This window comes from Plecotus auritus, assembly GCF_963455305.1.
Source record: "Plecotus auritus genome assembly, chromosome: 9".
In the NCBI taxonomy this organism is placed as follows: Eukaryota; Metazoa; Chordata; class Mammalia; order Chiroptera; family Vespertilionidae; genus Plecotus; species Plecotus auritus.
Window position 1 is genome coordinate 128,307,330 of NC_137783.1, and position 144,179 is coordinate 128,451,508.

The 144,179-nt window shown below is 37.8% G+C and overlaps 1 pseudogene across 1 annotated transcript; it reads left to right on the top strand.

Annotated features, from left to right (window-relative positions):
• The first annotated feature begins 19,758 nt into the window (after window positions 1–19,758).
• LOC308233723 (upstream-binding factor 1-like protein 1) lies at window positions 19,759–92,447 on the top strand (annotated as a pseudogene). Its single transcript has 3 exons — window positions 19,759–19,769; window positions 50,980–51,636; window positions 91,300–92,447. The product of its transcript is annotated as an upstream-binding factor 1-like protein 1 (transcript).
• The last annotated feature ends 51,732 nt before the right edge of the window (window positions 92,448–144,179 follow it).

Consider the following 144,179-nt stretch of genomic DNA (forward strand, 5'->3'; position numbering starts at 1 on the left):
CAATTTCCCCAGTACCATTTATTGAAGCGGCTTTTCTCTCTTCGTTGTGTGTTTTTGGCTCCTTTGTTAAAAATTATTTGCCCACATACATGTGGTTTTATTTCTGGGCTCTCAATTCGGTCCCATTGATCTGTGTGCCTGTTTTTGTGTTTTTATTTTTTTTCTCTAACGACAGATAATAGCAAACTTACCTAAAGGATGTGATTAAAAACATTTTTGAAAGTAACTAATTAAAAATCAAATGAAAGAAATACATGTCTTTAGGGATAATCTACTTCCAGAGAGTTAGCATTTTATCAAGTACTCATAAGGATTTATATTAGGCTTCTCTTTCATGCACAAGCAGCCTACTCCTCATATATAGCGTGTAAAATTTGGAAACTGCCTAAACATGTTTGCACATCTATTGACATAAGGAAGTAATTTAATTAAAAATATATTGTTACTGCCTGGTCAGCATGGTTCAGTGGTTAAGTGTTGACCTATGATCCAGGAGGTCACCATTCGATTCTGGTCAGGGCATATGAGCAGCTTGTGGGCTTGATCCCCAGTAGGGGGCATGCAGATCAATGACTCTCATCATATATTGTTACTAAGAATATTTTATAATCAGCCAAAATAGATTAAATTAAAATCTAATGCTGATTCCTATCATAAATAAACCAAAACCTCCTCCAATGCCTCTTTGAATTGTTACAATTTTGTGATTAAAAAAAATAATCAACTGAGTATTTTTTTCTATTTTGTGTATTTTACTTCTTTTGTAAAACAGCAGAGATGCTTTTACGTTATCTATAAGCATATCTGTAAAAACAGGGTTATTATCAAGGGAATTGTGATATTTGTCAATTCAATGAACTCTTCATTTACCAGAGTAATTGAACATATATTTCTTCTATTATAAAAAAACAACAAAGCAAAACAAAATATGAGCAGGTGAACTGTCAATATATAGTTTGTATTTTTTTTCACTTAGATGGCCTCTTATACACTCTGAAAATTATGTTTCATATGTATTTAAATAAATTAGAAATCAATATTATATTTTTTTCTTCAAAATTATTTTTAAGTCATCAGATGGAATTGTTGCTACCCTACTTCATGACAGTTACTTTTCCTAGACTAGCATCCTATCACTCCCTGTTACCAGACTGTAATATGCAATATGTTTGTTTCACTAGCTCAATGGAAAGTTTGTTGGTTGTCATCAGAACATAAAATATTACACTTTTTAATATAAAACAAAGAATATCTATTACCATAATTATAATCAATGTGATTTTGTTGTTTAGAATATATCTACAGGGAAATAACACCTTTTCAATTATAACCTGTAATTTTCATTCCTATAAAATGTACAGTATTAATCTTTTCAAAGACATTGTAAAAAAAGACCAAATTCTAATTATTGGGTAGCCATTTCTCTAGCAGTATAAAATGCTGTATCTCTTTGGGTCTCAATCCCAAATCAGAGTTGGGACCAGTTTGTATTTAAATTCTTTATAATAGCCACAATTGTGCAATATAGAGACATTATCAGTGAGATTCCTTTTTCACACCTGAGTTTATGGGGCTGAGAAAACAAGCAAAGTGAACAATAATTCTGTGTCAGAAGTAGCAATGTAATTTAAAAGACAGTGTGACATATTATAAGATTACTATCAAGGGAATTGTGATATTTGTCAACTCAATCAACTCTTCATTTATAAGAATAACTGAACATAGATTTATTCCATTACAGAAAAAAATATGAGCAGGTGAATTCTGTGGAGGGTTTGATGATTTTTCAGGGCTCTGAGCCATGTCTTATCCCATCCAGACAAGCCCAACCTGGTGTTTCTAATTAGATACTAAGCATTAAGAGATATTTCAAACAAATCTTGTTTGCTGCCTTGGACATTACAAAATTACGTTAATAAAATGACCATGCAGGTTGTTTAATATAAGTTCTTATTTTCAATAAATATCCCCAAGTCAATAAATAATTTTATTTGTGTGTGTAGAACAATGCCACAATACCAGTAAATATTCAAGCATATTAATTCCAGGAGAAACTCAAAAGAAAATTTAGGACAATATTTAAAGATTTTATTGATAAAATAAATTTCATGTTGTGGAACTATTTGCAATAAATCATCAGTGCTCCTTATTATGTAGTTTGACATCTAAACCTAAAGACTTTGTCCTGTCTTCAGCAGACAACCCTCTCCCTCCTTCTACATACAAATACATGTCCTGCACTTGAGTTATATTTACTTACTCAATAAAATAAATCACTATGTGTTTTCTGAGGACGCCTTGCTATGACCCTTTAAAATCTAATCTCAATTTATCTTACTGGTTTTTGTTTTCAACTTTTTTCCCTCTACTTCCACAGTATATTCTGTGAACTTCTAGAATTGAAAAAAATGCATTCTACCCTTCATCCTTTTGAAAGAAATTGTTTTTGTCTATCTTGTTCCCATTAGATGGAATTTTTCTTCTCTGTTTATTAGGCTCAAGCACTAACTCAAATGTCAATGACTTATTATTTCAGCCATCAGAATCATTATTTCCCTCCTTTAGGCTTCCTTAGTAATTTGTTCGTACAATATTACAGCCCCCCAAAAAACTTGCACAATAAAACCCCAAAAATAATAATAATAGATGACATTTTCAGAGCATTTGCCATGTTTCAGGTACATTTTTAAGTAACTTTTAACTCTTAATAGTTTCATGAAGTGGATGGTAGACAGCCAGCAAGATGGGAGTCAACTGTGAGTTGCAATCCACCCTATGTGGCAAGGGACAATCAATGAATGAGTCACCTTGCAAATTGATTTTCCAGGCTCAGTTAAGCCTTTTGATGGCACAGCCCTGGTAATGTCTTGACTGCAACCTCATGAGAGATCCTGAAGTGGAATCAGCCTGCTACACCACTGCAGGATTACTGAAGGATTTTCTTTTCCTTTAATCTTTATAATGCTTTTTTCACTGAACCCTCTGCCCTTAGTTTGTAGTCTCTTGTCATTTTTATCCACAGATATTATGTTTTATTTTCTAAGAAGAAAACTGACCCTGCTCCACTCTCCTCTAAAATTCCTCAGAGGTTTCTCATCACTGTTTGATCTACCTCCTGTATGCACCTCCCATAAGCACCCCCTACAATTCTTTCACACTAGACTCCCCATGCAATGGGCAGACTAGGCCCTCAAATGTGCCCATGGCCTAAAGCCTAGAACCTTTGAACATGTTATGCAACCTAACAAAGGGGAATTGACAAATATATTTAAATTTAAAGGCTTTAATATAGGGAGAGTATCATGGATCATTCAGGTGGGCCCAACCTAATCACGAGTCACTAAAAAACATGGCATTTTCTCTGGCTGGAAGTAGAGATATGTGGAAAAATGAAAAGTTGAATAGATTCGATGTGTGAGACGACTTGATTCACTATTGCTACAGGGGGAGGGCAGAAGGGGAAGGAGGGCAAGTGGAAAGCACGAGAAAGAATGCGGGCATCTTCTAGAAAAAAAGACACCCGCCTGGCTGACAACCAGAGAGGAAACAGGGACCTCAGTTCAACAACACAAAGAAACTGAACTTGACCAACAACCTAAATGAGCTTGGAGGTAGATCTATCCCCAAAGCCTCCAGAAAGGAATACGGCACTGTTGACACCTTGATTTGGCATGTGAGAGTCTGAGCAGTGGATCCTGTTGGGCCATGCTGTATCCTGACCCTGAAACTGTGAGACAGTAAAACTGTGTTGTTTTGAGACACTAAATTTGTTACAGCAGCGATAGGATACACATTCCAGTCTCTGAAACCTCATTCAGATTTCCAGAACACACTTTCCTATTTCCAGCTTTCTCAGTTCTCTTTCCTCTACCTCCATCCCCCTCTCCCCGCTCTTCTTTATATAAGAGATTTATTTTTTTCCCAGTAAATGTATTCTATAGTCTTCCTAATGGCAAGATTGGCAATTCTACATCAGCTGGTGTCCTAGCATGCTGTTAGCATCTGTATGACTGCAGAGCAGTACAGTGGTTCATATGGAGCTCTGAACATAAATGGATTAGAAGCTATTTCCCAGGTCTACCACTTACTCATTGTGCGGCCAAGTGTCCATTATTACAATGGTCCTTCCCCTATGACATTGAAATTATCTATTACTAAATTCTTGTCTAGATTATAAGAATTCTGAGTACAGAGACCATGAGTTATTTTCTCTTGTGTATCTCCAGGTTTAGACATAACATTGGTACATAGTAACCACTTATTATCTGTTTACCAAACCAAACGTGTATGTTGCTTTGCTTTACCACTTGTAAAGATATTTATGAATATTATCTTATGGCTCACTATGAGCTCATGTAACTTGATATTATCTGAATATCCGACACTTAAACAGGTGATAAATCTGTTTCACACTAGAAGTTTTTACTTCAAAGTCTATCACACTCTCACAGCACATACTCAACAGGGGAACGTTTCCTCGTATGACAGATTTCCTCATTAGCTGTAAGCAGCAGACCCGAAGCTGAGACTTGTCATCATTGCCATCATGGAATTTAAGTTATGCACCACGTAGTTCCCTATGCATAATTCTTTTGGAGACACAAGATCCCTATTCATGTGTGAGTGCATGGTACACCTGGATAATTGTAGTGGACAACTTGAATGGAATTGAGTATCATACTGCTATGAGTCTTTTATAAAATGACTGTCCAGGGAATAAAAAAGATTATTCATGAAGAACAAGAACTCTCCGACTTTATACTGTTCTGTCAAGTACCCAGGGAGCTGCTTACAAGTGACCCAGACTGGGTAAATGTAATTAAAATGACTACTGATAAGTATCAAGTCATTTTCTTTTATGGAATGTGAATATAGTAGATGAGCAAAGGGTGGAACTTTTGCCTTTGTCTTAGGTGACACCAAGCAAGCTGCATTTGGCATATTTAATTCCAAATGTTTTTACTGCAATCACAGCATATTATTGACCCCTGAAAAGACTTTTTCTCCCCACCTGTTGTGTATCTGGATCTAGTCCATCCTTCAGAAACAAGTACATGTCCTTTGTCTACTTTATAATCCTCCCCAACTATATTCTGATATACTATGTTAAACTATATAATTGCAAGTAATTATTTTATACTTACAAAAATGACTAGTTTATTTTTTGACTTAATATACTTACTTTGAATTCATCACCTATTATTTTCTTTACTCTTTGAGTTGAAGAGATCTGAAAATGCTTTGGAAAGTTATTAAGTAACCATAGAAAAAGCTCTAAATTATAATATATACAGAAAGTTATCTACAAGTATGTATGTGTGTATATATCTACATATATGCACTGTCTACACAATGAAGTAAGAAACTATACAGGGGTGGGCAAAAGTAGGTCTACAATTGTGAGTGCACAAAACACAGTTTAACCTTGTATTATTATTAATTATTATATTATTTCCCATATGAACAACTCTAAACCTACTTTTGCCCACACCTGTGTGTGTGTGTGTGTGTGTGTGTGTCCTATCTAATAAAAGAGTAAGATGCAGATTGACCATCACTCTAACACACAATATGGCTGCCCTCATGTGATCAAAGATGGCTGCCCCCATGTGGACACAAGATGGTCGCCACAAGATGGCCTGCAGGGGAGGGCAGTTGGAGGGATCAGGCCTGTAGGGGAGGACAGGGGTGACCAGGCTGGCAGGGGAGGGCAGTTAGGGGTGACCAGGCCGGCAGGGGAGGGCATTTAGGGGCAATTGGACTGGCAGAGGAGCAGTTAGATATTGATCAGGCTGACAGGTGAGTGGTTAGGGGTTGATCAGGCTGGCAGGCAGAAGCGGTTAGGGGGCAATCAGGCAGGCAGGCAAGCGAGTGGTTGGGAACCAGCAGTCCTGGATTGTGAGAGAGATGTCCAACTGAGATCAGGCCTAAATGGGCAGTCAGACATCCCTCAAGGGGTCTCAGATTTGAGAGGGTGCAGGCTGGGCTGAGGGACACCCCCCCACCCCAGTGCACGAATTTCATGCACTGGGCCTCTAATATATGCTGGAGTTCATTGAATGCTTGTTGAGTTGTTGAGTGTTAAAACCTGGTTAAGGGCTATAGGTACACTCTTTAACTTAAGTTGTAAGCTTTGAATTCAGTATCATTGCCCTAATTTTAGAGAAAAAATAGATTCACAAAACTTAAATCACTGAATCAAATCCAAACCTTCTGTCCCAAAACCTTGTCAAGTGATCCTCCAAGATCTCCACTCCCCGCCCCCTCCTTTGTTACTAATGAGCAAGGCAACCACATACAAAAAGGAACTGCATCTTTTTAGAGGCAACCAGTGTTACATTTGCTAACATAAAAAAGGATATTCCATCAAGAGCTCAGTATCTCTTCTGATAGGCTGCCTTTGAATTTATTTAGTAAAAAGCAAATAAAAAAATTCAAACAGAACAGAAGAATTCAAACACCATTCTCTATTACTCTTTCTTGAAGAGAATTAGCAATGTTCTTGATTAGATCTGTGTATTCTAAACAGACATAAGAGTACCTCAATATTACTAGGTGTACCGGTTAATAATGTGGATTTTTTCAATAGATGGAGTTACACATATGTTGATATATATGCGATTTGATATGTATGCTATTTTGTTGTATTGACAACAAGCTTTAAAACTTCGTATGTCAAATTTGCTGAAGGTGTTAACATCATAGATATTTTTTACACTTAAAAATGTTGAATTTCATGCCAAAAAAGAGCATTTGCAGGAAGTTATAATCCATTACTTTATTTTGAAGAAAAGTGCTGCTGAATACTTTGGGAAGCTTATGGTGAACATGCTCTATCTCAAGATACTTGTGAACCCTGGTTTAAATGCATTAAAGTGATGATTTCGATGTGAAAGGCACAGAACGTTCAAGGCCAACCGAAAAAGTTTGAAGACCAACAATTATAAGCATTATTGGATGAAGATGCATGTCAAACTCAAAAACAACTTGCAGAAAGATTAAATGTTACTCAGCAAATAATTTCCGATCATTTACAAGCAATGGGAAAGATTTTAAAGGAAGAAAAATGGGTGCCACATCAACTGAACGAAAGACAAATGGAAAACTGGTCATCAGTAAAATGTTGCTTCAATGGCATGAAAGAAAGTTTTTTTTGCATCCAATTGTGACTGGCAATGAAAAGTGGATTTATTTTGAAAATCCCAAATGCACAAAATCATGGGTTGATCCAGGTTAACCATCAACATTGACAGTAAGGCCAAATCGCTTCAGAAAGAAGACAATGCTCTGTGTTTGGTGGGATCAGGAAGGTGTGGTGTATTATGAGCTTCTAAAACCAGGTGAAATCATTAATCCTGATTGCTACTGACAACAAATAATCAATTTGAATCACGCTTTGATTGTGAAACAACCAGAATGTTCTAGAAGACATGGCAAATTAATTTTTCATCATGATGACGCACCATCACACACTTCAAAACCAGTTAAAGACATGTTAAAAGATCTTGCCTGGAAAGTATTAACCCACCTGCCATATTCACCAGACCTTGCTCTTTCAGATTAGCACTTGTTCCGGTCGATGGCACATGCACTTTCTGAGCAGCACTTCAAAATGTAAGAAGTGGAAAATTGGGTCTTTGAATGGTTTGCCTCAAAACAAGAAAAGTTCGCCGAAACCGGTTTGGCTCAGTGGATAGAGCATCAGCCTGCGGACTGAAGGGTCCCGGGTTCAATTTCGGTCAAGGGCATGTACCTTGGTTGCGGGCACATCCCCAGTGGGAGATGTGCAGGAGGCAGCTGATCGATGTTTCTCTCACATTGATGTTTCTAGTTCTCTATCCCTCTACCTTCCTCTCTGTAAAAAATCAATAAAATATATTTTAAAAAAAGTTCTATTGGGAGGGTATCCACTAATTACCTGAAAGATGGGGGGAATGTGTAGCTAGCAATGGACATTATATTGAATAAAGCACTTTTGATGCTTCTCTTGAAATTATCATGTTTTCTTAGATTACAAAATCCTCTATTATTAACCGATATACCTAGTATATGTTTTCAAGAGGTAACTTAGAGAAAAATAGCAAAGGAAACTCAATTTTGACCTCATTTGAAAAAAGTTTGCTTTTAAAGGCTCATGGGATTATATTAGTCTCACTAGGCTAATCCAGAATAATGTCTCTATTTTAAGGTCCTTAACCTTAATTACATCTGCAAAGTTCCTTTTGTCTTATGATATTACATATTCACAGGTTCCAGGCATTAGGGCATGGACATTTTTTGGGAAGCCATTCTGTGTATTGCAGGAATGTTGGAAATTTTCTTGTAAGGGAGATGCTTGCCATATAAAGTGCCATTTACTGTGGAAAGATAATGGACCCAACAACAGCTTGAAAAGAGGCTGGCTGCCTGGCCCATGTCCAGGCTCTGAACAGTTTTACAACTGAAAACAAATGTGGTGTTGGGCAGAGTCTGAGATGGAGCATCATTAGCCATGGCTTCCAGTGGAGCAGGGTGAGAAGCTGGAAGCCACAGTTCCTTTCCAGCATCTCATTTGTTTCAGCAACAGGAATGTGCAGCCCCTGCCTGTTACTCCCCTTCCCTGATTGCAATCTGCTCATTGATGTGCAACCTCCTCATGAATAAGCATGAACAGAAACTTAAAAGCCCCTTCTTATTCAAAATTCAGGCATTAAATTTAGTTTGTTACAGTGTGCATATGTACTCCTATGCCATGCATGTACATCAGAGTTTGTACTGCAGAGTTTGTAATGGAAAGGGAAAGGTATATTCCTTTCCCTCTCTAGAACTATTGCTTTGGCATACCGAAGATTTCTCTGTGTTTATTTATTACTGTTGAGAGACGAAACCAAAGAGCTTACTCACAGCCTTCCTTGGTAAACACAAAATGAGGCATGCGGTCCGCTGGCTGTGAGTTTGACATGTGTGCACTAGAGTGTATCAAAGAGCCAGCATAGAATGAACATTTATTTCATTCCATTTCTTACGGTTTTTGCCCAAGGAATGTCTCTTTTTTTGTTTACCAACTGTGCTCAGAAATAGGCATTTTATAAATTTGATATTCCCTTTTCTTTCCTCCTTCACTTATAATTGTTAGAGTTGATGAAGTATACTTTCAGTTAATGAAGGAAAAAAGAATATTAAATTTATAGCTAGATCTTCTTGATTTTCACTCTTTCAACTGAATCATAAACTTGCATTTTTTTTTGCTATCCTGATCTTGACTATTATTTGACTGAAAATAGGTGACTTTTCTAGAGTCTGTTTCACTCTTCTCATGACAAGTAGTCTCACATAAACCTTAGAGAAGTTGCATTCTTTTACTATTTTATAATGAAGTTTTGTATTCATTCATTCATTCATTCATTACTAAATAATAGTTTGACAAGTGTCTATTATATTTCAGAACTAGTTCTAAGTCTGAGGATACAGTGGAGAACAAAATAGGCACAAATTCCAAGTCACACAGAGCTTGTAGCTTAGTGACAGAGCATCTCCTAAAACCCTAACAGCTGTGCTCTGTACAACTCCAATGAATGGGTGCTTTTCCCATGGATTATATCATGGATGGTGCCTCCTGGAGGCAGGCAAGGTTAGAACCTTAGTAAGTGCAGACCACCAATAAAATAAATAAATGATACCCATTTGATTCAGTCATTCCACAAATATCACTGAGTATTTACTATGTCCTAGTCTCTAGACTTGGAATACCTTGATGAATGAAATAAACAAAGTTTCATAAAGTTCATAATCTAATGGGATGCCTTTGACAATTAAAAAGTCTTAAAAAGAAAATGATGTTTTATATTAGAAGGAATTTTACAAAAAAACAGGATGAGAGAAATATTGCAATGCTAAGATTGGTATATTAGCCTTTTTACAAATTGTCCCAGTCCACCTTACCAGCCTTTTATTTGCCTCACTCCTGTTGAATAACCTTTTACTTTAAGGTACCAAATTACCATCATTCCCTAAATTTTCTATCTACTTTCCCACTTCCACATCTCTGCTATGGTGATCTCTCTGACTGGAATGCCCCCCTCCACCTTTCCTACCTAGAGCACTTCCACTGTCACGGGGAAAATCTCCCTCATCCTACATTACTAACTCCTTTTCCAAGAAACTTCCTTGTTTCTCTCCCAAGCAGAATTAATTTGCCCCCTCTTTTCTGATGATAATCTCACCTTGTTTTGCATTCTGGCTCTAATTCTTCCTGGTGAACTTCTGTTTATATTTCCTTCTGTCTCTTCAATTATTAGTTGACAGCTATTTATTCAAATTAGAGAGGCTGCCTTACTGAGCTCTGCATTTCTAATGCCTAACATAATGTCTGAGCATATTAGGTTTTAGTAAATTTGTGTTGCATAGAAACATTAGGATTAATGAAGAGATGTAAATTTAACCTTAATTTAAAAAGCCAAAAAAGTGGGATGTACCTTCAGGTATTTCTAAACATAAGACTGGAGTAAGTATTTTGTAAAAAAATAAAATAATAATAATGCCCAAGATATGGCCTAGTACAGACTTTTGCTAACAATGAGTTTCATTTATGGTTCTCTAGGCTTATATCTATTATTTCCTAATGACTAAATACTATATATTTTACTGATGTTGTGACAGGGTTGTCAAGAATAAAGAAAGGGCCTTTATATAAATAGTTTCACAACAAATGAAATAGATTCTCCTTCAGGCCTTTAGCTCTGCCATGAGAACATCAATTGCTATTTGGCCAGGTAGGTAATTGTGATCCATTTGCTCACTGATCAAACAAGATATAAGAAAGAAGCAAAAGCAAACAAATACCCCAAAGTTTTCTTCACAGACTCTGTTTATATAGTAGGAGAAAGTCTGTGCTTAATTCATTCCTACTTGGAGATGGGGAGTGGGATACCCATGGAGTAGCATACGTTGGAGGTGGGAAATAGGTTCTCCTTTGGAGTAACAGAAATTGGGAGGTCTAGTGGAAACAAGGAACAGTGAGAAGAGGAGCTTTCATGTCACAATAAAGAAGGTTCTCATTTATCTTTTTATATCAGCTATACTAATAAAAGCCTAGGTGGCCCTCATGTGCAACATCGTCACAAGATGGCTGCCACAAGATGGCCGCACACACAGTGGAGGTGGGGCCCAGCGGCTGCTCCACGTGGTGAGGCCTGGGGATCCCGCGGCTCCATGCAGCATGGAGGAGGCCGGTCCCAGAGGAGGAGGCAGGTCATGGCAATGTGAGGGCAGTTGTGGGTGATCAGGCCAGCAGGGGAGAGTTAGGCATCAATCAGGCCAGCAGGGGAGCAGTTAGGGGGTGATAGGCTGGCAGGCAGAAGCGGTTAGGGGCAATCAGGCAGGCAGGCAGGCAGGCAGGCGAGTGGTTAGGAGCCAGTGGTCCTGGATTGTGAGAGGGATGTCCGACTGCTGGTTTAGGTCCAATCTTGATCGGGCCTAAACCAGCAGTTGGACATCCCCTATGGGGTTCCAGATTGGAGAGGGTGCAGGCTGGGCTGAGGGACACCGCCGTCCACCCCATGCATGAATTTTGTGCACCGGCCACTAGTTTACAATAAGTCAGTATTTGATGTTCAGTGTTCTATGTACTATTTCAATCCTGATTTTAGAAATTTAGATATATGGAGCTGAAACCAAATATCACATAATGAGAATAAAGCTATTATATGGGGACTATAATTTGTACCTTGCCTACTTCCTAAAATGATTTGCACCAGTGTTCCATAAAATGCACATAACACAAATATCATGCTATAGGAGAGGGTTTTGCCCACCCAATGTTCATTGGTCTATCTTATCCCTCTGGGGGCTATCAGGCTGCTGGTGAAAGGTTACAGAGCTCATCCATCAGTGATTTGTAGAGGTTGGAGGAAATTCAAGGTGGTTACAGTTTATACACAGGATACATACCCTGCTCTTGCCATCATTGAATTTTGCCTGAAGAGTCATAGTAAATAGCTGGTAACGTCAATTCTCAATCAATAAAATGCTTCCTCTCTTTGTTTCTAAAGTTGATGTGTGTGTTTATTTGTATGTCTGTAATTTAAATGTAATTAAACCAAGCACAAGATAAATATTTAAATTTAGCAAAAGCCTGTGAGTGTGAAGTCAGCAGACACTGCCCATGTGAGCCGAGCTGCAGCTCTGCTCCATCCTTTGTATTCCTGGGCTTCACCTGCCTCTTTGATCACTCATGCTAGTGTGATCTTTATTTTATGCACATCATTCACTTACTCTTGGGGAATGTATGCTTTCTTCCTCCTTACAGCTGTTATTCTTAGTAGTTTGAAGGAAAACTTTTTTGAGACTGTAATTTTATGTCCATATGTTACATTTGTTGTTATGTTTAGGATAATCTCCCCTAAAGATCAGCGATTATTACCAAAGTTCTCTAGCCTCTTTTTATCTGTCCCCTGTGCTTTCCTTCTTCCCCTATCTTCCATCCTTTGTGGTTTTCAGCCCTCCTCACTCCTCTCTACTTGAAATCTCTCTCTCTTTTGGTACCTTTACTTATTATCTCCAATTGAAATCTCTTATTTATCTCAGTATGCAATTTATAAGTCCATAAGGCTTGAAGTAACATAAACATATGTTATATTGATCATATCTTCCCCCAAATTTATATTTGGGGGCTTCCCAATGAAGAGGATGTCCTTATAAAAAATAAAGCAATAGTCAGAAGGAGCAAATCCAGCTAGAATTCATTTTATTAGTTGCCTAAGAAAGAATATATTTAACAGACTTGAAGACTATAAGAATTTGCTTGTCACACCATCTGTATGGTTTCATTTACGGCAGGAAGCATGATTATAGATTTAGAAACCAGAGTCCTTGGTAAAATTCTGTTTTATTAGTTACACACTGAGAACTTGAGCAAATCATTAAACTTTACTCAGCCTTAATGTTCTTCAGCATTTAAAATAGATAAGAACCTTTCTCCCAGATTTTTGGACTTATTAAGAAATGTAATTTCATAGCTTTAAGCACCCTAAAAGTGACTGAGAAAGAGACAAGATAGACTTTTAGATGCCTTTTCCTTTTTTTTTTTGACAACCTTGATTCTTTGGTATTATTATACTCAATGGAATTCACTGATCTATTCTAAATGTATATATTTTTATTTTTTTATTTTTTATTTTTTTTTTTTATATTTTATTGATATTTCACAGAGAGGAAGGGAGAGGGATAGAGAGCTAGAAACATCGATGAGAGAGAAACATCGATCAGCTGCCTCCTGCACACCTCCCACTGAGGATGTGCCCGCAACCAAGGTACATGCCCTTGACCGGAATCGAACCCGGGACCCTTCAGTCCGCAGGCTGACGCTCTATCCACTGAGCCAAACCAGTTTCGGCATGTATATATTTTTAATATTAACATTCATCCTTACCTACAAATAAGTTTTACTTTGTAGGTTGCCCATGATTATGTTGAGGATGGAAAGACCTCATAAGAATGTGTCTCTTGTCAATCCAGTTTAGGTAAAAAATCATTTAGTTACAAGTGTTCTTTTAGAAGGATTTAATGTAGAAGTGTATGTAAATAAATTTCAGAGAGTCAGGTGCTTTTGAACTAAAATTGAGATAGAAACGATTCATTCATTTGTTCACAAGTTTCTGGTGTACTGATCAATAACACCAGGCATCAATAGGTACTGGGGATGCTGCTATGGGCAGGACGAAGACTCTGTCCTCATAGAGCCCGTCTGGTTTTAGGGATCAGGACTGGCAAGTATAGGTCTACAGGGTGCCTGTCGAAGTCTATAACAACCATAAAGCTTTAATGCCAATTGAAGGGGAGCAAAATATACCACCCTCAAATATGCCTCTTTGGCACATTGATTATTTGGGGCTGGTTATTTTTTAAGAAACAGCAGACACAGGGGAAGCTCTGAAAATAGAGTAGAAGTTACCCTTTTGTAAGAGAAATTTACATTTATAAACCTCCAGTTGTCAGGGTATCAGTGTTGCTGGTGGAAATCATGTTCTTCCATGGGATCACGAGAGAAGCATTTCATGGACCCTAACACAAGATATTCTGGTGTGTAGAGTTTTTTTTTTTTCTTTTTTTTGTGGGGGGGGGGGTGGATATAGAAGGCTGCCCCTCCTGGGTCTCCCATGTTCATATTTGTTTATCCCGCCATGGAGAAAGTCCAGTCTTGTCTGCATCAAGGCCAAAACAAAGTCCAATGTCCAGAGTTTTTGTTTTATATCACAGGTTCTGCTTAGACCTGTGGAGTCTGTGTGTTCAGCTGTGGGCCCACACGGCTGCTAGATCTGCATGATTGCTTGTGTTCCTGGGCTAGAGAGAGGGAGCTCTTCTTTGGTTTGTCTCAGGCTTGGGAAAGACCAGGAGCTTTTTCAAAATAACCAATAAACTTCCCAAGCTTTCACGGGCTTGCCGTTGGCCCGCCTCACAACCAATCTATTATTTCCCAGGCTAGTCTGACAGGCTTCTATGGTCAAGCACCTTCCCCTGTGCCATTTTGACTTCTATTGTGCATGTGCTCCCCCGCCCCCATCACCCCCCCCCCAAACAATCTGGGAAGGGAGGGGTGTTAATCTTCGGTGGGGCAATGCTGTGGTCCCCTGGAGTGTGTGAAACTGTAGCCTCCTGGTGAAGCAAACAGGCTCAGTGTCTGTTTAGCTCCCCAGCCCATTCAACAGTGTCTGATTCCCTTTGCTTCTTCCTCCATCATTATCTAGCTGCCTACAATAATACCAGGAATGGGAGGATGAATAAATCTCTAGAAACTCTTATCAACGGGGAAGTCAGAGACTTAAATCTGTATAAAACCATGTCTTTTTTTTTTTTTTTTACTGTATTTATCCTGATAACCTCTCATAACTGGCTCTCCCCAACACCCCAAAAATCTTTTCTTTTTAGCTGATGTTCGAGGTGACAGCTTGGGCCATTACAGGAAGTTGCTGTTTCCTCTGGGTATTTCCTGTGTATACAAGAGGTGTACACGTTATTAAACTTCTCTTTGTTTTTCTCTTGTTATCTGTCTTTTATTATGGAAAGTCCTTAACCAAGAACCTAAAAGGGTGGAGGGAAATATTTTTTCTCCCCCACAGAATTAAAAGCTAGAAGACATAGTGCTTACAGTGGAAGAGATGAAGCATAAACTTCAAAGACACAGGGCCTGGGAAACACGCTCACTATGTGTTCACAGATTTGTATATTTTTGAAAAAATACAAAAGGAAAATACTTTTAGCAAAATCAGTTAATATCACTGCCCTTCCCACTCTAACTTACTAGTATATATCTCATCCTGCTTTTATCAAGAGGCCTTGGGACAACAATGAGCAATTTTGGAATCAGCTGGTGGAAAATTCCATGAAAAATGTTTTTAGTTCCCATTTAGTGATATGTAATGGGTCTGCAGTTGTATCTGTGTATAGATACATTTTTCTTAGTTGTGTTGGTGTGTAAATGGCTCTGGGACTCTTCCTACCCTTGACCTGCATTCACTTGGCAAACTGATGTGAAGGTGTGGGGCCAAAGGTCTGCTGTAAAGTGAACATAGTCTGTAGTACTTAGCACTGAAGTAAGTGAATAATATAGTAGAGACAAGGTTTGAGACACACATAACCAGACTTCCTTTTGGGAAAATTTATGTGACATTTATGAAATAAACTTTATAGAAATATTTCCAAATTTGAAAACAATCCTGAAAGTTTGCTTAATATAATCAAATAAAAGTTATAAAATTTAAGAAACATTTTATACAACCTATAATAAAATTATGTTTTAATTAACCATGTGAGAGAAAGAATGACCATTTGTCAAAAAGGGAAGAGTTAGAAAGAGGAAGAAAAGGGTTAAGGAGTGAGGGTGGTATGAGCAAGTGAAAGCAGCATCTTATGAAGTTATGCTCACACATTTTGCAGCGGGTGGTGCTATAAATTTGAAGTGAAAGGTTTCCATGACCACTGCCGCAGTAGTTGGCATTCGCATTATATACTGCTGGCATTTTAAGTTAAAATTACTGCCCTCTTCCATACTCCCACTGTTATTAAAAGGCTCTGCTACTTCATGATTTAAAGCTATTGTTCCCAAGTAATAGGTTTAGATGTTTCTGTAGAGCAGTTTATACCTGCCCTCTCCTTTTTCTTCAAATTTCCACCAGATTTGACTCTTGTATGAGTTTCTCAGTCTTTCTCAGAAAGAAACCCCCAACATTGGGAATAGTGTTCATTTTCAAAAGCATTGGTGGTATTAAATTACATTTAAAGTCACCTTTTCATCTTATGGCTGTCCCAGAGAACTCCTATATGGTAGGAGAAATTGTATTATCTCCCTGTCACTCCCAGACTCATATAATTTCTATAAGTAAAATTATGTTTCCATCTTTATCTATTAATATATTACCCTGGAAATGGCTGTCTTGATATCTAACCAAATTGTTAGAATATGCTTGTCATAGTATGACATAAATATAACCTATGTAGATATATATTATTTTTGGAGTATTAGTAATCCTATGGAGTACTTTAAAATATATACATGTGTTTTTTGTGTGTATGTGGTGTGTGTGTGTGTGTGTGTGTAGTTATGTGTTTGGAAAATAATGGTACACATCATTTTGAAAAGTTCAGTGAGTTAAATTGAGAAATATGCATCCAACTTTTTTTTATTTCCAAATGGAAGGATCACATGTGTCTATTAATTTTCTAGTTGGTTGTTTTTCCCCCCTGTAGATATAGATAAGAATATATATCTGAAAAAATTTTATCATTGCCTGGCCAGTGTTGCTCAGGGTTGAGCTTTGAGCTGTGAACCAGGAGGTCATGGCTCGATTCCCAGTCAGGGCATATGCCCGGGTTGTGGGCTTGATCCCCAGTGTGGGGCATGCAGGAGGCGGCCGATCAATGATTCTATCTCATCACTGATGTTTCTATCTTGCTCGCTCTCTTCCTTCCTCTCTGAAGTCAATAAAAATATATTTTTTAAAAATTTCATCATGAACACAAGAAATCTTAGATGCCTATCATCAAAAATAGTTTTTGAGAAAGAAGGTGAAGTTGGGGTGGTGGTTTGCACTATCAGGTCTACCCAAAGAGAGAGGTCGTCATTGTCCTGGGGATTGAAAACCAAAGGCAAACGAGTGGGCTGTGGGACTGCAGGTTGGAAGTGGTATTTTCTAGGTTGAGCAGTTGAACTACAGTCCAGAAAAAACAATGTCTTATTACTAATAAGAAGAGACTTCTCAGTAGCAGGTTGCCAGACACAAGAAACAAGATGGTTTCCAATATGATTTAATCCCTATTTTGCTAAGAAACCAGTTAATCAATGTTCACTGTAGGCATTTTTCCACTAATTTAAAACTCTGATCTGGAAAGAGGAACTGAAGTTATAAGCTATACCAATGGTAGGTCATGTTTGAATCAATTACTGGGTTCACAGGGGAAAAGTTTTGTTGTTTTTTAAAATCTAGATATTGAGAAATGGTATTCAAATCTGTCAACATCAGTGTATATTAATAGAGTTTTTAAAGAAGGGCATTAGTAAACATCTCTGAAGTGTCATTAATTTTCTCAAACACTAATTCCCTCAAAGTAGAAATTTATTTTAAAATGTTTATCCTGCCCGCTGGAGTGGCTCAGTGATTGAGCATCAACCTGTGTACCAGGAGGTTACAGTTTGATTCCTGGTCAGGGCACATGCCCCGGTGGCGGGCTCGGTGCCCAGTGCAGGCTGTACAGGAGACAGCTAATCAATGATTCTCTCCCATCTCTCTCTATCTCTATCTCTCTCTCCCTTCCCTTCTTCTCTGAAATCAATAAAAATATTTTTAACATTTTTTTAATGTTTTTCCTTTTCTCCCTCCTTTTATTCTTGGTCTCTCTTTCTCTGTCTCTTGGTCTCTGTCCTTTTATAGAGCTCACCACAGAAAGATGAAAACAGCCACCTTCTGTCCCGATATAGGGAGAACTTTCCCATTTCTCCCTACCACTGCCATACCTACACCAGAAATTCCCTGACATGGGGCAAACAGTCCAGGGAAATATCTATTCTCCACACTAAATGAGTGGTTGGCTTTCTTTGTGATTCTATTATTCCATTCAATAGAGAATGATGTTTTTATCTTTGTGAAAAGGATAGTGGTATGTCTCTCCATTCCACTACAAAGTGTGTGTGTGTGTGGCGGGGGGGAGAATCTCTCAAATGTCTCACTTATTAATTTACATGTTTTTCTATAATCCAAATATTCAGAAAGACATTTTCTGTTTTACCTTAAAAAGTCAGGAAACCTGAATGCAAGTCTATCATATGTGAATCCTTTCGTCTCAAAGGTCCTCATAGGTGTTGTGTTGTCTGCTAGGTTAAATGCAAACTACTCATCAAAGAATCCAGATGTACAAATTGTGCACAGATTCAGAAATCCAATAATTCAGAATGAGTGCGACAGGACAGAGAAAAACCAATTTAAGGAGAAGATTCTATCCTGAGTGTTCATCAGAACTCATTTACCCGATGTCCCCAATTCCTCCAGACTGTTTGGCACACCTACTTTTTAATTTTTTATATGATTATATGTAAGGCTTTTTTGTTTACATATTGGGGAACTGTAACAAAATTTCTAATAGATCTGAAAATTTTGGAGGGATATATATTTTCCTCTAATTTTTCTCTTTTAATATAGTCTTGATAGTTTGAATTTGGCTTCTTAAAGATGTTTCTTTTTCATTCCAAGTTTGTGAATTAGGTAGTAGGTAATATCAAAAATTTAGTCAATAGAAGACATATTATAGCAAAAAGTTAATTTTAGCCATCCTTGCTTTTTCTGAGTCCCTCAGCTTTTTCCCTGTAGAGACACCACTTGCAGGCCTGTGACATGTTTCATTTCCTGCTTTCTTTGACTGTTGGCCTTTGTCTAACTCAAATCCATATCCATTTCTATCAAACATGTGAACTCTCTTTCTGTGCTGCATCAGCTTGTCTGCAGGCCATTGCTTTGAAATATCCACCAAGAAAACTTTCATTAACTACCTGCTTTTAAGGGAATCCTTGAAAGTTATGATGGTTCCAGAAATTTAAAATTCAGCCCATGTCCACATATTTTAAAATACATACTAGTCGATTGGCAAGAAAAATAGCATTCTCACACATACTACTTAACTATAAGAATATTTTTCATCTACATAGATACTAAATATACCTCCTGGCATTTTCCCACCAACCTGTCATTTGCACAGAAAGCAGCTGACCTGATATTAACGCCTGAGAACTTTCTTTTAAATGAGACCCATAGTTATCATAAAGGAGGAAAAAAAGGTGAAAAAATTGGAGAGACAGGAGAATGTAGTGGAAAATTAGAAGGCATATCTGTTTTTACTTATCTCTCTTAAAAGGAAATGAATTACAGCAGCAATGAAAAGGGTTGCAGGGATGGCAGGTGCTGTGTAATTAAACTATAAACTCACATGATTTGGTATTATTGTGTGACTTCTGCTCAGCAGACTGCCATTAGATAAAGCATCCAAAATTCTGTTTTAGAACAATCCTGAGTTAATAAGCTTTCTTATAAGGTAAATGAACAAGGACAGCCCATAGGTTGTTTACCTATGTCATTCATATTCTGGCTGACCATAAAAATTGCAGTCTTCTTTTCAAGATAACACCACTGAATCTTATTTTCCGTTTCTGCTTACATTTAACAGTATTTTCAAATATCAAGTTTTGTTGAATTTTCTCCAGCTGAGGTCCTACCAACACTGTTTGCAGGAGTAAAAGCAACCAACAAGTAAGTACAAAACAACACTAAGCTTTGGAGGTGCCACGATAGAAGAAGCAAAGGTAAAAAGATCGTATTACTCGTGTACCTTAAGGAAGTCAAGTTTGAATGTGCTTTATTATCAACAAAATAGGGATATGTTATACAGCTCACAATATGTTTTACATACGAAATGTTTATTGAGCCTCGGATCATTGTCAGGTATGACTCTAGTGTACTGGGGATATAATGGTGAAAAAGATTTTAAAAAAAAGATTTTCCATCACGATAGTGTGCATTTTAGAGGAAAACACAGGCAATACAATAAGCGAATGAATGCATAGTAAGGAGAATCACTATGAAGAAAAATAAAGCAGGGGAGATGGGTGGAGAGTGTTATTTTGTGTAAGGTGATCAGAAAAGTAGATCTCTCTCTCTGGAAGTGTAATGTGGATGGACACGTGCATTTATATACATGGATACCACCTTCCTATTGTTTGGCTAAAAAAAGTAATGGGAGATGTCTTAACTGTAATAGACTGCTGTGCCTGCTGTCATAGCCCAAAATATAGTCCCCAAAGTCAAGGGATTTGTTGAGCTAGTTTTGTTTTCTGGTTTCCAGAACATCTCAGAGCCTCTATTAAAAAGAAAATTAGAATCACTATCTCTGACATTCTTTCCATTTATGCTTAAAAAAACCCAAACAATTACTATGAGGGAATGGAAATGATCTCTTCTTCCCTCATGCCAACTTGGCTAGATGGCTAGTAAGTGACAGACTATAGCAGCACATCAGGAAAGATGAGAGTGTTTGCCATTTTAGAGATTTCTGCCCTGGGTGTGAGTACAAGGAATTGAAGCCTGCCAGTCATTTATTCACCATTCATATTCTAGTAAAACCAGCTTAATATCTATGCTGCTTCTCAATATTTATTTTTTAAAGAAAGCAACAATTAGCCCTGCTGGCGTGGCTCAGTGGTTGAGCATTGATCTATGAACCAGAAGGTCACAATTTGATTTCTAGTCAGGGCACATGCATAAGGTTTTGGGCTTGGTCCCCAGTGCAGGGTGTGCAGGTGGCAGCTGGTCAGTGATTCTCATTGTTGATGTTTCTATCTCTCTCTTACTCTCTCTACCTCCATGAAAGCAATACAAATATATATTTTTAAAAAGCAAGAAATTTGAACTATTTTATGATATATAACTCCCAAATAGATGCTCAACAAATATTTGATGAATGAATCAGCAAAGGTCAGTTTTCATAGAAGTTTTCCTGTGGAGTATGGAGGGGAGTGCCTTCAAGGTATTTTCAGAAAGCTGACTATTGCTGCCGATAGAAGATTCAATCCAAGCTTTTGATTTGTTAGAAAAGCTCAAGCAAGGAAACCAGTCAAGTGTAGCTGGTCACCACACATACTCTGGAAATGACACCCCACTGATTACACAGTTCTGTGACCTAAGTGATTTCAGACAACCACCTTGGGGTTCGCAGGCTCTTGTCCCTCATCTAGGACAAATGCAAGACACTTTATTTTTGATGCCTGAGTTCACATGACAGTGGTGAAACAAACAAATTGGCCTTGATGCAAAGTATAATGTCATCCTTTATTCATTGAAAATCGTTTTCCATTTCATGGCATCTGATGCATACTTTTTTTTTTTTTTTTTTTTTTTTTTTTGCCATTTCTCCTCACAAGAGAGGAAATTAATTTAGAAATATTTTCACTTATTTTGTTGGTGCTTCAGTTGCTGCACTTATATATTTTTGCATTTAAATTATAATTTTAAAATGAACCTTATAAAATGAATCATGCCTTTAATAATTGTACTATAAGGCAATGTTCATGTTAACGTAGCAAATAAAATCATTCCATTTTTTCATCGTGCTTTACTACAGTGAGTTTTGTTTTGTTATTGACTTATTTGTTCCCATAATCTCTACTAAATATATATTGGGTTAACAGGAAGATGCTCTCATCTTTCACAGACTGGTCCTAGATCTGGGGTCTTGAGTCTTTTCCATGGGGTCCACTTTTTCCATGAACCTCTGCTCTTTTCAATGCAACTGCCTCATGAGGGCCCTGGAAATGCATCTCCCCCCAGGAGGGCAGTTACCCTCTTTACTGCTTCCTCTCAAGTGTGGTCACAGACCTTTGCTTTAATTGCTCACAGTAATAGCCAAAACCAGATGCTAAATTGTGATGAGAATGAACCAGAGGTTTAGAAGTGATCATGAGAAGTGTAACCCCAGAGTAATAGGAGTGATTTATAATTTCACATAAACCCACAAGTTCAGTCCCATTCTGGGGTGGAGGGGCAGGGACTGGTAAATTCAGAGCTGTTTCATCATGAAAAGTGTCAGCTTATTCCTATTGCTTCATGGCATTTGTTTTGTTTTGTTTTGTTTTGTTTTAATTGGCATTAGCAACTCAAGTGTTGAAAATATGAAATTTAAGAAATAGTATATTGTTATGTTTTCACTTACATTTTAAAATTTGGAGGTTAATTTAAGAATTTTAATATGCTATGGTTATATTTATTTTTATGTAATCTATTAATCTTTGTTTAATTTATACTGATTTTTAGATGTTTTATAAATTATAATTATTGTAATCTTTTTAATGTACATTCTAGCAAACTCCCATAAACCCATTACTTATCCCAATAATTGGGTAATTATCAATAACTTGAATTTCCCAAGTGTTCCTCTTCCATATCAGCCTCTGACTCTCTTTGACAGGAATCACTTATTATTGTGGTGCAGACTATTATTTGTCCATCTAAATTTATTCTCCCTCTTTTAGTAATAGATTTTAAAGTAAGCATTCAGACATCCAATTAGAAAGCATTATTCCCAATCTGGCTAGAATAGCCATCTGAGTAATTTTATTTTATTATTTTATTTTTTTTAGATATAAAGACATGAAGTGAAAGGATCCAATTTTAAGTATACAATTCATGTAATATCCCTCATTACTAAGAAAGAGAACATTTCCAGAGCATTACCTTGTGTCCTTTGCAAGGTAATCCTCCCCAGGTCAAAATATCCATTGATGTGAATTCTGTCAGAGTTTGCTTTTACTAGAATATATACAATATGCATTCTAATTTGTGTCTGTTCTCTTTTACATAGCATTGGGGTTTTTGTTTTGTTAAACCTCAACTGAGGATATTTTCTCCATTGATTTTTTTTTTTTTTTTTTTTGAGAAATAGTAGGAGGGAGAGAAGGTGGGGCAGAGAAAAAGAAACATTGATGTGAAAGAGACACATCCATTGGTTGCCTCCTACACATGTCCCGACCATGTGGTTGAACTTGTGATATGAGTCCCCTTGACCAGGAAATGACCCCTCAACCCTTCAGGCCAACACTCTAAACACTGCGCTTCACTAGCCATGGCCACAGTGTTAGGTGTTTGAGATTGCTACATATTTCAGTTTTAGGATATAGTTTTTTAAGAAGTTATAAAATATTTTTCAAAGTGTACTATTTTACTCTCCCATCAATAATGGGATTATTATGAGAGTTCTGATAATAATGCATCAGGGGTCAGCAAACTTTCTATAAAGGACTAGCTAGCAAGTATCTTAATCACTGTGGGCTATACATCTCTATTGCAATTACTAAATCGCACTGTTGGAGTATGAAAGCATCCACAAAAAATACATAAATGAATGAGCATGGCTGTGTTCTGATATACTTTACTTATAAAAATAATGAGGCAGCAGACAGATTTGGCCCATCAGTTATATTTTGCCACCCTTATGCTGAATCATCTCCAGCATTTGGTGTCATCAATATTTTTATTTTAGTTATGAAGGTAAATGTGACTTCACTTGTGCTTCTCTGATGACTAATGATGTTGAGAATAAAATCATATATACTTATTGGTTATTCATACATCTTTCTTTCTTTAGTGTCAGGTCAAATTTGTTTTCCATTGTCATTGTGTTGTTTCTATTTTAGTACTGGGAGTAGACAAGTTCTTGCTTAGATGTATGTCTGGGACTATGTTCTCCCACTGTGACTTGGCTGTTTATTTTATTTTATTTATTTATTTATTTATTTATTTATTTATTTATTTATTTTCTTAGTGGTAGCTCTTCATGAGAGGTTAAGATATTTCACTTTTGCAAGAGTTAAAATTATTTATCTTTAAAAAATATTCTTAATAGTTTATCTTTTTCTTTATGAAATCTTTACTTCTTTATGATTGTGAGGATAATCACCAGTGTTTTTTTTTCTAGAAGAGTTATAGCTATGGATTTCATACATAGGTATATAATTCAACAATGTTAAGTAGAATCAGTTATAGTAAGCAAAAATACATTTTTATATTAGTAGGCAACTGTTAACAGTATGCATTAATAATTAAGGTTTATAAAATTGTCCTTATTTAAAATAATTAAGAAGTATTTGTTTTTATAATAATTATTACCACACTATCTAGAGTGTTAGTTCTATATAACTTACCTATAAATAGTTATTTTTTACATACCATAAAGTATTTTTGTTTAAAGTGTACAATTCATTGATTTTTAACATAATTACAGAATTGTGAGTCATTACCTTTTCTTTTCTTTCTATTAAATTGAATTTGTGGGGGTGACATTGGTTAATAATATTATATAGGTTTCAGGTATACAATTCTATAATACATCATCTGTATATTGTATTATGGGTTTACCAACCCAAGTAAAATCTCCCTCAATTATCATTTATCCTCCCCTTTACCTTTTTATACCCCCTACCCTCTTTCCTTCTGGCAATCACCATACTGTTTTCTGTGTCCATGAGTCTTCCTTTTTTTAAATTTATTTTCATAATCCCTTCACCCTTCTCACTCAGCCCCCAAAACCCTCCCATCTGACAGCTGTCTATAAATAGTTTTTGATAACTCTAAAAAAAATAAGTAGTAAAAAATAACAGCAAATGACTAATAACATATTGAAGTGTTTGACCCATCTCAATTCATACCCCTCCCCCTGATATTCCAAGGATAATAATTCGATACTGGCTTTAATGTTTGAGTACATGTGCTCAGGCTCTAACCTGATCTTATGGTCCTTACAGCACAGTTTCATAATTGTATGTATTTTAACTGCTGTCATGTTTCATATTCATCCTATCTAATAAAAAGAGTAATAGGCAGATTGACCATCACTCCAACACACAAGATGGCTGCCCCCATGTGGTCAAAGATGGCTGCCCCCATGTGGACACAAGATGGCCGCCACAAGATGGCCTGCAGGGGAGGGCAGTTGGGAGGAACCAGGCCTGCAGGGGAGGGCAGTTGGGGGCAATCAGGCCAGCAGGGGAGGGCAGTTGGTGGTGACCAGGCCTGCAAGGGAGGGCAGTTGGGGGCAATCAAGCCTGCAGGGGAAAGCATTTAGGGGTGACCAGGCTGGCAGAAGAGTGGTTAGGGGGTGATCAGGCTGGTAGGCAGGCGAGAAATTGGGAGCCAGCAGTCCTGGATTGTGAGAGGGATATCCAGTGGGATTGGGCCTAAACAGGCAGTCAGACATCCCTTGAGGGGTCCCATATTGGAGAGGGTGCAGGCTGGGCTGAGGGACACCCCTCCCCACCCATGCATGAATTTTGTGCACCGCGCCTCTAGTTATAATATAGTATTAAGTAATAATTGGTGCCAAATAAGAACAGTCCAAAATATGAACAAACCAGTTTCTCATGTATAATTTAATAACATTATGTACTGCATTGGCCCACATTTACAAATCACTATCTCTTAAGAGTCATTTCACTTGTAATTCAACATTTTTCATTGATCTAATCAACCAATACCTTCTTTTTCTCAGTGCTGTCTACTCTTGGGAATTTAAAAATTCAGTACAGCCTAATAAGTACCTACAGGCCAACTTATTGGGAGGGGTAACATGTTGGCTTACGTCAGTCTTTCCTACATTTGGAACAATATGTGGATGATTGAATACCTTTGTGATTGCATACAACATTTAGAGAGTCTATAAAAGCAACATTGCTATTTTGTGTCAAATTGCCAGTTGATACCTGCTCCGGGCCAGCATTGTGCTGTGCAGCAAAAGTAAAAAGATCTGAAAGAACATTTAGCCTCCCAGGGAAAATGAATATCATTAAACTTTGTATAAAACAATGTACTAAGAATTATAGTACCAATGTTAGAAATGTTTTTCAAATATCAAAAAAGCATAAGGTCTACTGAGAAAATGTCATTTAAGCTGGCTTTCTGGGATACTTAGTGTCTTGCTAGAGAAAGGAGAGTGTTGGAGGTAAGGTGGTGTCATTGAGTAGGATATTTCTAGGTGAAAGTGTAGCAGATATAACGGTACAGATGAGAATGCCTTTTTTTTTTTTGCATAATCTACTCATATGTATAAAACGATTATTACACAGTGACAACTGGAATGCTGAAATCACCATACAGTCACTTTTATCCATGGTATAGACATAACTCAATTGGATTTTTTACTTGCTTTCACACATTTGAAGCTTCACTATTTACATAGCAGATGCTCTGCACAGTTGTCTTGACAACTACAATTTTATAACCATTGAGCCATGAAGACAAAAGTTCCAAAGCAAAGTGAAAAATTGCTATTCTTTTCAAAATGTTGCTCTGTTCAACTAATTAATCATAGTAAATGTGATGTTGCTGTGCAGTTTTAGCCAATTTCAGACCAATAATTAACATGTGTTTTGTTTATAATTGGTAACAATTATATTAACAAAAGTCAGGAACATCACTGAAGCTTCCAATATTAGAATACCAGAGCTACATATCCAGTATTTTGTCTGCTTCCTGTATTATCTGACCTAGAAAAAGACACTATCTTGACCTGTCTGAACAATGACCTGCACAGTAGACCATAAACAAAAGATAACACAGTCAGAAAACAAATATGGAAGCACCTTAACCAGAATGGACAGCTGTTTCATCAAGAAGTTCCAAATTTCTAATAACTAATCTTGAACAAGACAAAGAAGAAAAAAGACAAACAGAGCCAAACTTCATGAAGACTGAGAATTCCATGCTGCTCAGACAGTGAGAGAGCTGATCAGCTCACACCTTTCTTCATCTTTTTCAATTAGTTTACTTTCAATATTATTTTTTGTTGGTTTCAGGAGTATAGCATAATGGTTAGATAATCCCGTGCTTTACAAAGGGTTCCCCCCGATATTTCTGATACCCACCTGGCACCATGCACAGTTATGCGATATTATTGACTATATTCCCTATACTGTACTTTACAACCCGTATTTCTTATTAGTGTAATAGTCAGACGTTTTCTTCCTTTAATGGAGTTATTTACATGAATGAATTTGGCATGTGGAGACACAGAGATTTCCAGTAGCAAGAGAGCTGGATGGTGGCAAAAGTGTCAGAAGTCTTGACAGCTATCATCTGTGGAATTGATTACAAATGCTCATAATCCAAATACTAATGCCATCATTGTCCTCAGTTCAGATAACTGAATGCATTTTAATGGTTTGTAATTATCTTGTATATCATATTTTCAGTGGAAGATTTTATGTTCTAGTCTTTGCTTTAAAATTTAGCAGCGATATAAATTTGTCAAAAAAATTACACTCTGTCTCATTTCCTCCCCTTAAAATTGAGTTAGTAACAATGCACCTCCCTACTGAAACTGGTTCATTATGGGAATCCAGAAATAATAGACCTTGAAATTGTTTACTTGTATTTCATATGAAATGTATATAAGGGTTTTAGTTTTCCTAGATAGAGTTCTGTGGTTCTGAGTGATGTCAATTTTAAAACATGCAAACAAGTATGATGGGAATCAATCTACTTGTTACTAAAATTGAGCTACACAATTCATTTTGGACTGATTAGGACATGTACATTTTGAAGCCATATCTCTTCTGAGTTGGAATCATTGTCTCATCTACAGTCTTCCTGGAAGTGGAAGGCATCAGAGTGGGCTTATCTTGTGGATAAGAGGAGAATGGGCTCAGCCTAAAGAAAGGCAGATCCCAAAGAGACACCCAAGGAATGGGTAGAGCACATGTTTGCAATGATAATTTTCTAAATGTTGCCAGCAAGTAAGAAGAGCAAATAGGCAAAGTTCAAGTTTCCTCCCCAATATTTCTCAGAGAGTGGAGATCTCTATTTCACCCTCAAGCTAAAAATGCTATGAGACAGAAGAAATTGTATCCCACAGATCCCTTTACATTTAGTTACCTCACACCTTTAATTTTGAGTTTCATGCTTAGCCAGGACTCTAGCTTGCCCCCACAGGAGAACAGACAAGCCGTGTACTAAGGTAGTCCTGGTTTGACCTCTGTGAGGCAGTCTGCTATACTATTGTACACAATGCCTCTTTTGAAAACTCCTGAGATATATGCACAGAAAACTTTCTGAAATTGGTTAGAATAGTGAAATAGTCCCAAAGCTAGGTTACATCTTTCATCCGCATAAACCACTATAATATTTTTAAATTTTGCTTTAAGCCACCTCCAGGGTCAAAGAAGAATCTTTGGAGAAACACACTTTTTATTTGTTCAGTTATCCAATTATGATTTGAATAATATATTGTTAAATACATACTATTTAATGTAATATGGGTATCCTATATAATAAAAGCCCAATATGCAAATTGTTCAACCGGAAGTTCAACTGCTTGCTATGACGTGCGCTGACCACCAGGGGGCAGCGCAGAACATGGCAGGCTTTGGAGACATGGTGCTGGCAGCTGGCGAGAGTGGAAGTGCTGCCAGCCCAGATGGGCCCCGACAAGAGTGGGACTGTGGCAGGATGGTAGAGCAGGTGAGTGGGTGGCACCAGGCCAAAGTGGGTGCAAGTGGGAGCCCGATCAATCACCCTGCCAATGGCGACCAGTAGCAACAGTGGGGGGCGGGGCCGCCGCCCAGCTCCCAGGCACTGAGGGAGCTGGGCAGGGGACCCGGCCCCAATTGATTGCTCCACAGGTGGGATGGTGGAGCAGGTGAGGGGGCGGCACCATGCCACTGTGGGGTGCCAGGCAGGGCTGGGCTGGGGGCGTGAGATGGGGCCCTTCCTGCAGGCCACCCAAAGCGACCCCACCCATGCACGAATTCGTGCACCAGGTCTCTAGTCTATTATATATCAGGTACTCTTATTGGTGCTATTTATATATCAGTAAATAAGATAAACACACACACACACAAACTTTATCCTGCATCATTGCATTATAATGATAATAGACTAATATAATACATAAGATAGTATATTACATGCTTATGATTTTATTGTTGCAAAAAGAGTAAAAACAAAAAGAAAGATAAGGGGTTCTGGAAAACAAGGAGGAGTTACCTTTCCTATTTTTGTGATGAGAGTTGGCTTTATTGAAAAAGTGACTTGCAATAGAGACTTAACTGAGGTGCAGGAGTGAACTAGCATTTTCAGTAGCAAAAGAAAGAGATCTCAAAATGATTTTATCTCCTATTATTAAGAAATACATTTTAAGGCTTACAAAAATGAAGCGAGAAGGTATTTATTCAAACACACATGTGAAATGTCTAAATAAAAATCAGTGTTCTGATCCGTAATATTTTAGTGACTATAGGTTTACAAACAGCTTTTAGCAATAGAATCCCTTCTGTATGTGAAACTCTCCTGGGGCCTTAGTTTATAAAGCTCCTAAGAGCAGGGCTTCTCCACTAAGGTGGATGGGAAGCCCCTCAGTCATGGGTCACACAAAGAACACAAGTAGATTTTTTAAAAATAGTAAGCACCAATTAAAATAAAGAACATGGATTTACATATACAAACATGGAAGTGTTTTTCCATAACAAACAAACTGAAATGAATATTGTACAGAACAAATGACTACAGCATGAAATCTTTCAAAATGCAAGGCGTGTTATGTGGGTGTGTACATAGGTAAAAAATTTGGGAAGAATAACCATTAATTAAGGAACTGAGCTACAGAATTTGAACAAAAAGATTTATGCCATTTGGTTGTTTGCAATGAATTCATTTTATTTTGCATTTAATATGAATCACTTTGAAAAAAGGACCCCTGCCAAATGTTGTCACATGATAACTTGAAAATGATGTTTATTCAAATTGTTTTCAATTTAAGTCAAACTCAAATAGCAAAAAACAATAGGATCATTAGGCACCACTGTGGAATTCTATGCAAACCCCAGGCATGATTTTCATCTGCCAAAATGCCTCTGTATTATCAATCACTCAGACTCAGTAGTAAGACTGTAGAGCAGATGGTGGTCCCTAAGATCAACCATAATTCATGTCTCATGAGAAGAAGCTTTTCTCTACGAATTACATGGACGGTTTGTATTTGTATCACATGTGCCATCCAACATCTGTCAGATAACAATGCATTTATCTGCCAATTTATGAAGTTATCAACCACACCTTGTTCCTTAATAGAATAGTTATATTAAATAAATATAAGGCAGTGGTGACTCAGTTATTGGAAAGATTTTCCAACCATATTGTTAATGACTATTTCACTTTAAACTTACCAACTCATATGCTTTCTTTGAAATAGGAGTTAGAGAGACAAAAATCTTTCTCTCTGAATAGAAGAGCAGAAGGGTGGGAAAAGGACAATTCATTCCACATTTTCAAGCCACAAAATATTAGGACAAAATGGAAAGGCATGGGAACTGATATCTGGAACTTCCAATAATATAATATTTTAGTAGTGTCATAGGCACTGTGATAGTTAATTTTATGTGTCAACCTGACTGAGCCATAAGGTGCCCTTAAATATTATTCTGAGTGTGTCTGTTAATGTTTCTGGATAAGGTTCACATTTGCTTTGGTAGACTGAGTCAAGCAAATTGCCTTTGCCATGTGGGTGGGTGTCATCTAATTTGTTCAAGGCCTGAATAGAACAATAGACTGAGTGAAATAAGAGAAAATTCTCTTTTTCTGCTTGACTGTCTGAGCTGAGATATCAGTCTTCTTCCATCTTCAGACTCAGACTTGAACCGGAACTACCCCATAGACTCTCGTGGGTCTTCATTTTACAGACTGTAGATCTTGGGGGTACTGCGGGCATTTTATAAGTATTAAAAAATACTTATAAATAGAAGAGATAAAATGTCCTTTTCATCCTCCACTTTGTAGGCCACTGATCTAGACCAGAAGAGGGACGGGCTGAGCCCTCTCTCCTGCCTGCTTACAGAGTGCTCTACAGTTCTGGGTTCTGTGTGGAAACCATACCAATCCATTGACGCTTGGGCATTCGGCCCCCACAAAACCCTGCTGATTCGCGAGTCGTATTTTCAGGGACAGTAAAATATGGGCACACCACACACAGCAGGTGTACATCTCTAAGCATGTCATGCAACCTGGTCCCTGCCTGGATTGCTGCACCGTAGATGGTACTATGGATATGGTGGCCACTCTCAGCCCTGGCTCAATACTTTACCTCAGTCTAGTGTGAAAATTATTGCTATATGTATATTTTACAGTTTAGGCTACTCATGATGAAAACTCAGAAGCATTCCAAACACAGAGAGATGTTCAATGGAGAGTATTGGCAATAACTTGGTACAGGTTGTGAGAGGAGAAAAATTTTAACTCTGTAGACTCAATTAGATGTAACATAACAGATGTCCCTCTGTATATATAGTAACTTCTCATTCAACCATCTGTGCTCTAACTTGCTTAGGGAAAACATGCATTTACAATGGGTTTTACTTCATTTATAAGAGGCTACCTTTGTGGAATACACATACACAGGGAGGCTTTCTTCTCTGGATCCCAGCTGGTTTTCATTCAACAAGCATGCAACTTGTAAAACAGGAGAATCAAAAGTCGAAATTAGTTAGTTTAAAATTTCATACCTAAATAAGACATAGAGGATCTTTGCCTCCCTAATATTTTGTTAATTATTTTTATCTTGAGATAATTGTAGATTCACATGCAGTTATAATAAATAGTACAGCTCAGCCGGTGTGGCATAGTGGTTGACTGTTGACCTATGAACCAGGAGGTCACAGTTGCATTCCCAGTCAGGGCACATGCCTGGGTTGCTGGCTCAGTCCCCAGTGTGGGGGAATAGGAGGCAGCCAATCAATGATTCTCTCCCATCATTGATGTTTCTATCTCTCTCCCCTTCTCCTTTCCTCTCTGAAATCAATATTATATATATATATATATGTGTGTGTGTGTGTGTGTGTGTGTGTGTACACACACACACACACACACACACACACACACTGAGTGGCCAGATTATTATGATCTCTGAACGCATAATAACCTGGCCACTCAGTGTATCAGTGTATATACTGTATATATATATATATTAGAGGCCCGGTGCATGAATTCATGCATGGGTGGGGTCCGGCCAGCCTGGCCAGGGGGGAGGGGACATGGGCAGTTGGCCGGCCTGCCTGCTGGTCAAACTCGTGGTCAAGGGGACAATTTGCATGTTAGCCTTTTATTATATAGGATAGGATATACACTGAGTGGCCAGATTATTATGCGTTCAGCGATCATGATAATCTGGCCACTCAGTGTATATATATTATAAGCAAAGGGCTTTTGGGGATCAATAAGTGTATGCCATAGGTTTTGTGTAAAAGCAACTTCCAGTTCATTAAGGAGAAAAGGGATTCCATGCAGAGGAAGGGAAATGACAAATGTTGCCACCATTAAAGCTGAAGTTATTCTTTTTTTTTTTTTTTAATAAATCTTTATTCAGATTATTACAATTGTTTCTCCTTTTTCCCCCATAGCTCCCCTCCACCCGGTTGCAACCCCACCTTCTGCCCTTACCTCCCCCACACTGTCCTCATCCATAGGTGTATGATTTTTGTCCAGTCTCTTCCTGAACCTCCCATACCCCTTTCCCCCTGAGAATTATCAGTCCACTCCCTTTCTATGTCCCTAATTCTATTATATTCACCAGATTATTCTGTTCCTCAGGTTTTTAATTCACTTGATTTTTAGGTTCACTTGTTGATAGATATGTATTTGTTGTTCATAATTTTTATCTTTACTTTTTTCTTCTTCCTCTTCTTTAAGAATACCTTTCAGCATTTCATATAATACTGGTTTGGTGGTGATGAACTCCTTTAACTTTTTCTTATCTGTGAAGCTCTTTATCTGCCCTTCAATTCTGAATGATAGCTTTGCTGGGTAGAGTAATCTTGGTTGTAGGTTCTTGCTATTCATCACTTTGAAAATTTCTTGCCACTCCCGTCTGGCCTGCATAGTTTCTGTTGAGAAATCAGCTGATAGTCGTATGGGTGCTCCCTTGTAGGTAATTAACTGTTTTTCTCTTGCTGCTTTTAATATTCTCTCTTTGTCTTTTGCTCTTGGCATTTTAATTATGACGTGTCTTGGTGTGGTCCTCTTTGGGTTCCTTTTGTTTGGGGTTCTGTGCGCTTCCTGGACTTGTAAGTCTATTTCTTTCACCAGGTGGGGGAAGTTTTCTGTCATTATTTCTTCCAATAGGTTTTCAGTATCTTGCTCTCTCTCTTCTTCTGAAGTTATTCTTGATACTTTTCTCACTTTTCTTTATCTGTCCCCAAACCCATCCATTCAATAACAAATATTACTGATTTTACCTCTGAAATATGTCTTTAATCTCCTGCTGCCATGACCCTGACCTTAGTCTTTGTACTGCAAGGCCATTAAAGGCAGGGGCATTGTCTATCCTCCATACAGTCTGAATGCAGTGAGTTCAAAGACTGTTTCATTGACCAAGAGAGTTGTAAATAGTGCCCAGGCTAGGACAGCCAGAACAGAAATTAAAAGGGAGGCATGACTTTTGCCATACATTATATCACATTATATGGTATATTTATAAGAATCTATTAGAAACCAAGATGGCGGCATAGGTAAACACCTAAACTGCTGCCTCGCACAACAATTTCAAAACTACAACTAAAAGACAGAACGGACACCATCCAGAACCACAGGAAAGCAGGCTGAGTGAAAATTCTACAACTAGAAGGAAGGAGAAAAGCTCACAGAGAATTGGAGGTACGGCAAAGGGGCTTGGTGCGCGCAGAGAGGAAGGGCGGCTGAGAGCTTGGCTGACTTCCTCTGGCGGAAGGGGGAAGGAAGCCTCGGACCGCGAGCTGGGAAAGGCAGAAGTCTGAAGGCGCACACGGGCCAGTGCGCACAAAGGCTGCGGAGGTAGCCATAGGCTTTCCCTAGTGAAAGGGAGTCAGAGGATCCTGACTGAGCCCCAGTTCTGACTGCAGTGAACCCCGGTTCCAGGCGAGCCCCTGGGGACCCACGCTCTTGTAGGGGGAGTCTGGACTCTCGGACGGAGACTCAGGAGCCGGGGAAGGCGGAGGACTGAAAGTGCGCACACGCGCCGCGCCGGTGCGCACAAAGGCTGCGGGGGTTGCCACAGGCTTTCCCTAGTGGAGGGGAGTCAGAGGATTCTGACTGCACCAAGCCCCAGTTCTGACTGCAGTGAACCCCAGTTCCAGGCGAGCCCCTGGGGACCCACGCTCTTGTGGGGGGAGTCTGGACTCTCAGGCGGAGACTCGAGCTGGGGAAGGCGGAGGACTGAAAGTGCACATGCGCGCAGGGGCGGGGCTGACAGGAAGCCAAGACTGAGACTCCACCCCATCCAAGCTGAGCACAGAGGCTATTGCAATTTGGCAAGTCTAATCCTATAAGGCTGTCTCCAGCACCGGGCTTCTCCCAGCATAGACACAGCTGATCCTTACAGCCAACTGGCCTGGAGGTCAATTCTTCCCAGTGATACCAACAACAATAAAGACTTAATTACAACAAGGCTGTACACACAGTCCACAAAGGGGTGCACCAAGAGTGTCCACCTCAGGTTAACTGGGGAAGCAGACCCACTGGGCCATATTGGAAACCTAGCACAAATATCTACCTTACCAACTCAGGGATTCAGTGAAAATGCGGGGTCAAAGAATCAGATCACAAACGAAAGAAATGGAGGAAAACAAACGACTGGATATAGAATTCAAAACCACCGTTATAAGACTTTTTAAGAATATCCTAGAAAAGGCCGATAAATATAACGAGACCCTCGAAGATATGAAAAAGGACCAACTAGAAATTAAACATACACTGACTGAAATAAAAAATATTATACAGAGACCCAGAAACAGAATAGAGGAACACAAGAATCAAGTCAAAGAATTGAAATACAAAGAAGCAAAAAACACTGAACCGAAAAAGCAAAAAGCAAAAAAAAAAATCCAAAAAGTTGAAGATAATGTAAGAAGACTCTGGGACAACTTCAAGCGTACCAACATCAGAATTATGGGGGTGCCAGAAGAAGAGAGAGAGCAAGATACTGAAAACCTATTGGAAGAAATAATGACCGAAAACTTCCCCCACCTGGTGAAAGAAATAGACTTACAAGTCCAGGAAGCCCACAGAACCCCAAACAAAAGGAATCCAAAGAGGACCACACCAAGACACATCATAATTAAAATGCCAAGAGCAAAAGACAAAGAGAGAATATTAAAAGCAGCAAGAGAAAAACAGTTAATTACCTACAAGGGAGCACCCATACGACTGTCAGCTGACTTCTCAACAGAAACTATGCAGGCCAGACGGGAGTGGCAAGAAATTTTCAATGTGATGAATAGCAAGAACCTACAACCAAGATTACTCTACCCAGCAAAGCTATCATTCAGAATTGAAGGGCAGATAAAGAGCTTCACAGATAAGAAAAAGCTGAAGGAGTTCATCACCACCAAACCAGTACTATATGAAATGCTGAAAGGTATTCTTAAAGAAGAGGAAGAAGAAAAAAGTAAAGAGAAAAAATTATGAACAACAAATACATATCTATCAACAAGCCAACCTAAAAATCAAGTGAATTAAAAACCTGAGGAGCAGAATAATCTGGTGAATATAATAGTATCAGGGGCATAGAAAGGGAGTGGGCTGATAATTCTCAGGGGGAAAGGGGTATGGGGGGGTTCATGAAGAGAATGGACAAAAATCATACACCTATGGATGAGGACAGTGGGGGGGAGGTAAGGGCAGAAGGTGGGGTGGGAAAGGGGTGGAGGGGAGCTATGGGGGGAAAAAGGAGAAATAATTGTAATAATCTGAATAAAGATTTATTTAAAAAAAAAATAAAAAAAAAAAAGAATCTATTGGTTTTGTTGCTTGTTTCCATTACAAAAAAAAAACACACAAACATTTTTGAAGTAAATGAATTATCTTCTGGAATACAAATGTCAGAGATAAACACCACAGTGATTCAGAACAGAATGTGCTGTTGTTTTAGTTTAGGAAATGTGCTACAAAGACAACCCAAGTTCTGACAGAGCTGCAGTTTTTCCATCCTAGAATTATGTATACAAGTAACTGTGGGCAAAGAAAATTGATATTTATTGTTTATAATTGTATTAGCAGAAAAGAAGTCCCAAAAAACTAAAATTAAATAAAAGTCCCAAAGCTAAAGGATATAATTCTCTTAGCAAGATGTCATGGTTACCCTCAGTAATTTCTTATGTTGAAGTCCTAACTCCCAGTATCTCAGATGTGACCGTATTTAGAGATAGGGCATTTAAAGAGGAATTGCCTTAAAATTGGGTCCTTAGAGTGAGCTATAATCTAATATGACTAATGTCCTTAAAAAAGAGTAGGTTAGGACAGATATGTGAAGATAGAGCAGGGAGAATCTACTTTGTCAAGTCCTACCTTGGGGTCAAAAGTACCAGATGCTCAATGAGGTCATCAAGGATAGGATAAGACTGTGCCTGGGGGAAAGATAGAGGTAGTGTTGGCCATCAACTGCCCTCACATGAGGCTTGAGATCACTTCCAGGGCTAAGAAGTTAATTCCAGGCCAAAGCCGTACTCTAGGCCTCCAGTCGTCACAGACATAGCAGCTTTCTTCACATGTCCCAGGAGCAAAATCCCAAGAGGCTTAGAAAGGGCCTGTGCAATATGCCATCCCTAAAGTTTAAGCTTCAGTAGCTACACAATAAATGTCCCTCTGGGACCCAGGGCTTAGAAGATAAAACACTATTGCCCTGTGACATACACATGAAAACTGTAAGATAATATTTTTCTTACAAGATTTGACATTTTCATTTTGGAGAATCCAACATGCCCACTTCCACATATAATACTAAACTGTGACTTTTCCCAGGAAGCAAAGTCATAAATGTTAAACAAATGTTGCAGATTATCTATGGTGTAGAGAGGAAGGAGACACCTTTTCAAATTGGGGTGGTCAGAGAAAGCTCCATTAGAGAGATGAATTTTTAATAAATCCTTGAGTCACAAATAGAATCAATTTATAGATAGGCAGTGGCAAAGTATTTCGTGCATGGAAAACAAATGTGAGCAAAAAATACAAATATAAAAATCAAGGGTACCATGCACCATTTTTCTAAGTAGCCATGCAGAATTTATAGATGTCCATGTTTGAAAGGCAAAAGAGTCTTCTATTCTACAATCATACATAAGTAGTCTGCAAAAATTTTGTTTTGACCAGCAGACACTGTAATTCATGGAAGCAGAAGTAAAAGGTATACTACACTGTGATAATACACCTGGACTTTGCTGACTCCATTAATTTTGAAAAGTTTCAGTAGTCCCCCCTTAACCATGAGCGATACATTTCAATACCTCCAATGGATGCTGGATATATACAGTACTATGTTTTTCCCTATACATATATACCTATCATAAAGTTTAATTAACAAAATAGACATGGTAAGAGCTTGGCAATAATAACTAATAATAAAATAGGACAATTGTAACAATATATGGTAATAAAGGTTATGTGAATGCGGTATCTCTGTCTCAAAATATCTTATTGTACTGTACTCACCCTTCTAGTGATGGTGTGAGATGATGCAGTGCCTACGTGATGAGATGGAGTGGGGTGAATGACATAGGCTTTGTGACGTAGCATGACACTATTATAAGTGTGACTTGAACACAAGCACAGCAATACCACAGCAATTGGGCTGATAACCAAGATGGCTACTAAGTGACTAAGGGGGAAGGTAGTGTGTAAACCACATGGATACACTAGACAAAGATGATTCATGTCCCAGGCAGGACAGAATGGGACAGCACGAGATTTCATCACACTGTTCACAATGGCGTGCAATTTAAAACTTATGACTTATTTATTTCTAGAATTTTCCACTTAACATTTTTGGACTGTGTTGACCACAGGTAACTGAAACTTTGGGAGGTAAAACCAGGCATGAGGGGGCACTATTGTATATAAACATCAAATCATCACATTGTATATCTTTAACTTATGTAATGTGATCTGCCAGTTATATCTCTAAGACTTGCTTAGGGCGGGGGGCAAGGGCTTTAGTCCTCCATGGACTTAGCTGGACCCATTGGAAGATATGGTTTCTCTGATTTAGGCTCAGTTGAAGCACCACGTTGAAAGTTTAGAGTCTGGCTGCTCCAGTGGATGCCTGGACGAGCCAGTGAATACAACCCAGTAATTCATCAGAGTGAATACCCATCAGGCAGACCTAACCCGTGAGGTACAGGAGAAAGGAAGAGGCCGCCAGATACAGCCCTCTACACTCCTTGGCCATGGTTCTTTCATAAAGTTTAGAAGATATTTCCTGCTCCCAATCTACTGGCTGCATTTTCTAATGAAGCTGAGGCGGTTTGGGAGTGTTAGTTTCCTAGGGCTGCTGAAACAAAGTGCCACAAATGAGGTAGCTTAAAGCATTAGGTATTTACTCTCTCATAGTTCTGGAGGCCAGAAGTTTGACATCAAGTTGTTGGTAGGGTTGTGCTACCTTGGAAGACTCTAGAGGGGATCCTTCTTTGTCTCTTCTTGTACCTGGTGGCCCAAGGTGTTTCTTGATTTGTAGTAGCATCACTCTAATCTCTGCCTCTGCTTTAACAGGCCTTCTCCCCAATGTGACTGCGTCTCCATGTATCCTTCCCCTTCTTATAAAGACCCAAACGTATTGGGCTTAGGGTCACCTAATTCTCTTAACTTGTTACACCTGCAAAGATCTTGTTTCCAAATAAAGTCCCAGTCCCAGGTCCCAAGTTTTAGGACTTAGCAGCTGCTTGTTTTATTTTATTTGGTTTAGTTTAAAAATATTTTTATTAAGGTATAATTGGAATACAATATTATATTAGTGTCAGGTAAACAACATAGTGATTTGATACTTACATACCTTATGATGCAGCCACCACAATAAGTCTAGTAACCATATTTTTAGAGATACTTTTCAATGCCAAGACTTACTAATACAACACCTTGAATTTGCTTCTCTCCTTCTATGCTTCATTTTCCTTTTTTCTCTTACTCTTCACTGCCCTGCAATTGCATCTCCCAATGAAGCTTTACCATATGCAAAAAGAAAGTAAATTTTACATGTAAACATAAAGTAATCGTTATAGCTAAAATCACCATAAGCAAATTCAAGACAAGTGATACATTAGAAAATATTTATAACAAATATCACAATACAAAGGCTAAAATTTGCAATATATCAAGCAATATTTAACATGAAGGGAGAAACACCAAAACATGAGAAAAGTGGAAAAAGTCAAAGGACAATGAAATAATGAGGCAAAGTGGCTCTTAAACATAAAAGTAGGTTTTCAACTTCTCTCATAATAACAAAAATGAAGATTTACACTTTCCTGAGAAACCTTTCCCTAGGTGAAAAAAAAAGTAGACGTTTGACAACATTCTGCTGGTGAGGCTACAGGAAACAGGTGCTGTCATAGATTACAGGCGTTAGGAAAAGTGGTGAATGAACCTGCCCTGGCCCTGGCAGAAGACTGGCCGGCGGAGTACTGGAGGGATCTCAGCCAGAGTTCCCTGCTGGCCAGGGGCCTCTGTGATGCCTGCAATATACACCCTATCCAAAGTGGCTCTGCTCTCCTTACTTACTAGCAGCTATGCCATCACTCTTTAATTTTACTTTAATAGTGTTTGCTCTTATCAACCCACTGGTCTGCTCATCCTTCTTAAAAAGCTGGATTTCCTTAAGAAGATGCTGGTAATACTCTTTAAACACTCAGAACTCCCAGAGCATTTACTGACTTCACCCTAAACTTCACACACTAGACACTTGATATTACAGATCCTCAGTTTTACACTTGAAAAAGTAAATAAAATATATGATATACAAACTGTTCTACTACCCTTCAAGAAAACTAACAATTATGACGAAAAATTTTCTGACCCAATCTATGCTATTTTCTGCCTTTGATCATACCATATATTTAATTAACTTCCAAATCATCAGCTTTAGAGTGGAGTCATGACTTTCATGATTGGTACTTCTTTTTAATGTTTTTAATCATATTTGCTAGAAATATTAGATCACTATAAAATGACCTAGAGACCTGGTGCATGAAATTCGTGCACAGGGAGGGTGTCCCTCAGCCCAGCCTAAGCCCTCTCCAATCTGGGATCCCTCTCACAATCCAGGACTGCTGGCTCCCAACCACTCACCTGCCTGCCTGCCTGATTGCCCCTAACCGCTTATGCCTACCAGCCTGATCACCCACCCCCTAACCACTCCCCTGCCAGTCTGATCAACACCTAACTGCTCCCCTGCTGGCCTGATTGTCCCTAAATGCTCTCTTCTGCTGGCCTGGTCACCCCTAACTGCCCTCCCCTGCCAGCCTGGTTGCCCCTAACTGCCCTCCCCTGCAGGCCTGGTCCCCCCCCAACTGCCCTCCCCTGCTGGCCTGATCACCCACAACTGCCCTCCCTTGCTGACCATCTTGTGGCAGCCATCTTGTGTCCACATGGGGGCAGCCATCTTTGACCACATGGGGGCAGCCATCTTTGACCACCTGGGGGCTGCCATCTTGTGTGTTGGAGTGATGGTCAATTTGCATATTACTCTTTTATTAGCTAGGATGCAAAGATACAAAATCATTTTAATTTTAGCAAGTATTAACTTTTAAATTACCTTTTGGTTTTCTGTGTCAGTTATACTTTACAAAATTAAACTCATTTTCTCTTCTTGGTGAGCACGTCTTGTCTGGCTCAGTCGCCCTTGCAGAAAGATGTGGCCATTTGGCTGAGTTTGAGCCAGTAGACGTAATGTGCGCTTACATAGGTCTCTAATGTATGATCTCCATTCTCCTCTTCTTTGTGGCTTAATATGGATTGGCACTGTGAATGTGGAGGCCCAGTGAAAAGATAGCAGAGCCATAAACTGAAATAATCCTACATGTTCAAATTACCCTCTCAATGGAGAGGAGCTACCTGCCTATCTGTTTTGAACTTTATAGAAATAAACATTAGTAATCCTATCTGAGTGACTTCAGATTTTGAGGTGGCTACTATAGAAACTGCCATTAGCTGAACTATTACCAGTACATGCCCATTATTAAGAAATGAAAAAAGAGGGGAAGTGTCTTGCCAGAAAACAAGCAGAAATGTTGTAAATACTGACAGGCACTGGGTTATACATGTGTAATGGAGGATTTATTTGGGTAAAGCTTTCTGTATATCTTATTTATCAGTATTTTAATCAAAATGTGTTGGCTCAAGGAACAAAAGTGATGGAGGGAAGGGAGATTGGAGTAAGGGAAGTGGGGTTAATGCACAAAAGCTGTAAGAAAGTGTAAGAAAAAAATGGGTCAGGTAGAAAAATAGGGGTTCGCCAAAAGAAAAGGGGGTAGGGTTGGTATTAAGTGCACTTAGATATTTTGAACGACTATGTTTCTTCCTCCTAATATCTCCTTTGAGCTACTTATTATAAATTTAAACAATGGTGCCTGCTTGTTTTTCTCGCTGGTTTGATGTCATATTTTCTTGACTCCATTTAACTCAGAAATACTATGTAGTGGTCTAAAACTTAAGAGATATTTTAAGTCTCAAGATGGCTAAAAGTTTAAAATTGAAAAGTTCATGTTGTTCAAACTTCCAATGAACATCTGACAGGGTAGTTGACTGATTTTCTAGTAAACTATTAGTTGTCAGAAATAAATCTCCTGTCTCAAATGATTCTGTGCCACATCTATAACCTTTATATCTAAAAGTACTGTGAAAGGGCTCTTTGATGATTTTCAAAGAAATTGGGATTCAGTGTGAAACCTAGAGATGTATTCTAATTTGGGGACAGAGAGGTGAGTCTTTTAGACAAATAGGTTATAAAACAGTCACTAATCCAAAAACTGTTTAATATCTAATGGATAACCTAAAATATCCTTATTCCAATAATTTTCAGTGCTAATTCATTTAAACACATTAGCAATTCTTAGCGATCTGTGTAATCTATTCTCACATTTAAGCTTTTCCTCAAAATTGGCTTTTAAATGTTTGAATAACATTTTGTTGCCATCTTACAGTTTATGACTGATACTTAATCTAAACTTATCAATAAAATAAGCACAGTATTTTCATAATAGTATATACTTTTATGAATTGCATGTACCTACTTATTTTATTTTTTTCCTCTTTTTGTCTCTTTCCCCCTAACCTCCCACCGCTGCCTTCCCTCTGAGAGTCATCAGTCTGTTCCATGCTTCTATGTCTCTGGATCTATTTTGTTCATCAGTTTATTTTGTTTATTAGATTCCACATATGAATGAGATCATGTGATACTTGTCTTTCTCTGACTACCTTATTTTGCTTAGCATAATGCTCACCTGGTCCCTCCATGCTGTCTGAAAGGGTAAGAGATCCTTCTTCTTTCTTTCTTTCTTTTTTTTTTTTTTTTTTTTTTTGCAGCTTTTTCAATCCACTCATCTACTGCTGGGCACTTGGGCTATTTCCAGATCTTAGCTATTCTAAATTGTGCTACTATGAACATAGGGGTGTTTCAGGTTTCTTAAGATATTTCCTAGAAGTGGAATCACTGGGTCAAATGGCAAAAGAAACCACCAACAAAATGAAAAGGGAGCCCACTGCATGTGAGAGCATATATGCCAATCATACATCTGATAAGGGGTCAATTTCCAAAATATATAAGGAACTCATACAACTTAACAAAAGGAAGACAAACAATCCAATCAAAAATGGGCAAAGGCCCTAAATAAAAATTTCTCCAGACTGAACATATAGATGGCCAAGAGATAAATGAAAAAATGCTCAATCATCAGAGAGGTACAAATTAAAGCAACAATGAAGTATCACCTCATACCTGTCAGAATGTCTCCCATCAATAAATCAACAAATGACAAGTGCTGGTGAGTATGTGGAGAAAAGGGAGCCCTAGTACACTGCTGGTGGGAATGCAGTCTGGTGTAGCCACTTTGGAAAACAATATGGAGTTTCCTAAAAAAATGTACCCACTTATTTTAGAGAAAAGGACAATGCTAGAAACTTTAGGGAAATATATTCTAATTTTCCATTACTTAAAATCAAACACCAACTATCTATTTTTATTCTTTGCTCAGTTTCCTTTCCTTCTGGAACCCCTATTATGCGGATGTTGTTTTGTTTCATGTTGTCCCAAAGTTCCCTTAGGCTCTCCTTCTGCTTTTTAATTTCTTTTTCCAGAAGCTGCTCTACTTGGGTATTTTTTCCCATCTTGTCTTCTAGCTCACTGATGTGGTCCTCTGCTTCTTCTAGTCTACTCTTGATGCTTTCTATTGAGTTCTTTACAGCAGCGATGTCATTTTTCATTTCTTCTTGGTTCTTCTTAATTTCCTCTTGGTTCTAAATCATATTGTCAAATTTGTCTTCCATTCTTTTCAGCCACCTTATGACCATTTCTCTGAATTCTTTCTCTGGAGGGTTGCTTGCCTCCATTTCGTTTACTTCCTTTTCTGGTGATGCCTGCTTTTCTTTCATATGCAGGGTGTTTCTTTGTCTTCCCATGGTCTCTCTTCTCTGGATGTCTGGTTATGTAGTTCTCTCTCTCCTGCGTTGATTTAAAGGCACAAAATACAACACAACCAGGTACAACACACAAGGCACTGAACAGAAATGTATTCACAATATTAATAACCTCCAATAAAGGTGACCACCAGAGAAAGGCAAATTAGGGGATAGGAGAGAAAGAAGAGGAAAAAGAAAGAAAGAAAAAAAAAGGAGTGTAAAAATGAAATTGGGAAAAGGAAAAAAAAAAGTAAGAAAGACAAGAAAGAGACTAAGAGAGAAAGGGGAACAAACTATATATATGGGGAGAAAACTCCAATAGAACAACCACTAATCCCAGCAAATGCCAGCAACAAGTACCTGGGGATTAATACAAACTACAACACCAAATAATATCAAGTGAGGCAAGGGAAAACAGAAGCAAAAAACAAACAAAAACAAAGCAAACAAAAAAACAAACAGACAAAAAATAGAATAAGCAAAACAATCTCACAAAAAAGCATAAAAATTCGATATAATCAACATTCAAGCAATAACAACAAAAGGACAGAGAGAAAGACAATTTTTGGATAGTTAAGACAGTGTAGAGAGAGGTGTGTATGGACTTGGAGCAGGGGATTGTATATTGGATATATAAATAGGGTGAAATTTTATCAGGGGGTAAACAGAAAGAATAGGGAAAATCTAAAGCAGGAAAGGGATAAGATAAACAGGACACCAAAAGGGGAAAGGTTAGGAAGAGAGTGATGGCATAAAGGTAGAGTTGAGATAGAGTAAAACGATGCTAAAGGAAAGATGAAATTAGAATGTAGAACACTGCCGAAACCGGTTTGGCTCAGTGGATAGAGTGTCGGCCTGTGGACTGAAAGGTCCCAGGTTCGATTCCGGTCAAGGGCGCGTACCTTGGTTGCGGGCACATCCCCAGTGGGAGGTGTGCAGGAGGCAGCTGATCGATGTTTCTCTCTCATCGATGTTTCTAACACTCTATCCCTCTCCCTTCCTCTCTGTAAAAAATCAATAAAATATATATATATTAAAAAAAAAAAAAAAAAGAATGTAGAACACTAATCCCAAAGTAAAATAAAGAGAAAATAAAATGATACTTTAAAAAAAAAAGGTAAAATAGTAGTAGTAATGATACTGATTGAAAATAAAAATGTAATAATTAAAAAGGTAAAATCAAGTGAGGAAAAAAGAAAAAAATTAGTTTCTTGAGTAAAAGATGCAAAAAATGAAAATAAAATAATAAAAATAAAAAATAAAAAAATAAAATGTGCAGTAGTGAAGGTCATTCACTTCCTCTATTGTTCTGTTTGTCACGCCTGTTTCTCAGTCCGGACAGTATTGCATTTCCCTGCATTCCACTGCTCCTCAGTGTTGTAAGCCAGTCCTGATTTTAAGCAGGCGGTGTGTCTTAATTTCTCGTATTCCTTTATTTTTGATTACACAAGAGTCAATTTGTGATTCAGCCCCTGGGTGGCTGTGTTTCTGGATAGACTTCTGGGTCTATCTTTGGCCTCTCTAGCCTGTATTTACATCTTCTTTCCCTGTGGCACTCACTACCAGTTTGTGGAAGTGGGCTCAGAGCTGGCTCTCCAAGGTCACTCCCTGCTCTGATCCCCAGGTTCCAGAAAAACACTTTCCCCTGCAGTCTCCCAGGGTGTCCCCAACTGGGTGATCCTATGTATTGGGCTTAGTAATCAGAAGCAAGGATTTGAAGAGGAAAAAGCCCAAGTGTGCGAACAATGGGTCTGCGCGCAAGTCTAAGCAGCCGGCACACCTTTGAAATTCTTAGGTGCCCCTGCATGTCAGATCAAAATGGGCTGCTTTTTAGAGATCCCTTCTGTTAGCAGCTCTGAGGACCCCCTTCCACATTCACGGATCACGCCAGCCCCAACAGCCACGGATTTTTCTAGGCACAGACTTCCCTGGCCCCCCAGCTCCCGCAAAACGCGCGTTCCTATCTCCTGCAGGGACCAGAGACCTCACCTTATCCCAGGCGAAATCTGACCTTTCCGTGGTGGAGTGTAGAGCTCCTCTGAATCCGTGTGTTTGCGCCAATTGGGGACCGGTGTTCTGGGGCTCGCAGCTGTTCCGTGGGTGCCGCAGTTGTGGATTCTCAGGCTTCTGATAAGCTCCACTTTCCCTTTCAAGATGGCGCAGAATCCGAGTCCAAGCCCGCAGCTCCGGGAGGGGACCCAGCCGCAGTGGGGGCTGCCCGGTCAGGGGAACCCCGTCTAGCAGTCCCCCACCTTCTCCTGGAGTTTAGCTGTCCCTTAACTTGCCAACAAACACTCCTCATGCGACCCTCAGCTGTTCTTTCTTTCTGCTCCGGGACAAGACTCGGAAGATGTCTGTCTATTCCGCCGCCATTTTTTTTCCTCTCCCCAACTATCTATTTTTAATATTGAGTAATATTGAAGATAGTTCTTTTTTCTTTTTATGAAAGAAATAACTTTTTAAGACATAAAAAGTATCCAATCTTAGGTTTATGTCTAAGCAACTTCTAGAAAGTACAGTGGATTTGTAGTTTAATACACCATTAACCTGTCTGACTCTTCTCCCGTTTAAATAAAATGCAGTGCATTGGATATTTTTCATACTAAATAGAAGACTCCTTTGGCAAGAAATAAACTTGCCTCATTAAATTGACTGCTAATATCTTACTGCCCCTACATTATCAGGCAAAATCACGAAGTGGAAAGTCCAGCACTCTCCCACCATGCTGTACATTTCCCAAGGATTCTGAATGAATGGTGTCTTCCCAAAGGTGAAAGGGCAATGGGACTTCCCAATTATTTAGATTAATGTTTATAAAAAATACTTTAAGCTTAGTTAAAAAGGAAAACACTTTAAATTTAGTTAAGAATTTATAAACAAAACTAGGAATACTTGCTATCAGAGAGTACTGGGAATATTTACAGTAAAAGTAAAAAATATATACTACAGGATAATGAAAATCTGAAAAAGCTATGGTTTTCAATATTACATTATATATTTCTGGAGCCATATTTTCTTTTCTTTTACTTTAATATTGTTAACAATCTTGTTTATTTACTAAATACCAAATCCTGTGTTGGATATTGTATAAGGCATTATCCTATTCAATCGTTGTAGCCACCCTATGAGAAAGACACTATTTCTATCACCAATTTTACACATGAGGAAAATTTTTCTTACTAAATTACTTTATTTATATTTATTATATGGCATACACTATATTGAGCATTGTATAAATATTAATCACTTAATCCTCATAGCAACCTTTTGAAGTAGATCCTTTTACTGTACCCATTATAAGATGGGAAAACGGTGGGTCAGGAAAGTTGTCTACTTTTCCAAGGTATGCAACTACTAGCTAGTACAGTAAAAGTACAAACTGAGGCAGTCTGGTCTTATTATTTCTTATTTTTTTTTAGAGAATGGACTGTATTTTTAGTGTAGTAATGAATGTTTAGTGTCATACAAATACAAATATGTCTATTACCTATCTCACATGTCATTCAGTTTACTTCAATCATTTTTTTAAAATTTAAAGTCATTGTTGTTTAAAGTACAAGTCTCCTTTTTCCCCCATTGACTTCTCCCCGGCCGCCCCCACTCCCAGCACATGCCCTCCCCTTTCCTCTCCCCACCCCCCCTGCCATCTGTGTCCATTGGTTATGCTCATATGCAGAAGCAGTCTGGTTTTAGACCCCCACTTGGAGCAGTGTTTCTCAAATTTTAGTTTTCATCATTGCCCCCTTAAGGAGTGTTTTAGGACTCCTTTCCTCCTAATTACCCCCACTCTCCCCACAAAATTTTAATACCACAGATATACTTTTTATGTACTGTAAATTTAATTGTGTTTTATATATAAAAGGAAAAAAATTGTTCACCTATCTTGGAACCAATTTTTGTACCTTTAGGGAGAATATCATCCCTGTTGTGAATGTATCACTTAGAGCAGTGGTTCTCAACCTTTCTAATGCCGCGACCCTTTAATACAGTTCCTCATGTTGTGGTGACCCCCAACCATAAAGTTATTTTTGTTGCTACTTCATAACTGTAATTTTGCTACTGTTATGAATTGTAATGTAAATATCTGTGTTTTCCGATGGTCTTAGGTGACCCTGCTAGCAGTTCTCAACCTGTGGGTCACTGCTGCTGTAGAGAACCACTAGCAGGGTCGCCTAAGACCATCGGAAAACACAGATATTTACATTATGATTCATAACAGTAGCAAAATTACAGTTATAATTTTATGGTTGGCGGTCACCACAACATGAGGAACTGTATTAAAGGGTCGCGGCATTAGGAAGGTTGAGAACCACTAACTTAGAGGGATTAAAAAACACTTAAACCAGGTCTTTTTGTGGTATTCTCTTAGACCAGCTAAGAAGGGTTCCTTCTCTGGATCCTAAACTTTAGAGGGCTACTTTAGTTCTCCTCAGGCCATACCACTTCCCATGGAGCCAGGAATCTAAGAGATTTGGGGATTTGACATTTCATGCTCCACTTTTGAATTGCACTTATGGAATCAGAAATCCACTATTCCCAGCTTCTAGAACCTACTTTATTGAGCCTCTTCCCCATGTCTAAGTCTAAATACATGGCAGCATGTATTTAGGTAGAGTTTTGATGTGTGAGCTAGGAGAGGCCTTTTTTTGATGTAGGACAGAGTAGGCAGAAGAAAAGCTAGTGATCCACATGCCAAGGAATGGAAGTCAGATTTCCTCTCTGTGACCACATTCAAAGCAGAGCTCTATGGAGTTTGAGAATTCTAAATCTGAATGTGGCCTTTAAAGAATATTTATTAAAATAGAAGAATAGAAAAAACCCTCATAGACACAGACAATAATATGGCAATTACCAGAGGGAAAGAGAAGTGGAGAGAGTTAAAAGTGTTTTGATGAAAGTAGCAAAGCACTAGATCTACCATTCCTGTGTTGAAGGGAAGAAATGTCCTCCCTCAACTGCATTTTATTGATCACTTATTGGAGAAGTCTTTTAAATATGTGTACAGAATAAATAATGGGATAAAGGGGTGTTGCAAAGGCTAGGCATGGATATCCGAGGACAGTATGCAAGGAAGCATGAGGGAGTCATTTCGTGAGTTGATCAGTGGTACCCGTGGGAATAATGTCCTATAATGGAGTCCATCTCAGATTTTTCTAGAACTATTGACTGTATTCTGCAACCACTGCTGTTGTTTAACTAATTACTGATGGTGAATAAATTCAGTGATTTCCATTTACTACCCCTATCTTCACAGTCATTATTTGTGACATTTGGCAACCTTGCCTGTGACTTTCTGTTATGTATTTTAATGAAAAGTATCAAAAAATTTTCCAGATATTTCATCATGTTCAAATCCATATTGTTCAAAGCCTTGCAGTTTAAAAAATAGTACATGGTTGATCTGAAAAATGCTTCTAATTTCCAACAAAACACAACTTTGAAAAATCAGTATTATATTAGCTCTGTGTTTAGAAAGAATGTATGATGAATTGAAAACAAACATAGCAAGAAAAGCCAGAGAGAATAAGAAAGAAAAAGACATTTATACAAGGGCAAACTTTCTTGGTAAATAGAGATCTCTCAACCAAGAAAGAATAATATTTTCATTAAAAGTTAATATACCTTCATTTTGAAAAATGCTTTTTGAAATCCCTAGTCACACATGATTAGAAACCCAGTAGCCTAACCCTATAGAGGGAAGTTATATGCTTTGCAAGGCTGGGAGGAGGGGGGGCAGGGAACAATAATATAGCAAATGTGCAGACATTTTTTGATTTTCATTAAAAAGTCTTCTATCTGATTATTTTAATAGCTTTCCTTTTACAAGAGTGTGATTTTATGAAGGTAAATGAAAATGCTGGTTATATCTAGCTCTCTTAAAATTATTCTCAATTCAATAGGGAGAAGTTAGACTGGAATACTCAATCAGTTTTCAGCTTTTCTGTCTCTAAAGTCTCCTCTCCAGTGTGCTGCTAACTCACTACTACCCCACTATTAAGTTAAAATCTATTGTGATGATATGGAAGTATACGTTTTCTCCTAGGTATTAGTCTTTACAAAAATGATCTATTTGCTATCTTTCTGTATTGTGTAGGACTTCTTAAAAATTCCAAACTTGTACCAGAATGAGCTTCTTACTCTTTTTCCCCAAGAATTCTCTTTCTTGGACATATGCTCACTTACCAAGCCGACCATCTTTTTAACAGTTACCCTTTCTTCATTTAGAAATAATTTTGATCACATTGTGCAATTACTAGTAAACTGGACAAGTAATGAGCAAGAAAGACTTTTTGAGGTGCAGCTGCTGGGCAGTTATCCAGGTTTTCTAGCTAACTAGGTAACCATCCTACCCTCCACCAAAGCTGCAATTAAAATTTCATCAAGTCAGTTTGCAACAAGTCAAACTATGAGTAAAAAAAATTGAATTTGTCTCTGTACATATTTTTCCCTCTATCGTGAAAGTTAACGTTCATGAGTTTCTCTTTGATGATAAATAATCTTCTTCAACATGTGCTAGTAGTGTCAGTGTAGTATCTCTTTTCCTGTCCCTTGTTACTAAATTAGTTGCAGATATGCTGCCGCAGTTCAACAGAACATGTTCTTTTGAATAGTGATTTACATAAATTTTTATGCTTATGTTACTCCATGGCCAGACATATTTTTAACACTGAGTACATTTAAAGAGACATATACCCAGAAGTGTAGCAGCACTGGCTTTCTGATGGCAGGCTTTGCTTTGCCTCCCCAATTCTGGTAGACTAATACTGTGTTTTCCCGAAAATAAAACATCCTCCGAAAATAAGACCTACTTACAGGTTTCCTTCTGAGTGAAATATAAGGCATCCCCCCGAAAATAAGGCCCCCAGGCTCTGTCTCAGAATGAAAATCAATTTACTGTAAACTGGTCGCTAGGGTCGCCCCGACTGGCATCTAGCAACCAGTGACCTTACGTGGAGTCCTGACGTCACTGCTGTGTGGAGGCGGAGCGGAGGTCGGAGTGAGCGGTGAGTGCAGGGCGGGAGAGAGGAGGAGACTTTCGCAGATGCGTGTAGAAGAACAGGAGGATTAGAGCGGACGGGACGCGGCGAAGGTGGTGAGTGCTGGTCTGTCTCTGGTGACACTACCTGATGCTTGCGGCCGCCTTCATGATGACTGAAGGTTCTCAGTCAGTGACAGACCCTGCTCCAGCCCAGATCCAGGCCCCAGCAAGCCCAGTGACAGTCCCCAGGCAGGCCCCAGGGGGTAAATGTCTGATAAAGGGGTAGGGGGGATGTCTGGTGAAGGTGTTCAGTGGCACAGGGGTGGCGGAAGGGGGATCACTTAAAATGACACAGGAGGACCAGAGGGGGCAATCAAAATGACACAGGAGGATCAAAAGGGGTTACTAAAATGGTAATCCCCCATCTGATTCTCCTGTGCCATTTTGATCACCCCCTCTGATCCCCCCTGTGTCATTTTGAGTGATCCCCCTCCCCCCACCTTGATACCCCAATTCCTTTTTTTTTTTTACCCCTAGAAATGAGCGCAAAAAGAAAAAGCTACTCTGTGGAGTACAAGAAAGGAATCGTGGAAGACTCTTGGGGCCAAAATCTTACTGCTTTCTGCAAAGAGAAGATGTTGAGTATCCGATTGGTCCGAAAATGGCGAGCAGAGTATGGTAACCTCATTGAACAAGTGGACAAGGGAAATGCTAAAAAGCGCAAGTGTGGATCAGGTCGGCAACCATTATTTTCCGAGCTGGAAGACCTGATCTGTGAATGGGTTGTTGACAGGAGAGCAAAGGCTTTGGTTGTGAATAGGGCTCAGATTCAAGAATTTGCCCTTGCAATGGCACCACAGTTTGACATAGCCCCCGAAGACTTCAAAGCATCACAACACTGGCTGGATAATTTCCTTCAGCGAAGTGAACTGTCTTTAAGAAGATCTACAACATTGTTTAGGTTGGAAGATACTCAAGTTATGAAGCAAGCACTTGCATTCAAGTCCTTTATTGATGATGCTGACTTCTCTAAATACAATCTTTCCAACATGATTGCTATGGATGAAACTGCAGTGTTTATGGGCCAATCATCTCAAACAACAATTGAACAGCGGGGTGCCTCCTTAGCGTACATTCCCTCCACTGCTTACGAAAGTGCACGTGTTTCCTGTATTTTGGCAATTCGTCTGGATGGCACTAAAATCCCACCTTTAATCATTTCTAAGGGCAAGAAAGAAAAGATTGAACGTGTTTTGGGCGTTTTTATTCTTGAAACTGAAAAAGCCTGGGCCACACAAGCAGTTATAAGGAAGTGGGTCGATTTAATGCTGCCGCTTGTTATGCAAGGGAGCCAAAGAGGTCTGCTAGTCTGGGATGCAGCCAGCACTCACCGTGCTGAAGACATGAAGACATTTTTTCACGAAAGAAAAATACATCAGATAATGATTCCCGCAGGAATGACGGCCTATCTCCAGACTCTTGATATTGCAATAAACAAGCCATTCAAAGACAATTTGCGCATGGAAATTAATGACTACATTGAAAATAGAATGGAGAGAAATCAGCGTGGAAACTTTGTGAAACCTAAACTGCAAGAAGTTGTGACTTGGGTGAAGAATTCATGGGAGAAAATCACTGACAGTTGCATTGCAAATGCACTGCGAGCAGGCTACCTTGACAAGAAATACTCATTTAAAGACAGTGCTATTGCTAAACATGAGAGATTTGGTCCACTGATTCTGAAAGAAATGGAGTCACAAGAAATTCACCAGGAAATTCAGGAATTGGATTGTTATGATGATGTTCCAGAAGATGATGACATGATTGTCATTGAATAAATGAGTAAATTCTTGATACTGTAGGATTCACAGTTTGGTTTTTGTTGACAACTACCGTACTACTGTACCGTATACAGGTAATAAATTTCCTTTATTTTCATTTAACAATAAATGTGTACCATATTCTTCTTCATGGAAAAATAAGACAGCCCCTGAAAATAAGACCTAGCGTGTCTTTGGGGGCAAAAAGTAATGTAAGACACTGTCTTATTTTCGGGGAAACACGGTATCAACAGAGAAGCATTAGGAAACCACCACCAAAGCCCATGTTAGTCTTTTCTCTGGTTCTCTAGGTTTCCCATGACTGGTGTCAGATCCAGTCCACAGTACATTTTAGCTTACTAAGACGTAAATAAGATATTGGTTCCTCGTGATTCCTACTGCAAAAACAACATCAACAACAACAACAAAAACACATTCTGGAGTTATCCAAGGCTCTCTTGGAGCCCCTTCCTACTCATGGCAACAGAAGGCACCCTCCTCCCACTCCTGCCCACAGGGAATGTGTCTCTCCCCCTTCTTGACTTTCTCGTATTATAGACGTGAGTAAAGAGGTTCAAGTGTAGTGAAGTAAGTTCCTCTTTGTGCCCTTTGTAAAAGATGTAGGGAATTCTCTTTAGAATTAGGGAGACCTTGACCAGCTAGTTCTGGCTGGGCATGCTAATGAATCCCAACACAGCAGTCCCCTCTAGAAACTATAACAAAGAAAGCTCTTTGTCATCATTTTCTGTCTCACATTCATTTTTTTGTGTGCTGATATGAATTGCCTTGGTGGCATAGTCAAAACCAAGGCTAGACATTTCCTGCTCTAAAATATTACTACATAACAGTTAAAAAGTAAGTAGGAATCATATTTCAAAATTTCTTTCAGAATTCTCTCTAGCGTATATTTCTTAGAACCTCTTAGATTATTAAAAAAAAAAAAAAAACCTAGAGAAAATTATTTTGAAACTATGCTCTAGCCCGGCCGCTGAGGCTTTGTGGTTAAGTGTCCACCCATGAACCAAGAGGTCGCTGGTCAATTTCTGGTCAAGGCACATGCCCAGGTTGTGGGCTCGATTCCCAGTAGGGGGTGAGCAGGAGGCAGCCAATATTTGATCAATGTTTTTCTCTCATAGATGTTTCTATCTCTCTATCCCTCTCCCTTCCTCTTTCTCTAAAATCAAATATATTTTAAAAAGAAAACTATTCTCTATAAATCAGCACTAAGTTCTGGACCATCTTTCTTTGTATCTGCAAGAATAAAAACAATACCAAATGCAATTGTTTGCAGTTGTCAGGGCCCAGGGCAAGCTTCCCCAAGATATTTCCACAATGGCTTATTGATTATTTTAAACTAAAATCACCTGTAAAAACAACAGAAGCAGGAAGAGCTCTATGAATCTGTCCCCGTAAATGCAAGAAATAAATCTCTATGATAGTTGCCCTCCCCTCTCCTGAAGGACTGAGAGACAGCCTTTTCACAATTTATAAAATCCAGAGTCAAAAAGCATGTATAAGCAAACTTTGTAACACCTTTGCTAACTTACTACCCAAGCCCAGACTTGCTTAGATTCCTCACTAAGGCAATACTAAAACCTTGCTTAGATTCCATTTTAATGAACAATACCTTTCTTGGTCCAGTCCATTTCTTAGAAATTTATTGCTCTTTTGCCTATAAAGTATAAAATAATGCCTAGCTCTATTATTTCTTTAGTCCCATTTTATGATCTGAGCATCATATTGTGATTTGTGATTTTTCTATGCACATGTATCACATTATTTTTCTCCTGTTTATCTAGTCTTGTGTCAATATTATTGTTTTCTTATTGGTCCAGCCTTAAAAACAATAGAATGGCAGAATGGGGAATTCTCTTCCTTCCTCCACACAGTCAACTGAATAGGAAACTCACAAAGGGTAAATATATTTATCAGAGAATCACAACTAATAAAAAACTTGAAGATCATCTGTAACCTCTTATCCTAACTGTTAAGATAACCCTGCCCTGACCAGTTTGGCTCAGTGGATAGAGCGTCGGCCTGCAGACTCAAGGGTCCCAGGTTTGATTCCGGTCAAGGGCATGTACCTTGGTTGCAGGCACATCCCCAGTGGGGAGTGTGCAGGAGGCAGCTGATCGATGTTTCTCTCTCATCGATGTTTCTAACTCTCTATCCCTCTCCCTTCCTATCTGTAAAAAATCAATAAAATATATTTAAAAAAAGATAACCTTATAATAATTGCTGTTGAAGGATTATCTCTGTAACTCAATATAACTCAAGTTACATAACACTGGTATTAAAATATAGCCAGGTGAATATTTACTATTGTTACAAAGAAAATACAATCATGTCAATGTTTCAATGGGAAAAAAAATTCTTAGCATGAAACCAATTTGAAAAATGGGGTTCTTTCAGATACGAATTCACAATCTCTTATTGGAATTCAGGTTTTCTGGTTTATAAGGTGAGAAGGGGAGTAAACTATATGTTACATAACACTCCATAGAGGTCTGAAATGTTACCCTGTAATCTAGGGCATAAATATCAGTGCAAAAACAAGTTATGAATAGCTGAAATAAGTGAGATAAAAATCACAGGTAGTGTCATGTAATTTTCAGGGCTGTCCATGATGAGTTTTAATATCTTTGGTTTTCAGACTTGCAGATTAAAAATTGTGAATATTTATATCTTGGGACAGAATACAGAGCCAGCTGCCCATAAAACAGTGCAAATTCCTTACTTCAAATAAGCTTTCACTGGTTGAAGGTGACATTACGATTTATTCCTGGACAACAAAACCATCTATAACAAGTTTTATGAGTTTCTTTTAGGTGGCTTATGAGTGAAAAGTTTTAGAGTTATTGGAGGTGACACTTCGGTGTTTATGAAAATCCTCATTTGGATTTATTTTCTTTTTAAATAACCAACTTGTTAAATTTTTAAAAGGTTTTTCTAATTAACATAAATGTTCATTGAGTCAATGAATAAATGAACTAATAGGCATCATTTGGGACAGTTGATCATCAAAGAATTTTTGAATGTGAAAGAATAGGGACAGAGAGGACCTTCTACAAATTAATAAATAGTCATAAAATGTTTATGAAAATGGAATTTTCTTTGGTTCACTTTTGAGACTATGACTAAGACTGCCGTGGCTTTACCATAAATTTTGACAAGAACTACCTAATTCTAACTTTAGTCACCAACCCATGGAAACTGTAAACTGTGTTTGGAGAAGTAATATCTAACTAAAATGTGGTTAAAAAGAACAGATTTATGGGAAACTAGAATTCTAGATCCCCAGGAAGTTTGTTATAAATTTTCTACATTTAAATTCATATCATGGAATTTTCTCATTGTTTTATAGGGTTTTGAAAAACTTTGCTTATTTTTCAGTTCTTGCCAAAGGAAGAATCATGTCACATTATTAGTGTATCAAACAATCCTAAAGGAAGACTTCTATATCCATTGATATATCACAGTGCTTTTGGAGAGCCGTTGAAAACATTGTTAGAAGAGCAGAGGTCATCGGTGAACAAAATATTTTTGTCTTTTCTTTTTTGTATAATTTATAATGTTTCTCCCTTTTTAGCATAATTTAAACTTATCTTTGGACAATTTTATGTTTTTCAAGATAAATTCTGATGAAGGAGTCCAAGAAATTCAAGGATGTCTAGCAATGATTACTCAGTCTTGTAAAATTTTTTATATATGCTAAACAAGTAATGTTCTACTCTATCCCATTTAATGAGAATGCATCTTTCTTTTTTTTCTCCTTTAATAGAAAGTCTTAGTAGAAATACTGGCATTTATCCTCTTTATATTGTTAATGAATGTTCAGTCTATAAATAGCTTTAGCATAGTTTTACTTATTCTAAGTATCATAAAGTGAAATTACACTTGCAATTTTTATGCTACTTTTATTAGTTCTGAGCATTTTAGTGAGTTTGTTAATGTTGAAATGTAACAAATGAAAATTTTATAGTAGTTAATAAAATAGGAATTTTATTGATATATAAAATTCTTTTTAATGCCAAGCAGTTGTTTTTTTATTAGGCAATTATACTACATTATGGTTTCTCTTCTCATTGTAATAGAAATATACTTGCATAATAAAATGCAAAAAGAAAATGAAATCATTCATAATTCTACTCATACACAACTACTTTAATATTTTGAAGTATTACAAATGTGCATATAATCATCATACTTATAATTTCTCATGCAAACTGAGGGGGATTGGTGGGTATTCTTCAACATCCTGCCACGTCTGATTTAGGTGCTTCTCCATCTCTTCAAATTGTGTTTTTTTGCCTTTTTCTATGCCTTGCAACTTTTTCTTGGTTGCTGGACATGATGTATTGGGTAACAAGAACGGCTGCGACTTGTCTCCTCCTGACAGTTTCTAGTAAAATGTGAGAAGAGAAGTGACTTAAAAACAGAACTGTTAATCAAAAGAGAATAAGAACTGAAAACTTTGGAAAATCTCAGCCTATCTATGCTGCAAAAAATAAGAAAGCATATTTGGAAGAGAAGACTAACATGTGGCTAAACAACCCTTTGGTAAGACAGTTAGTATGGGTGCAAACCACAGACTTAATCAGCCATTTCAGTGGAAAAGAATCCATTTGAACTGAAGGGGAAGGAAGCAGAGACAAATAAAGAGAGACAGTTGGACAGGGCCATAAAACTATTTGGTTGCAAAAATGCAATATTCTTCAAGACAAGGGAAAAAAGGCTCCAAAAGGCTTCAAGACAAGGGAAGAAAGGCTCCAAAAGTGACTCAGTAATTATAAGGGCTGCCTCCTCAGTTTCAAAAGTCAGGGCCTTTGACTGGGTTTCAACAGGCCAGATGACCCCAGCCCAAAATCTTTGGGCAGGATGTCTGCACACCATAACTATGGGGCATGGCTACCTACATCTACACTTTAAAAGATGGAGCCACCTGGAGCTGTGGGCATGCCAGCAGTTAGAGGGCTCAAGCAAGGACAATGCCCAGGGAATCTGTGGGGGACCTGGTCCAGCCCAGGTGAGCTGCAGACACCTAACTTCAATCCACGAGAACTACCACATGAGCTGCACCCAGCACAGCCATGGGTCAGGATGCCCTTGTGTGTCTGGAAGATATGAGCCTCTTTCCATAGGTCTGGTGGGCAGATCATGGAGTTAAAGAAGGTTATTCTCAAGCCTTAAGATTTGCTGTTGTTTGTCCTATTAGGTTTTAATCCTGTTACCCCGTTTTACCTACTTATTCCTTTTAAAATGGGAATGTCTTCCCTAAAGTATTCCCATAGCATGGGAAATAACAGTTGAGAAATGTGGCATTCAATAGTGGAAAAATGTAAACTACGGTAAATTAAAAATTGTAATATTTGTGTTTCTGAATTTTAATATTGGAAAGATTAATAAAGCAGATACTTATTATTACATAAAGTATTAGAGATTTCCCTAAATCTAGTTAAATTATAAAAATATCTCAAATAATATAAATTTATTCACTTAAATATTTTTTTAGATATTTAAGATAAGATGTTAAATTTTAGCCAAAAAGATATAAAGCAATTCCTGTTTTCAAGTGGCTTACAGTCTAATTAGTAGAACTGGAAAATAATTATGGCTGTGTAAAATAGAAAATGAGAGTGCAGTAATTTCAGCTTCTTTATACCATGAGCTTCAACAGCCTGGTATTTAGTGGCCATTCTCTTCTGGTTTGATGAAGAGGAGATATGTACTCCATTTCAGCTTTTATTGGAATATTAGTAGGCTGTTTACAGTTAATTTCTTATCCACAATAGTAATATTTACAAAGTTTTTCTATATGTTTCTGTAAGTTAGCACTCTTTGGAAATGCAGTGAAAGAGCATTAGGAGAACAAGACATATAAATCACAATATTTTAAAGAAATAGTTTAATGGAGTTCTTCTGGTAATTATGTCTATAATAATAAAAGCGTAATATGCTAATTAGACTGGACAGCTGAATGACCTTTCAAACGTCCTTCCAGATGAAGCTGCCGTGGGGGGCCGAGGCAGAGGCAGTTAGAGGTGATCAGGCAGGCAGGCAAGTGGTTAGGGGTGATCAGTCAGGCAGGCAGAGGGGTTAAGGATGATCAGGCAGGCAGGCAGACAGAGGGGTTAGGAGCGATCAGGCAGGTAAGCAGGCCAGCAGTTAGGAGCTAGTGGTCCCGGATTATGAGAGGGATGTCCAACTGCCGGTTTGCAAGAGGGTGCAGGCCAGGGTGAGGAATCCCCCGCCACTCCCGTGCACGAATTTCATGCACTGGGCCTCTAGTATGTACATAAGACAATTGGATATCCAAATGACAAATAGGCAGTGAATAAAAATTTGAATAGGTCCTCACTCAGTGGGTTAAAAACACCATTAGTTTATTATTCGCAGGGACAGCTGGAGAAGCAAGTGCTTTTGATTGAGACCCGGGTTCAGGTATCTGTCATGTTGTGACCTCAAAAAAGCTATTCATGTTTAAGAGTCCCAGTCCTTCTTTTTAATAGCAATCATGTCAGATAATGTTAAGAGTTATTGTAAGGATTAATGGTAATAAGCTAAAGTAATTATTTATTAAGGACTACTTTGAACACATACAGGTCATTAAAAGCTTGGGAGGACCTGAGGCACCAGCTCAAAGTTACAAGAAACTGCCAATTTTATTTTTGCGCCCCCATATTTCCTTTGCTTTGACTTGTGAATTGCTAGCAAATATGAAAAAAGGGGGGTTCCAGACCCCTTTTTCACTGCCCTCCTCATATTGGCAATAGATGACATCAACTTCCATCTTGAAACTTTTGTTGAAAATAACTTGAGATTCTTTCAATAATATCTTACTTTCATTAAGGGGCATTTGTCATTATTCAGAAAGCAAAGCACTTCGTTTTTTCTTGTGGAAAATTAACCAAAAAGCTCTTAAGAGCTTCCAATGAAAATGCGGGCCTAGCAAGGTGAAAAAAGCAAAAACAAAAATTCGTCACGTGCCTGACCTTTGTTCCTGTCTCTTCCGTTTCTCCCAGTAACATACTTAAAAATCCATCCGTGTCAATAAAATATGAGATTGGAGAACACTGTGTCCTCTGGTCAATGATGGATGAGCTTTTTAGACTCTTTGGTTCCTTCTAGAAAGCAAATCTCAAATTCTGTACAAACTTGGGACTCCTTCTGCATATGAAATCATGAAATACAGGTTCTAGAGGATCTCTATCCTGTTTAAGCTCTTCATTTGAGAGAGATAATATGGTAACTAAAACTCAAGGAACTCAAGCAATCATCCTAACATCAAACAGCTAGTGTAAAAGGGATCAAAACTCACGTTTTATTTCTGAGTCTAGCATTCTTTTACTTAACTATTAACTATAAATACTATAGTTCACTATTTTTAAAAATGTGAGGATAAGAATAAGAGAAACAATATACAAAACATAAAGTTACAGTGTGTTTTCCTGAATAAGTTATATTTTTCTTTCTCACACGGTCCTTTCTCTTATGACAAAAAATGTCTTCTGTATTTAGAAATTGATCTCTTTATATTTGAGAAATGAAATGTTTGCTAAATATACTTTAATGTCCAGATGCTTTTTCAATATATTTATATATTTATTATGGAATAATTAATACATACAAATGAATATTTTAGCGTGTGTGTGTGTGTGTGTGTGTGTGTGTGTATAATCCTGAAATGAATACTTGAGAGCCCATCACCCAATTTTAGAATTATTCCTGTTTCCCTGTGTGCCCTTCCTGGATCCCAATTCCTTCCTCTGTCTCCCTTTACTCAAGAGATAAACATTATCTTGAAGTTTTGTTGTTATTTGGCTTTTCTTCATAGATTTAGATACTATTTGTTGTTGCTTATTTTTTTTTAAATCTACATAGGTATTATTTTATGTTATATGTTATTGTGTTGCTTTATTATATTCCTTTTGCTTAATAATTTGCTTCTAAGATTCATCCATAGAAATGTTTTATGATATTTAACATGTAAAATAGGAACAGAAATTTTCAGACCATATTTGCCATCCAAAAATGTATGTTAATGTATGTTAAAATGTATGTTAAATCAAAATTTGTTGACATGTATCAGATGAAAAAAATTTAAATATTAAAAATATTTGCAAAGCATAACATCTTCATATTGGTAAAATTTAAACACTCTCATATCAAATGAACACTTGGAAGCTAAAGCAATACAATTGAGCATAATGTCTGTTTGTTTTTTATTAAGTCTATAAATGGTAAAAGTAGAGATATCATTTATATTTTTTATATGGCTAATATTCCTAATGTCTTACTGACTAACCTTTCTCTCTGATAATGTCATTTCTTTCTTAAGCCTTCTTTTTATGTACTTTTAAAAAAATCTTAGACAACTCATTTGACTTCTCACAGATCCTGTTTCATGTACACACTATGGGGTTGAGTTATAATTATATTTATGTCACATTTATATCTAAAATTCAGTGATTCTAATGTCTCTGTGTTTACTTTTCATTCTCAAGATGGAAATGGAGTGGTGCTGTGGGCTGAATGTGTCCCCCCTCAAATTCACATGCCCTCAGTACCTCAGAATGTGATATTTGGAGATAGGATTCTTAAAAAGGTAATCAAGTTAAAATGATATCATTAGGGTGGGCCCTAATCCAGTGTTACTGATATCCTTAGAAGAAGAGGAGATTTTGACACAGACACGTACAGAGAAAAGACCACAGGAAGACACGAGGAGAAGATGGCCATCTACAAGCCACGGTGAGGTCTCCAATCCGGCCAACCTGTTGATCTTGAACTACCAGCTTCTATAACTGTGAGAAAATACATGTCTGGTCTTTAAGCCTTCCAGTCTCTGGTACTGTGTTTTGGCAGCCCCAGCAAAATAATGCAAATGACATTCTTCAAATATTCTGAAAAATGTCCTTTCAGATGATCAAGCGGTATATAAATGCAAAGCAGGCATGCTTAATTCAGTGTTGGTATTATTCTTAAGACTACTACATACTTGGCCATCTGGTTTATTTTTTGCTTTTATTTATACGCAATAAAGAAGAATAACTAGATTGTGACTATGTCTCCTAGAATATATTCAAAACATTTGCATATTTTTCCTGAAATGAAGTTTCAAACTTGAAAGTGAATCTCTGCCTTTGGGGATTTTTTTGACTCTTTTCTTCTGATTCATGTCCTCCTACCACAGTGCCGAGCTGACATAGAGAGCCAGATTTCTTTGTTTTCTGGAGATTTCCCTGATGACTTCCTTTATCTTCAGCTTTTGAAAAGCTTTTTGTCCTTTCCCTTTTATACCTCCACTCTCAGTAAGATTTGATTAGTGCTCAATTTTATGAAGGATCTGAAGTCCTGGACCTATGCAGCTTGAGGTTTTCTTTGCGGGTAAAATGGGCTGGGGGATCACATAAAATAGGAATTTGTACAGTTTAGAGGAGCTCCTGAAATTTCCCTGGCTTTTAGTCTCAGTAAGAACTGTATTTTAATGCTAACTTTACTTCTATCTTTCTGTGTGCCTATGACTTTCAAAGTCCTTATTTGTAAAATGAGAATTTAAAGAGTTTGCATTTGGGGGTCGTGATGATTAAATATTATTGAAAACTTCTGCTAAAATTAAAGAAAACTATAATTCCATTGGCAACATAATTACAAACTTTTTCACGTCAATACTATATCAGCATATAATTTCTGTTATATAATCTCGATATATAATCATTAATCTCTGAGTGTACTTCTAATTACTTTTTTTTTATTATAGTCTCAGGATTATTAGCCTTTACAAAGTAGGTTTGTATTAGGATGAAGGAAAAGAGCTAATGAGGTAATATTTTCTATACATGCTACATTGGCATTTCAGATTTGAAAAAATATCCAGTTCTATAGTAGAGAATGCACAAGATTATTTTATTGATTCTTTTTCTGAAATGTTAGGCAAGCTATTAAACTTGTCTCTTTCTCAGTACCTTCACCAGGGAAAAAACATAGTTTGAGTTTATTTGGATTCTTTTTTAGTTATGAGTATATATGTTTCTAAAATTTATCATAATACTTAGATAAATATTTATTGTGTTTGAATACATAAGGTGGTTTAAAATTATAAAATAAAACTGCCCTTGAATAAAGTTCAGAGTAAAACTTAGATTTTCATGATTTGCAGTTATTCATATTTTGCATTTCTCTGGAGGTACTGTTGAAAGTGAATTAGATTTAGGATATCTAGAGATTAAAAGATAGGAACCTATTGGATTATCCACTTAAGAGGTGATGAATGTCATGATCATTTATCACACATAATCTAAATAAAAGTAAGAAGAAACAGACATCAAATTTAAGAAATATTAAAATGATACTATAGTCAAAAATAATTTACACAATGAAATATTATGCAGCTATAAAAAAGATCTCTTACCCTTTGAGATAGCTTGGAGGGACCTGGAGAGTATTATGCTAAGCAAAATAAGCCGGTCAGACAAAAACAAGTATCACACGATCTCACTTATATGTGGAATGTAATGAACAAAATAAACTGAGAAAAAAAAGAGTAGATCTAGAGACATAGAAGCATGGAACAGACTAAAGAATCTCAGAAGGAGGGTGGGGCATAGGTGGGGAGATATTAACCAAAGAATGTATATACATATATGCATAACCCATGAACACAGACAATAGTGCAGTGAAGGCCTGGGCGGGGGGAGTACAGGGTGGAGGGGGTCAGCAGGGTGGGAGAAGGGAATATCTGTAATACTTTCAACAATATAGATACATTTTTTAAAAAATAGTCCAGAATTGCATAACCAAAATTTAAAGCCTAGTTGAAAAACATACAAATTCTAAACTAATAGCAATCTGTGTCCCAGAATGAAACTGATGACAAATTTAACCTGGGTTAATTTGGTGAATTTAAAAAGTGATATTTTCAAAGATATAATGGTAATAGAAATAATCATAGAGTAAGATCATTGCTCCCAGGCTAGGAGCATGGATAGAAAGCAGTTACTAGAATCCAGAGGAAGAGCTACATGAATAGTAAGTAGGACACAGGAGGCCTTTCAGGGAAAGGATGTGGGGAATAAATATCCCAGTTCCACTTTCTTTTTGTGAATCTATTCTGTTACCCAATTGACTGAACTTTACCAGAAGGTAGATGGCAAGGAGGCCTAATATTGTCCTCAATGGTCAGACTCCTGGAACATGGTAGAGAAGATGGATGAAGTGTATTGAGGGTTAAATAGCAAACACCCAGCAAAAAAAATCACACAAAAGAGTCACGGAAAGTGGATGTTATCAGGAACACAGTCCTCTAGTAATTATGGAATGCACAGATGAACTGCTGCCTCTATTGTATTGTATTTTTAAGATCACAGCCATCAATAAATCAGGATACCACTGAATTCCAAGTGCCTCATACTTAGGAAGTGTATAATGAATTTTTCATGAATGGATTAATGGAACAATGAATGATTCAGTTTACCTTTATCTTGTGGTCGATGTTCCATTTGTCATTTATGACTTCGCTGTACTTGTGGACTTTGTGAGATTATAGATAGTTGTTTAGTTCTGACTTGTGGCTTTAGATGAACGTTGTCTGGCATTTCTGACTGCTCTCTATTTAAAAAAAAAAATCCTCAGTGAATTATGGTGTTGTAATCTCTGCTTTTATCTCAGGACTTACCTGAAAAAAATAACATTTAGAGAGAGTGGGACCCACATTAGTACAGTGGGTAATCATGATCAAAGAATAGTGGGGATGATTTTTAGAACTATTTAACATGTAGAATCAATCAGATTTGACAACTAATAGAATTTGGGCATAAAGGGGGACATAATGAATTCCATGTGAAGAGGGGACAGAATTTGCCGCTGCAAAATAAGTGTCCTTGGTTTAAGGATTATCTTGAATTGGTTATTTTTTAAGAAACATCATATATTATAAAAGCTCTGAAAACTGGATAGAAGTTCCTCTTTTGTAAGAGACATTAATAACCTTACCCTTATTTACTTTGCTTTTTCTGATAACCTTGAATAACTGCACCCCTACCTAACTCCTTTGTCTTTATCTGGAAATGGTATTTAAGATGGTGGTATGAGCCTCCTAAATAGTCTGCGTAAGAATTGCCACCAGAGCCCTAGAGAGAAAATCCGCATGCCTATAGGAAGTGTGACTTGTAGTCATGCCTATTTAGGGATGCCCAACCAATTTTAGAGCTGCTGATGGTTAACTCCTGTAAAGTAAGATTTGTAATCACTGGAGAAAGGGACATACATACTGTGATTTAAAGGACTCTGAGATGTTCTAAATAAGATCTTCCCTCTTTGAATATTTCTTGAAACATTTCCCACTTTGAATTATAGTAATAACTGTCAAGGTCTTATCTACCCTCCTGTCTTAGACTAAGAGCAACTTGATGTCAAAGATAATGTATTTATTTATATCAGAATTTCCTTTAGTAACAAATATAGGACCTAACGTAATTTTCCATGTGTTTATTCTCAATGAAATAATTTAAATTCATTTTTTCATCATTCAAATGGATTTTAGAAATGACTTCCCAAGCAGTGTTTCTGACCTTCATTTTTTGTCATTACAGTTTCCCATCTATGACATTAAACATTTCATTATCATCCCAAAAACATGTTTCTAGCCTCATCATCTTCTATTTTGCCAATCCAAAATTTATATAAGTACCATTTACAATGGCATTTGCTATTCTCTGAAAAGTACCCCTGCATTTAATCATGCTTTTCCAAAAAGCCTAACCTCACAGTTATCATTTTCCCCCTCTATCTGTTAAAATATTTCTAGTCCTCAAGGACTATATCAAATAAACTTCTACCAACTCTTTCATCATATAACATGTTGGTAATAATTAGATGATAGTTCAGTACCTGGGATATAATGGATGTTCGACGAATGCTGGTTGAACAGAACAAATTGCAGTATGTATTTCATTTAGATTTGTCCAATAAATAGGTTTGTATCTGCCACTGAATTACAAGATGACTGTGGTCAAGGACCAGGCCTAAATCATATGTGTGCCTATGATGACGTTGTGCATGTAACAGTCTTGAAATGAATGCGGATTACTAAATTTAAATATTTATTAAGTGCAGTGATGGACATGCAACCCGTGTCCTACCAAGGAACACCAGAAACATAACTTTGGTTGAATAAAATTTGGTTTATTTCTTTGTTCAAAGAGGGAGAACTTACACCTTGAGGAACTGTGGAGTGTCTCACTAAAAGTATGTCAGACACGACCTGATTTGAACTTGTGTTTTAAGATTTTCTGGGGTTGATGCTGTCCAAAAGCAGTGCTAATCCTATCAGTTGATACCTTTATAGTAATTCTAAAATAAAAGCAAAATAGCACAAAGTAAATTTGAAGCAATTATTTGTGATGAATTGCGGAGGTTTGGCCCGTTTTTTGTTGTTGTTTAAACAATATCTCTGTTTCTGTCTGTATTCATCTATGATTACAAAGTAGTCTAATTTTTGTCTTTCTTCATCATAGTAACAAGTGGCCTTGTCTGATGTGATATCTTGGACATTTTTTTTGTTCAACAGTAGTGCATGGCCCAGCTTGTGTACCAGACTAGGTCCTGGCTGTCAGAAGCTGCTTTTCTTCTCACTAGTGAGTGGTGGAGCCAAACCCAAATCCAGGCCTTTATGGATAACGGGAAACAAAGGAACTTTGGGAGTAGATAGGAACAACACGATCACTACCTGCTGTAATCAGTACCTTCATCTCCAGTAGAGATTATTTTGGCATATGTACTGTGTGTTCACCACTATTCTTAGAGATTTGGAATCATTGTCTCATTTAGCTCTCACAGCAGCCCTGTGAACTAAGTGCTGTTATCATCCTCACTTTACAGACCATGAAACTACCTAGCCCAGTGGTTGGCAAACTGCGGCTCGCGAGCCCCATGCGGCTCTTTGGCCCTTGAGTGTGGCTCTCCCACAAAATACCATGTGCGGGCGTGCACATACAGTGCGATTGAAACTTCGTGGCCCATGCGCAGAAGTCGGTTTTCGGCTCTCAAAAGAAATTTCAATCGTTGTACTGTTGATATTTGGCTCTGTTGACTAATGAGTTTGCCGACCATTGAGCCCAATCACAAAGCTAATAATTGGCACTTCCTTCATTCAATCACCCTAATTACTCTCTCTGTATATTCAAAGCTCAGTTATACCAGTGTGTAAAACTTTGAAGAGTTGTAATTTCTCTGAAATTTCACAAATGTTAGGAGGCTTAAGTCACCTTTAAGATACTTAGGAAATTTAGAGGATTGGTGCATGTCCACCACAGAGCAGGACTTAACATGTGCTGATTAATTTTCCTTTTCTTCTAACAAAGCATATTTTCAGTTGTGCTGAGCATTTATGCTTTCTTAGGATATAACATCTCCTATCAGAATATAATAAAATTAAAAAAATCAAATCAACTAATCACAATAACACCTACTTTCTGAGGGAGTAACAGATTCAGTATTTGGGCTGTCTGAAGCTAACTGAATTCCGCTGATATCTAAGATAGAATTTAAGGAAGGAATTTAAGAGCAAAAAACAGACAACTCCCTGGCATCCAGAACACTGAATATTTCAATTATCTCAGCCTGTTGGGACTGTGACCCTGAGCCCAATTCCATTCCCTCTTCTCCCTCTAGAGCTCTTAACAGTCTCTGTAGAAAAGAGATATTTATGTCACTAGTGTACTAGTTTGAAATCATCTGCAAAACCTGATTGTATTATTTCTCAAATATAAATGGGATAAATAGGATGAGTAGGAAACTGGAGCCTAATTATTTAAATTCATTTATAGCTTTTAAAAGTAATTAATTTATGGTCAAATAAGTAAAGTGGGAAAAAAGCAAAATATTCCATCCACATAGACACTATGCTGTGAGTTGCTACATTTTATTAATACTTGTAGTCCCCACAACACCTAGCATGATGATTACACATAGGAGTGCTCAATAAAAATAATGCTTGCAGAGAGGGTACTGTAGTTGGACTGGTATATTGCATTTTGTTGTTCTGTATCACAATCCCAGCTCACTGGCCATCGTTCAGAGTGACTTTGGAGATATTGCTTTAACTCCGCATGCTTCGTTTTCCATTCTACTTGCTTTTGTGTTCTGCATGCTTTGGGAGTGGCAGAGTATTATGAAGACCAAGTTTTATTGTCATTACATTTGTATTCAATCTTAACCAAAAAGCTTGTTCGATCAGTTCCTTTCAAAAAGGTGCATTCCCTATTTCAAACTTCTTATTTTTCCATGAATGGCTGAGGTCCAGTATAACTTCTGGTAGGTATATATGTGCATCTTATTTCCGTAGACAACACTGAAATGAAGTAGTGTGGATGTAGATGGAAGACATATAATCAAATAGAAAATAAAGACCTGATTTAGATACAGACTTACATGTTCCAAGGATTTTACAATCACATGGCAGGCTAAAATACAATAAGGGGAAATATGCCTTTGATAATCCAAAGAAGCAATGCATGGAAACCTAAGAAATCTCAATATTTATAGTTTAAAGTTAAGATCATAAAAAAACAAAACTAAACTGCAAAAGAGACTCGATTAATTAAATGAACACAAAGTTTGCCATAGTAGTGAAACTACAACTTATGAAAGGTGAAGGAAAAGTGAAATAGACTAGACAGCTGCCATCGCTTTTAAATGTCACAGAAACCAGAAAGAATAGAATGAAACAGAATAAAAGAATTTCAGATGTGGGCTGGAAAGTCTTCAAAGGCTGATGAGATATTGTATGTGGACTTTTATACTAAGTCTATTCATAGGCTATTTTTCTTTATCCTCATGAAATCGGTGCCTGACCTGACTCATGTGGCTTGAGAGAGAATATGTCCATTGGCCAGTCTTGATATACCTCTATAAATTGGCAGCTTTTAAACCCCACTTAAAACACAAGAAAACTGAAAGTACAACATGGTGACTATAGTTAATAATACTGCATTGCATTTTTGAAATTTGCTAGAGTAGATCTTAAATATTCTTAAAACACACAAAAATGGTAACTGTATGAAATGATGGATGTGTAACTTAACTTGATTGTGGTAATCATTTCAAAATATGTACATGTATTAAATTATCATGTCATGCATCTTTTAAAAATCACGTTTTACAACCTAAATATATACAGGTGTTGTTTTTGTGTTTTTTTTTAATTTTTCAATCAGACCTCAATAAAGCAGTGAGAACAAACAAACACCAATAACAACAACAGTAACAAAAACACAAGGACTAAGAACAATGAGGATTATTTTTCCTCAAAGGAATATCACTGTTTACTTTAAAGGTAAGATAATGGAGACTGGACAGGTGAAAGAAAAAGATGTATTTTAGCAAAGGAGTTGAATATTAACTTATAATGCCAAAGAAGCAATCAAGGCTCTTGAAAGGAGTTTATCCTGGATTACCCAGTTGGGCCCTATGTGCTATCACAGTAGAAGGGAGGAGAGGACCAAGGTGATTATCCACACACAGAGGACAAGGCAATGGTGAAATGAAGCAAAGAGATGTGATCACAAGCCAAAGAGACATGGAGAGGCAACTAAAAAATTCTCCCCTAGGACCTCTGGAGGGAGTGGAGTCTTGCTAATACCTGATGCTAGCCCAGTGGTACAGATTTAGACTTCTGGCCTCCAGAATTGTGAGAGAATAAATTTCTGTTGTTGTAAGCCATTCCATTTGTGATCATTTATTTCTGCTGCCACAGGAAACTAATACACGTTCCATCTCATATTAATAACATTGGTTAACTACAGTTGCAGTTAACATTCAGAACTGTTTCATCACAGTGAAGGTCTCCCTCATATAAACCTTTATGATCTCTATTTTTAAGAGTCTTTTTATGTTTCTTTTATATATAATGTCCAGGTGTTTTATTTGCATTTAGTGAGAAGAATAGAGAAAATTACATCTAAATGTACTTTTTCATTTAAACGTAAATGAGGATAAGTCTCCAGAGTCTGTTTATAACTAAGTATGCTGCCATATTCCCTCCCAAATAGCAGGCAATTCACATGTGAGTTCATTTGTATGTGCCTAGTTATAGCTGCTGTGGGTTCTACTGCTAACTCAGATATCCAGCTTGCAAAACTACTCGTATATTTTAATGGTTGGGGCTATTAAAGACATCATGTCTGCTTTTCATTTTGTTTTGAATGTAATACTCATTAAAAGATAGGGAAAATGGGTTAACAAAAACTGCACCTCTTCAAAATAAAGTTTTAAAAATGAGAGATGGTACATTTGTTCCAACAAATGACTACTTGGAAATGTAAAAATAGATGATTTTTTTTTTCAGATTTATTTACTTACCAGAGGCCCGATGCATGAAGATTCAGGCAAGAATGGGCCTTCCTTCCCCTGGCTGCCTGCACCGCCTTCGCTCCAGCCAGAGCTGCCTTTCCTCCTTCCCACGCTGCTCAGAGGCCTGGAGCGGCTGGGGTGGTGCAGAACACCTGCGTCGTCGCCAAGCATCCCGCCCTGCCCCCGGCAGCTTGGCACCTGCGTATGCAAATTAACCCACCATCTTTGTTGGGTTAATTTGCATATTCACTCCTGATTGGCTGGTGGGCCTTGCGAAGACACGGTCAATTTGCATCTTACTCTTTTATTAGTGTAGATTTTTCATCAAGTGTGGCATTCTTACAGGAAATTTGGAACAGGTAAAAAAATACGAAACATAATTCCCAACGCCTGCAACCCCACTCCCTGAGTTACTCACTGATGGGTTTTTATTCCATGATGTCTCTGTGGTCAGTCTCACCTGAGGAAAGAAACCCAAGTTATGGGTTGGCAAATGTTATTTGTCTTCTGTACATTTCAGGATGCTGTGCATGTCCTGTTTCCCAATCCCCTCACCCCCTTTAGCACCTGCCTCAGGCTGATCACTATGCATGTTTAATCAAAACAATATTTTAAACTTCCTCTCTAGAACAGTACTTCTCATCCCTGGGTAATCAGGTGAGAGTCTCCCACCTGAAACTCAGAGCATCTGAGTTTTTCCCCAGTGAATTCGGTCTCACCTCCTGCAGAAGCACTCAGATTCGACTACTGGCACATCAATTTCTCCTCACCCCTGCCCCCGCCCTCCACATCCCCAAGAGAAATAGAATACATTGATCAGCCACTGGTAGGTATGCATCTGAATGACCAGAACACAGTGATTGTTTGGAGCATGCATGGTCATCCCTCCCTCTCCAGTTGCTAGAGAAAACGTATTCTCTGGGCTGGAAAGCTGGTGGCGCCAAATAGTCCTGGCAGGGATCTCCCAGGACACTAGTGATATCTACTCCACAAGCTGACTCCAGGCTCCCAGCCCCTAGTTTCCAGAGGCGTTGTTGGGTTTCTCTGTTTTTCTCTGTCCACCTCTGAAGAGAGCCCATCGCCAGCCTTGCACAGGAGCTACAGGACCCGTGGAGAAGGGAGAGCTAAGACAGCAAGAGAAGAAGGACACTGGCAAGTGACAGCATGGAATTCTGACCAGTGCACTCCTCGCTGCCTTTCATGCCCAGACTGGTCTTCAGTGCCAGTTGAGTCCAGGACCCTGAAGGACCCTGAAGTGCGCTGATGGTGTGAGGCTGGACGTAGTAGAAGGTCACTGTGGGGCCAAAGACACCCAGGTCAGGTCTGCATCTTTCCCTCCGTTAGAGGGCTTCTATGATTAGAATGTGGATCTACTGCTGCAATGAAGTCCTTTTGAAGGAAGGCTCAGGACTGCTTTCTGTGCAGAAACAAGAGTTTTCTTCCAAAGACAACGTGTTTCTCTCTAGCCCTAATGGTAGTGAGCATGTTATGGGAAACAGAGACCAAATAAATGGAACAGAATCTAACTACAAGGAGGAAATTGCTACCAGGGAATGTCCCCACCATGGCCTGCCAACATAGGTGTCTGATCTTAGGGTTTAGGGAGCTGGGGAAAGCAGATAGGTTATGGAATACCTGAAACCTTGACTCACACCAAAAAGGCCCTGGATTCCTGAAAGAACCTGTTTTAACTTCTGGGGGAGGCCAAGTAGTGAGAGAATGCATACATTGTAATTTGTCTGCCCTCTGACCTGAGCTAAGCAAATAGCAAAAAGGCCACTGATAGTCAGAAACACATCCATTCTACTGAGATCCTCTCTTACTGATTCCAAAGGGGATGCTTTCAAGGTATTACTTACATATAAAACACACATTTTAAGTGAGCATACTACCTGATCAGTTTTGGCAACTGTATGTAAATAAAAGTACAGATATTGGCATCACTGCAGAAATTCCCGAGTACCCCATTTCAGGTAATGACCCCGTAAAAGTAAAGACTTTTCTAATTTCTATCAGCATTGGTTCATTGTTCTTTAAATTTTTATAAATAGAATCATAGAACATTCTTGTACATATATGATTGAAATGGGCATAGTTGAATGTTCTAAAACAGGCCACCTGTTTTTGAAAGTGTTTACACTGTTGTTTGTTTTGTGTTTTTGTTTTTGTATTGTTTTTTTTACTCTGACCAGCAAAGTATAAGCAAGCTAGCTGCTTCACATCTTTAGCAATGCTTGGTATTTCAATCTTTTTAATTTCAGCAACTATAGTCAGCAGTTCGCTGTTTTATTTTATTTATTGTGCCCTTTGCAAAAAAAAGATTGTATTTTTCACTTTCAAGTTCAATATATTATTTTTAGTGATTAATACCCCTTCTTCCCTTTATCTTATAAATGTTTGCATTCCACATGATCATGAAACTATTTTGTAGATTCATTTCTAGAAATGTTATTGTTTTAGCCTTAATCTTTAGGTCTGTGATTCAATTCAAACTAAGTTGTATGTGTGTTTGGCATGGAATAGCAGTCAGATTTATTTTATTTTTTTCTTTTACCATTAATATTAAGACAGAGACAATTCTGTCCTCTGGGATGGCTACTTACGTTAGATACTTATTCCAGTCATCTCTAGGCATTACACAGAAAACAGGTCGCACAGTGTACCTTGAACCTTGCACTTCTCCCTTAGAGTTGATGAGTAGAGGCACTAAGGTAAGATGGAGAGGTCCTTAACCAGTACCTCAGGGTCTAAATCGTATAAGGCTGCTAGTACGAGCACTTTGAAATTGTTTGCAATTTCAAAGATTTTATATGTATACATTTTTCTAGATAGGAGATTTGAGATTTCTCCAGAGGATTTCTGATCTTCCTGACTAAGAAGAGGACATAAATATGACTCATCGGGACTTTTTTTAAAAAAATCAGAAGTTGTAACTCTAGCCATTTTGCACCTAATGTTACTAAAAACACATTTGTGCTTACACCCTGACAGCCCCCTATCAATAACTTTTTTGTTGCTACAGTTTATGCTTCATCAGTTTTTAGAGCCTTCGTTAGCCTTTTTTGTTATAAAACGTTAAAAACAAATTTGAGCAAAAGAGATATTTTAACAAGGTCATAATTATTTCATGCTAACAGGTACACATTTTTAAAATAGACATATGACATAATCATCACATAGGGAACGATTTCTACCAACGAGCGCCCAGGCCCTGACAGACTCCCTCCTACTTCATGTTTTCAGAATTTGTATCAAAGTAGGCAGTGTGCGTGTATCTTTGAATTGGAAATCCTCACTGAAGGGCAAGACCAAGAGGACCCTTGGTATGGATGTGGAGTCAAGTAACTTGAATTTGGTATCAGCTCCTGCACTATCTTCTGTATTTTGTGGACAGGTAATATTCCTTCTCCACATGTCTGGGATCAGCTCTAATAGAAGGCCATTCTTTTCTTCTTGTACCCTTCCTCTTCCTCCTTTTTCTTTTACTTCTTCTCTTCTGTCCCTCCTACTCCTTTTTCTCTATCTCTTTCCTCTTGTTTTTCTACTCCTTTTCCTTCAAGACCCCTTGTATGCATACAGTTTATAAGCACGCTAGTTACTTTGTGTAATAGTTAATGATAAAGAACCATTTATAAGAATGCCTGTGGCAGTAATGGCAAGTTCATTTTCTTGCTGGTAAAAACTGCTTAGCTCATCAGTGGTTACCAAACAGGAGGTATTCAATCTCAAGACTTTTAACCAAAAGTCTATGTAAAACAATATTCACAGCAAAAGAAACCATCAACAAAACAACAAGAAAGCCCACTGCATGGGAGAACATATTTGCCAATGTTATCACCAATAAGGGTTTAATCTCCAACATTTAAAGGGAACTCATACAACTTAACAAAAGGAAGATAAACAACCCAATCAAAAAAATGGGCAATGGGCCTAAGTGGATACTTTTAGAAAGAGGACATACAGAAGAGACATATGAAAACATGCTCAAAGTCACTAATCATCCGAGAGATGCAAATCAAAACGACAATGAGGTACCATCTCACACCTGTCAGAATGGCAATCATCAACAAAAGACAAGTGCTGGCGAGGATGCCGAGAAAAAGAAACCCTCGTGCACTGCTGGTAGGAATGCAGACTGGTGCAGCCACTGTGGAGCACAGTATGGAGTTTCCTCAAAAAACTAAAAATGGAACTCCCATTTGGCCCAGTGATTCCACTTCTAGGAATATATCCCAAGAAACAAGAAACACCAATCAGAAAGGATATATGCACCCCTATGTTCATAGCAGCACAATTTACAATAGCTAAGATTTAGAAACAGCCTAAGTGCCCATCAGCAGATGAATGAATTAAAAAACTTTGGTACATCTACCCAATGGAATACTATGCTGCCATAGAAAGAAAGGAACTCCTACCATTTGTAAAAGCATGGATGGGCCTGGAGATCATTATGCTAAGTGAAATAAGTCAGTTGGAGAAAGATAAATATTATATAATCTCACTAATTTGTGGAATAGAATTAACAACATAAACTGATGAACAAAAACAGAGACAGAGAAGAATCGATCAGACAGTCAAACCTCAGAGGGAGGTCAGGGTAGGGTGGGGGTAAAGGGGAGAGATCAACCAAAGGACTTGTATGCATTCATATAAGCATAACCAATGGACACGGACAACAGGGGGCATAAATAGGGGTGTGGGGGTGCAATGGTGTAATAAGGACACATATGTAATACTTTAATCAAAAAAATATTCACAATTAGCTTGTGTTTAATTCTTTTCAAATTTATGGAATGAGAAGATTAAAAACACATATTACTCAATATTTTCTATTTTTCATTTCAAAACTTCACATTGTTATGAAGAAAGGTGTTAACCAAAATTAGAAAAATTATAGTCATCCTATCTAATAAAAGAGTAATATGCAAATTGACTATACATCTGCTACACCCACCAGCCACGTCCACCAGCCACACCCACCAACCAATCAGAAGGGAATATGCAAATAAACCCAACCAAGATGGCTGCAGCCACAGAGAGCAGGAGGGAGGCTTGGGTTTCTCTGACAATGGAGGAAGCCAAGCTTTCCACCTGCCATTGCCAGCCAAGGCCTCCACTCAATGTTACAAAGTTTCAATTATAGAAGATAAATAAATCCCAACAGAAATGGCGGCTGCCACAGAGCTGGAGAGAGCAGGAGGCTAGGGTTGCCTGCGGCGATGGAGGAAACCAGGCTTCTGCAGCCCTGGCTTGCTTTGGCCTCTGCTTAAGGCTACAAAGTTTTAATTAAAGAAGATACATAAATCCCAACAGAAATGGCTGCCACCATGGAGTGAGCAGAAGGCTTGGCTCCGCTCCAGGCTACAAAGTTTCAATTGTAGAAGATAAATAAACCCCAGGTCCCAGGGCCTCTGCTTGGGTAACCAGGGGGCATGGCCGGCCTGCAAACCACCACAGGCCCCTCGCCCAGGCTGCCCCACACCCCAAGGGAACCCCCACCCTGATCCAGGACACCCTTCAGGGCAAACCAGCTGGCCCCCACCCGTGCACCAGGCCTCTATCCTATCTAATAAAAGAGTAATATGCAGATTGACCATCACTCCAACACACAAGATGGCTGCCCCCAGGTGGTCAAAGATCCTGCCCCCATGTGGACACAAGATGGCCACCACAAGATGGCCAGCAGGGGAGGGCAGTTGGGAGGAACCAGGCCTGCAAGGGAGGACAGTTGTGGGCAATCAGGCCAGCAGGGAGGACAGTTGGGGGCAATCAAGCCTGCTGGGGAGGCCAGTTAGGGGTGACCCGGCCGGCAGAGGAGGGAAGTTGGGGATGACTGGGTCTGCAGGGAAGGGCAGATGGGAGGGACCCAGGCCTGCAGGGGAGAGCAGTTGGGGGGTACCAGGCCTGCAGGGGAGGGCAGTTAGGGGTGACCAGGCCTTCAGGGGAGGGCAGTTAGGGGCAAACAGGCCTGTAGGGGAAGGCAGTTAGGGGCAAACAGGCTGGCAGGGGAGCAGTTAAGCATCAATCAGGCTGGCAGGGGAGTGGTTAGGGGTGATCAGGCTGGCAGGCCGAAGCAGTTAGGGGCAATCAGGAAGGCAAGCAGGCGAGCATTTGGGAGCCAGCAGTCCTGGATTGTGAGAGGGATGTCCGACTGCCTGTTAAACGGGGAGTCAGACATCCCTCGAGGGGTTCCAGATTGGAGAGGGTGAAGGCTGGGCTGAGTGACACCCCCCCCATGCACTAATTTCGTGCACTGGGCCTCTAGTTATATAATAATACTAGAGGTCCGGTGCATGAAATTTGTGAACAGGTTTGGTACTAGGTCTGACCAGCAATCAGGGCTGATTAGGTTCCCCACTTCCCTGCCTCCCCTGCTCCTCCTTCCCTCACTGCCTGTTTCCACAGCCACCCACTCCCAGGTCTCTGTCCTAGCCCCCTTCCGGCTGTGGGGAGGGGCCAACCGGGCCTGCCGAATGGGGGAGGGACCTGGAGGTTGGCCACCAGGCCTGAGGAAAGTTCCGGCCCTTGGCCCCGCAGGAAAGGGGCTGCATCCACTGCCATCCACCCTCAGTTCCCATTCCCAGCCCGGGGGCCTGGCCCCAATCAGGTGATCGGGGCCTGCCAGCCAGGGGAGGGACCAGGAGGTTGGCCTGCAGGCCCCATTGTCAATCAGAGCCTGCAGGCTGGGGGAAGCTCCTGTGTTGAGCGTCTGCACCCTGATGGTCAGTGCACGTCATAGCGAACGGTCGTCCCATCATAACGGTTGCTTAGGCTTTTATATATATATAGACTAGAGGCCTAGTGCATGGAAAAATTAATTCACTTGGGGGGGTCCCTCAGCCCAGCCTTCACCTTCTCACAATCTGGGACCCCTCCAGTAGGGTCCCTAGGCCGGCCTAAGATCAGGGCCTATCGGGGCTTTCCTTCCCCAGGCTGCAGGCAGCAGGCCCCACCCCCACCACTGCTATTGCTTACCATCTGTGAAGCACTGCCCAACCCCCTCCCCCCCTCCGGCCACCAATGGCCTCCCTCTGCAGGCAACAGGCTGGGGTTCAATGGCTTGGCTGGCCTGGACCTCCCTCTTTCTTTGCTGGGGGGCAAGGGCAGCCCTGTGAGAGGCTGTCTGCCTACCTGATCACCCCTAACCACTCTGCCTGCCTGATTGCCCCTAACCACTTGCTTGGAGGCAGGGCCAGCCCAGTGAGGGGCCCTCTGCCTACCTAATCTCCCCTAACTGCTTGCCTGCCTACCTGATCACCCGTAACTGCTGGTCTGCCTACCTGATCACCCTAATCACTCTGCCTGCCTGCCTGATTGCCCCTTACCACTTGCTTGTGGGCGGGGCCAGCACTGACTTCAGTTTGGTCAGCCTCCAGTCATTACTGGTCATTACAACCCAGGGTTTTTATATATTAGGATTCTTACTACAGGGATAAAATCTCTTACGTTAAGTATAAAATTTTACATAATTTTCTGGGTTTGTCCATTCTCACCATTTTCTTAGTAACTTTAGTAGCTGAACCATTAGTGCCCTGATTGGTCCATAATTTTCTCCATAGTGAGCATGTATTAGGGCTCCCAGTGAAATTTTCTTTGTTACCTTGAAGGAAAGCTCAATATTCAACCTGTAGCAAAAGCCTAGCAGTTTGATTTTTAAACTGGTAAATGCCACAGATATAAAGAACATTATTTAATCTTGATAATTGGCTCTTCCCTTCAGGAAATGGCAGCTAAACTCTAAAATGCAACTTAATGACATGCATAATATAACCAATATAGAAACTCATTTAAGGTATGCACAAATAATTGTGGTCAAAGAAAGTAAATATGTATTGTTTAATAGATGCAGCATATAATTTCTGTACTTTTTAAATAACTTCATTTTAGAGGTGTTAAGTTATTACAAGACAGCCAGTAATTTACTTGAGAAGGAAAGAGTTTATGTTAAAAGAAAAAGTAACATGAAGTGTTCTTTATTTCTTGGTTTAAAAAAAGGACCTGTGGGGTGCATGGCAAGGTGTGTGTGTTTTGTTCTGATGAACCATTTTGTTCTTTTATGCTGTAGTTCTCCTGTTGGTTCTTTTGTATTGTTAAGTTTTAAATGATTTGCTAAGGGTAGAGACATCACAGGGAAGGAGTGAAACTCTATAATATTTTGGTGATTTTTTGTATCGAGCAAATTCTGTGAGCAGATGGTCAGGTAGAGTCCTCCCAATAGGAGTCACTGTAAGAGTCTCTCCTGGGCCCTCTGATCTTCAGCAGTCACATCATGTTTATTTGATACTATTGTAAGGAAATGCTATCTGTTATTGATTCTCCAGGTTCCTCTTTTGCTGTCCCTTAATCTAACCTCAATATCAAACAAAAACACTGATGTTGGAACCAGCATCTCTGAAATACTCTCCCGGTAATTAGAGCTAGTTTTTCCTATCTCTGTTCACAAAATAAGGCTTAAACACTCACTTCATATGACTCTATATACATTCATTCATTTTTGATTAGTTTTATACCATTCTGAAGAGTCAGACTATAGTAATGTATTCTTCCTATATTTAGGAGATATTAATATTCCAATGAGATAGTTTGTTTTGTTTACTTTTCTGGAAAAGAACCTTTCAAATGTTGTTAGGAATGTACATTTTCCCTTTGCCACTAATCTATCATCTCTGCCTACTGAAAAGCTGGAAATATTATATTGTTTTGTATTATTTTTAAGGGGAAAATAGAAGCAAATTAGATTTCACATAATAATTTGTGTTGAGTAGCTAGTATTCGAGTGTTGTTGTTTTTTGTTTGTTTGTTTGTTTTTTACTTGTAATGGATGAAACTACCTGGTTTTAATAAAAGGTTTATGATTTTTCTGGAACAGTCTGACATGGAAGAGTATGCAGTGGGAGAAAGCTGTAGAATCACCTTGCTCTCCCTGATGTTATCAATGATATTACATCATTGTCAGTTTACCTGTCTTTAAGCTGTGTCAAATATCATATCGTGATATATGTCATCTTATATCAGAAAATCAGAACTTATTAATATGTGTCTGAAGTTAATTCTAGAAAATAACTCTATATCATGTATGTTTGTCAATTTTTAGTGTTTTACCAGTTTTTTGAAAGAAACAATAATCAGATAGATGTATCTAATCCTATGATCTAAAGTTATAAATATAGATGAAGACAAGGTTAATTGTATCTATAAGGAAATCTCAGATGGAGTAAGTGGAAGCTCCTGAATTAGGCAGAAAGTCTTTGAGGACAGGCTCTAAGTCTTAGGATGCTCAATGCCCTGAATGGGTCACTTGTATATATTTTAGAAAACAGATGAGAAATCAGATTTTCTGTATTCTCAGGTGACCTCTAAACACTCTTCCTACTTCTAAGATGCTGTGTCTTTTGGTGTTTATATAATAAACTAGAGGCCCAGTGCATGAATTCGTGCACCAGCGGGGTCCCTTGGCCTGGCCTGCAAGATCGGACTGAAACTGGCTCTCCGACATCCCCCGAGGGGTCCCGGAATGTGAGAGGGCGCAGGCCAGGCTGAGGAACCCCACCGGTGCATGATTGGGGCCAGGGAGAGATCGTGGGAGGGCTCCAGGGTATGTCCAGCCCATGTTGCTCAGTCCCAATTGGCCAGACCTCAGCAGCAAGCTAACCTACCGGTCAGAGCATCTGCCCCCTGGTTGTCAGTGCACGTCATAGCAACTGGTCGACTGGTTGACTGTCTACCCCCTGGTGTTCAGTGCATGTCATAGTGAGCGGCCTTAGCATGTCATTAGCATATTACGCTTTGATTGGTTGAATGGCCAACCAGCCAACCGAACACAGCATATTAGGCTTTTATTATATAAGATTAGAAAGATGGTAAGTGCAATAAGTAGAGTCCCTTTAGACCTTATGATTATATCTTTTTTTGTATTTTATGTTACAGGCAGTCCTCAGGTTATGTCGGACTTGATGTATGTCGTTTCATGGTTACATCGCCATCTCCCATTTATTTATTAAAAAAAAAAAGTTCTATAATTTCAGCATATATACATATGTGCTTTATGTTTTTTACTATTTATTTACCACAAGTAAAGGTCAGGAATTGTTATCTTTCTTTTAAATCTTTTTTACTGTTTCACTTCATTACTGCTGTGTATGTGCTCCATATGAGTGACGTAGGTGCTTATGTAGGTGGGTTCTGACTTATGGTGAAAATCGTGTTACGTCATGTCATAGGAACAGATCTCTGACGTAACCTGAGGACCTACTGTATTTTTCTTTTTTAATTTTATCTTTATTGTTTAAAGTATTACAAATGTCCCCTTTTTTCCCATTAATCCTCCGCCCCCACTCCAGTCCCCTCCCCAGGCCTTCCTTCACCCCACTGTTGTCTGTGTCCATGGGTTATGCATATATGCATGTAAGTTCTTTGATTGATCTCCCTTCCCTCCCTCTAAAGATACTCAGTCTGTTGCTTCCATATCTATCTTTAACAAGAAACTCATTGGGCTTTTCAGTTGTACTTCTAGTTTTAGTCCTAGTCACATAATTATGATGATTTTCAAACAAATTTTACATTGAGAACACAATCCTACCCTTGTCTTTGCTAAATTTATAAAAATGATCTCTTAGCTTTCAAGATTTTTATGTGAAGTTGCCAATGAATAATAATTTTTTTCAGGGAAAGAGTCCAAAAGTCTTGCTAAATCAAACTCACGCTTGATTTGAAAGAGGCAATTATGATGATGTCATTTCCTAAATTATCTTAAATAAATGTAGAATTTGAAGGAACCATAAAGATTAATGAGCTCATACAGAATAAGGGCAGCTTAAATTACTGGCAAGGTCATCCCCTCCCATTCTTCACTGTCCAAGCAATGCTCCTTCTCTATAGGGTGATCCCAAAAGTGTTTTTATTTCTTTGTACTGTACCTTGTCCTTAAAATTATATATTATAATTGGTGACTTCTGTAGTAGAGGAAAAAACAAATGCACAGATAGATAAAGTTTGCTGAATATAGTTCATAAAATTGTGCTTAAAAAATATGTGCCTACAAAGTCAGGAACCTTTCAAATTATATCATTCTAATTCTCCTACATATAAAATTATTTTCTTATTGATAAAATTTATAATTACTTTCATTAAATTGTGATGCTATATAATCTGAGCTTTTAAATTTAGAATCCAGACTTATTTTAATATGGGAAGTTTAGTGAATATTAAATATTAATATCTTCAGTTTTAGTTTGGCTTTTCCTGTTTTGATTTCCAAGCACTCAAATACACACACACACACACACACACACACACACGCATTGGTCTTCTGCCCTATTGTTTTATATGTATTTACCCTTATTATTTTTGTTTCTTTTAAATTACTCAGGTTTCAGTTAATATACAAATTAAATAGATACACACATATATAGAAACATACATGAATCATATTTATATTTTTAAAAATAGCAATAGAACATAAGGATCATAAAAAGGAGAGATAAATATTCTTGGAAAGTAAAGTAATTCAATATTAATTTTGTTTCAGAAAATTATTGGACAGAATTAGTAAGCTAATATAAATCATTTGGTGTAATTATAAAAATTGGCATATTGATTTCTACAGAGAAAAGTTGTTTTTATGGCATTAAATTGTAAAACTTACTTTGTAGGACCGTCTTTAGTTAGTGTTGAGCCACATGTTACCTAATGTCATCAGGAAAGAGTTAAAATATGGATGTGACTACTTCTTTGGTTGACCCTTGGTAATGCAGACCATTAGAAGTCTGATCAATTGAATTTCTAAACTTCCCTTTAGACATTTCCCACCACAAATTACATAAAGAGTGACCTTGGCTCTTTGATTTGTTTGTACTAAGCTCTATGAAACAAGTCAATGTGTTGACTTTTTCAGTGCTACCAGTTTGGATACAATCAAATTGTTGGCCTTATAATGATATAGTTAATAAATGGTATTGACAAATTAAATACAAGCTTACTTTCTAAGATAAAAACATTGGTTATTTCTGAAAAAAAGATTTTTGCATATGTATGTTAAAATCTTTCTACCATAATTTTTGTGATTGAATGTTTTACTTATTTTCTTGGAATGTGATTATACACATGTTGATAGTACTCTTACAATAGCTTAGTCCCAAGATGATTATTTTATTAAGAATATGTTTTGTTTAAGTCGAACTTATATATATTGAAATTGCGGATATGTTTATGTTGATAAGGAGAGAGTGGGTACTAAAAATAAACACACACTTTTTTCTTAAGGGCTGCTTCTCTCCTCAGTGGGTCAACGTGTTTTCTAAGGCAAAAACCAACTAACAAGCTTTCTTCCTGATATAGGCAGAATCTACTTCACTCTTTAGTTTACACTTTGAAACTTTCCTTTGTTGCCTAGTTTCATTTTTAAATAAGCAAGCTGTGTTAGATAAAGTAAATCGTATGAGATATCTGTGTGTTTGTTTTCCTCAAATTAATTATTTGTACTATCACAAATATGTTAGTATAGTTTTGTTGTTGTTCATTGCTTCCCAATTTTTCTATAAAATGTAGCAAAAGATCTTGCACATTTCCATCATGCATTAAAATGATTAAAATTATTTATATGTTCTTATGGAAGAATTGGTCAAGGATTTGAATAGAAAAATCATAAAAGATAACAAAAATAAATTATATATATATATATTAAAATATTCTTAACCCTCCTCATAATGCATGAAATACAAATAAAAGCAATAGTACTAGCTTCACTCATGCAACAAACTTGAAAGTTAAAAAACAAATTAGTACTGACCAGTAAATGGTCACAAGGGAACTCATACATACACAAGGGAACTCAAGGTCGAGTGCTAAGTGATATAACTTTTGAGAAGACAAATTGTAAATGTATTATGAAACCTTCATGTTTAAATTCTGTAATAACTCTATAATTGCAATTTATTTCTTATGAATATTTCAATAAAAGAGAAATTATATAAAAACTATTTTAATATCTGGAACACCTAGAAGAATACTAAACAAGTTAACGGTAATTTATTACATTTACTAATACCATATATAGACCTAACAAAAAAGAACCACTCAACCAAATAGTGTCAAGAACATAAACACTCAGAAAGCTTATCCATAGATTGCTATGCATGAAATGACTGTAACTTTAACTTCAAATAATCTCTTTTTGTTCCTATTACCGGTACTCCAGTCACGTGCTGGGGTTAACTAGCTTCTGAGAAGTACACGTCACTCTTATATGAAATTAATCTATAACACACAATCTGTGTTATGTAGGAAATGATTCAAACGTAGTTTTTGTTATCATCATCATTGGCAACATCTACATAACTTACTTTGATAATAGCTTTTCATATACACACATGCACACAAACATATGTAAGACTAAATGGGGAAAAAAAAGACTAAATGGGACTTTTGATATTTTCTAAAATAGGATGAAGAGACATTTAGAATAATTTAATGGGTATATAAGATGAGTATAAAATTTTCCATATAAAATTTTCATCTTTGGACTAAATCTACCATTTGAGTTTTGTATTTTCAAGAACACAAGAAGACAATGTCATAAACACTGAACTATATAAATCATGTCTTTCCAATTTTATTCTTCAGTTACACATAAACCTCAGGCTAATCACTCTAGTTATCATTTGTAAGATTTTATTGAGTACAGTATATCTTGTACAGTAGACAGTAGATGGATGGAGGGTGGGGAAAGATGAATTTGAAGACTAATGTTTTTCATTATCTTGTAACATGATTATTGTTTAATTCTAAAATCTTAAATGGATATACTTGCTATAAAGCAAAATAAAGCAATAAAGAAAAATTTGAATAAAAAAATAGCATGTGTTGCTATCACAAAGACCAAAATAAAACAATCAGCAGTGGGTGAGGGTGTCCTCCCTCAGGTATCTTAGTCTATATAATGAGGCATCAAATCAATGATGACTGTCTGCAAAAACAATACAAAATAAGGACTGTTTTAGTTCTAATTTTGCAGTGTATTTCCTTAACCTACTACCTATGGTTTTTCATGCTTCTAAATATTCAGAATGGACACTTCCTGAAAAAGGATTCAGATTAAGGAAAATTTCACCTCTGGTGAGGATTTTCACAGAGGTTGAGATTCAAAAGTTCATCAACTTTTCTTCTTTTTTATTATCTTTCTTTACCTTTGTTATACTATTTATCCACTATGGAGTGTGCACCTATATCTACTTTCACCTTTTAGCTTGAGGAATTCAAATGTCAATATGTTTCTTCCAATACCTAGGGGTCTATATTAGTCAGTGAGGTGGTATTTTCATGGAGTGGGTTGGTGGAGGTTAGACTATATAATTTGGAGCCAAATAAATCTGTCTTCAAATACTATTTTTTCATGTGATACTTAATTCCTTAATGTCAACTGACGAACAAAAGGACAAAGACCAATATATTCAGGATGGCAGAACAGAAATAAAAATAGGACCTGAAATACTGAGTAGCTTCACAATCCATGTATTTTCTGCCTTTGTACTTTTGGATATATAAGAAGAATAGTGCCTTATTTATTTAAGTCTAATGCACTCTTCAGAATTATAATAGATTTATTATAGAACATAATTGACATATCAGTGATATTAATTTACCATGCATGTTTCTTTAGCTACCTCAATATTTTACAGAACATATTGTTTGATATGCAGTTGGGATATTATGAGCAAAATAAAATGTACTAATATTAATAATATATGGTAATTTTGTATGTGCACGTGTGTGTATGTGTTGCTGTAATTCCTGTGTAAAACTTACCTTCCTGAGACATAGAAGTGAAATTTAAGTCAATAATTGGAAAGAGAGAGGCACTAAGTTAAGACAAGGGATACATTCCTTCTTGGAAAACACTAATGCCATATTTAAACAATATAGGATAGTTGGGCAAAGGAAATGGGACTAGGTAATATATTTCCAAAGTTAATACAAATATTTCATCTAGGGATATCTGGATGAATGTGTTTATGGAGTGCATAGATAATTATTTGCAACTGTTTCCATACAATATTCTAGTTAATTAGTTTAATAATGAATTATATAATTGTTGCTTTCAGTTGTAGAAAGAAATGCTTCACAGTTCTGATTAATGCCTATGTCACTTTCTGGCAGTTTAGTAGTTACTTATAGATGTATGATGAAGATTAAGGCAGAAGATTAGTTATTTCTCCCTGACTATTTAAGAGGTTAATCTTCAGTTAATTTTTCTTAAGCAGCATGGGAAGAAATACATGGAATAGAACTCAAGAAAGATTTATAAAGAGTGATACTGCCAAGTATCTGCTCCAAGAAACTTTAAATAGAGATAAATGTATTTCTGTTATGCATACACCACTCCTAAAAGAATTAACAGACATCCAAAATCCAAGGAGAAAACAACTCTATTTTGTTTTGTTCTGTTTCATACTAATATGAGTTTATTCATTTCCCCCCATGTCTTCATTTATATGAGAGACTAGAGGCCCGGTGCATGAAAATTCATGCACTGGAAGGGGGGTCCCTCAGCCTGGCCTGCCCCCTCTCACAGTCCGGGAGCCCTCAGGGGCAGGAGGCAATCTGGCAATCAGGGGAAGGCAATGCCCCATCATACCTCTGCTGCTGCCACTGCTGGCAGCGCAAGCCTCGGCCGGCCCTGGTTACCTGCTACCATCCAAGGCTTACCTGCACCTCCAGCAGGCCCTAGGCAGCTGGGGGGGGGGGGGGGGGCTGAGGGGACTGGGGGACTCCGGAGGCAGGCGGGCGGAGTGGAGTAGCCAGGCCTGCCTAGGGACGAGCCAGGCCTTGCCACACGCCTGCCACCCTGACGGGGCTGAGGGGACTGGGCACTGCCATCTTGTGGCTGTGGGCACCACCATCTTTGAGGACGGTGGCATTCAATTAGCATGTGCCCTCCTTATTGGCTGTGGGCACTGCCATATTTGAGGGCGGGGCAGTCAATTAGCATATTCCATCCTTATTGGCTGTGGGCGCCACCATCTTTGAGGGCGGGGAAGTCAATTATCATATTCCCACTTTATTGGCTGTGGATGCTGCCATCTTTGCGACAGTGTGAGGGTCAATTAGCATATCCCCTCTTTGTTAGATAGGATATGACATACTAGATTGATGTAAAACAGTTGTCCAAGAACTAGTAAAGAAGAACCAAAAAAACCTTCATTTGACTTATTTTATTTTTTAAGTAACACAGTTCTGAAGGGAGGTGGTAGATTACTCTGCCAAAGAAAAACAACAAACAAACAAGCAAGCAAACAAATAAAACCTGCTGGAAACCATTCCAGACTGAAAGTATTTGCAAAAGACTAGGTATACTTTTGTTTTATTCTCAATTGGAATTGTGTCTAGTTGACCATGCCTTCCAGTAATATATGTCCCTGCCCTTGAGGATCACCCTAAGTCTAGGTGGAAGTGTGCCAATGTGGCTCACATTTTTAAAAAATACATATTTTATTGATTTTTTACAGAGAGGAAGGGAGAGAGATAGAGAGTTAGAAACATCGATGAGAGAGAAACATAGATTCAGCTGCCTCCTGCACACCTCCTACTGGGAATGTGCCGGCAACCGAGGTACATGTCCTTGACTGGAATCGAACCTGGAACCTTTCAGTCCGCAGGCCGACGCTCTTTCCACTGAACCAAACCAGTTAGGGCGAGGCTCACATTTTATTTGGAAAACAGACACAGGCATAGACACAACAGAAATAGCAGAATTTCTGTGAGACTTTTCCATCTTGTATTAAAGTAAAAGTGTTTAAATTAGACCAGTTATAGGACTTTACATTTTTTGGCTATACTAACTAACTGCCAGTTTTATGTGCATCAGTTGGCAAATTTGGAATAATATAAGGAAACAAAATTGCAGCTGCTCAGAAAAGAGATATTAGGAGATGAAGTGTAAGCGCTTGTTTAGAAAATCTTATGAATTACTATTCTGAATGACTGAATTTCCAAAATTGTGTCTGTGTGATTTTTTTTAATATTCAAACTATTATATGAAATCTTCAATGATTTAAGGTTTATGAATACCTATGAATCACTTTTATTGCTTTGATGTGCAATATATCAATCTCATTACACTGACTCAATATGGTTAATAATTCCTATAAAATCACTCAAGAGGACATATTTAAATATAGATGCTCTATATATTCTGTTTTAAAAATATCAATCAATCCTTTGGTTGTTTCTTTGAAGAATACTTCTGGATTTCATTTTCTGTCATTTTAAAACATTTTACCATGAGCTAAAAAATCCATTATTCATATTCTTTTGGAATTAGATTAACAGAATTATTAGAGAAGTAATTTTACTTCTTAAAAAAAAATAAGTAGTGAAAACTACTTCATTAAAGCAAAGTGTTTAGACACAAAATTGTTTGAATTCGTTGTTGCCCAACTTCCTACTCATTATTGAGTCCCCTGTGTAGAACCCAAGTAGTCACTAAGCTTGATCTTAAAATTCTGGAGAGTTCTAAAATAGTGAGTTTTTAATCAGCTTTAACAAATCCTCCTATAGCTTTCAAAAACATATTCTAATTTTGTTTTCTGGAGCAGGACAAACACTATTTCATTCCCCATGTGACTTTTTCAAGTATACATTTTTAACTGTATACTTATTTTGCTTTATAGATAGTTCCCAATAAATCTAAGGATCCATTTATACTTACAACTCAGAAATCTTTTTTTATTCTCACCCAGTTAGAAAACTGAACAATAAATTGAAGTTTCTTATCACATCATTGCCCCTGAGCTTTTGAATACAATTGTCCATGGAAGGTTTATTTTCAAGATTGTGAATTTAGTTTAATTCCGACTTAATACTTGATGCCAAAGAGTTATATTTAGAACAGCTTTAAATTTTATGGGCAAGATTCTCCTCAAATTTCTCTTTTCGCATAGAATTCTAAGACTAGCTTCAATGTTATTTTATTAATATGTGGCTGTGTCTGCATTGCTTCTACAAATATAAACACTTAGGAAAATTCAAAATAGTTTTAATAGTTGAATTTACTCTAGGAGTGACTTATTTGACAGATAATGTCACACAACTATTGAGATTGACTGAGTTTGGGTTTCTTTCCTCTTTAAGTCAAGGAAAGCTGAAGTGTGCATGAGTGACTATGGCAATTGTCACAGTACCAGAAGGTAAATTGAGATTTTTAGGCTCAAAGTAAGATGAAACTTTTGAAAATGATAAATTGTATCTACCTTTAAAGTATTGCAAATAAAGAGAATTATTGTAAAGAAGGGTGAAGTTCATGCTAAAACATGCATTTGTTGAAAGACTTACAAAGAAAAAATAGAACTGATGAAACAAAGTAAAAATGTTGACTTCTCATTTCAACTTGATGGCATGGTAGGATGAATCCAAGGGTAAAAATATTTCTTGTTGAATTCAAATATGCAGTTGTGTATATTTTAAGTGATTCTGATTGAAAAGGAAAGATCAAGGTTGCAAAAAGTTTGATTTCTCACAAAAAGTATTATATATTTGTACATTTTGTATTTTCTATTCAACATGCTCAGTCTTTTCTGTACCATCTTGAACTATACATAGGTAAAGCTATAGTTCTCTAGTTGTAATGACTCTCTTCATGTTCTTGATTATTAATTCTATCATCTGTATCATTTCTGGGTCTGTTTCTATTGATTAAATTTTCACCTCCTTATGAACTGCCTGCCTTTTTGTATGCAGATACATTTTTGTTCAATTCCAGTCACTGTGAAATTTGTTTTCTTTGGGGGTGTTAGATATTTTCATAGCCCTATAAACACCCTTGATATTGTTCTGAGGCACAGTCAAGTTATTCTAAAAAATATTTGATCAGTTCGAGGCTTGCTTTTAAAATCTGTTAGATGAGACCAGAGTGGTTCTGAGTTTAGAACTAGTTTTGCTATTGCCATACTACTGAGCTCAAACTTTTCTGAGCACTCTGCTTCATGTCCTGTGAATCATGAAGTGTTTTTGTTGTTGTTGTTGTTTTCACATGCTATTTCTCAGCTAAGAGCTCTAGGGTGACCTTTTTGCTAAACTCTAGAGTTCTTTCTGTGTAGCCCTCTATTCTATGGTAGTCTGCACAGCAAACTCTAGCCAACTTGACTTCCTTAGACACCCAGTTCTCCTTCTTCAACACAGCAAGACGACTAGGCTCTACCTAGTTCCTCTTCCTCTGTTGCAGCCTGGAAATTACTCCAGGCCATAAATTTGGACAATTGCAAGACTTGCCTCATTTGTTTCTGCTCACTCAGGGATCATCCTTTGCATCATGTTCAATGTCTAAAATCCATTATTTTATATTGAGTTTGTTTTTTTAAATGCTTCATGTGTGAATATAAATATACCCATCTATCCCTCTTGAATTGGAGAAAAGGAATATTAATAGTAATTCGAAAATTTCTCTTATAATCCACCATAATATCACTTATTGAAATTACTTGTTATTTTAGACTAGAGGCCCAGTGCACGAAATTCTACACTCAAGGGAGCGGAGAGTCTCTCAGCCCACCCTGTACTCTCTAGCAGTCCAGGAGCCCTCGGGGAATGTCCAACTGACAGCTTAGCCCCACTCCCCATGGGACATTGGCAATCAGACATCCTTAGAGCTGCCACGGAGACGGGAGAGGCTCCCACCACTGCCACTGCACTTGCCAGCTGTGAGCCTGGCTCAGGGCTTCTGGGTGAGTAGCACTCCCCCTGTGGGAGTGCACTGACCACCAGGCAGCAGCTCCTGCATTGAGCATCTGCCCCCTGGTGGTCAGTGAGCATCATAGAGACCAGTCATTCTGCCGTTAGGTTGATTTGCATATTAGCCTTTTATTATATGGGATTCTATAGATAATTGCATTTTTACTGCAGAAATCCTTTCTGGTTTTATTTTGCTGTGTGTGTGTGTGTGTGTGTGTGTGTGTGTGTGTGTGTGTGTGTGTATCCTTTCTGGTTTTAATTTGCTATGTATGTATATCATCAGATAGGAAGTTTGTCTTTTTTCATTTATGTCTAAGTTTCTGATGTTAACCTAAAATTTTTTAAATTCCTCTAAGAAGCAAGTTAGTCATATAAAATCTTTAATAAGAGCCTGAGAGATCACTTAAAGATATGGGCTTTTATACAGACCCTTCCTATAAGTCCAGACATGTTTATAGCACAAGACTGTTAAAAGGCAGTCTTCTCTTTCCTTTTTTTTTTCTTTTGGAAGTTTATTTACCATTCAGTGTACATTATTTCAAATACCCAGAGATGTAAGTGAAAACAACATTTGCGAGCTGGGCAATAGCATATTCATGCCCACATCAACTTCTCTACACTCCTCCTACCTTTCCATTTTAAGTGCAAAAAATCCACTTACACAGTTCGGTTGTTGAAACAGGCCATATCTCTCAGTGGCCACTTGTCTCTGTATGCGATAAGATGAGTAAAGCTCCATAGTCCCGAGTGTCCTCTAGATCTCTTGGGACTGAAATACTTCAAAGTATTTCTCTCTACTATTCTGAAGGAGGAAGATTTTTGTGCAGGCCACACAGGGGACTGTTTTACTTCCTGACATATTTGCTCTTCAGTGCTCAGAAGACCTGAAGTTTACTGTTTGTTTTTCTTTGTAAATGTGGTGCTGAAGTACTGATGGCAGGGCTTTAGCTCCTGTACCCAGCAGGAAGTGCCAACAGGGAGAACATGCAAAGCTAAGTTAAGAATTGCAACTTCAGGACACTGAAATCATTTGGGTAGGCAAAGCTTTCATTTCTACAAGAGTGCTTTACTTCCCAACTTTCTCAAAATATGTGTATGATATAGTGTCAGACATACCTTGTGAAATATAGTTGTAAAATTAAAGAAAATATTTTCAAATACACATTTATATTACTTATGTATTTGGATTAAAAACTAAGAGAAAACAAGTAGTCAATTGGTTTGGCATTGCAACACATTAAATACTTTTAAAAAAATTTTAAATGCATTTTTATTGATTTCAGCAAGGAAGGGAGAGGAAGAGAGAGACAGAAACATCAATGATGAGAATCATTTATCAGCTGTCTCCTGCACGCTCTCTACTGGGGACCCAGCCCACAACCCAGGCCTGTGTCCTGACAGGGAATTGAACCTGGTTCATAGGTCAATGCTCAATTACTGAGCCATGCTGGCTGGGCTAAATACTTTATTTTTTTATTTTGAAATGCCTTAATATGTTTCTAAATAAAACCCCAAACATTTTATAAAGTGTACTTTTAAGATTGAATGAGAAAATAAGAAAGTTTTCTGAAGAAATGTTATACTCTATACTGTGCAGATAACTTAAAATACTAATTTAATTTCTATGAATAGTATTTATTAAGGAAATAAAGGGTGATAATGAACATTTTGTAGCCTTTTGGTTGGAAGATCAACACAATTCCTAGAGAGCTACAGTGGAGAAGGAAACATTTGCCTCAGCAAAAGATCCGAAGACTCTGCTGTCCTTTCTCAATAACTCTGTAATAAAATCATCCTTCAAATGCCTGAAACATAAAAATCACACATCTTGAAATAATTCACCAGGGGCATATTGAGAGTGAAGAAGTTTGAGATCCTGCTGAGGTGTCTAAACTGCTAGGACCATATAAGTGGCCCAAAGACTTAGAGATGGCATTGTCTAATAGCTGAGACAACTGGTATAAAGAAGACATTGCACAGTTACTGGGAAGAATGGAGAATAACCTTCCACCCAATGACAACCACACATTCAAATCAATCCAGTCACATAGGAACTGGGGAAAAGTAGCTTTTAAAGATTTTTCTGGAGAAATGTGCAAACTCAAATGGTTAGACATGCCTTATAAATTGAGATTTGCACTTTGAAAGAATTTCTTATAAATTGAGATTTGCATTTTGAAAGTATTGGAAGCTAAAAAACATGGTAAAAATTCCCATAAAAGTAAAACATGCAAGAAATATCCAAACAATGCCCAAGCAGCCTCTGACTACTTACCTCCACTTCTTCAAGGAGAAGCAGCCCGTGTATTCCCAAATGCACCCCAAATTCAGTAACCAGGAGCTGACCAAGGTCCTGTCTGAGAAATACAAGGAGCTCCCAGAAGAGACAAAGCTGAAATATATTCAAGATTTCCAGAAGGAGAAACAGGAGTTTGAGGAGAAACTGGCTCAGTTCAGGAAAGACCACCCTGATCTAGTCCAGAACTCCAAGACATCTGTTTTCCCCAAAAGTAGTCCAACCAGAGCCCAAAAGAAGTTTCAGGGAAATAAGAAAGAAGTGAACTCTTTCCCAGAAAACTATTTCTTTGGAGGAGATTACATTTCATGAAGAGCCTGAGAAGCCCCCCATGAATGAATACCAGAAGTTCCACCAGATTTGTGGCCAAGTAGGGAGCTGCAAGACCTGCCCCTGAGGGAGCTCATGGTGGAGATTAGCAGACACTAGCAGCACATCCCGCAGAGCCAGAGGGAGAATTATAAGAAGCTGCAGAAACAGTACAAGGTGGACCTGGATCACTGGATCAAGAGTTTGTCTCCTGAAGAGTATGCTGCCTACAGAGAGAGAACCTATGGTAAGCATAAGAACATGAACATGAGAGGAGGCCCAGAGCCCAAGATCATCAGGACAGATGTGCAGTCTCCATCAGCAGGCACTCTGCAAGAAGGGCTTGCCCAGGAGCAGGGCCTGCAGGCTCCAGAGGCAGAGTCATCAGAGACTTCACAGGGATCCGAAGAAAATAAGGAAGATGGGGAAAAGGCAGAAGGCATGTGTCCTCAGACTCCAGCAGTGGCAATGAAGATGAAGAATGTGAGGACAGCAACTCCAGCCTCTGACTCACTCCAACTGAGCTTTGTTCACTTCCAAATGGTAGGACAGAGAACTTCCCAACCAAAGTCCTTGGCATTGACACCAAATTAAGGAACTTTTCTCCCTGTCCTCCTGAATCTGTATAATTTTAGTTTTCTCCCTTATGTATTATCTTGAACACATATTCTTGAGCTGTATATATTTTAAACTTATCTTCCCCTTCCACTAGATAGCTTCTTGAGGACAGGTCTTAACCATTTTAGAATCCTCTATAATATGGTCAGAGGAAGGAGAAAATGCATTTATTCAGTTAACTCAATGGAAGATTTCATGAGGGTGACAACATGATCATCACATCCAAAAAAGTGTGAAATTTAGGGAAAAATAAAGGAAGAATTAAGAGTCTCAGAAAACAGCCCTAATATGGAGAACCATGTTTATGTCACATCATCCATTCTCCTTTGGCTGACTTGTAGAAGCGAAGAAAATTAGGGGCCTTTACCAAACCCTTCTGACTTCAGTCTGTTCCTCTCTACCATTAACATTGTTTACCAGGCCCTGTAAGGTTTTATTTTATCTCACTATCCCAGCCCCTTTTCTCTTAGAGCCTCCCTCCTGCACTTAACTCTACATAAACATAACTAATCTATTATCCTCTCTCTCTCTCATTCATTCATTTTCTCAGTCTCTCTCTCTCAGGACATATGGTATTTCTGTTAAGCACTTTCTACTAAGCTCTTCCTGATTTTTCTGCCTGGAATGTTTTATATCTCTATCTCATAGCCTATCTTTTCCTAGTTAATTGTTCTTTTTTCTTTATGTTTTAGCTAACATTTTCTTCAAAGACTTTTTCCTGACTTCCCACCTTAGGTACCTCCTGTGCACTTCAGTCCATCAGGAATTCCACTGTAGCATTCACCATGTGTTTTGTGATTTCCTGTTTTCCTATCTGTATTCTCTGTCAGCCTACAAATGCATGAGATCAGGAGCCCTATTGCTCTTGTTTCTCCATTACTTAGCACTGTGGTTGCCAAGGGATATAGATGTGCACAACAGTTATTCGTGGCTCATTGAATGAATGAGCAAATGGGTACTAGATTAATTAATATCTCAACATTATTGAGAGTTATCAGAGTGTAATTGTGGGCTATGCAAGTCAGTGGCATACGGATAGCATGGCTAGAGGCACTGAGATGAGAGGCAGCTGAAAAACTGTCTTAATTAGACACTGATGGCTAATCAGTGAGACTATCTCTTTGGAATTCACTCACATGGAAGCAGCGAGTTTAAAATGTGAGAAAAAATATATTAATAGCAATATAATGAAAGAAAAAGTTTTTCTTATTTGTGCCAGCTAAAGGTATACTAAATTACAAGACACTTTTCAAAAGAGAATATCAATTAGACAGTTGAGGGAGGAAAAAAGGAACATTTTAAAATAATGGTATGTCAAGTTGAGTGGCTGATATAGATCAGTGAAATTTTAAATGAACAGTTAACTGTGTGTTTTTTTTTTCCATTTATAAGACCAAGTTTCTATTTTATATTCATGTTTTTATTTATTTATTTTTTGTTTTGTTTTCAAACATTAATAAAAGGAAACAGGCACGTGAAGTTGTGGAGATAGTTGATTTATATCTAGACCAGAAAAGCTCTATCTTTATTTCTTGATATTTGGATTTCTAATTTTTGACTCTTGGCAGAGAACAGGATAATTTAAATTTAAGACATACTATTTAAGGTCAGAAACCCCGTGGAGATCCTCTGGGCCAATTTCTTTACTAATGGTTTATAACTGGCCTAAGTAGTTTGACAAACTTGGCTTGAGTTCTCCCAAAACCAAGATGTCTTGCATAGATACCTGGTGGTTCAACCTGGAGAAACAGGGCCAGGAGGGAGCTTGCTATGGGATGTTTCTTAGAATTCAAACAGAAAAAACCTGAACTCTATTTCTCTCTCTTTTTTTAATTTCTTTATTGATTAAGGTGTTACATATGTGTCCTTATTACCCCATTATTCCCCATCCCCCCACTTATGCCCTCACCCGCCCTGTTGTCTGTGTCCATTGGTTAGGCTTATATGCATGCATACAAGTCCTTTGGTTGATCTCTCCCCTTTAACCCCACCCTCCCCTACCTTCCCTCTGAGGTTTGATGGTCTGATCTATGTTTCTCTGTCTCTGGACCTATCAGTTTATGTTGTTCATTATATTCCATAAATGAGTGAGATCATGTGATATTTATCTTTCTCTTGACTGGCTTATTTCACTTAGCATAATGCTCTTCAGTTCCATCCATGCTGATGAGTGGATTAAAATACCGTGGTTCATCTACACAATGGAATACTACGCTGCGATAAAAAAAAATGTTCTATTTCTCTTGATGTAGCATATTCTTTGCCTTTAAAAGGATGCTGTGAATTAGTATATCTACTGAGAAGCCAAGTTTAATTTGGAAGATCTCCAAAGAGAGAATGATCATCAGTTATGAAAATACTAAATTAGAAGTAGTTACTGTTATTCTGCAATGTAGGGAAACAATTCAAGACAGGTTTGACAAATCAGAAAATTAGTCCAATATTGGAGAATAAATATATGGATGGAAAAAAATAAAAGGCCACATGCTAACCTGACTAGTTCAGGGAAGGCCTGCATGGCAGTTTTGCAAACTCAAAGACCTAAAGTAACCACAAATGGTCTGAAATTAAAAATTTAACTAAAAGCAGTTTATAGTAGGTAGTCATGTCCTAGGCCAGTATTTTCGCTGACAAAGATCAACTTTGATCTTCACTGAACCTATTGTCTTTCTGCATCTAAAATAACATACCTGTGTTATTTGTAACTTCCCTTTATCAGGACCCCTCAGGGCACAACAGATAGCACGAGGGCAGAAACTACAAATTCCCTCATTGTTATTGTTATCATGTTAATTGTCCACTGTTAACTATCCAGTATCCACCTATTTAAAAGAAGCATGTGTCCATCATTTCACTTTTTATCCATTCCCAGAGGATTTCCTGCTTTGCTTTCTCCCACCTCCCTAATCTATCACCAATGGATTTCATGTAACCCACTTAAATCTCCTCTTTGATAGTAATTTATAAAAACAAGCTAAAAATCTGCCACTCTCCAGAGCATTATCCCAATCCATTGAGATTTTGCTTCCTGGCAATTGTCGACAGTTTGGCTCAAATAATCATAAAAATTCTTTACAGGTTTGAATGTTTTTTTTGTGTGTGTGTGTGTGTTTTTTTTTACATTAACAAATATTAGTGGGAACATAGTCATATAGCATGCTCAAGGGCAAATGGGTGTGTGTAGCCTTTATAATAATTGCTTAGGAATAAAATTGTTGAGAAATAATACTGCAGGAAAACAAACAAACAAAAAGTCTGAAGGTTGTAGTTGATCACAACTTAAACTAAAATACATAGAATTTTAAGATTTTATGATATTTCACAGTAAGCTTAATCTCTTTGCAAGAAGACCATTTCTGGATAAGAAGCAGAAAATTATTTGTTCTAAGCATTTGTAAAGTCTGTTGGTGCTAGAGTATAAAATCCCGGAAGACTACTGTAAGTAGAGAGCAATAGAGTAAGAATTGTCACATGGAAAGCAGGAATGGTCCATGTAAAGCTAGCTATCAGAAAGGACCTCTTTCTTCACAAGTTAATTAAAATCTAGCATAAACGCTTTATACAAAACAAGGGATTTGAAGGCATTATACTTGACCACGATCTTTGTCTTTTTCTCTGCCTACTTAAAGATAAGTTTCAGGATAGACACTATGGGTATAAGGAAGGTCTATTCTAAAATGAGCTAGCATTATTTTCATGCTGAGTTACCAGCAAGTAATAAAAACCTTTTGATTTCCAGCTGCTCTTAGGTCTTAAAGATGAAATCCTGGTATCAGTGAAATAGGATAAAATAAGAGGCCAGAAACATGTAACAGGTACAGGGTTTTTCTACTCCTGAAAATTACATGAGGAAAGCTCAAAATTTTTTCTTCAAGCAGATAAAGAAAATTGTGTGTTAATACATGATAGTAAAGGTTGATATTTAGTGTAATAAATGGCACACCTTCAAACTAAGGTAAGGAGTTAATGTGAAGCTTCCACTGCATGTGAATTACTGTGCAAGTGCTGTGGATACAGAATGTCCTATGGGGTCACTAAAGATGGACATAGAACCCTAGTGGGGGATGATGGAGCCTAGTAAGCGATGGTACAGAAGAGAGGAAGGTTACCAGATTTAACAACAACAAAATATATGGGACAACCAGTGAAATTTGTATCTTAGATAAATAGCATTGTTGTTGGTAGCTTTGTTGTTTTAGAATACATATGTTTATACTAAGAAGTATGCATATTATCTGAAACTCAAATTGAATTTGACATCCTCTATTTTAAATAGCAAACCTATAAAGGGCCCACTCATGAACTTACTCGCTCTGAGTTCCAGCATTGGGGCAGCAACTGGAAAGGTACCAGGGACATGCAAGGAGTAATTGAATTGTCTGGCTGGAGGGGTAGCTTTCTCCAAGACAGTAGTGCTAGCAGAAGCCATCATTCTAAAAACACAACAAATAACCTCTAAAACACACTAAAATTAGAAATCTATTAACAGTGTTTGTTTAAGACACTAATATTTAAGCAACATTCCTCTGCCAGTCAGTAGATTTATAGTTTAATAGACAGATTCTAAGTTCTATATACAAGTTCATATTTGCTCTACTTATATACAAAATCCTTAGAAATTTTCTATAAAATACATTACAGGGAAGAATTTTAGGCAAGAGATGTGCTATTCTTCATAGTTATGTTTATAGGACTTAGCATAGTGGCTAGCATGTTATAGGGATTAGTTAGATATGAACAAATGAATACATAAAAATATTAAAAATAAATTGGTGAAAGACTTTCTGAATAGACATATTTTATATTTTTAAAAGCACAAGATAACCCAGTTGTTTCAATTAATATCTATTTTATTATTTAAGCTGCCTTGTATCCATGATGTTTAATCATGTTTGAATATAGCTTACATATGCTTATGCACATAATTTAAAAATATTTTTATTTAGTTTGATGGTAAGACTAGTCAACTTATTGAAATGAAATCTATTCAGGTTTTATTATATTCTGGTTCAGTTTAAAGACAATAGTGTTTATATCCTCTCTACTTGCTTCAAAACTTCTAGATCAGATAATTAGAAGCAAAACAGCTGTGCATCTGTTGCCTACAATACGGAGAGGATTCATTTTCCTTACTCATTAACTGTCATATTCAATAAATAAGCTGAGAGCTTATCTGTGATAAATGTACTCTGTTTAATGCAATGAGACAGTCTCTTAATTTGAGTACTGAGCATAGTGTCAGCTAAATTTCCTCTACTGGTTTAATTGGCAAGAATTCAGTGTTAATTATTTTGTATTTAAATTTTTGGAATCTCATGGATGAAAAAAATATATAATCCCTTTTCAAAAAAAAAAAAAAAGGAAACCTAGTAACAAAAACAGTTTGCATGGTTTTTAAGGCTATGTAAATGTATTAAACAGCTAATGAATTATTCAACACTGTATATCCTTGGAAAATGTACAGATTTAATGAGCCTCCCTAATTTGACTTTCATAGTATCTTACATTATTTTATTCCAAGTTGTTTTTATTTAATAGTGTTCATTAGAAAAATTCATTAATTTATTATATCTTGCAAATTAGGAAAGATAAAATATTTATTTGTTAGTGATTCTTATTGTAGTTTTTTTTTTTTTTTTTCTGGAATTCCTTCCATTGATATCATTTTACGTAACTAATTCATTTTACTGCCCTATAATGTAAATGGAAATCTCCTTAGTTTGGTCACACTTTACCCAGAAGTTATTCATCAAACAATTACATAGAGCCCAATTTAAAATATATGTCAACACCCTAAGCTATTTTAGTGTGCCTCATTTTCAAGGTCCTGGCTCAAAGCTCCATTAGTATAGACTGCTGGGTATACAAAACCTTGCTTCACTACAGTTTTTTTTTTCAGACAAAAAGCTTTCCTCATCACTTTTACTGGCCAAGTGATATGAGAACATATTTGGATGGCTCTATTTAATGTTAAGAAGAAACAGTGTTTTGTTGTTTCTTTTGTTAATGTTTAACCAAGGATATATTTCTATTGTTTTTTTAGAGAGAGTGAAAGGGAGGAGGAGAGACAGAGAGAGAAACATGTGAGAGAGAGACATTGATTGATTGCCTCCCACAGGGGCCCCCTGACCAGTACCAGGGATGGAGCTTACAACTGAGGTACATGCCCAAAATTGACTGGAATTGAACCTGGGACCCTTCAGTCCACCGGCTGATGCTCTATCCACTGAGCCAAAGCATCTAGGGCAGAAACAATCTTTTTTTGTGTGTTTTTAAAATTTATCTTGGAGAAAAAATAGAGACAAGCTCTAATAATTATATTTGAATGTGTAAAGAGCTGTCATGCCTCAGAGGATAGAGGCGCATTTCACATCTAAGGATCTGGAAGGTAATGCATCAAGGGGTCAACAATGACTGTCTCCATGTGGGAAGAATTTGGGGTGACTTTGTTTTCTTCCATTTGCTTGTTTGTATTTTGCGTTTTACTTTTGGAGTAATATAGCTTTTCAGCAAGGCAGTCAGAGAATTTTAGAGCTACAGGGTTGAGAAAAATTCGTATGTGTCTACGAGATGCTATTTCAGAGCACAACTCACTATATTTCAGCCTGAAACCCCTATTGGTGCTTATGTCTCCATGTTGTTGCTATTTTGACGTTAACAATTAAAAGATCAACTGGTAACAGTTAATATCATAGTCCATCCTGGTATGGAACCTGGACCTAAGGGAAACTGGGTACAGGAAATTACAATCAGGAACTCAGAGAAGTCTTCAGGAAAGATATGTCGGGGAGGGTTGGGGTGGCTAAGTCAGGAGGTAAGCAAATGCCAAACTTAGTCCACCCAGTTGGGCTAAATTCAAAATGATTTCTTGCTTATTTCCAAAGAAAGCCAACTAAGTGTACTTAACACTAACCCAGTGCTCTAATACTCCAATTTATTTTATTTTATTTTGGCTTTTAGTTTCTTGCAGTAGCTGGAGGTCCCTATTAGGAACACTAGTTCACTGCATAGTGAGAGGAGTTACCATGTAAGGATTAAGTGTATGGGCTCTGGAAAATAACCTTGGGGAAGTTACTTACTTTCCCCAGAAAGGTATTTCTTTGTTTGTTTGTTTTTAAATCCATGTGGACTTGTGTTTTGTAATTTTTAAACCACAAATTACATAAAAGTAGTAAGAGATTCACAAATACTAAGAGCAACAACAAAAGAATAGTAGTAACCCTTATTGGGCATTTATTATATTCATTTCCTTACTTTATCCTTCTAAGAAGCAATACTATGAAGTTGGGATATTCTTCATTTTTTTTCTTCTCTCTTTTTTAAAGCTATATTGAGGTATAATTCATACAAAACATTGCACACATTTAATGAATAACAAATTGATAAGTTTGGCCATACAAATACAGCCGAGATAACATCACCACAATCAAGGCATTAAACATATCCATCACCTCCTAAATTATTTTGTGTTTTTCTTACGTTTTTTGTTGTTGTTATTGTTTGTTGTTGTTTGTGGTAAGAATACTTCAAACGTTTTGAAGTGTACAATACCGTATTGCTATGTTGTTTAGTATTTTCTCCATTGCATTGGTGAAGGACTGATGTGCAAATTGATGAAATAACTTGCCCATACAGTTCCCAGCAGCTTAGTAGAGGGGCAACGAGCCGCATCTCACTACGATCCTCTGTAAACCATTCTAGGAGTACATTCTACCGAGTTAAAGTCATTTTATATTTGATACCTTTAATTCAGCGGGGATTAAATTGTGTGTTTCTCTCATATATAGAATAATCATGCAATATAATTAAGATACTTCCCAACGTAAATTGTTGGTTGTTTCACCGATTCTAATTATAGCCATTTTGAAATTTTTAAAGAGATTTTTCTTGAATATTTTTTCCCAAAGGAGACTGAGGCTGACAGACCACCTAATTATCAATGTGATTTTTGCTCACTTTCATCCTGAGTTTGTTTTCTGTAGAGATGAAACTACAAACAAACTAAAGCTATAGTGTGTGTGTATATATATATATATATATATACATATACATATATATATATATATATATGACATTTTATTATAAACTTTTAACTTTAGACTTTCCAAAAATTAGAAATATAGAACCAAATGTCTTTTTCCATTTTCATCTATCTGATTTTTTTCACTTATGTAGATTTAAAAATTGTTTGACTTCTAAAAGTTTATTATACTCTTGTAGATAACAGGAACTCAATACATGTCCTTTCACGCCTTTTTCTGGAACTTTGCTAATGATATACAAAATGTAGTGATTGACACCGTGTTTCATATTAAGCTCCAGAATAATAAAAATAACATAGTTCTAGCAAAAATGTGTTTTCTGACTTGGGTAAGAGATGGATAATCTATAAATTCAGTGTTCGGTTTCTGATTCTGCTGCTACAGTAAGGTTTGTACATTTTCTTAACTTACTTATCATTTGTTTATTGGTCATTTTACTAGATAGTAATATAAAGACCATCTGTTTCTTCAATCATGAGGAAGTAGAAAAGGGAATGTAGGAAAGTAGTCCAAATCCGTCCCAGAAATTTATAGTTGACATGTGGTGAGAAAGTGAGAGCATTTGAGAAGGCTGACCATACCCAGCCCTTTCTGATTTGATTGAGGGGCCATCGGGCAATAACAGCATGAAGGAGAGTGCTGAGTGTTCTTTCAGGGAATCCTCTGGGGAAACCCTTGGCCATTGTCCATCGTCGATTACTATACTTCCTTTATAATTGGCAGCATAAAATTCAAGCAAACCTCCTTACTAGTAAAAGACACTCTCTGTATCTAGACTACTTATTCCTATAGGTACAGGGCTATTTCTGTATCAATTTAAAATTAAAACAAATTAATAATCAAACAACCTGTAATTTCTTAGCTAATCCTTAGGAAATGGCTTTGTTTGTCCACTTATTCTCTACTTTGCCTATGGGCTCAGTTTCTTTTTGTACAGTGATCTGAACCCGCATTACAGGGGTTCTTTTAAGAGAAATAGTACATCAGTTGAGGAAGGCCCAGATGCTGTGGCCAGATTGCTTTGATTGAATCCTTACCTTTGTCTTTAGCTCTAAGACTCTGAGAAGTGACTTAACCTCACCACGATTCAGTTCCTTGTCCCTCAGGTGGGGAAAATGATAGTATCTACTTTGTATTATAAATATACATACATATATGTGTTATGTACACATTTTAATATATGCATAAATATGTAAAAATTATTTTATATAGAAAATTTAGAATAGCAGATTTCATATGGAAAGTACTGTGTATTAGTACTGCAAGGATCTCTGTCCCAGATCCTTATAACACATTCTCAAATATCATTAAACTCCATTCCTTTGCTGATGCACTGTTATTAGAATTGAACCCTAATTTCACTCTTTACTTTTATTTGCTTTCACTTTTATTCATTTGCAATTTGATCTACCTTAACCTATTCCCATGTCCACTCACACCCTCATCTCTCACATGGTCTTCTTTATGCCCAGACTCACCACTGAGCCGCCACCCTGTAGCTGAAATTCTGGTGTGACATCCGTGTGTCCTTCAGTGGCTGAAATGTTTATAGGCTGCTCTTTGTATTTAATCCCTAAGCTTTGTGCTGAAATTCACATTCTTTTATTGTTGTTCACCTGGAAAGAAAACCAAAAGTCTCTATCTATTTGGTAATTACACTTCTGATATATTGCTCTCTAGGTGGTTAAGGGCAAATAAATGCCTTAATTTCTCTTGATCAAGCAAAGAGCCCTCAGTAACCTAAGTGCTTTTGCAGTAGTAGCTTTTTTTCACAGTTGTTTAGGCCTCTTAATTGAAAATACTAAACTCAAACTATCTCTGCATTAGGAAGTAAATTGTGCTCCAATTTTTTGAGCTTCTTGATAAATGGGCAGTGGTAATAGAAGATTCCTTAGCACTTAGTCTATTGCCTAACCATATAGGGAGCGAATAAATACTTATTGAGTTATATGTCATAGGTAAGTGATCTGCTCAACTGTAGAATGCAAATGTTGATTTGAAAAGGAGCTAGATGAAGCGGTTTAAATATTTTTTTATTTTATTTTGAAGCTCTTCTTTCTTAGAGGCAAACAAAGTTATATGTTATTCAGAAAGCATGTTATATGGAAAACAAAATTTATAACAGCTACTCTTTTCCCTTGTGGAACTCACTGTTTAAATTCATCAAAGGTTCAAAAACGTATCACAACACACACACACACACACACACACACACACACACACACACACTCACACCTGACCCATCTATATCAGTAACACACACAACACAACACTATGACAAAACATCCTAACAAGGGTATGAAGCATGTTTCACTTAGGAAATGTGGGAAGAAGATACCACTTTTTAATAACTTACCTCCTCTGAGCACTAACCAAGGACAAAGACCAGTCTCTTATGAATACTCTATACACTTTTCTCCATATATCTTGAGATCCTCTGGTTATTTCTTATCACATAAATGTTTTAATTAGCATAAAAACTTTGAAAGATCTGTGAATACATTAAAGCATTTCCTTTGGGGCACATTTATTTTATTTTTGGATAAAAGGAACTCAAGATTTTTCAGGGCTTTGAAAAACATACATATAAGGTTAATTGAAATTAGGCCAGATGTTTCTGAAGCATGCTTTTTCAGTGTAATTTTCCTATAAGCTATTCTTAGAAATATCATTTCTTAGTCAAGTAAGTTTTTAAACACTATATGTCATGTCTTTATCTTGGAGCTTGAGAGCAAACTTAGGCATATTGAAGTATCTGTGAAGATTTTTAATAAAGTAGCATGTATCAGATGAATTAGCCAGATGATTCTAAACTTATTGGACCACAGAATTCCCTTTATTACCCTCCTCTTACTTGTAACTTGAGCAACAGTGGTATTTTGACAATCATCTTGCATTAGGTTGAACTTATATTGGTTCTATGAAGATTGAATATACATTTTATTATTTTATATTACCCACAATGGTTTCTAGCATGGGCATTTAGATTTTCAAATGATTTATTATATATGGTACTAATAATGCCTACTAGCTGGTCGCTATATGAAACATAAAGACATTTCTATTATGTTATTGTAATTTAATCAGCCTCTCTGTGTGACAAGTGCTGTTACTTAAATACCTTCCGTATGTAGTCTGAATGCTGAAACATTGCAAAGGGGTGTAACTATCTATCTATCTCTATATAAAATCCTAAGTGACCTAACAACTGAACGACTGAACGACCATTTGCTATGATGTGCACTGACCACCAGGGAGCAGACGCTCAATGCAGGAGCTTCCCCTTGGTGGTCAGTGTGCTCCCAGAGCCAACTTCCCAGGGTCCCTCCCTCCGGCCAGCTGGCCCCCATTGGACCTGACCGATCGGGGCGGCCAGCCAACTTCCCATGGCTCCTATCCCCAGCCGGCCAATCTCCCATGTCCCCACTGGCTGGCCCCCATGGGCCCCAATTGCCAGCCAGGCCGAGGGATCCCACCCATGCATGAATTCATGCACCGGGCCTCCAGTGGATATATAAGCAAAAACAAACAAACAAAAAAAACATAACAAAATGAAAAACAGGCAAAGCCCATGAGGAGACCCTTTTCTGCCTTGAAAGACAGTAGGAGCAACTCAGTGAATGCTGTCTTTTAAAAAAACAACTGTTTCAAACAATGTGTACATCCAGCAAAGCTGCGTTGATTAAAGTTGTCTAAATGTTATCAGCTAGGACCCAAAACTGAGCCTTCCTTGTGAATCAATAGCAAGTGTCAGGTTCAAATTAAGTGCTATAAGTTGTAAGCTCCTTGAGTTATCATTTTAAGTCTCACTGCAACACTTAAACCAACAGAGACCGTGTCTCTAGCTTACTAATAAAAATGTATGTTATTTCTACAATTCATACTATTATCTGTTCGCCGCTCTCTTTTCTATTTAAATGGTGTATATCCTGCTCCTTTTCAATTAAGAAACAACAAACTTCTAGTCTGTTGTGTTCCTCAGTCTCTGCTCTAAAGGATTCCTCAAGGGCCATTGAGAAAGCCTTTCTGTCTCATTTTCTCTGTCTCTCTCTCGAGTGTATTTAGACCAACCCCATCCCCTATTTTGGTAAATATAAAATGTTTGTTTTTGTGACTTTAATTTCAGAGGAGCAATAACCATTAGGGTCATAAATTTTCATGGTTGACCTATTTTCATTAATCAATATTCTCATATTAAATTAGCTGAAAAAACAGTAGATGGACCAGATGTTATTCACTTAGTGTTGGGATTAAAATGGATAAAATTTCCAGGGAATGATTAGTCTTTATTATAAAAAATTACCTTGCAATTGATATAATATAATCAAGATGATTTATGCAACTATGATTTGTGTTCATTTTTTTGGTTTTGTTTGTTTTTTTGTTTTTTGACATCAGAGAATGATCTGAACTAATTTTAGTTCACTGGGTTGGTATAAAACAAGTAACATTTACTGGTTTTGGGTTACTCAAATTTATCTATTTTTGAAATCTTGGTAGACAGTATGAGCTTATATGACTCTAATTATGTCTTTTAGAAACAAAGTATTTTACTTGTCATTATTTCATGCACACACACACATACACTCCAACCATGAAACTCATGATTTCATAGAAGAGTCTTACTAAAAATAATTTCCTTGGAAAAGTTTGGAACAAAATTAGTAACAAATGCATAAATACTTATTCTTGTAAGCTTTATGTTATAATTTCCTGTCAAACTTTTCTCCCTGGAGTCTCCTCCAGCAAGAGCAGAAGCAATCTGAATAGAGAAATTTTTTTTATACATTTGGTCCTTGATGAAACATTTTGTTAGATCCTCCATCTGCAATATCTAGGTTAGGAGAGAAGATCCCCTGTCAACTTCAAGATGTGATATGCAATAGTAGGAAGTCCACAAGAACATATGTAGAATGATTAAAGCAAGCTGCCTTTCTAGGATAGGGAGTACAAGTTGATAGATTTGGATATTGATGGATTCAATTACCTCCTACTTTTCTCACCTTCTCAAGCCCAGGTAGCTAAGTCATAATTGCTGTTTCTATACAGTACCCTTGGCAAATAAAGACAAATGAACTTCCATAGAAGTGAAGATCAACTTTCAAAGTGCAGTAGGGATCATCTTGGTTCAAATTCTGGTTCTGACGCTTAATTTGCTCGACTGAACTTGGACAACATTGGCTATTTTTAAAAGCTGACTTTTCTCATCTTCAGTGTTAAGATTAAATAATCCTATCTAATAAAGATGGAATATGCTAATTGGCCCTCACACAGTCACAAAGATGGTGGCGCCCACAGCCAATAAGGAGGGAATATGCTAATTGACTGCCCCACCCTCAAAGATAGCTGTGCCCAGTCCCCTCAGCCCTGCCAGGGCGGCAGGCATGCGGCAAGGCCAGGTGCCTTGCCATGAGCCTGCCTCCAGAGTCCCCCAGTCCCCTCAGCCCCCCCCAGCTGCCCAGGGCTGGTCCAAGGCACAGGCAAGCCTTGGCTGTCGGCTGCCCAGCCGCGCAGGGCTGGCCGAGGCTTAGGTAACCAGGGCCGACAGAGGCTTGTGCTACCAGCAGTGGCAGCAGCAGAGGTGTGATGGGGGTGTTGCCTTCTCCTGATCACTAGATTGCCTTCCACCCCTGAGAGCTCCCAGACTGTGAGGGGGCAGGCCAGGATGAGGGACCACCCCCCCTCCGGTGCATGAATTTTCATGCACCGGGCCTCTAGTACTATATAAACAAGAACTATAATAAATAGTTATTTCAAAAATAGTCTTTCCTCTCTGTTGTTTTCTACTTAACTGGTTGCCCTCATTTAAATTAATAAAAAAAATCTACCAGGTTCAGGGCAGCTGCAGCTTTAGGTCATTATAACTTCTGAGAGTTTCTCTTGCCATCTACAAAACCAGGATAATCATAGCTGACACCTGTTCACCATGCTGTGAAGATGAATGTAGTAACATCCAGGAAGCAGGCTGTACTCTAGGGGAAGCCAAGAACTGCTTGAGGTAAAAATAATAGCAAGAATAACATTAAGAAATATTTATTTTCCCATCGCTCTCTAAAGAGATTTAGACATCTGTTGCCTAGGCCATATTGGCCTTTAAGGAAAAATAAGTACCTGCCAGTTTGCATTAAAATCCATTTGAGCAAATAGTTACTGTCCTATAAAATACCTATTGAGTCCCTTGCAGATTGGGGAAGAGCCGATGGGAGAAAGCACTGTACCATGCTGGCAGGAAATGGAAAAGCTCACCAGGGCACATTGCGTGCACAGTTACCATTAAGCCAACAGCACTTCTCACTGAGATTTTATAAGCCTTGCTCTGAGTAGACATGAAGCACTTTAATTGAGATTTTGCCAGGAGATTTTTTGTTCATTTTAGATTCTGCCTGATAGCAGTATGTGCCATATCTGTCTATCTATATATCTATCTATCTATCTATCTATCTATCTATCTATCTATCTACCTACCTACCTACCTATCTATCTATATGGGGCCATAAACGTCTTAGTATTACATTTAAACAGTTCGATTATTGTCTTGGCTCCCAGTAATATCTGGGGAACCTTTTTACATTTAATTTGAGATTTTGATTTTTCATCATACCTCCAAGAAAAGTACTGTCAACATTAGGTCATTTTAAAAAATATATTGCTTTATTGATTTCAGAGAGGAAGAGAGAAGGAGAGAGAGATAGAGAAACATCAATGATGAGAGAGAATCATTGATCAATCGATCAGCTGCCTCCTGAACACCCCTACTGGGAATCAAGCCCGCAATCCAGGCATGTGCCCTTGGCCAGAATAGAATGTGGGACCCTTCAGTCTGCAGGCGTCTGATGCTCTATCCACTGAGCCAAGCCGACTAGGGCAACATTAGGACATTTTTAATGCAATTGTTTATTTAAGAGATAAGCAAAACAATGTGTGCAAAAGCATCGTATGTGCTCATTAAGGAAGCCAGCATGTTTTATGATATGTCTTCAGTTTAAAAAAATGCCTCAGCTGTCATTGTTTAGATTTGGCTTTCTACATATGGCTTTTAAAATTATCCATGGAACTCTTTCTACTAGCCAGACTTGGTGAATGCTAAATGATTCAATGAGGCTCATTGAAAGCACAGTCTATTTATTCAGGATGCCGGAAGAAATTCTTTATCTCTGGATTGAAAGAGAAAGCAAATACAAATAACCTTCTAAGTATGTTGGTGGTCAGGTTATTACTTTATCTGTAAAGGGAGAAAATATATTTTTTTAAAAAATCAGGACCAAATAATAGAGAGAGAGATAAAATTAGAGAAAAACTCTGTCTTTCTGAATTCTCTATGCTTTTAAGAATAGAATCCATTGCAGATATATATCAATGATGCAAAAAAAAAAAAAATAAGCAATGCCTATTCTTCAGTTTTCTGCTGACTTAAATGAACTTTTAAGGTCTTCTCTATGAGATTTGAATATTACTCTAAATAGAATGATTTACCAAAGAGTCTGTTTTTCTTGCTTAAGAAAACAAATTAAAAGGATCAGAGTCAAAGGGCTCCCTGTTTATAAAGCTGAACATGTTCAGAATTTTAAAGACCAGTTCACACTGTTAGGGGACCATGGTGATGATCTCTTGGTTTCCGTCAGTCTTGGTGTCCTCCTCCACACAGCTGTTAGGCTAATAATCTGACTCTAATTGTTTTACAAATAGATGGCCTTCCATGATCTCATCCCTACTTGATTTAATGGCCTCTTTCTACTGTTCCCTTATACCTAGTTGACTTTCCATTCTAAATGACCTCCTGATTGAATCATCTGTCTGCTTTCTGACTTTTTCTCACATTTTCCAGGACTAACACAGTTTTGACTTTTCTGTTTCCTCGTGCAATGTGTGTATTTCTCCTTTAACAATTACTCTGGTTACTTCTGCTCCTTAAGCCATAACCAATTTTACTTGCTTCAGAATTCCTATAGCAGTGTATCTAGATCTTTAATATAGTGTTTCATCGTATCCTCTACTATGCAGTAAACCATCTATGTATATGCCTCATATCCTCTACTAGGCATGATATTTCATTCTATGTATCACAGTTTCCCTGAGGCCAGGATTCAATTTGTTGTTATGTCAACTCTGTATATCTACCTCTGAGAGTACATTCCATTTAGTGAAAACTATGTAACTCATTTAATAAATACAAAAGGGATTTTTTTTTAAATCCTAATTTCATCAATTATTCTTTCATTTGGTACAATTTCGTATTTTATTTTGTTTACATTTGTTTTTGTCTTGTTAAAAATGACAAAGTTGCTTCGGAGCCCAGAAAGAGGAGATAAAAGGGGGGAAATGTCTTAAATAAAGGACAAAAGGCTAGAAAAGCAGGCTTTTAAATGATCAGGATGCAGGTATCTAAAATAATAAAGGCATAATATGCTAATTAGGCTAGATGTCCTTCTGGACAACCTTCCTGAGGAAGCTGGGGCTGTGACGGAAATCCGGGTCCTGGGTGCCAGAGGGAAGCTGGTGCCGGTAGCCAGGGGAAGGAAGGCCTACTCTTGCACGAATTTCATGCATTAGGCCTCTAGTTAGGTATAAGGACTAAGACAGCAATTTCATACCAGGCACAATCCAGTTAAGATATACTGGCTCAAACAATAAAGGAAAAGGAAAAAAATAAAAAGAAGATACACCTGCTCAGAAGAAATGGAAACCAATGTTTTCTACCCAATTGTCAAAATTTGAGAGAGGGACATCTAATTGGTCTAATTCAGTGGTTCTCAACCTTTCTAATGCCGCGACCCTTTAATACAGTTCCTCATGTTATGGTGACCCCCAACCATAAAATTATTTTCGTTGCTACTTCATAACTGTAATTTTGCTACTGTTATGAATCGTAATGTAGATATCTGTGTTTTCTGATGGTCTTAGGTGACTCTGCTAGATATCTGTGTTTTCTGATGGTCTTAGGTGAACCGCTGCTGTAGAGCCTAAGACCATCAGAAAACACAGATATTTACATTACGATTCATAACAGTAGCAAAATTACAGTTATGAAGTAGCAACGAAAATGATTTTATGGTTGGGGGTCACCACAACATGAGGAACTGTATTAAAGGGTCGCGGCATTAGGAAGGTTGAGAACCACTGGTCTAATTGGTCATGCGAGGCTTATATTTGGGAAGAAGTAACTACTATTTATAGTCTGTGTCTGAAAGGCTTCTTTCAGTAGTGAAAGCATAGTTGCAGTAAAATAAATGAGGGGGCTATAAAGGAAGAAAAATAAAGGCTGTCAAAAACAAGCACATATCCACTCCTGAAGATTTATCATGTGAGACAGTAGGTGAAGTCTAGGAGATAATTATTTTTTATTTTTTTATAATCTATAATTAATGAACATGTTCTTCAAGTTTTTTATTATACTTCATTGTGATGTGTTAGAATAGGGCTGTGTTTACTGCACAAAGGGAATATCTTGCATTGTTTTCACATGATTATTACAGAAAAGCCTTATTCAAAGTAGCTCTAGATATGATATAATACCAGTTAATTTTCTGTAATCATATTTCTGGGTGGGCATATCCTCAGAGGTGTCAGACTCTCTGACTCTATGCATAGTATGCTGGATGACATGTCTTTGATGATCTTTAAGTATAGGCAGAGTTAAAGATGCAAATAGTAGCTAATTAAAAAAGAAGGCAAGACATGATGTGCCTCTAATGAGACTGATTTCTTTGGTTGACAAAAAGTATATATGTAGTCAAAGCAGCAGATTCTATGTGAGCTCTGGAACTGCCTGGGCTTCATGGCAAGACATCCTATGTCGTATAAAGCAAAATAACAGCTTTTTTTTTTTTTTTTTTTTCAATATCTACTTGGATAGTCCTCCCCATTGCCTTTACTTTGGAGAGGAGTTCAGACTGTAATGAATGGTATGAACTCATTCATTGCCTGACTAACAAATATTTACCAGTCCCTATTTGTTGTCCTGTAGGGAGAGGGTATTGGGCACAGATCCCAAAAATAAAATGAGAAAACACAGAGGTCCTGCCTTCCAGCAGCAGTCTTATAAGAGAAAGATAAATTGATGATTGTAGCAGTTGTCATAAGGGTCCATAATTCTCAGTGATTGATGAAAACCCCTGGAAGTAAAGGAGAAGCAGAGTGTGGCACAGCTGACTTCCAGAGAAGATGATGCTGGAGTAGCATTTTTAGTAGGTCCGAAATAATTCAGGTGAAGAAGGTGTGTATGGGGGAAGGGCTGGGAAGAAGTGAGGATGGATAGAGACTAGACTTGGAAGGTACACATCTCTCATTGGTTGATGAAATAAAAAATAAACTTTGTCATATTGCCCCTGAAAGGGAGCTAAATTAGAGCCACGGTTATCTTTTTAAAAGATAACTCCCAGGTAGGTTACTATGCCATTTTCAGAAAGAGAGCTTTGTAAAACTTTAAATGGTTTGTGTCCATCTACAATGAAACTTTATGGGATACAGGAAGGCAGATGGGGATACTTTTGCCTCCAGAGAGGCAATTCCAAAGACAGACTTGTTGCCAATACAAAGAAGTCAGGAACAAATAAGAAACTGGCATAGCAATCACAGTGAAAACTCTGAGGCTGTCCAAATGGCCAAGTGATTATTTTTTTACTTACCCAAGCCAGACTTTGGTCTTTGGAATTTTTCTTCTTAAATAGGTTTTCTAGATAGATAGCTGTAGCCAAGATTTCTATGGTTTTATACTGTTTAGGTTAACAACTAAGTTTTATAAGCCCCATTTGAGACATAAATGTTTTTTGTTCATCCACAGAGCAACGAAGGCACTAAGATAGTCACCCCTTTGTCTTTGAGGCCGTCAGATGGAAAGGCATTCATGCATCGTCACCAAAGGACGATGCTGGAGTTGAACCAGCAGGAAATACCAGTGTTATAGATTCACATCTGATACCAGCATTGTCATCCCAACTCTGGATTTACCAGTGAATCCATGCCATACCATCATTTCTAAATAGTCAAATGACCTCTCTGGTTGGTGATTTCCCACTTAGGTGATAGCCCATTTCATCATTAGTCCACTTTAATCATCAGGAAATTCTTCTATGATTTGTTTGTAATTATCAGTTGAACCTTTTCTTTCATATCTTGTCCATTGCCTAATTGTAGTTCTGCCTGCCGATCCTTCAAATGTCCACATACTGCAAATATAGATTATAATGTTTTTCTACCCAGGCTAAACAATGCCCAGTCCCTTCTTACGTTTCTCATGTGACATCATATGTGTTCTCATCTTCCTAACTTAGAATATGTTAATCCCTTTATATCCTTCTTAAAATTCAAGAACATATGATAATCCCACCCATCTGAGAAATGTGTCAATACTTTCCTAGGTATTTTAAGACCTTACTAACTTTGTGAAATGTTGAAGCTATAAGGGATTGTTTCCCTTGTATTGTTTTCATGCAGTCATCATCTGCATTCACCAAATCTTCCCCCCAAGCATTCACAAACCAAAGTATGGGTTTCCATTTGGAGATAGGGAGGAAAGATTTAAATTATCTTTCAATAATCTTATCTCCTTTTTCTTGAGATTTTTTATGGGTTGCATGTTAGAAAAGCTTTCTTTGATGTTTGAGAATTGATCAAATATACCAGAGAAGTCAATCCTCAAAGAGATCTATGTGTAAATCCCTATTCTGTCATATCATAGCTCTGTGACTTTCAGCTAGCTATTAACTTCTCTGATTCTAATGTTTATAACTATTAAATAAAGTTGACTTTCAAATAGTTATAGCAAGAATAAATGAGATTATGTTTGAAAAATATCAAGAATTGAAATGCCTTATTCATAGAAGATGCTCTCTGAATGTTAACAATTTTGGGAAGAAGGCATATAATTTACAACTAATTCTATATAATAAAAGCCTAATATGCTAAGTGTCCGGACATCTGGTCATCTGTTCAACCAATCAAAGCATAATATGCTAATGATATGCTAAGGCCACTCAACCGCTCACTGTGACGTGCACTGACCACCAGGGGGCAGACACTCAACACAGGAGCTGCCCCCTGGTGGTCAGTGTGCTCCCACAGGGGGAGCGCCATTCAGCTGGAAGCCAGGCTGACGGCTGGCGAGCACAGCGGTGGTGATGGGAGCCTCTCCTGCCTCCGAGGCAGCACTAAGGATGTCCGACTGATGGCTTAGGCCCGCTCCCCATAGGACATTCCCCAAGGGCTCTCAGACTGTGAGAGGGCACAGGCCGGGCTGAGGGACCCCCCCGCCACCTGCCAAGTGCATGAATTTCATGCATTGGGCCTCTAGTTAAAAATAAAGGCATATTTTGAGATATGACAAGCGATGAGACCTTTAAAACTACATTGGCTTGCCCAAGTTTATACAGCTATTTAAAATAAGGAAAAAGCCGAAACCGGTTTGGCTCAGTGGATAGAGCGTCGGCCTGCGGACTGAAGGGTCCCGGGTTCGATTCCGGTCAAGGACATGTACCTTGGTTGCGGGTACATCCCCAGTAGGAGGTGTGCAGGAGGCAGCTGATCGATGTTTCTCTCTCATCGATGTTTCTAACTCTCTATCCCTCTCCCTTCCTCTCTGTAAAATATCAATAAAAAAATATATTTAAAAAAAAAATAAATAAAATAAAATAAAATAAGGAAAAAGATGACAGTCCTAATCCCCAATGTTGCATTTGCTTTCTTTTAATGATACCAGTTACTATAACAGGTTACACCCTTGTTTCTGCTGTTATAAACAAATATAAATCTTAGAAATTAGGTAGTGAATAGAAAAATATGTATATTATCTTACCAAATATTCTATTGACTTATTTCAAAATACCTCTATACAATAAAAATATAAGCTGGTACTATCTTAAAGGTGCAATTAGTATTTTAAAGATAAATATGGGTAACACTAAACTAAAAATGTGTTAAGTCTTAGAAAATCCCTGAGGTAAAAATAGCACCTGAAAAGTTATAAATTGCCTCCCTATGTCCTAGCCAGATCTATCAGTTCTTGATCCTGACAATAGTGCTTGGATGGAAGATATGGACACATACAAACAGACAAACATGTGCCTCTACCCTAGAAGAAAAATAGATTTAGATACTGTGGACCTTCATGTTCTAAACTTGACATCTATAAAGATATGGAGGCAGGAAATCAACACTTCATCTCAGCATTCATTTATGAAATGCTGCTGCTCACTCTTCCTCACAGATTCTCTTTTCTCTAGCTACCATTTTGCTTCCCAGAGCCAATGACAGACTTACATGTGCCATGCCAAATAAAGAATTGTTCTGCTTAGGACTGTTCTAGGAGGCAAATCCAGAAAATACATTATTTACATTTTTTGCCTTCAAACAAAAACTTTAGGTCATATTCTAATAATAATAAATGTTTATTAGATAATTACTCTGCAATATGTGATGAGAAGCTATTGCCATATACTTTTTTCTATTAGTGCTACTGTATAGCAAAAAATTAATGTTAACTAACCGAGCACATCTTGTCACTCAGACACATGCATACAAACAAAACCAATACATATAACTTAATCGCATAAAAAAAATCTTTAGCTCTCACTCCAGGTGTGTTTCCCTGATGTAAAATGTTGATAATACCTTCCATGAATAATTCATCTATAATAATAAAGCATAATATGCTAATTAGACCAGATGTGCTTCCAGACATTCTTCCAGACGACCTTTTGGATGAAGCTGGGGCTGCGAGGGAAACCCAGGTCCCAAGTGCCTTCCGATGAGAGGGAAGCCCAGGTCCCAGGTGCCTGCCGGTGCCCAGAGGGAAGTCCCGGTCCTAGGTGCCAGAGGAAAGCTGGTGCTAGCAGCTGGGGGAAGGAAGGCCTACCCTTGCACAAATTTTGTGCATCTGACCTCTAGTGAATTATAAAAAGACTCCAAGTCACACAAGCACAAAGAGTGACAAACAAGATGAACCCAAAAAGACCCATACCAAGACACATTGTAATTACAATGGCAAACATTAATGACAAAGAGAGAATCTTAAAGGCTCCAAGAGAGAGACAGAGAGTTATCTGCAAGGGATCTCCCATTAGATTATCAAATGATTTCTCAACAGAAACACATCAGGCCAGGATGGAAAGGAGTGGCATGAAGTATGCAATGTGATGCAAAGCAAGGGACCAAATACAAGAATACCTCATTCAACAAGGCTATCATTCAAAGTTAAAGGGGAAATCAGGAGCTTCTCAGACAAAAAAAGGCTAAGGGAGGTTATCACTACCAAGACAGCAATGCAAGAAATGCTAAAGGGACTGTTATAAAAAGAAGAAATAGAAAGGGAAGAAGGAACACAGGCATAAAGAATAAAAATGGCTACAAACAAGTACCTATCAATAATAACCTTAAACATAAATCAATTGAATGCTCCAATAAAAAGATATAGAGTGGCTGAATGGATCAGAAAGCATGACCCATATATATGCTGTCTACAAGAGACCCACCTCAGAACAAGTGACTCACACAGACTAAAAGTGAAGGGATGGAAAAATATTTTTTCAGGCAAATGGAAATGAAAAAAAAAAGGCTGGGGTAACAATACTTATATCTGACAAAATATACCTCAAAGTGAAGGCCATAACAAGAGATAAGGAACACCACTTCATAATACTAAAACTAAAGGGATTGATACAACAAGAGGATATAATTCAGGTAAACATATATGCATCCAATGCAGGAGCACCCAAATACATAAAGAAACTTCTGGAAGATATCAAGGGAGAGATCAACAGCAATACAATCATACTAGGGGACTTTAATCTTTTAGACAAAAAAAAAATCATCAAAGAAACAGCAATCCTAAATGACCCACTAGATCAGATAGACCTAATTGACATCCTCAGAACATTTCACTCCAAAGCTATGAAATATATATGCTTCTCAAGTGCTCATGGAACATTTTCAAAGATAGACCACATATTGGGACACAGGCAAAGTCTCTTCAAATTCAAGAAGATTGAAATCATATCAAGCATCTCCTCAGATCACAATGGCATAATATTAGAAATCAACTACAATAAAAACAATCAAAAAAATTCAAACACTTGGAGACTAAATAGCATGTTATTAAACAATGATTGGGTTACCAAAGAGATCAAAGGAGAAATAAAAAAACATTCTGAAAACAAATGACAATTAAAACACAACAATCCAAAATCTATGTGACACAGAGAAAGCAGCCCTGAGAGGGAAGTTCATAGCATTACAGACCTACCTCAATAAAATAAGAAAAACTGGTAATAAAATATCTAACTCTACAACTTAAAGAATTAGAAAGAGAGCAACAAGAAAAGCCCAGAGTGAGCAGAAGGAAGGAAATAATAAAGATCAGATCGGAAATAAGTGGCATAGAGACCAAAATAAATAAATAAATAAAAATAAATAAAATTATAAAAGACCAATAAAAACAAGAGCTGGTTCCTTGAAAGGATAAACAATATTGATGAACCTCTAACCAGGCTCACCAAGAAGCAAAGAGAGAGGAGCCAAATAAATAAAATCATAAATGAAAGAGGTGGAATAACAACAGACCCCACAGAAATACAAAGGATTATAAAAAAAATGCTATGAACAACTCTATTCCAACAAACCAGTCAACCTAGAAGAAATGGACATATTTCTAGAAAAATACAACCTTCCAAAACTCAATCAGGAAGAATTAAAAAAAATTTGAATAGGCCAATAACTATTGAGGGAATTGAGCAGTAATCAAAAAACTTCCAGCAAACAAAAGCCTGGGCCAGACAGCTTCAAAGGGGATTTTTACCAAACATTTAAAGAAGAACTAAAACCTATTCTCCTCAGACTATTCCAAAAATTCAAGTGGAAGGAACACTTCTAAGCTCTTTTTATGAATCCAGTATTACCCTAATCCCAAAACCAGATAAAGACACTACAAAGAAAGAGAATTAGAGGCCAATATCCCTGATGAACATAGATGCTAAAATCTTCAACAAAATTCTAGCAAATCAGATCCAGCATTATATTAGAAAGATTATATGACATGAACAAGTGGGATTTATTCCAGGGATGCAAGGCTGTTACAATATCTGCAAATCAATAATCGTGATACATTACATAAAGAAATTGAGAGACAAAAATCACATCATTCTGCCCTAGCCAGTTTGGCTCAGTGGATAGAACATCAGCCTGCCGACTGAAGGATCCCAGGTTTGATTCCAGTCAAGGGAACATGCCTGGGTTACAGGCTCAGTCCCCAGTGGGGGGCCTGAGGGAGGCAGCTGATCAATGATTCTCTCTCATCATTGATGTTTCTATCTCTCTCTCTCCCTCTCCCTTCCTCTCTGAAATCAATAAAAACCTATTTTTTAAAAATCACATAATCCTATCAACCAATGCAGAAAAAGCATTTGACAAAATCCAACACCCTTTCTTGATAAAATTTCTCAGCAGTGTGGGAGAGAGGAATCATACCTCAACATAATAAAAGCCTTATATGACAAACCTACAGCCAACATCATACTCAATGGGCAAAAACTAAAACCATTTACCCTAAGAACAGGAAAAAGACAGGGGTGCCCACTTTCTCCACTTCTGTTCAACATAGTACTGGAAGTGCTAGCCATAGCAATCAGACAAGAAGAAGAAATAAAAGGCATCCAAATTGGAAAAGAAGAAGTAAAACTGTCATTATTCGCAGATAACATTATATTGTACATAGAAAGCCTTAAAGACCATCAAAAAACTTCTAGACTTAATAAATGAATTTGGCAATGTAGCAGGATATAAAATTAACACCTAGAAATGTATGGCTTTTTTATACACCAATAATGAACTCACAGAAAGAGAAACTAAGAAAGAAATTCCATTTACCATTGCAACAAAAAATTAAGATACCTAGGAATAAACTTAACTAAGGAGATAAAAGACCTATACTTGGAAAACTACAGGACACTGAAAACAGAAATAGAGTAAGAAAAATGTAAGAATATACCGTGTTCATGGACTGGTAGAATCAACACCATTAAAATGTTCATACCCAAAACAATCTACAGATTCCTTGAAATATCCATTAAGATACCAACAGCATATTTTACAGACCTATAACAAACTTTCCAAAAATTCACCTGGAATGAAAAAAGACACTGAATAACCACAGCAATCCTGAGAAAGAAGAGCAAAGTTGGAGGGATCTCAATACCAGATATCAAGCTATATTACAAAGCCACTGTTCTCAGAACTGCTTGGTACTGCACAAGAACAGACATATAGACCAATGGAACAGAATAGAGAACCCAGAAATCGACCCAACCCATTATACTCAATTACTATTTTACAAAGGAGGCAAAAGCATACAATGGAGTCAAGACAATCTCTTCAATAAATGGTGTTGGGAAAATTGGTCAGATACATAGGTAAAAATGAAACTAGACCACCAGCTTACACCATACACAAAAATAATCTCAAAATGGATAAAGGACTGAAATGTAAGACAGAAAACCATAAAAATACTAGAGGAATCCACAGGCAGCGAAATCTCAGACATATGTTAAAGCAATATCTTTACCTATATCTCCTAGGGCAATGGAAACTAAGGGGAAAATAAACAAATGGCACTACATCAAAATAAAAAGCTTCTGCACAGCAAAAGAAAGCATCAACAAAATAACAAAAAGCCCACTGCATGGGAGAACATATTTTCCAATGTTATATCTATAAGGGTCTAATCTCCAAAATTTATAGGGAACTCATACATCTTAATAAAAGGAAGATAACAATCCAATCAAAAAATGGGAAAAGGACCTAAATAGACACTTTTCAAAAGTGGACATACAAAAGGCCAAGAGACAAATGAAAACCTGCTCAAAGTCACTAATCATCTGAGAGATGCAAATCAAATTGACAATGAAATACCATCTCACACCTGTCAGAATTGCTATCATCAACAAATCAACAAATGCAAGTGCTGGTGAGGATGTGGAAAAAAAGGAACTCTCATGCACTGCTGGTGGGAATGCAGACTGGTGCAGCCACTGTGGAAAACAGTATGGAATTTCCTCAAAAAAACTAAAAATGGAACTCCCATTTGACCCAGTAATCTCACTTCTAGGAATATATCCCAAGAAATCAGAAACACCGATCAGAAAGGACATATGCACCCCTATGTTCATAGCAGCACAATTTACAATAGATTAGATTTGGAAACAGCCTAAGTGCCCATCAGCAGATGAGTAGATTAGAAAATGGCGGTACATCTACACAATGGAATACTATGCTGCTGTAAAAAAGAAAGAACTCCTATCATTCTCAACAGCATGAATGGTCATGGAGAGCATTATGCTAAGCAAAATAAGCCAATTGGAGAAAGATAAATATCACATGATCTCATTCATTTGTGGAATATAATGAACAACATAAACTGATGAATAATAATAGATCCAGAGACAGAGAAGCATTGAATATACCGTCAAACCTCAGAGGGAAGGTAGGGAGCGGGGGGCAATAAGAGATCAACCAAAGGACTTGTATGCATGCATGTAAGTCTAGCCAGACACTAGAGGGGGTGAGGACATGTGCTGGGGTTGGGAGTGGCCAGTGAGAGGTCAATGAGGGGAAAGAAGATGTATCAAATACAGTAGAAAGAGATTATGGAAACCAGGCTTAAGGTGCCAGCTATGCCTATCCTATATAATAAAAGGCTAATATGCAAATTGACCAAATGGCAGAATGACTGGTCACTATGATGGGCACTGATCACCAGGGGGCAGACACTCAATGCAGGAGCTGCCCCCTCATGGTTAGTGCATTCCCACAGGGGGAGTGCCACTCAGTGAAGCCATGCTCGCCAATGGGCTCACAGCTGGTGAGCACAGTGGTGGTGGCGGGAGCCTCTCCTGCCTCCGCAGCAGTCGGACATCCCCTGAGGGGTTTCGGATTGAGAGAGGGCAGAGGCCAGCCTGAGGGACCCCTCCCCAGTGCATGAATGTCATGCACCGGGCCTCTAGTTAGATAAATAAACTAAGTCACTTAACAAGACTTGTTGTCTTCATCTACCAAATAAGGAGTTGAACTAAATCTCTGAGAACTAAAGGAGTTGAACTAAGTCTCTTATATTGAAATGAAAATTATATAATCTCACACACACGCACACATTTAGAAAGATTTATTTCCATATGTTTTAATTGCCTAATAGTGAGAGATATACTTGGTTTTTAAATAAAATATGTTCACCTTCTGATGTAGGTTAATATATGTTGTAATTGTAATCTGTAATAGAAATATACAGATTAAAGTCGATTTTTGCTTAGAAAAAATGCAAACTTGTTCAAAATTTCAACTATTAGTAAGTATATGGTATTGTGCAAAGAAGTGAAACATAGAATAAAGTCTACAAGTAAATTTAGATACAATTTCTGTATTCACTTAACCTCCTAGAGGGTCCTTCTTTCTCTGTAAAATGGGTCCCCAATGAGTGCTTATAATTGGGAGGATATGATGGAGTCACATTTATGACAATTTTCTTAGGTGAAACCACATAACTGTTTAAGGTAACAGCTACCTAATGGTATTCAATGTTTGACATGGATGGCTGCCCAAGACCACCATTCCTTCTTCTTTCCCTTTTCTTTTCCCATCACTGACTCCTGGAAGGAAATCCAGAGGAGACATGTGATCAGAGAACTAGGGGTAGCTGGGTTAGGTTAACACTCCCTAGACGAGGATGAACTAGAATAAATAGAAGCTGTACACAAGGGAGTGAAATAGGGAGAAGTATAAACATTGTCCTCAGACTGTGTTGTCTGTGAGGGCTGCTCAACAAATATCTGGCTTTGTTTTTTGCTTGCCTTAGTGTTGCTTTAAAACTCCAGAGGAACTTTCCTCTCCATCTGGTAGGTAATGTGTGCTATAACATTTAACAGTGGTTTTTCATAAATCCAAAGCAGAGATAATTTTAATGATGAGATGAGGGAGACAAATGCATTCACAGAAGGAGTAGAGGTCACTTTCTTTCCCTAATTCAAGGTTCTGCTTTGTACTATGATCAATTCTGGTGAGCATTAAATGTGAAGACAATAGCTCTGATGTTTGTTATTGTCTCTGAAGACAATAGCTCTGATGTTTGCTGTGTTCCAAGTGAAAGACTTCAGGCAGGACAACTGAAATAATTTAAGATGCTGTAACTGCCTCTCATGTATCCAGTTTAGGAATCTTGAATTCTTGAGAAGACAATCTTGTCTAGCAGTGAGAGACCTTAAATAAGTGGCCACAAGTGAAGGAAAACCCTTTCTGCCACAATGTCATCCACTATCAGGAAAGGGACACATGGGGAATTTAGTCTGAGCCATTTAAAACTACAGAGAGTGACTTGAGTGTATTGAAGGCCATGTCTTTAGTGACATGTAACTAAAGGCCATTGATTGGCCTTTTGTGTTTGGAGAGCCGACTCCATTTTAAAATTTGTCCTTTTGCTCTAAGTTTAGTAGAAGGTCATCAATAATTTGATATATCGACAGCATCGTTAAGGCACCCATAGTCCACTTCCCGGAACTACAGGACATAGAAACCAAAATATCATAAAGGGCAGCCAGTAGCACATACTTTCTGTGACCATCTTGAGTTTTAATGTCTCTCTTTGAGAAACACTTCAGAGGTAAGAACTGTTCTTATTGAATGCCTGTCTTCCCTATAGACTCAGATCTCCTTGTAAGAAAGTATATTCATTCTGTTAGACACTGTCCCAATGCCTAGCAGATGCTTGGCACAGAAGGGACTCACAATAAACATTTGTTTAATGATAGAATGCTGCTAGGCATCCTTTTCATGGATGGAGACATTTAATTAGTGCAGCAATAAAGGTTATTTGAAAGGCACAGAATTCATTGATTCTGCTTGTAATTTTTCAGTTGGTTTCCATTAATTCAGGACTGGACCAGAGTCGTCTTGTATTCAGAGCTTTTTAAATGTCTAGAATTTTAGAGCATTTTGAAGAGGTACACCAGAATGCTAACTTCTGATGGTGGCATTGAGAGTGGACTAATGAACACTTTGTGTGTGTGTGTGTGGGGGGGGGGGATATTTTCTTGTGTTTCATGTTCTATTATTTAACAGTACTAGAGGCCTGGTGCATGAAATTCATGAACAGGTGGGGTCCCTAGGCCTGGCAGGTGATCAGGGCCAATTAGGGCCAGGCTGATCAGGGCCTGAAGGCCCTGGCAGGGTCGGAAGAGGAGGTGACGGTGGCCAGGCCAGGTGCAAAAGGAACACATGCCAGATGCCAATGCTGCCCTCGGCGTCCCGCCACCCCACGGTTCCCCGCCTCCCTCTTCTCCTTCCCTCAGTGCTGCGCTGCTGCCACCACAGGCCTGCTGGCAGGGGGAGGGGTGAGGGGAGGGGCCAGGGAAGGCTTTGACCCCCAGTTTGGAATGTGCAGGAGGTAGCCAATCAATGATTCTCTATCATCATTGATGTTTCTATCTCTATTTCCCTCTCCCAAATCAATCAAATGTATATTTTTAAAATGCAAGGTTTTTAGAGGAAGAAAGGTAGGGCAAGGGAGCTATTGACAGGGGGGCATTTGAGATCTTGCTCATATTTCAGATAGGATAACATAAGGTGGTCCTCAGGGGGTGACAGGTGAGGAGTGGCAGTGGGTGGAGCAGGGCATTGTGGGCTGAGGAATGGGCTATAATGACTGGGAATGTCTGTGACAGTGACACTGAGCGTGTGTTGGGGCCATCGCTGGGATCATTCATCCCTAAGAGGTTTTGATTCCAGATGGGAGGAGAAACACAGAGATCAGCGGGCCTTTCTTAGCCTAGAAAGTGAGGCAGGCGGCAGGAGTGGGCTGCCCTGCTTCCCTACAAATGTAAATACACAGTGTAACTGCACATGGATGTCAGTCAGCGGCCAAATCAATGCCCATCCAGGGCTGGTGGCTGTGTCCTGCCACTCTCTGGCTGTGCTGCAGCGCTATTGGCTGGGAGGTGGGGGGTGAAGCCACGCCCCCAAGTGCATGTAATATGAAAAGGGACAGGCAGGAAGCCAGCAGCTGGAAGTAACTGCATGTCACCAGTGAGTCCCTGTGAGCCCCAGCACGTCAGCCAGGCCAGGCGGGGCCTGGGGAGGCCTTTCCCTCCTGGAGCCCTTCTTCCCAGGGTGGCAGCTTTGGCCTTTTCTTTTTTTTCAATTTACTTTTTTTATTGGAAAGCAAGCTTTGGGCTTGCGGTTCCTGAGATCCCTGGGCCATAGCATGCACTTCCAGGCCTCACTGCACCCCACCCCCTCCCCCTCCTCCTGGGTTGAGCATCTGGCCCCTGGTGGTCCTTATGATCCTTATGCCCTTAGGGCTTTTATTATATAGGATTTCTTGTTTGATCTCTAATGTCTCCAATGTCTTTACATTTATTTATTTTTTTGGGGGGGGCAGCTATAAGTAAAATAAAAGCTCTTAATTTGTTTTAATTTTCTAAATCATGCTAAACTGGATCTTTCATTCATAAGTTATTAAACTCCTCCTCCCCCACTCCCCCAGCTTTATTGGGGAATGGTTGACAAATAAAAATTGTATATGTTTAATGTGTATTATATGATGTTTTGGTATATTTACACATTGTGAAATGACTACCATAATCAAACTCATATAGTTACATTGTGTGTGTATTTGTGTGTGTGTGTGTGTGTGTGTGTTTTGAGAAATAAACATCTACCCACACATCCAATGGGTTCTGTTGCATTAATTTTCACGATTAAGTTGGATCTTTCCTTTTCTGTCAGATTCTCTTGTGGTCTGCTTTGTGACTCCTCTTAGCAAATTTCACCTCTTAGTAAATAAAATACCTGATTAGCCTATCTAAGAAAAGAGTAACATGCAAATTAACCATCACTCCTCAATACCCACCAGCCACGCCCACCAGCCACACCCACCAGTCAATCAGGAGGGAATATGCAAATAAACTCAACCAAGATGGCTACAGCCACAGAGAGCAGGAGGGAGGCTTGGGTTTCCCTGGCAATGGAGGAAGCCAAGCTTTCCGCCTGCCCTTGCTGGCCTAGGCCTCCACTCAAGGCTACAAAGTTTCAATTATAGAAGATACATAAAGTCAAACAGAAATGGCGGCAGCCATGGAGCTGGAGAGAGCAGGAGGCTAGGGTTGCCCGCGGCGATGGAGGAAGCCAAGCTTCTGCAACCCTGGCCTGCTTTGGCCTCCGCTTAAGGCTAAAAGTTTCAATTATAGAAGATACATAAATCCCAACAGAAATGGCTGCTGCCACGGAGTGAGCAGAACGCTTGGCTCCACTCCAAGCTACAAAGTTTCAATTGTAGAAGATAAATAAATCCCAGATCCCAGGGCCTCTGCTTGGGTCACCAGGGGGCATGGCCAGCCTGCAAACCACCACAGGCCCCTCACCCAGGCCACCCCACACCCCAAGAGAACCCCCACCCTGATCCAGGACACCCTTCAGGGCAAACGAGCTGGCCCCCACCCGTGCACTAGGCCTCTATCCTATCTAATAAAAGAGTAATATGCAGATTGACCATCACTCCAACACACAAGATGGCTGCCCCCATGTGGTCAAAGATCCTGCCCCCATGTGGACACAAGATGGCCACCACAAGATGGCCAGCAGGGGAGGGCAGTTGTGGGTGATTAGGCCAGCAGGGGAAGGCAGTTGGGAGGGACCAGGCCTGCAAGGGAGGGCAGTTGGGGGCGATCAAGCCTGCTGGGGAGGGCAGATGGGAGGGACCCAGGCCTGCATGGGAGGGAAGTTGGGGGCAACCAGGCCTTCAGGGGAGAACAGTTGGGGGGTACCAGGCCTGTAGGGGAGGGCAGTTAGGGGTGACCAGGCCTGCAGGGGAGGGCAGTTAGGGGTGACCAGGCCGGCAGGGGAAGGCAGTTAGGGGCAAACAGGCTGGCAGGGGAGCAGTTAGGCATCAATCAGGCTGGCAGGGGAGTGGTTAGGGGGTGATCAGGCTGGCAGGCAGAAGTGGTTAAGGGCAATCAGGAAGGCAGGCAGGCGAGCAGTTGGGAGCCAGCAGTCCTGGATTGTGAGAGGGATGTCCGACTGCCCGTTTAGGCCCGATCCCACTAGGCAGTCTGACATCCCTCCAGGGGTCCCAGATTAGAGAGGGTGCAGGCTGGGCTGAGGGACACCCCCCCCCCCCAACCCATGCATGAATTTTGTGCACTGGGCCTCTAGTTAACTATAATAACCATGCATACATTTGGTTTCTAGAACTTATTTGTCTTATAACTTACTTCTCTTATCACTGATATTTTGTACCTTTTTACCAATATTTCTTCATTTCCCCAATACCCTTGCCTCTGATAACCCCATTCTACTCTCTGTTTCTATGAGTTTGACATTTTTACATTTCACATATACTTATAAACACACTTATTTAGCGCCATATATATACTGGGTAGTGAAGCTGTGATAATAAATAAGGCAGTCTTCACTCCAAGGAGCTCAAACTTTAGATAATAGTAATAAAACAGCAAAGTGACAAGTAACACTTGCGTGGTTCCTGATATGCCAGGCACTTTTGGAAGAAATTTGCATAGACATCTCATTTACTATTCATAAAATCCTATGATGTAGAAAGTATTATTATGATCATTTTACAAATACATACAAATTTATGCACTAACAGGCAAGTAAATATGTACAGTATAATAGGATATACCCTGTAACAGATATTTGTGAGCTCAGACATGACTTGGTTCATTGTGTGAAACTTTGTCTATGCCATGAAACTTGGCTCTGAGTTTGCCAAGCAGAGGCTAGATTGGAAAAGATGGTGTATCTGGAAAAGAAAACCAAATTTACAAAAATCTTGAGGTTTACTTCTGCATCAATATCCTCCTCATCATCATAGATAACATTTATTGAGCCATCACTATTTCCATGTCAATCCCTAAATTCTTAAGCAGGATTAGTCCTTTTATTCTTTACAACAGCCAAAAATGTGGATACCATGTTTAAAGAAATGAAGACACCGAGAGGTCACTGAGTCACACAGCTAATAAGCAGCAAAGCAGAATTTAAACCAGATGGCTCTACCTAGAGAGCCCACACTCTTAACCATGAAATATATTGACTCTCATGAAGAACATGCTGTATTTGGGGAATGGCAAATCATTAAGTATGGTGGTAATGTTAAGATAATCATAGGGCCCTAACCGGTTTGGCTCAGTGGATAGAGCGTCGGCCTGCGGACTGAAGGGTCCCAGGTTCGATTCCGGTCAAGGGCATGTACCTTGGTTGCGGGCACATACCCAGTTGGGGGTGTGCAGGAGGCAGCTGATCAATGTTTCTCTCTCATTGATGTTTCTAACTCTCTATCCCTCTCCCTTCCTCTCTGTAAAAAAAATCAAATATATATATATATATATATATATATATATATATATATATAAAGATAATCATATATATATATATATATATATATATATATATATATATATAAAGATAATCATAGGGATGGAGGATACAAAAGTATTAAGCCATAATATCAATGTGAGGCTGATATAATTAGATTTATGAAAGTGTGATTCATTAATGATTTCATGAAATAACATTTGTTTTCAGAAGATCCTCTGTGGGGAGGTGACTGAGGTAGTGAAGATAGTTGAGGAAGAGAAATAAACTCGGAGAAAAGTGTACTATAGTCTAAGGCAAGGAGGATGAGAATTTGAACCAGGGGAACAGTCATGGGAATATCAAAAGAAGAAATCAAAGATATAGTATATCAGATGTAATCATCAGTTTTATGCCAAGGTGTGGGGAGAAGGAAAAAGAGAAAGTTTCTGATTTGGACAAATTGTAGATACAGGAGCCACTAGCAAAGATACGGAATGCAAGGGGAGGAATAGGTTTTAAAGGAGAATAATAATTTCAATTTTGGCACATCTGTGAAAATAGTTAAATTATAGAACTTCCTGAGCTCTGTTATTTGGAAAATAACTTCAAATTTCTGACTTTAAATTCCCTCTTATTGTCACTGTTAAATCATTTTGTCATGCTACTTGTCTATTAAGTATGATTTAACTTTAGTTTGCAATGCAACCATGTTTACATTAAAGTGAATCTATAGTCTTCCAGTTCTGAAAAGTAATTTAGTATGTAGACCTCTACATGGTTGTTATTTTTTTGTGAATGAAATAGTTTTATTCTCCTTTTAAAGGGGACTGATGGTCTGCAAAACATTTATAGCTAGGTAAGTATTGTGCAGGGTAAAACATCCCATTGAAGTAAGTATATCCCTTATCAACTTACCTATTTTCTTTCAAAAGCATTTTGCAATGTTTAATTTCCTGTGTATAGACAGCTTATCACAAACATTTTATGGCTGTTGTAGCAAAGTGATGTTTTAAAGTTAAGGCTTATACTATAGCTGAAATATTATTGTAAATATAAAAAACTCATCCATTGGGTTCTGTTGCTTTAATTTCCATCATTAAGTTGGATTTTTCCTTTTCTGTCAGATCTTCTTGTGGTCTGCTTTTGGATTTCATTTGCAGAGGTGCCATCCCAAATGATTTATTATAAAGTTGTCTCTTTTTCCTATCCCCATTGTGTTAATAGCAATCACATCAGCAGCCTATTTTATTTATCTTAATAAATCTTAAAGGATTTGTAGTTCCTGTATGCAAATATTGTATTTCCCTTTTTCTAATTTCTCTCCTCAAATGGTACAAAAGCTCCAGGAAAGGAGTGCTTTTATTTATCTTATGTATGTCTCTATTCCCAGCGTAGAGAACAATTTCTAGCACATAGTAAGCTTTGATAATTCCTTGTTGAGTGAATAAAAGAAGAAAGGATGAGTGAATGTGTAAGTCCGGTTTCCAGTTTTTACCTTTTACTTATTCTTTTAAAAATAATTTTGTACTGAGGAAACACTTGCAAGTACAGGAAAGTGTTTCGTATACCCTTTGGCCAGATTTCTCCAAGTGTTGTTACACAACCAGAGTACAAATATCAACATCGGGAAACTGACTTTGATACAATTTGATTAAGGAAACTCAGACCTACTCAAACTCATCAATGATCCCATGAATGTCCTTTTTATAATATAAGATCCCATTTAAGATCCCAGCTTGTATTTAGTTTGTCATGTTCCTTTAGGTTCTTTCAACTTGCATTGATAACCTTGACACCTTTGAAGAGTACTAACTACTATTTGGATGTGTCCAATGTCTCATGTTTAAATTCAGATAACGCATTTTGGGATAGATAACCATAGTTATGATGTTATACCCTTCTCAGTGCATAATATCAGGGATACATGATACAATTTCCTACTTATGATGTTAACTCTGATCACTTATTTTAAGATAGATGCTGTAAATCAGGTTTCTCCACTGTAAAATTACAAGTTTCCCTTTTATAGTAAACAAGTGTAGCCCTAGCTGGTTTGGCTCAGTGGATAGACAGAGCGGCGGCCTGCAGACTGAGAGGTCCTGGATTCAATTCCAGTCAAGGGCTTGTACCTCCATTGCAGGCCCCTCCCTGGCCTGGGCCATGGTTGAGACACGTGTAGGAGGCAACCAATCCGTGTGTTTTTCTTACGTCAATATTTCTCTCTCTCTCACTCTCTAAAAATCAATGGGAGAATATCTTCAGGTGAGGATTTATAAACAAAACAAAACAACAACAAAAACAAGTATATTGGAGAAGATGCTTTGAAATTAGACAAACATATTTTTCTCATCATATGTATGCTCAGTAATTTGGACATTCATTGATGAATCTTAACTGCAATAAACATTACTCTTGTGTTTGCCAAACAACTTCCATTAGTCCTTCTACATGTATTAATATTTTACTGTCCCCTTATTTTATTTATTTTTCAATTATTTACATCAATATAGAATCATCGATATTTATTTTATTCAATGGGTTTTAATTCCTTACTATACTTCCTTCTTTTGCTCAAATAATTTCCGATTTGACCACTGGCTTCTGTGAAATCTTAACATGGCCTCTTCATTTTTTTAAGCACTTTCTTATAAGATATTTAGACCCATGTTGTACTTTTCCTGCTCTGGCCCCGGGATCTAATCACTTTTCCCAAGGAATTATTTTTATCTTCTGTGTAATAGTGATATTTAGAAACCCAAACTCTACATGTGCTCATTGCTACCGGGGTGTCCTTGTTTCTACACCCTCTCAAGGGACATGGGTAAACAATATAGGCACAATCGACAGAAATACACACTTACTATTTACACACATATTTTCACTATTTATATATCTGTATCTATATGCATGTCATTTTCATATTTCTAATTCTAATTCAACACTAAAAGGTTCATTCTAGCCTATGTAAGTTCCTTTGCTTATTAAATTTGCAGCCTGCCCATATGGAGTAGTCTGCTCCTTCCCTCGTTCTCTCCTTGTCCTCATGTATGGGAGCCAGTTTGTAAATCAGCATACATATATATGTTTGTATAATTTAAGCTTCAGGGTATAACTCCTAGAAGTGGGGTTGCAGGTATATATGTAGGTTTCAAATTTCCCACCAGAAGGGTTACAACAGGTTGCAATCCCACCAGCAATGTGTACAAATGCTGTTTCCCCAACAAATTGTGTTATCACTTTAACTTTTGCCAATCTGATATGTAAAAGATGGTGTGTCAATCATTTTCTTTAACTGGGAGTTTAAATGTCTTTGCATTTACTTCAGGACCATTTCATTTCCTGTGTGTGTGTGTGTGTGTATGTGTGTGTGTGTGTGTGTGTGTGTGTGTGTGTGAATTTTCATTGCATGACTTTTCTCATTTTTCCAGCATGCTTTTTATTCTGTAGTTCTCAATTTTCATGAAATATTTTGCAAGAATTTTCCCTTTGTCAATTGTCTTCTGACTTAGTTTATAGTGTTTTGTTTGCCATGTAATTAAACAAATTATGTATTCATATTTATCAACATTTTATTGCCTCTGGATTATAAGTCAAGTTTAGAAAGCCTTTTTTTTTTAAAGCTCTTGTTTTTATTTTTTTATTTTATTGTTTAAAGTATTACATATAGTATTACATATATCTCCTTTTTTCCCCCTATTGACCTTCCCCCAGCTTCCCCCACCCCCTATCGCATGCCCTCATCCCACCTCCCCAGTGTCTTGTGTCCATTGGCCGTGCTTATATGCATGCATACAAGTCCTTTGGTTGATCTCTTTCCCCCTCTCCCCAACACTCCCCATCCTTCCCGCTGTAATTTGACAGTCGGTTCGGTGCTTTACTGCCTCTGTATCTATCTTTTTGTTCATCAGGTTATAATGATCTTTATTTTCCATAAATGAGTGAGATCATGTGGTATTTTTCTTTCATTGCCTGGCTTATTTCACTTAGCATAATGCTCTCCAGGTCCATAGAAAGCCTTTCTCAACTCATTTTTTTCCCTAGGGCTTTATGATTTCAATTTCTAACATTTAGGTCTCTGACACATTTTTAATTTATTCTTGATATGATACACTGAAGGTGGCATTTCAGATCACAGAAGCAAAGATGAGGTTTTAAAATAAGTGATGCCCAGACACTTGGTTATTCTTTTGTAAAAAGATAAAATTAGATCTATACTTCATACAATTAAAACTAGTCAATTTTTCTATTCATGGACAAATCTACAATGTTTTAACTATAGTCTTTGTAATATGTCTTAATATCTGCTTTATCATTTTTAATATCCTCATTTTTAGTTTTTCTTTATTAGTGTTTATTGGCTATCTTGCCTATTTGTTTATCTACATGAACTTTTGAACCATCTAATCTAATTGCACATATAATCATCTTTGTATTTTTTAAAAATTATATTAAATCTATAAATCAACTTAAGAAGAACTGACATCTTAATGTGAGTCATTCTTACCAAGAACAAGAAACATTTTATTACTTGTCAAAGACTGCTTTAGGTTATTTTACGAGTGCTTTTAAATTTTTTTCAACATTTATGTTTTGTTTGTAATTCGTTTATTTCATGGAAGTAATCCATATTTCCTTTATGGCCAATTATATGACTATTTTCTGTTACATGAGGATATAATAAGAGGTTACATTCTCTGATAACGTTTGGTATATCTATAGATCTATCACACTTATATAGTTTAGGCTACTTTCCACTTTATCTAATATCAAATTCATTATAAATGCATTCTCATATTTTCCACTCACTTTGCCTATTCCTTTAGTAATGACCTTTCCAATTAATTTTGCATTAGATTTATCTCTTGTGTGAGCATAATTGGACCTTCCTTTGTGAGTTAAATGGAAACTACTTCTTTCAAAGGGTGCATTAAGCCTCTTCACATTTTTGTATAACTACATTGCTTGATCATAATTTCTTATTTTTTACTTTTTGAGGTATTTTTTCCAATCTGAATTAAAATAATTTTCGTAATGTTCTTTATATTTATGTGCTATACCAGACTGATATTTCTGAATACCGAGGCCCTATCTACTGTATCCTCAAACCACTTCAATAATTGTTTAGTGAAATCAATAATAGTAGTAACTTTTACAAAGACTGTTAAGAGTATTTGGAAACACTTTTACTAACTGAGGATTATTTTTTTTTATTTTAAACATATATTTTTATTGATTTTAGAGAGGAAGGGGGAGTGAGAGAGAGATAGAAACATCAATGATGAGAGAGAATCATTGATTGGCTGCCTCGTGCATGCTTCACAGTGGGAATCAAGCCTGCAAGCCTGGCATGTGCTCTGACTGGGAATAGAACTGTGACCTCTGTCCATAGGTCGATGCTCAACCACTGAGACACGCCGGCCGGGCTAATGGAGTATTATTTTAACCATATTCTTCTGTTGTTTGCATTTGAAATTATTATTTTTCCCTACTGTCTTACCAAAGCTATGTTATGAATTCTAGCTTTGAGGCTTCACTAAATAGATGTATCTTAGTTACCGATTCCAAAACCAAGTTATAATTTCTTTAACTCTTTATAATAATGGTGTACTGAAAATAAGCTATTGAGATGAGAATATTTTCCAAAATTTATAATTTGTGGGCTTTAGAGACCTGGAAAGGAAGTCATTTTGAGTTTGTTTGTTTTGATTTTAAAAGTCTGAAATGAAAACAGTTGTGAAATTTCTTTAACTAAAAAAATTTTATGGCTACATATATTTCTTCATGTATGTCGGTCCAAAGATACTAAACTCATTTGAACTGTCAAGATCCATTTTCTCTCTCAGTTCTCAAGTTCCTCACTTACCAAGTAGAGATGAGAATACTTGTCCCTTTTGCTCCCGATAATATTGCAGTCATAAAAGTTAACTTGAAGCGTGTTTGTAAATTATTGAATATCTGCTCCATTTTCCTCACACAGTGCTGTGAAGATTACATTTGATGATGTGAAAGTGCTTTGAAAATAACAACGTTCTTTACAAATAGGATTGTCTCTGAATTATAGGTCAGTTTAGCTGTATGACAGTCTGTAAGGTGCCAGAATTACCAATTTAATGCCATAAATTTAATTTATAATTCAATTCTAATAAATAAGTCATGGGCTTTTTTGAAGCCTGGGCTATTTATTGAGAGCAGGGATATGGATCCTGTGAAGTGCATGCACACACCATAGGGGCAGAATTTTAAAGTACAAGAAAGTAAGATCAGAGTGAAAATAAATTCAAGCTGTGATTTAATTGACCAGTCTTTAACGTAAATCCACATCTCATATTTAGCTGTTCCACAAAACAAGCACCGATAGTTGTGTTTTCTATCTTGCAGGCAACACATATGTAACAATTCCATGTGCCTTGAGGCAGTGAAAACTAACAGGGAAAAAAAGATACCTATACAGACAGTCCTCGGGTTACGTCGCACCCAACGTATGTAGTTTCAAGGTTATGTCGCCATCTCCCATTTATTTATAAAAAATAAAAGTTCCGTCATTTCGACATATGTACATATGTGCTTATGTTTTTTATTATTTATTTACCACGAGTAAAGGTCAGGAATTGTTATCTTTCTTTTAAATTTTTTTTTTACTGTTTCACTTCATTACTGCTGTGTATGTGCTCCATGTGAGTGATGTAGGTGCTTATGAGGTTGGGTTCTGACTTACGGCAAAAATTGTATTACATCGTGCCATAGGAATGGATCTCCGACGTAACCCGAGGACCTACTATATATATAAAAGCCTAATATGCTAAGTGTCCAACAGTCCAACCAACTGGTCGCTATGACACTCACTGACCACCGGGGGGGGGGGGGCAGATGCTCAACACAGGAGCTGTCATGACATGGACTGGCCAGCACCATGGACCTGGCATTGACAAACCAACTCTCGGCTTTTCCCAAGTGGGACACAGGCTCCACCACCACGCTGGAGCAACAGCTCACCAAATTGCAGCCATTGCTGCCGAGACCCCATGGCGCAAAATGAGGCCCACAACCCAGCCCAGCCCAGAAATGGTCGCTGTGGGCCCAGGGTAATGACATCTCGTAGCAACGCCCACTTCCTCTCCCTACCAACTAGCCTCCTTGGAATTTCTTCAGACCAGGAACATGACTTGCTTTATAGCCAGGTGGAAACATTTTACACTTTAACTACATGTCTGTGAAGTGTTTTACTGTGCCTCATCTCATTTGATTCTCACAGAAGTCCTGGAGTAGGTAGATAGAAAACTCGATGGAATCTTTATTTTCTTTTCATTAGCTGGAAAATGGAGCTTTAGAAAGCTTAGAAACTTGACATGACTGAAAAGAAGTAAGAAATGGTGGACCTAGAAAATGACTTCAGGTCTTCTCACTATGCAGAATATAGTCAAACACTGCTGCAGTTAAATATTTTGCCCTCTGTTCTCCCTGTATGATCTACAATAATAATCTGTTTTGTGTTGATATTTACTGCTGTGTTACTGACAATTATCTGAAAGAGATGTTGGGGTGCTTCACTGGGTTAGAAAATGTTTAGCTAAATCAGAAAGCAGGTCTAATTAAGCAACTTTATTCTATATAAACAAAAGGCTAAGTTGACTGCGCATACATGACATATATAAAGCTCTCACTGGTGCCAATCCCACACGTGTGTTTCGATCTATCATTGTCGATTGTAAATTTGGTTGACACTTCTATTATAGAGAAAGGGCAAATAGTGATAAAAATTTTCTTCTAATTAATTTCCTTTCAATGTGCATGACAAATTCATGCACCAGACCACTAGTATATATATAATTATCAAAGAAATAGGTTGATGGTGCAAGATACTGAGGTGTTGGAATCCCAGGATACAAGTGAAGAGAGATACCTTTTCTATTGAAAAGGTAAAAATGCTGTGAGCTGAGTGTAGATTCCTATAATAGGACAATAAGAAGGGAAGACTATTGAGAAATCTCCACCTGAATACTTCAGTTTTCCCCATGAGGTAGGGAGGAAGATCATGTGCTATGTGTGTGTCTCCATGAATGTATTTGTACATGTACTTGTTGACTGAGATATTTGAGGAGACTAGAGTTTGAAGTGAGAGTTTACATAAATGAGAATAGGAGTTGATTAAAAATATGAACTAATGGCAGTATTTCTCCATATCTTTTCTCCCTCTAAGTAGCATTTTTAGACATTTTTCTGCTTGCCTTCTCCACCAATTTTTAATATTATGAAACACTATGTACTAAATGCCTTTGAAGGGCAGAACACCATTATAATATCTTTTTTTCATACTTTCTTCATCTAAGAACCAATTTTCATTGGAGTAAATAATAATTCAGAAGTTGAACTCTGCAGGACAGGTGAGAATAGATCTGACAAAAAGATTAGAGATAATTAAAGGATTGTATCTTTGCTATTGTGGCACATGATGTGGTGAAAAGAACATGACACTGGAATCAAATGGGAGGACATGTTTCCTTATCCTGAGTGTATCACTCATACCCTGTGTCAATTTGGGTGCTTTGCCTCACTTCTATAATCCTTAGTGTGATAATATATAAAATACATAGCTGTTAAAAAGTAAAAATGGCATTATTTTTATACTATTATTGGTTTGTGATATTGAGATTGCAATTGAAAAAGCAAGGCTGTTAATAGATTGTGATTAAAACATACAAGTCAAGACATGGAAGATAATGATGAGATAAAGAAAAAAATAGTAAAGGAAACAGAGATGGAACAATTGGTTGTGTTATGAGTGAGATGTTGGAGTTGAATATTTCATAAATCAAGCATTTTGAGTTAATGAAAATGTTTAGGCACATCCCTGAGTATAGTTTGCTGGAGTGGGTGTTCAGGGCCATGAAGGAGCAATTAAGAGATGTTAGTATGAATGTAAATAGTAGATTGTCAATATAAATGTTGAAATCATCCAAGGCCAAAGAAAAGGCTCAGCATAGGTAGTGAAATAAACCAGGAGTGAAATAAACCAGGAGTTTTGCAAATGAAGCAATGAAATGATAGAAGCTTAGCAGGATGACATGAGATTTAAAAACATTATTCTTATACATGGGGGTAGAGGCGTGGTGAACAGGAAGCAGCACTAATGGACAGGAGAAGACTGACGTCCCCTCCACTTGATGGTGTTGTAATATGCAGGGACAGGGACACTCAGTGGTTAAGGCAAGTACAACACAAATGTTCCTACAATGTTTCTAATGTCAAACAACTTATTAAGGTCTTGTGAGTCTCAGGTCCTATAAAATTAGGGTGAAAATGTCAAAATTAGAAGATTGTTGTTCTGATAAAAGAGGCAATGTCTATCAAATGCTGAGAAGAGGTCTGGATACTAGTAATACTTCAACAAATGGTAGCTATTTCCATTACTATATTCCACTGGGAAAAGAAGGGACTGTGGCTATGGTCCTGGGGAAAGTAGGTTTTAGTTAAGATGAGAAGTAGCAGGAACGAGTTGATATTTCTTCAATCACATCTGCTGGAAAGAAATTTGGGGACTGTCATTGCAGCATCCAACAATAATCACTTATTATTAAAACACTGGCTTACATGCAGGAGAAAATAATGAAATTACCTCTCAACTGTGAAGTCTTAAAACTGAGTCCCAAGTGGATCATAATGAAATAATTCCCCTTTATTTTTTTAAATATATATTTTTTATTGTTTTCAGAGAGAAATGGAAGGGGAGAGAGAGATAGAAACATTAATGATGAGAAGAATCATTGATCGCTGACTCCTTCATGACCCACACGGGGGATCAAGCCCCCAACCCAGGCACGTGCTCTGACTGGGAATCAAACTGTGACCTCCTGGTTCATAGGTCAATGCTCAACCACTAAGCCATGCTGTCCAGGCTAAATATTAAACATCTCATCAATAGCTTATAATACTATGCCTCCTGGCAGACTTTCACCATTGAGGAGGTAATTTTAGCCAACAATAGAATCAGATAATCAATGAAACTTACAGGTTTTGTAAATGACACAGCTAGTAATTTCTAACAGGCTGCATTTTATCCAATTACTTGTAAAGAAAAGAATACTGTGAAAAAAACTACCCTTAATATAATAATGATGTCAAGAAAGTATCATAATAGAGCTAATGGAAAAAATGATGGCTTTTTGTTAGCTCTGATAATCATTAAGTGAATTAAAGTTGTTCTGATACTGAGTACTGGCATGTGCTTCAGTTTGTCATGGCTAACAAATTCAAGCCTTGATTCAAAATCCAAGTTGGTGTATAGCAAAATACCTTGGGAACTATTTCTCATGTTATTTTGCATGCTATATGAAATTTTGCTACAGAACTTTAATTTTTATTGGTTTGCTAAGATAGAAATTTTTATTTTTATATCTGTGATGTTGTGGTTTATAATGAGAGATATATATTTGTTTTTTGTTCCTATTCCCCACACAGAGCTCCTGATACCCTTGCAATTTTCTAAGTGATAAGAGTGATGAAGTTATGTTAATATTCATAACAACCCCTTTTAACTACACCCAAGTTTACATTAATGAGGTGATTTTTTGGAAACCACCTAAGGATGAGGTTTTGTTGCCAGAGAACCAACCATGTGATTAGAGGGTTGGAAATTTTTTTGTAATAAGCCAGTAAAATAGTAAGTAAACTGTTTGCCTGAATTTCATGCATCGCTCTATCAAATTAATCATATCCAAGGAGAGGGGTCTTTGGAACCTGTGATCTATAGCCTGGACTTGCGATTGTCATGTAAAGTGAGGGAGAGGATATGCCATTTTGTAAGACTGAGCCCTTAGCCTGCGACATTTAATGCTGTCTCTGGGTAGATAGTGTCAGAACTGAGAGGACTTGTAGGAAACTCAGGTGGTGTCGAAGAATTGCTTGGTGATGCGGTGAAAACCCACACATTGGAGTTTATGTCTGAATCATAATATCCAAACTTGAGATGCATTGTTTTCTATTAGATGGATATTAAAATAACATATTATATATATTGCATCCTATAAATATGAGTTGCATTTTACCTCAGAGCCAAATAATCACTTTGTAGAAGAAAATCAAATGTGTATTTTTCAGTTTAGATGCAGTTGATCAATTTTACTATTGCATGTTGACACTGATCTCCTGAAGCAATCTGGTCTCTGAGAAGCCCAGAAGCACAGAGACTCATAGATTTGAATTAAAAAGCAGTTCTGGACTTGGGGGCATTTGTGTTGTTTAATAAACATAAAGGAAGAAAGATGATAAATCACCACTTTGATAGATAAAAATGCCAATGTAAGTCATCCGTTTAAAAACACTCTAAACTAAAATACAAGATTTCAGTATACAGAAGGACTTCAAAATGCAAGAAAAAATTTTATTTCCCCAAAATATGATTTTTTAAAATTATGTTTAATATCTAGTGCAGATATTAGCAAAGGTAACTAGATGAGTTGACTGAATATTGGATGAAAGTATCCATGAAAAGAAGTTTGTAAGACATGTAATAATACAAGAATTTTTCTGTAGATAGAGTGGACGGTATTCATCAAGACACTTGGCAAGGGTAAAGTGCTTTTTTTCTTCTTTATTACCAGATCTGTTTGCTCTGTTGGGCTAGGATACTCCGATTTAACCTTTGGGGCTCAATACTTTCTTTTGCTGGAGACATCCCTGTGTATTATAGGATGCTTAAGACCATTTCTAGTCTCTACCTAGTTATGACCACCCAAAATGTCTTCAGACATTGCCAAATGTATAAGGGAAGTGGGGGCAAAATCACTCTTGACAGAGACCACTGAATTGTATATTTTACTGTTATAACCAATACCCCCACTGTAACAATATGCTAATTTTTAGATCAGCTTGTCAATTTCTACAAAGTAGTCTTTTTGGATTTTCATAGGGATTGCATTGAGTTTATACATCCAATTGGAAGAATTGCTATTCAGTAATGAGTTTTCACAATCCATAAACATGGTGTATCTCTCCGTTTAGTCAGATCTTTCTTAATTTCTCTCAGCAATGTTTTGTTATTTTTATGTACAGGTCTTGTACTTCATTTGTTAGTTTCTTCTTAAGCATTTTATTAATTTGGATGCTATTAGAAATGCAATTGTCATCCTAATTTCATTTTTGAAATACATTATTCTAGTTACACAGCAATGTAATGATTTTTATATATTGACTAGAGGCCCGGTGCACAAAATTCATATATGGGGGGGGTTGTCCCTCAGCCCAGCCTGCACCTTCTCCAATCTGGGACCACTCGAGGGATATCCAACCGCCCACTTAGGCCTGATCCCACTGGGATCGGGCCTAAACGGGTGGTTGGACATCCCTCTCACAATCCAGGACTGCTGGCTCCAAACCGCTCACCTGCCTCTGCCTGATTACCCCTAACTGCTTCTGCCTGCCAGCCTGATCACCCCCTAACCACTCCCTTGCCAGCCTGTTCAATGCCTAACTGCTCCCTGGCTGGCCCGATTGCCCCTAACTGCCCTCCCCTGCTGGCCTGGTCACCCCTAACTGCCCTCCCTGCTGGCCTGACTGCCCACAACTGCCCTCCCCTGCAGGCCTGGTCCCCCCCACAACTGCCCTCTCCTGCATTCCTGGGTCCCCCCCAACTGCCCTCCTCTGCTGGCCTGGTCACCCCCAACTGCCCTCCTCTGCTGGCCTGGTCACCCCTAACTGCCCACAACTGTCCTTCCCTGCAGGCCATCTTGTGGTGGCCATCTTGTGTCCACTTGGGGGCAACCATCGTTGACCACAGGGGGGCAGCCATCTTGTGTCTTGGAGTGATGGTCAATTTGCATATTACTCTTTTATTAGATAGAATCGCTTATGCTGCAATAGCACTAAACTCATATATTAGTATTCTTGTAGATTCCTAGGGATTGTTTATTTATGGGAGTACTTCTTTCTTGAATAAAGCCTGTTTTACTGCTTTCTTTCTAATCTTTATGACTCTTATTTCACTTGATGGCCTTATTACACTGGGTAGACCATCTATTACTGATGTTAAACAGAAGTTGTGAGAATAGAAATTCTTGCCTTGTCCCTGAACTTAGAAGGAAAACATTTTGCCTTTCACTATTATGGTGGTTATAGTTTTTCTGTTGATGTTCCTTCTTAGTTTGAAAAAAAAATTTTATTTCTAAAATGCTTATAGTATTTATCATGAATGGATGTTGAAATTTTTCAACTTTTTCTAGGTCAATTTAGATTTTCATCCTTTATTCTATTAATATAATGTATCACATTAATTTATATTCAGGTGTCAAGTGCACCTTGTATTCTTGGGATAAATTTAACTTGGTCTTAGTATGTAATCATTTCATATGTTGCTAGATTTTTTTCTTATTTCAGAAAATGATTTTAAAAATAATAATATATGCAATAAACCTTAATATTTCAAGAAAAAAGATTTTAAATATAATAAAGTTACATGCAATAGACATTAATATCTCAAGAAAGACAATTTTAAATATTATGTTACATGCAATAAACACCAATTATTCAAGAAAAATGATCTTACATATAATATTATATGCAATAAACATTAATATTTCAAGAATAAAAGGATTTTAAGTATAATAATATTACCAAAACTGTACTAACATAGTATGATATCACAAAAATTATAGGAAATATTAAAAATCTGCAAAGAAACAGGATTACTTCTATTACATTCTAGCATATTTTCCCACTCTGGCTCTATTTTTGTTCATCAGTTTATGTTGTTCATTATATTCCACAAATGAGTAAGAGCATATGATATTTATCTTTCTCTGACTGGGTTATTTTGCTTAGCATAATGCTTTTAAAATTCATTTTGTTGGATATGAGTATTGCTACTCCAGCTTTTTTTTTTTTTCTTTTCTATTTGCGTGGAAAAATTTTTTCCATCCCTTCACTTTAATCCTGTGTCTTTTATTTTGAGGTGGGTCTCTTGTAGACAGCATATAGTTGGGTCATGTTTTTGTATCCATTCAGCTATACCTTTTGATTGGAGCATTTAATCCATTTACATTTAGGGTTATTATTGAGAGGTACTTATTTATAGCCATTTTAATTCTGTATGGCTAGATTTCTCTCTCTGTTTCTTCTCAGCAATCCCTTATAGCAATCCCTTTAGCATTTCTTGTAATGCTAACTTGGTGGTGATGAACTCCTTTAGCATTTTTTTTGTCTGGGAAGCTCTTTAATTGACCGTCTATTTTGAATGATAGCCTTGCTGGATATAGTAACCTTGGTCTCAGATCTTTGCTTTCCATTACCTTGACTACTTCATGCCATTCCCTTCTGGCCTGTAGAGTTTCTGATGTCAGCCTTATTGGAACTTCTTTGTAGGTAACAGTTTTCTTTTCTCTTGCTGCCTTTAAGATTCTCTCTTTGTCTTTAATTTTTGGCATTTTAATAATGCTGTATCTGGGCATGGGTCTGTTTAGGTTCTTCTTGTTTGGGGTTCTCTGTGCCTTCTGAAATTGTGTACATTTTACTTTACCAGGTTAGGGAAGTTTTCTACCATTATTTCTTCAAATACCTTCTCTAATCCTTTCTCCCCTTCTGCCTCTTCTGGCACACCTACTATTCTAGTATTGTTACATTTCACATCATCCCACAACTCCCTTAAGCTGTCCTCCTGTTTTTTAATTGTGTTTTTTCCTTTTTGGTTCTCTGATTGAGTGATATTTTCAACTCTGTCTTCTAATTCACTGATTTGATCCTCAGCTTCCCCTAATCTGCTGTGTATTCCTTCCAGTGTGTTCTTTATGTTATTCTTTATCTCAGACTGTTCTTTTTACATAGTTACTCTATCTTTTTTCATACTGTTGAGCATTTTTAACATCATTACTCTGAACTCTGTTTCAGGTAAATTTCTTATCTCTGCTTCATTTATCTCTTCTTCTGAAGAATTCACTAGTTCTTTCATTTGGGGGTTGTTTCTTTGTTTCCTCATTTTAGTTGTCTGTTTGGGTTTGTGACTATGTTTTAGGTAGATCCTCTACACCTCTCAATTTCTAGTGTAGGACAGTATTAAAGACTGTTTCTGACTAATTGGATCAGGCAAAGACTCAAAGCCTCCAGAGACCACCTCTGTCTACAGAGTAATAGGATTCCAACTCGAATTGCCCCCAGGCAATCGTTCTCAGGTGTGGTGAGAGTTTTTTCAGCAAGGTGGGGCTGTTGCTTCTGCCTGGAGGCTAATTGTTTCTTTTAATCTCTTAAGGGGCCTCATGGCAAGGTATTTTCCAATAGGGTGTATAGACTATCTTTCCCCCAGGCAAGGCAGATGTCTATGTGGGAAAGATGTCCTCCACTGTGGGTGACTGCCCTCTGAGCTATATCCCCTGAGTCCCCAGTCCTGAGTTCTGCTCTCACGGCTCCAGTCCACTTCACCCTTCCTCTGCCAGAGCACAAGGTGGGTGGCTGCACAGGGAATTTTTGTGCATTGGCCCTTTAAGAGGGTGCCTGAACATTCAGCCCACTTCCTGGCAGACAGCACCCCACTGTTTTTCATAGCTAGATGTTATGTGGGTACCCTCCTCAGTTTGGTGCTCTCTGCTGGGAGCCCAGCTTTGAAATTAGATCCCAGAGTTCTCAGTGGCACCCCCCTACAGCTGAGATATCTCTCTGGGACTTCAGTTGCCACCTGTGGGTGCCCAGTGTGCCTCCACCCCTCCTACCAGTCTCTATGCAGTCTCCACCTTCGGCCCTTGGGTATCAGGGTTCTCTCCTGTGAGTTTTCCATGGATTGTTCAGGAAGCCTTTCCATATTTCAGTTGTAATTCCAGCTTGTTCCTGGGAGCATGTCTGTGCAGCATCCTCCTACTCTGCCACCATTTTTAATCCATATGTTGCTAGATTTGATCTGCTAATGTTTTGTTAAAGATTTCTATATCTATATTCATGAAGTATATGTCTAGTATTTTTTTATTTTGTAAAGTTTTGTCTTTTTTTAATATGAATTAACAAATGGTTCCTCCTGCATATATGAAATATTTTATGTAGAATTGGTATTACTTCATCCTTAAATATTTGTTAGAATTCACCAGTGACATAATCTGCTGACAAACTTTTCTTTGTGGAAAGATTTTAAATTACAAATTCAATTTCTTTACTTGATATATATCTAGCCAATTTTTTTATTTCTTCTTGAGGTAGGTGTCTTCTAGGAATATGTCCATTTTAGCTGAGTAGTGTCATTTGTTAGGATAAAGTTGTTCATAAATATTCCTGATAACCTTTTATATTTTGGTAAGAATGTTAGTAAAGCCCCATCTTTATTGGTGATTTTGGTAACTTGTATATTCATCTCTCTATCTTTGTCAGTCTAACTAAAGGTTTATCAATTCCATTGATCTATTCAAAGAACTGACTTTTAGTTTTATTGATTTTCCATATGATTCCTCTATTTTCTACAATTTTGATTGCTCTGCTATTTATTATTTTCTTCTTAGTTTGGGTTTTACTTGCTCTTTTTTCACTGCTTTCTGAAATGTTAGCTTAAATTAATGATATTAGATAGTTCTTCTTTTCTAATATAGGCGTTTGTAACTATAAATTTCCCAGCTTCATCTTTTAGTTGGTCTGTCATCAGGACTAATCTATATATACAAAAGCCTAAGTGACCAAACTACTGAACAACCAGTTGACCAGTTGCTATGACACTCATTGACCACTGGGGGGCAGGCACTCAATGAAGGAGCTGTCCCCTCGTGGTCAATGCTCTCCCACAGCCAACCTCCCGTGGCCGGCCAACCTCCAGCAGTTGCTCCCCGCAGCAGGCCAGCGCCCCCCCCCCCCCCGCCCCCTGCCGATTGGCCTCAATCGTCAGCCAGGCCAAGGGACCCCATCCCTGCATGAATGTGTGCACCAGGCCTCTAGTTACTTTATGCATGTGTCAATTTTCTGTATATGTTGTAAGGATTATTTTAATTGTTAAAGAGTTTAAAATGATAACTGATATATACAGTGTCCTATATGTGTTAGCTTTTAATATTATTGCTATTAAATTCAGGTAACGTAATAAAACAAATTGGTTGGCATAATATATAAATTGTAAAACTTATAAAAGGAAAATTTTTGACACACTAGATAAAATACCATAGGTTTAAATCTCAAGAAAACACAGTATTTTTACTCAATCTTCTGATTTATACAATCAAATAAAAATATAGGGTCCAGCTAGAACTTTTCTTTCCTTCTTCTTCTTTTTTAAACACTTTCCTAATGATGTTCTTCAACTTAGTCATTCTCTGTAGTTGTGGACTGTTTTCAATAATGCGTACAACATTTATAGAATTCCTCAGTCAGATATGCCACCAGAACTTGGAAAATATTACTTTAAACCAATTTACTAAATGAAAATTCTCATGCTTTACAGATAGGTGATACATTTTTTTAAAAAGCTAATTGTTTTAGTTGCTGGTTATGAAATTGAACAATACTATTTATGTTTTTAAATGAATTGAGATAAAGAAGCAAAAATAATTATTTTTTCTTTTTATATCACTGAATAAATATACCTTGTGAGATGAAGTTAAAAAAGTATCTTGAAGATATATAAAATATTATGTATAAAGTTTTATTGATTTTCCATATTATTTATCTGTTTTCTATAACAGATGACTAAAACATTAGTGTTCACTTGATTTTATACAGGCTTAGTATTTGTTTAAACCCAAATCATTCAAATAAACTAAAAATATCTAACACTAAATGTGAACCTCATGGATTTATGGACTAATCCTTTAGAAATACACATTATGCTATCTGAGTCCTCTATGGTTTAAATTTCATTTGAATTCCGCCTACAATCAGATATTATTGAGCTATTTTGTGTAGGCATCCTCAAGTCAACTCAAATCATGCTGAATTTACTGAATCTTGAACTAAAACTTTAGGATTCCTGACAAATAGAAATTGCTGGTTGTTTCTACATTCGAGGTCATCAGAGGCACCTCAACTATAGTAGTTAATTGGAGCTTCTGTTCAGAATCTGCCACATGTGGGTATTCATAACTCTAAATCTGTTTCTTATTCTCTCTTTTCTGATTGATCACACTCATCTACCAGTCTACATGTATTTTCTATATCTGAGTTGCTGTTATTCATAGTTATTTACCTCTCATCTATGGTTTCCTCCCTAGTCTTTCTTTACTCCTTTCTGTTTCCACTCTTACTGCTAAATGACACAATTTCTTTGGTGTTTCTTAGTAAAAATATCCAAGA